We start from the raw sequence: 144,179 nt of genomic DNA, 5'->3' as shown, positions 1-144,179 counted from the left end.
ATAACAGTGTTATGATGTCTATATAACAGTGTTATAATGTCTATATAACAGTGTTATGATGTCTATATAACAGTGTTATAATTGCTATATAACAGTGTTATAATGGCTCTATAACAGTGTTATGTCAATATAACAGTGCTATAATGTCTATATAACAGTTAGTGTTATAATGTCTATATAGCAGTGTTATAATGTCTATATAACAGTGTTATAATGTCTATATAACAGTTAGTGTTATAATGTCTATATAACAGTGTTATGATGTCTATATAACAGTGTTATAATTGCTATATAACAGTGTTATAATGGCTCTATAACAGTGTTATGTCAATATAACAGTGCTATAATGTCTATATAACAGTTAGTGTTATAATGTCTATATAACAGTGTTATAATGTCTATATAACAGTGTTATAATGTCTATATAACAGTTAGTGCTGTTTGCACAAGCACTCAGACTTGATCCAACTAATCAAGTCATCATCAAACCTTTGATTTGAATCAGGTTTGTGAGTGCTCCCCTTTGGGTCTCCAGAACCAGGATTGGGAGACACTGGTCTTAACACCCAGAGGTCTATTCATTCAGAACAAAACCGTAGCAAACAGTTTGTAACGGAAACCATTAACTTTGAACAAAAACATGCTTTTCAATAAAAATTCAAGTTTCTTTTGGACAAATTCAGGTTGGTCCCCTCCCCTTTTCCTTCTGTTTGCTTCTGCTGGTTTCCGTGTGGGTTTGAGTGGTAGTGAAAACACCCCAGGTTTCCACTGACCCACCATGCTCATCATACTCAGATCATAGAAGGTGACACAGACATGGGCTGGCTGCATGTTGTCTACACACAGTGTTCAGGTTCATTATATTGCCTAACTTTCTATTCTGGTTCAGAGGGGAAAGTGAAATCCAGAAAGTGAAATGCTGTGCTTTCTTCCTCCTTTGGTCGATTTGGAGTTTTTTGGTTCTGCAAAGCCATAAAACCCTGTATTATAATGATGGTACTGATATAATAGGCCTCCTATCTACTAGACTCACTGTCAGTCTGGGACTATTAAACTATGGTAATATAGTAATACTAACACAGCTAATATTACATTATTACTTTGTTATAAACTTGTATTAGCCTTCATCTAATCCTATTTTATCTGACCATAATAGCCTTTATTATAAGACATATGTTATTCAACCCATGTTACAATGTAAAATTAGTGTCACGACTTCTGCCGAAGTCGTTGCCTCTCCTTGTTCGGGCGGTGTTCGGCGGTCGACGTCACCGGCCTTCTAGCCATCATCGATCCATTTTTCATTTTCCATTGGTTTTGTCTTGTCTTCCCACACACCTGTTTTCAATCCCATTCATTACCTATTGTGTATTTAACCCTCTGTTTCCCCTCATGTGTTTGTCAGAGATTGTTTTATGTCAAGTATTGTTTTCTTGTTGTATAGGTGCGTGACGGGTCCTCGTACCCATGTTTATTTGATATATGTATATTTTCGTGCTTGGAGCATATCGAGTGGACATTTAGTAAAAGTCTACATTTACACTCCGTCTAACTCTCCTGCGTCTGACTTCCATGCCACCTATACACACTACTATGACAATTAGATGTGGTCTTCACCGAGCACTGCCAATAGAGAGCTCTTTCCATCAGTCTGCTAATAGAAAAAACATTGTCTGGCTTCCTAATGCTTGTTGGAAATTTCAGTTCCTTATTCTGGGTTCTTTGTGTCCGATCAAGTGAAATGAATCTAAATTAAACACAAGTGATATGAAGCTATCAGCCTTGATAAATGTGTGGCAGAGTGATTCTGATAGGGAAAAGAACACAAGTGATATGAAGCTATCAGCCTTGATAAATGTGTGGCAGAATGATTCTGACAGGGAAAAGATATGACAGGGTAATAATAGTACTGTATTAATTCCCTAGGAGATGTTGTTGCATATGCAGTGTATAAAGTCAGGTCCACAATTATTGACACCCTTGATAAAGATGAGAAGAAACATAGGAGCTTTATTTTCATGTCATCTGAACATAGTACAGGTTCCGATCGCGCCCGTTTCCATTTAACAACCTGCAGGTGTTTACATTTGTTGGACGACATTAAAAAAGAGCCTCATACCAACTGTAAAATATGGTGGTGGATCTTTGATGTTATGGGACTATTTTGCTTGTTCTTTTTGTTGTTGTCCACAAAGTCATAAACTCTGCCTATTTCTACCATTTATCTTCTGAAAAATTTGATTTTTAAACCTAACCTTAAATGAAGACCAAAAAGCTCATTTTTGTTTTGTCCTGGGGTCCTTGTTACGGTCAACGGCAACATCAAATTTTCCAAGTACCAGGCCATTTTAGCCGAAAACCTGGTTGCCTTCTCCAGGAGTCTGAAACTTGGCCACGAGTGGATCTTCCAGTAAGACAAGCGATATCAAGGATCTGGAAAGTCTCTGTTATAGAGGAATGGTCTAAGATCCCTCCCGATGTGTTCTTCATTCTCATAACCTAACGTAGCAGGTCTAAGATCCCTCCCGGTTTGTTCTTCATTCTCATAACCTAACGTAGCAGGTCTAAGATCCCTCCCGATGTGTTCTTCATTCTCATAACCTAACGTAGCAGGTCTAAGATCCCTCCCGATGTGTTCTTCATTCTCATAACCTAACGTAGCAGGTCTAAGATCCCTCCCGATGTGTTCTTCATTCTCATAACCTAACGTAGCAGGTCTAAGATCCCTCCCGATGTGTTCTTCATTCTCATAACCTAACGTAGCAGGTCTAAGATCCCTCCCGATGTGTTCTTCATTCTCATAACCTAACGTAGCAGGTCTAAGATCCCTCCCGATGTGTTCTTCATTCTCATAACCTAACGTAGCAGGTCTAAGATCCCTCCCGGTTTGTTCTTCATTCTCATAACCTAACGTAGCAGGTCTAAGATCCCTCCCGATGTGTTCTTCATTCTCATAACCTAACGTAGCAGGTCTAAGATCCCTCCTGATGTGTTCTTCATTCTCATAACCTAACGTAGCAGGTCTAAGATCCCTCCCGATGTGTTCTTCATTCTCATAACCTAACGTAGCAGGTCTAAGATCCCTCCCGATGTGTTCTTCATTCTCATAACCTAACGTAGCAGGTCTAAGATCCCTCCCGATGTGTTCTTCATTCTCATAACCTAACGTAGCAGGTCTAAGATCCCTCCCGATGTGTTCTTCATTCTCATAACCTAACGTAGCAGGTCTAAGATCCCTCCCGATGTGTTCTTCATTCTCATAACCTAACGTAGCAGGTCTAAGATCCCTCCCGATGTGTTCTTCATTCTCATAACCTAACGTAGCAGGTCTAAGATCCCTCCCGATATGTTCTTCATTCTCATAACCTAACGTAGCAGGTCTAAGATCCCTCCCGATGTGTTCTTCATTCTCATAACCTAACGTAGCAGGTCTAAGATCCCTCTCGATGTGTTCTTCACTCTCATAACCTAATGTAACAGGCATAAAAGAAGATCCTATAAAACATTGTAGAAAAAGGCTCAGTGGCCATTATTTTTTTGCATACAATATATATTTGCATACAATATAGCTCAGTGTTTGTATTATTGATTTCATACATTTTATTGTTAAGAAATTCTGTTTTTAAACGCTATCCAATCTTAACCACTGAATTTCTACTTGTTCTACTCAGCATTTACCATGTTTTGACTAGATTGCTGAAGTATTATTTGATTATATTATCATTAAAATCCTCTTTACAATTGTAACAAGACAGATTCTCAATATGGCATGTTTAATTTCAATAGAATGAATCACAAGGCTATAAATTAAGGATAAAGTTAAAATAGTGAATATATATAGACATTTTTATAAACTCCAAAAGTCTGATCATCATTTTGCGTGAAGACGAGGGATTCCCCCACACTTCCTTTTTTGCAGCAATATAAACCCAGAGACAACATCATTCAGTTTCAGTAGACACCAGCCGACCACAGCCAACACAGACTCAAGATGCCTTTCAAGCCACACTACCTGTTGGTCTCCCTGACTTTCTGCTGGTTCGTGGCTCTTCAAGGTGAGATATTGAATCTTTATCTACATATATATGAATCTGTTCAACTTGACTCTTGAACAATCAACAAACCAAACCTATTATCATTTTTTTAAACAATTAATTCCAATTATCACAATCAATCCATAGCAGTTTTAAGTGTCTCAGAGTAGGGTCGGTATTCAATCCGTATGGCAGAAGTTCTGCGTTGCAGCGTGAGTGAAATTTAAAGGTAATGTTCCTTAGCGGAAACTGCATTCACGGTAAACGCTGCATGTCGGCTCAATCAGATATTACCGTTACATTGCTATCACGCAATCACTGTCTTTTTACTGGTGTTTTTAGTTCTTTACTTACCTATTGTTCACCTAATACCTTTTTTGCACTATTGGTTAGAGCCTGTAATCATTTCACTGTAAGGTCTACTACACCTGTTGTATTCGGCGCACGAGACAAATAAACTTTGATTTGATTTGATCTGTAACACTTCAGCGATGATACAGACTGAATAGAGCCCTAAGAGTGCTGATCTGGAATCAGTTTTGTTTTTGTAACGTTCACATGTTTCAAAGTGCAACTTTTAGTGATGATAAAAAGGTGTTAACTCTATCCCGTAAACCTTAACCTTTAACCCCAAATGTGAACAATACTATATTGTTATTGTATGTAATTTTCACGGTCTCCATCCCAGCAGCATTCCCCATGAACGGCTGTGCTGCATGTCAGAAGTGTCTCTGCATCCGGACGTCCTCTGCTTTCATCTCTCCTAGGCTGTTCCACAGGATAGAGATCCTACCTCCAGGTGCCCACTGTCGTCAAACAGAGATCATGTGAGTCAACTAACACCACCTAACAACCAGTCAAGAACACTTTCACAGTCAACAAGCAAACCAACATCTAGTTCTGAAATATATATATTTTTAAACATGACTAATACATTATCACAGTCTGCATAATACATTATCGCAGTATGCCTAATACACTATCACAATTTAGAGTCGGATGACCGTTCAAATCGATTTTTCCTATTCGGATCTCGTTTTTTTCTGTTTCCAGTTGTCTTGAACACACTGAAGTCGGAAGTCTGAGATTTCAGAGTTCCCAGTAGTTTTGAACACCGCATTAGTCTCAGCGGAGGGAGGGAGAGAACAGCAGAGGGTCCACCTCACACCGTCCTGCTCTCTCCTTCCTTTCCTCCGGTGAGACTGACCAGAGAGAGGGGACAACGTCTTCCACCTGATGGCTAAAGTCGAGTCACACCGCATCTGCCTCATGCACAAATTCATGTTGTTCCTATGACCAGAGAAAGTTAAATATCCCTCCCTATTAAAATAGACAGGACGAGCTGCTAATAATAATAAACACAGCGCTATCGATACACTTGGCTACTCATTCATTACAGTGTGAGTGGAAGTAGAGAGAAACATGTTTTATATTATGTAATAGTGTTGAATTAAAAAACAGTGACAGAGCAGAATGAAAACTTAAACATGAACTCACTTATAAAAACAGCAGCTGTATTCTTTGATAATTTCTCTCTGGTCATGGTTTTAAAAGTTATGAAATCGTACATAGGCTGGTGTCAAACTTTGCTGTGGCAAGAGTCGTGGAAGTCGTAGGCACAGTGATTTGAGCTATCCGATTGGCCAGCGCAGTAGGATCACTCGATTTATCCACAGATCTTCCTGTCCGCCGGTCAGGCGGAGTTTGTCTTTTCAGACAAATTAAATTGTTTATAATGGGAACACTTTGCCTACCCGGTGCGCAAGGCTTCTGAATAAAGTGCACCTACCGGTAACAGCGCAACACGATTTTAAAAAAAGAGGCGCAAAACATTTATCGTCGGCTTTTCTACATAAATGTTTGGTGATCGACTAGGAATGCCTTGAAGTCGATCGCAATCGATTGGTTGGTAACCACAGGCCCAGTGGAATCTCCATGCTTTTTTGTTGTTGTTGTCCAGGCTTCATCTGTGTCTTGGAAACCGTCCTAAAACCCATGGTGGCTGTCATTGTCTCCACACATAGATCATGTGAGTCAGTCTGCGAGGTCTTGAACGAAGCGCTAAACTGTGGTTTTCTAATGCATAGGGGGAAGACGCGTGGGGGATAAGTCGTGGTGGAGGGGAAATTAATTAGTCTGTATAGTCGCATTACTGCATGCCATGCAAACCAATCATTAGTCACTGATGATGAGTTCAATGTTCCTATTCGTAACCAAGGCTAAGACATTGTAATAATTGTGGGCATTTGCAGTGGTAGCCTATAGCAATTCCCCCCGAAACTCAGTATGTGGCAGGGTCTCCAGACAATCACAGATTACACATATGTTTCTAGTCAAGGCTATCCTATTCAACTATTGCTGTACATATACTATTATATCCTACCTATTCTACAGATATACTATATATTCTATCCACGTACTCTCCACAATGACTATACATTCAATCACACATGTACACATATATATATATATACAGTGTATTCAGAAAGTATTCAGACCCCTTGACTTTTTCCACATGTTATGTTTACAGCCTTTTTCTAAAATGGATTAAATAAGAAATTGTCCTCATCAATTTACACACACTACTCCATAATAACAAAGCAAAAACAGGTTTAGACATTTTAGCAAATGTATTAAAAATAAAAAACAGAAACACCTTATTTAATTAAGTATTCCGACGCTTCGCTATGAGACTCTAAATTGAGTTTAGATGCATCCTGTTTCCATTGATCATCCTTGAGATGTTTCTACAACTTGATTGGAGTCCCCCTGTGGTAAATTCAATTGATTAGACATGATTTGGAACATCTCACACCTGTCTATATAAAGGTCCTACAGTTGTCAGTGCCTGTCAGAGCAAAAACCAGCCATGAGGTGGAAGGAATGCCAAGAGTGTGTAAAGCTATCATCAAGGCAAAGGGTGGCTACTTTGAACAATCTCAAATATAAATATATATTTTGATTTGTTTAACGCTTTTTTGGATTACAACATGATTCCATATGTGTTATTTCATAGTTTTGATGTGTTCACTATTATTCTACAATGTAGAAAATAGTAAAAATAAATAAAAACCCTGAAATGAGTAGGTGTCCAAACTTTTGACTGGTACTGTATCTATAAATACATTTACATATACAGTACTCAGACTTTGCTCGTCCTAATATTTATACATTTCTTCATTCCATTCTTTGACTCAGATGTGTGTGTATTGTTAGATATTACTGCACTGTTGGAGCTGGGAACACAACCATTTCACTACAGCCGTAATAATATCTGCTAAATATGTGTACGTTCATATTGACATTTTCTGATAGGTTTTATTCTGCAGTGTATGATATGTAACCATGGTGACGATGTAATATATATCCCTCCCTTCATTCATCAGCGTTACCAAGAAGGACAAAGCCACCGTCTGTGTGACTCCAGATGCACGATGGATCAACAAAGTAATTGCCAAGTTACAAAGGTAAATACAACACACACACACACACACACACACACACACACACACACACACACACACACACACACACACACACACACACACACACACACACACACACACTTCTGTTGACTTTAACACAGACCATCTCTTTCTACAGAACCAACAAGAAGAAGAGAAGTGCAGAACTTCCCATCTCAACCACCATTGAGTGAATTGGAACAGGAATGGATCAAGTTGGAGCTAAATGGAAATCTGATACCAATGGAATACCAATGTGATACCAATGTGATGCCAATGTGATGCCAATGTGATACCAATGTGATGCCAATGTGATACCAATGTGATGCCAATGTGATACCAATGTGATGCCAATGTGATGCCAATGTGATGCCAATGTGATGCCAATGGATTCTGTTCAAATATGATTCCAATATCAAGTTAATTAGTTTATCTTAAATGATCTCAGTATGTATTGTTAGGTTGTTATGTTTCAGAGTAAATAACCGACGGACACTAGAGAAGCTTTAACCAAGTTTAATTCTTCTCAGAGGTTCTGTACAGCTGTAATTCAGACAACCCAACATTTGTCCCATCCAGATATTTATATCCCAATTAAGACACTCCTCCTCTTCAATCCTTTAATTTTAATGGTCTGACTGCCATTAGGTACCGAGATGAGATCCTCAGACCCCTTGTGAGGCCATATGCTGACACATGCACATTTGTGGCCTGCTGGAGGTCATTTTGCAGGGCTCTGGCAGTGCACCTCCTTGCACAAAGGCGGAGGTAGCGGTCCTGCTGCTGGGTTGTTGCCCTCCTACGGCCTCCTCCACGTCTCCTGATGTACTGGCCTGTCTCCTGGTAGCGCCTCCATGCTCTGGACACTCCGCTGACAGACACAGCAAACCTTTTTGCCACAGCTCGCATTGATGTGCCATCCTGGATGAACTGCACTACCTGAGCCACTTGTGTGGGTTGTAGACTCCGTCTCATGCTACCACTAGAGTGAAAGCACCGCCAGCATTCAAAAGTGACCAAAACATCAGCCAGGAAGCATAGGAACTGAGAAGTGGTCTGTGGTCACCACCTGCAGAACCATTCCTTTATTGGGGGTGTCTTGCTAATTGACTATAATTTCCACCTTTTGTCTATTCCACTTGCACAACAGCATGTGAAATTTATTGTCAATCAGTGTTGCTTCCTAAATGAACAGTTTGATTTCAGAGAAGTGTGATTGACTTGGAGTTACATTGTGTTGTTTAAGTAATCCCTTTATTTTTTTGAGCAGTGTACATCATTCCCTCTGGAACAATGACCACCCTCATGTTCCACGAAACCTGAAAACATATTGACTTGAAAAGAAAAGAGAAACAAAGTACATGTTTAATAACTTAGCACCACTCATTGATGAGATCTACCATAAAAACTATGAATACAGGGTCAAATAGAAAAACTTTCATGGTTGTCCCAAGCCATCATCCAGTGATTCCCCCAAACAAACTACCTCCCCTCACGATGACACTGAGAGAAAAGTGTCTGGAGACTCTCTGGGCCCCACCCCTCATCGTGCTTCATCAATTCTCTCTCGCTGTATCCCAATCACAACTAAAACATTTGATAAATTTTCCAACCCGAATGTAGAATGACTGAACTCAATGCTAACTCTGAGACTAAGGCTCAAATTCCAGCTTATCAACTTCACACATCATCCCTGTTAGAACATACATTTATCAACAACTTTTCATTGCCGGTATTCCTGTCATGAGTGGCCTGGTAAAGAGAGATCAGTATCTCAATGCATTTTCAGTTTAAATAGTTACCAGGGCGTATACCACCCCCCCCCCCCCCTTTCCTTCACCCAGTTTAAATAGTTACCAGGGCGTATACCACCCCAACCCCCCCCCCCCTTTCCTTCACCCAGTTTAAATAGTTACCAGGGCGTATACCACCCCCCCCCCCCTTTCCTTCACCCAGTTTAAATAGTTACCAGGGCGTATACCACCACCCCCCCTTTCCTTCACCCAGTTTAAATAGTTACCAGGGCGTATACCACCACCCCCCCCCTTTCCTTCACCCAGTTTAAATAGTTACCAGGGCGTATACCCCCCCCCCCCCCCCCTTTCCTTCACCCAGTTTAAATAGTTACCAGGGCGTATACCACCCCCCCCTTTCCTTCACCCAGTTTAAATAGTTACCAGGGCGTATACCACTACCCCCCCCTTTCCTTCACCCAGTTTAAATAGTTACCAGGGCGTATACCACCACCCCCCCTTTCCTTCACCCAGTTTTAATAGTTACCAGGGCGTATACCACCCCGCCCCCCCCCCCCCCCCTTTCCTTCACCCAGTTTAAATAGTTACCAGGGTGTATACCACCACCCCCCCCTTTCCTTCACCCAGTTTAAATAGTTACCAGGGCGTATACCACCACCCCCCCCCCTTTCCTTCACCCAATTTAAATAGTTACCAGGGCGTATACCACCACCCCCCCCCCTTTCCTTCACCCAGTTTAAATAGTTACCAGGGCGTATACCACCACCCCCCCTTTCCTTCACCCAGTTTTAAATAGTTACCAGGGCGTATACCACCCCCCCCCCTTTCCTTCACCCAGTTTAAATAGTTACCAGGGTGTATACCACCACCCCCCTTTCCTTCACCCAGTTTAAATAGTTACCAGGGCGTATACCACCCCCCCCCCCCTTTCCTTCACCCAGTTTAAATAGTTACCAGGGCGTATACCACCCCCCCCTTTCCTTCACCCAGTTTAAATAGTTACCAGGGCGTATACCACCACCCCCCCTTTCCTTCACCCAGTTTAAATAGTTACCAGGGCGTATACCACCACCCCCCCCTTTCCTTCACCCAGTTTAAATAGTTACCAGGGCGTATACCACCACCCCCCCTTTCCTTCACCCAGTTTAAATAGTTACCAGGGCGTATACCACCCCCCCCCCCCTTTCCTTCACCCAGGTTAAATAGTTACCAGGGCGTATACCACCACCCCCCTTTCCTTCACCCAGTTTAAATAGTTACCAGGGTGTATACCACCACCCCCCTGTCCTTCACCCAGTTTAAATAGTTACCAGGGCGTATACCACCAACCCCCCCCCTTTCCTTCACCCAGTTTAAATAGTTACCAGGGCGTATACCACCCCCCCCCCCTTTCCTACATCCAGCACTTATCATTCCAGCGTGTCTTCTTCAGATATTGTTTACAATTCATTTTCCCAACGGCTCATGTAACTTTTGCCTGTCACATTTCATGGCCCTTGATAATGTCCCGATTTTAATATCCAAGGAGATACTTCCGTTTCTCCCAGGTACACAAGTCTCTCACCTGAACTTGTTCTCTCTCTCCACACTCACTCCACACGGGCTCTCAGCACTCCGGACCTGGTTTATGGCTTGGACTCAGATAGGAGTGGTAAAAGTCACTGACTCTCATTGCGCGCCTTTGTCGCTCTTTCTTCAGCCGGTTAGGGAGGGTTTTGAGGTTTACACACACTGTCTATGGTCAAATTATTCCTAACATGCATTAAGACACGATCTGACGTCACCTTCCATGATAACCTCAACAAAGCACAGATCACAACAACAGTTAAGTTCATTACATTTCTGTTCCAGGAAACTAGACAAACATTGACTATATGACAAATTATGACATTAACCTTTTCTTAAAACTTCTTATGACTGGGGGCAGTATTGAGTAGTTTGAATGAATAAGGTGCCCAGAGGTGCCAGGAGTAAACTGCCTGCTCCTCTGTCCCAGCTGCTAATATGCATATTATTAGTACATTTGGATAGAAAACACTCTGAAGTTTCTAAAACTGTTTGAATGACGTCTTAGATTTAGATACTTGTCATTAGATTTAAATAATGTTTCCATATCTCAGTATCTTTAGAGTCTGCTGTGAGGCAGATCAAGTTGCACTATGGTCAGGAGGAGAGCAGCTTCTTGAAGGTTTTGGGGGAAACATTCCCCCAGATGAATCCAAATGTAGAGGCCTTTAAGACAGACAGGAGGAGGAGGCTCGTTCTCCTACAGCTGGACAGCATGTGTCCAGCAGCAATCAAATCAGCTGGACTATGGAGGTCTGCCCTGTACTTAAGATTGAAGGTGTTTGATAGTTTATGTGTTAGGAAGGGGGAGGAAGATTGAGATGTATTATGTCACGTGATAAATGCCAGAGGTAATGAATTAATTTGAAAAGAAACTGGAATGAATTAATTCTAAAATGAACTGGATTTCCCTCTGTATACAAACGTTATAAAGTAATTGATCAACTGGTGATTTCTTGTATTTTAATGTTAAAGGATACTGTAAGGGAGGACAGAACCTCGGAGACAGAGACTCCACCCCTGGAGACAGAGACTCCACCTCTGGAGACAGAGACTCCACCCCTGGAGACAGAGACTCCGCCTCTGGAGACAGAGACTCCGCCCCTGGAGACAGAGACTCCGCCCCTGGAGACAGAGACTCCGCCCCTGGAGACAGAGACTCCGCCCCTGGAGACAGAGACTCCGCCCCTGGAGACAGAGACTCCGCCTCTGGAGACAGAGACTCCACCTCTGGAGACAGAGACTCCACCTCTGGAGACAGAGACTCCACCTACGGAGACAGAGACTACGCCCCTGGAGACAGAGACTACGCCCCTGGAGACAGAGACTCCGCCCCTGGAGACAGAGACTCCGCCCCTGGAGACAGAGACTCCGCCTCTGGAGACAGAGACTCCGCCTCTGGAGACAGAGACTCCGCCTCTGGAGACAGAGACTCCACCCATGGAGACAGAGACTCCACCTATGGAGACAGGCCTCCCCGTTGACTCACCACAAACTTCAATGACACTAGAGGTTTGGAACGTTAAATGACCTTTTCCACTTTTAGCATCAAATGATAAAGTATATTATTAGTTCTAGGATTCTCATTGTAACTTAACAATCAGAATGGCTTTATTTATTACTGTACCTGTATTGATTTCAGTCTCTAGTGGAAACGCAGGAGATACGACGTCTCCAAGACGAGGCTACCATCTCTCTCTGGCTGCAGACCAGGAGAAAGTATGTATATAATATAGCTGAGTAAATCTGTTCAGATCACATCAACGGCATTCCAACAGGATACACTTACTTTTTCATACACAAAACAGATGAATTCAATACTTATTATTTGCCACAGGAGATGAAACGTCGTTGTTTTGAGGAGTGGGAGAGCAGGTGGAGGAAGGTAAGGGATTTCACCAAGTTGATATCATCTGTATATTATGTAAGAGATAAACGCAGACGTTCTGTACATTACCTTGGAGATAATGGACGACGCAGCGGGACAAGGTGGAGCCGAGTCCCTTTGTGGAGTTCGTTTTAACAAGGTAATGTACAGAAAGGAGGCGTTTATCCTGCTTATACTACAGTTACCAAAGACAATAATACTAAAGCACACATTTATCTGCAGGAATCCTGCTGCTGCTGCTGCTACTGCTACTATGCACTGGCTTCTTGCTCCCAGAACCACCCCAGACTCCACCTGTTAGGTTCTGTGTTCCTGCTCCCAGCACCACCCCAGACTCCACCTGTTAGGTTCTGGGTTCCTGCTCCCAGCACCACCCCAGACTCCACCTGTTAGGTTCTGTGTTCCTGCTCCCAGCACCACCCCAGACTCCACCTGTTAGGTTCTGTGTTCCTGCCGGGGGCTTTGGTATAGCTTACCACACTCACTGCTGTAGGCTATTTTATATTGATGCTTTTGTTCATCAATTTCTTCAACAGATGACCAGGTCTATATAATTATCAAACATACATTAGTAATGGAAAGGAAACACAGACTCTTTGTTTAAGTATTACAATTCTCCTTTAGTAATACAATTGTAGGCAGAAGTTGGTACAGAGGACAGTATATGATAGCTCTCCCCAGGTTCTGCAAAATGTCTAAGACATCCTGTAACTCATATAGCCTCCCCAGTCCCCCTTGCGTGACTTTCCCTGGCAACAACATTTTAATAAATCTAACCTCCCCTTGACAGCAGCAACCATCTTATCAGCAGTTAAAAGCTCAGAAGTGTGTTTGACTGAAACTTGACCTTTCATCACAAGTATCGGGTCATAACAAGGTGAACGAGTCCAAGCATCTTCTGACAGATGTCTGTTTTCACCAGGCCTGCTGCAGCCTTGTGTTCTCAGACAACCAGTCGTATTGTCATAACAAGGTGGACGAGTCCAAGCATCTTCTGACAGGTGTCTGTTTTCATCAGGCCTGCTGCATCCCTGTGTTCTCAGACAACCAGTCGTATTGTCAGAACCTCAGATAGACAGGTGGGGTCCAGACAGGAGGAGTATGAACGTAGGCTGGTTTCTACCTTCTGATAGTGTCTGAAGGGCACAACACTCAGAACAGGTGTTAATACACACACAGAGGTCTCCTAGAAGAGGAGACCTTACAGTTTATCATAACACCATTTATTAACCCTTTAAAAGGTATGAGACCTTGGTTTAACCCCTTCACTTTGCTTTGGCAGTGAGCCTCCCTGAATGAGCAGAGCCTATATTACCAAGGCATTATTCATTACTAATAAATGGTTAACCGTATTTCTACGTGCTGTTTTCTTTCTGAACTGGTTTTAATTCCCATTCTAGAATTCAACAATGCTGTGGTATAAATATATTTATAACTTAACACTGACAGTAATGCATATTGTAGTCAATAGAGGAGAGAAGACAGAGGGGGGTCTCTCATCCAGAGCAGCCTGATGGAGGGCCCTTTAAGATCTAATATCAGGACGGAGCGGATTAGGAGATTCCTGCTCTCTGAATCCATTCAGGTAAGTCATTAATTTACTTGTTGATAAACTCACTACTATTAATGTACATTTCAGGCTGAATTACAATTGTTAATGTTGGTCTTTTGTTATATAGATGTTGTTTGAGTTAGTGGGGGAGGATGATGCCTGGAGTGAGGTTTTTACCCTCCAGGCAGCAGCGGGCTTCACAACCCTGAAGAGCACCATTAATGGGTCATTGGAGGACCATGACATTAGGGAGTCCACAACACTGTATGTATTGTGGTTGTCTGTGGAGGATGTACAGGTCACTAGCATGACAATACTTAATAATAATATATTTGATGTTTGTATCAGACTACATTTGAACTACTTGATAGTTATAACCTTTGTGTGTGGTTGTTTCTGTCCATTTACAGGCAATCCTATCGCCTCATCTCTCACCTGCCCCCTCTCCTCACCTCTCACCTCGCCTGTCCCCTCTCCTCACCTCTCGCCTGTCCCCTCTCCTCACCTGTCGCCTGTCCCCTCTCCTCACCATAGGCGGAAATCCCAGGGGGGACGGGGGGGACACGACCCCCCCATCTTGGGAAAAATATGATTTGTCCCCCCCAATATATCACTGTAAACATAACTATGTAATTTCAATAATATTAATAATACGCAATGAAAGCACTTGTGCTGATTATAGACACTTAATAGCGCATTTAAATTTCAAAAGATTGCGACTTCCCCCGCCCTTTGCCTCACAATGGTTTGATCCACTGCCAGTTCTTTAACTGGCAAGGTAATAGAGAGTTCGTATCTACTGTCCGAAAGGCACATGTACGTGACTGACGCGAGGTTAATCCAGTCAATCCATAGCAGGTCCATAGCAATGTTATTTATTTATTTTTATGTTGGCAGGGTTCACACACTAGGGGAATTTGCAGAGCTAGCGCGCAAACTAAAGCAAACATTAACTATCAAGCTAGCTAGTACCTATTTCATTTATGTGGCGTCGTCAAAGATGGAATCTTTGCTATCGTCAGTTTATTCCAAGATCAGCATGCAGCTGTAGTGCTTCGACGTCCCTGTGATAAGGTTAGCAATAAACTGAAGTCCAAACTGAACAGAACAGAACTACACTCTCTTCTACCATTGTCTTAAATATATATAATGGTCTCGTTGCAAAAGATAAATTGTCGCTAGTGAACATTTTTTATTTTATTTTATTTCACCTTTATTTAACCAGGTAGCAAAGATTATAGCAAACACACAGAAACGGAATTGGTGCTCGCTAGCTTTACAAATTCAGCTATTGTTGGAAGCCAGCCAATATGAAACAAACTATTTAAATTACAAAAGGTTGCAGCATGTGTTGTGTAAATGTGTGTGTGTGCAGCTAGGCCAGCCAGCCAGCCAGGTAGAAATATGGCAGAAAAAAGTAAGAAGACGGACATCAGAGTATTTGTCAGTACACCAAAGCGCATAGTAAGAACTCTAGTATCCTAATATCTCAAAGACTAGTTGATAAAATGTTCATAAGAAAGAAGTTAAATGCTAATGGAAATGTTTCACAATGATGTCATTAGGCAGAGCAGGCAACAGATGGCACACAGACAGCAGAGTTGGGGACAGATATGCAGGGACAGATTGGCAGACAGGGAGTCTCAGGTAAGTTTGTTGAGTCTTTGTTTGGCAACATTATGAAAGGTTCTCAATTTTTTTGACTTGTAAAATAGGGACATAATTGGAAAATGCCATGGATACCCCCACTCTCAACTTAAACTGGTGACTAAACTAAGATTTGTTTACGGCAATGGTATTGCTGTTGTGATTAATTGTGTAGTTTTGGGTACCGGTAGTTAGGAGTACGGCAAACACCTTATTTATTTTCTAGGAGACAGACTGAGTCAGTTAGGGTGGTGAAAGGGAAAGAGCCAGGGAGAGAGACTTCAGAGGACAGTGTCACAGCCACGGCAGGACCAAGTGTCACCCTTGTTGCCAGCAGCACCAGTATAGGGGACAGTGGCACAGCATTGTCCAGTTACCACAGTGATGGCACAAAACCATATCAGCCACACCCACAATTTATAGAACCGCGAACTCTTGCCAACAGAGTGTTGACGTTTCAAGAGAGATGGTTTCGCGATTTCCCCTGGCTACATTATAATCCATCAATAAAAGGAGTGTTGTGTTTTCACTGTAGCCAAGGGTTTTCAAGCCAGCCATCTTTTGGCCAAAGAGCTGATGCTGCCTTCATTAGTGCAGGATTTAGGAACTGGAGAAAAGGCATTGAAAAATTCACAGCACATCAAAATTGCCAAACCCACCGCCACTTTGTAATTGTAACAGCAAACCAGCTAAATCCAATCAGTGTCCAGTTATGTCCAGCGCGTGGGGTAAACAGCAGGATGACGCAAGGCATTGCTTGATGAAAATTGTTAGTTCAGTGCGGCATGTAGTAAGACAGGGACAAGCCTTTAGAGGCCACACGGATGACAGTGGGAATTTATACCAGATTTTGAAACTTAGGGCAGAAGAGGATGATCCCATTTTACTGAAGTGGTTAACAGAGCGTACCACAATGTACACAGGCCCAAAAGCACAGAATGAAATTCTGAACATCATGGCCAATAGTCATTCGAGGCATTGCAGCTGAGATTAGGTCTCTTCCGATTGTACAATTTTCATTAATTGTTGATGGTACTCAAGATGTCTCTGGTGCTGAACAGGAGAATGTCTGTCTGCGTTATGTTGACCATGACCATGTCCCTCACAAGGAGTTTATTGGGCTATACAGGGTGTCGGAGACAACAGGCGAGGGCATTGCGAAAGTGCCAACTGATGTGTTGTTGAGGAAACCCGCAAACATATGCTTGGTTCTTTTGTTCAGTAGTGTGTATAGCAGTGGTTCTCAACCTTTTTGGGGTACTGGAACCCCTGCATATTTTGAGGCAAGGCAGGCAAGGTTTTGAGCGGTCCTCAGGGACCTCCACCCCCTCTATATTATATGTAAACTTACTGGAAACCTTGTGGTACTGACTACATTCATTACACTTTTTTATTTCACGGACCCATTGCAATTAGTCCATGGACCCCTGTTTGAGAACCCATGGTGTAATTGATAGTTATTCTTTTGTTTAGTAGTTTTCAGTACACTTACAAATGATTTATTTCATGTTATTTTATTTAAAATGGCATACTTTGTGCGACATACTTGTCCATAGCTGCTGTTTGAAGAGTTGAGACACTGACTGAAGGATATTTTGTTTGATTTATTTGGGTTTTTCATTGAAGTAGTTATTTTGCTTTTAGAACTGTACTTATTTGAAGCTTTTTGTTCTTGCAAAGATATTGTAGACTCAGGCCAGGTGCACATATTTAATGACTATATAAATGTATCAGAAAAAGTCAAATTAAAAGGTCAATTCAATACGGAGACCAACTTTGTGATGGTTCTCAATGGAGATTCTTTTAGATGTGATCACACCATGTTCATTGTATTTATGAAAACTACACCCATACAGTGTACAGTACCATTGTCACCTACTGACCTTTCTTGATATTGCTGGTTGTAAGTACGAATACCTGCATACATACTGGACTGGTAAGGAGCACTGCTATAACTATTATTAGTAGTAGAATTATAATGATTTAAACATTTGAACAAGTTGGGAAAACCCTTCAGTTAACTACTGTACCTATCAATTATCCAGTTGTAGGAATTATGGTTCCTCAATATACATTTAACAACGTATGCTATGTGTTACAGCACTACTTTTGGTGTCCCCCTCAGGAATTGCTCTTGAGAAAATTTAATGTAATTGTCCCCTCCAAGGTTGATCTCAGATTTTCGCCCCTGCTCCTCACCTCTCGCCTGTCCCCTCTCCTCACCTCTCGCCTGTCCCCTCTCCTCACCTCTCACCAGCCCCCTCTCGCCAGCCTCCTCTCCTCTCCACTCACCTCCTTCATCAGCAACCTTTCCTTCTCATCACCTCTCACCCTGAACGTCCTCACTCTTTTCTTCTTTCCACCCCTCACCTTCTAAATCATTTTCTCCTTCTCCCTCACCTCCCTCATCTCCATCACTTATGTTTTAGTGGTGTGTGTGTTTGGAGTATTCAGGAGTTGTGTTTTAGCTGTGTTTGGAGTATTCAGGAGTTGTGTGTGTGTGCAGGGTAGGGTAGGGCAGGGCAGGGCAGGGTAGGGGGCATGGTGTAGTAGAGAGCATAGCAGTGCAGACCCCTGGAGGTTGAGTGTTTGAAGGGGTACGGGGCGATACAAAGTTTGGGAACCACTGGGCTAGATGATTTAAAAGACACATTATGATGTGATTGTGATTTTCCTCTACACCTCCGGATGTAGTCAGACATGCATTGTGTCTGGATATCTTACAAGTGTAGACAGATGTGGAAAGGTAAACTATTTAAATCATCATTATCCTGCCATTTAAAATCATTGTCAGGTGGCACCATTGACTTATGACGTCAATATGTGTCTTAAATAAATACAGTTTCTGATGTAAAAACAGCCCTCTCAAAGGACAAAGCTCCACTAAATAACCAGAACATTTAAAAGGGGACATCTTACATACATCGTAAATGAAAAGTTACATTATTCACACTATATTGTGAGTATCAAGGTATTTTTGGGGACAGAAAATGTAATCCAAAGTGTGCTTACTACTATACAACATAACCACTGATATGGTATTGTAATGACCTGACTAGATCATCAAAGAACAACTGTCCAGACAGAGGATTGAGTTTACGAATGGACATCCACTCCCACCCTCTCCATGGGAGCCCCCACTGGGAACTGTTGGAGCTGAGCATGAGAGCGGCCTGGGGGGCCCTTTCTCGCTGTGCAGTTGTCACAGCGGCGACAAAAGTCCTCCACATCCCTCTTGTGCTGCCCCCAGTAGAAGCCCTGACGGAGACGGCGCAGTGTTTTTGTGACCCCAAAGTGTCCAGTCCCCACCCCGCCATGAGTACTCTGGAGCACAGCCTCCCGCAATGCTTTTGTGGCCACCACCTGCCACCTCTCCTCTCCCGTAGCTGACTCCTTCCATGCCCGCTGTAGCACGCCATCAGCCAGCCGCAGTCTCTCAAACTTTGACCACAACCCTTTGGTCGCGAGTGAGAGCGCTGTCACCTCTTCCCATGGTGGCCTCACCTGCGCCTCTACCCACTGTAGCACTGGCTGTAGGTCTGTGTCCCGTCCCTGCTGCTGCCGCCATTCAGCCATGTCGACAGTCTGCAGCTCACAGCAGACAGGCCCGCTCGCCCGACACACTGTGGCACAGACCCCCTCTGCACACAGCTCTCTCTCCCGTCCCTCTCTCCGTTCACAGTGGCGGCAGCCGTCTGCAGTACAGGGCCGACGGGACATGGCGTCGGCGTTGGAGTGGCGTGCCCCTGCCCTGTGCACCACCGTGAAGTCATACGGCTGAAGCTCCTCCAACCAGCGTGCCACCTGGCCCTCTGGCTCTCTGAAAGACATGAGCCACTGGAGAGCAGAGTGGTCAGTCCTTACAGTAAAGGGCAGACCACCCAGGTAGTACTTGAAGTGTTTGACGGAAGCCACAACAGCCAAGAGCTCCCGCCGGGTGACACAGTAGCGGCGCTCATGTTTGTCAAATGTTTTGCTGAAGTACGCCACCACTCTCTCCCCCGCTGGCCCCACCTGGGCCAGCACCCCACCCATGCCCACATTGCTCGCGTCTGTGTCCAGGATAAAGGGCAAGGTGAGGTCAGGGGGGGCGAGCACGGGGGCCTCGATCAGTGCACGTTTGAGGGTGTTGAACGCCTCCTCACACTCCACTGTCCAAGTGAAAGCTTTGTCCTTCGGCAGCAGGCGGTTCAGTGGAGCAGCAACGCTTGAGAAGCCCCGTACAAACCTCCTGTAGTACGAGGCCAGGCCCAGGAAGCTCTTCAGCTGACGCTGGTCGGTGGGGGTGGGCCAGTCTCTGACAGCCCCTACCTTGTCCTCCATGGTGCTGATCCCCTCCTTCCCCACTCGGTGGCCCAAGAAGGACACCTCTCTCCTCATGAAGTGGCACTTCTCGGGGTGGAGCTTCAGACCTGCGGCAGCCACCCTCTCCAGCACACGCCGTAGCGCCCCCAGGGCTGACTGGAAGGAGCTGCCATGGGCCAGGATGTCATCGAGGTATACCAGACACTGCTGTCTGGGGATGCCATCCAGCTGCTTTAACTGTTGGAGTAAAGGGTTTGTTGGGTTGAGTGAATGTGACATTAGGGGGGGCCATGGTGACTTCCGGCCCTCCCTGGAAGCTCAGTGTGCCCCTATTTAGGTCTAACTGGCAGCCTGTGCTCCTAAGAAAGTCCAACCCCAGGATACAAGGGTCCTGCACAGCCGCCACCCACACAGGATGACGCACAGTCCTGCCCCCTACTGTCAGAGTCATTATTCCCTTCCCTTTCATGGGTGCCAGCTCACCTGTGACTGTGCGGAGCTGCACAGTTGTAGGCTCACACTGAGTCCAACCTGGCACAATATCTGGCCTCACCAGGGTTACTGTGGACCCAGTGTCCACCAGGGCGGAGCAGGGCACACCCTCCACAGTGACATGACAAAAGTCCCCAACACAGGTCCGGCCCACCACAACAACAGGCTCCATCCGCTTGCTCTCGTCTGCTTCTGGGGGAAGTGGAGCCTTGCTTCCCCGTCTGTGCCGGTGGGCTCCTCCTGAAGATGATGGTGGTTGGGATAGAAAGCCAGGGGTCCGCACTACCCGGCCTATGCGGACCCCGAGCCGTTTCCCTGAGCTCTGGGGGACATGGGGCAATTTCGGCGCAGATGGCCTGGCTGGCCACAACCCCAGCAGACCCTGGGACCAGGGTGTGTGTTTTGTGCCGCCTGTAGCGACACAGCACGAATGAGTTCTGTCATTTCAGCCACCCATGCAGGCTTTTCCGGCTCCGGGCTGCTCTGCCCCCCAGCTCGCACAGAGGGTGTGTCTCCCTGCACCCCCACCAAAGCCCCAGCTGAAGTCCCAGACCACACCAGCTCCCTCTCCAAAGACATCTCCAAGGCTATCTGCAATGACTCAGGATGAGCCAGCTGGGTCTGTATGCGCAGCTCCGTAGGAGAGAGCGCCTGTATGAACTGGTCCCGTGCTAGCTCGCTCTGCACGGAGGGGGGCATGTGAGCATATGCCCACCGAGAGAGGCTCTCAATGTCATTAGCTAACACCCGTAGAGGCTCTCCTGGCTGCCTGCTTCTATTACTCAGTTCGGAGCGCAGTAGCCCGGGCTGTACACACTGTCCATAGCGCCTCCTCAGTGCTCCCACTAAAGCGCCATAATCATGTCTGTCCTCGGGGCTAATCAATATCAAACAGGACAGAGCTTCATCCGTGAGGCATAAAGCCAACTGCAGTGCCCTTTCTTCATCCGACCACCCCCTAAAATGAGCTAACAGTTCAAACTGAGCATGAAAAGCTTCCCAATCCGCCTTACCGGAATACTTCGGGGTCTTAACAGATACGGACGCAGCCGGGAACTGGGCACCGCCATGTTTGTTTACATCCTGAGCCCCAGATTCCTCGTCCCGCCGCGTCGACGTCACCACTTCGGCCCGCCCACCAGAATCCGCGCGAAACACAGTCGACGAGGCGCTCATGCCCGCTTCAGCCACCATCACTCTAGCGTCCTCCCTCAAGCGGCCTCTGCGCTCCGACGCCCTGGCGATCTCCTCAGCCAGAACCTCCGACGTCCATTCACACGTATCTCCTTGGCCATAATCGTCCCCTACCTCCACCTTCACTTTCGGATTCCCTCGAAGCATTTTCAACCCCCGTTCTCACCTACGGTAGCTAGCCACAGAAGTCAGCTAGCTAGCTGGCTAACTTTTATCAACGTTTTTACTTCTGACACCAATGTAATGACCTGACTAGATCATCAAAGAACAACTGTCCAGACAGAGGATTGAGTTTACGAATGGACGGTTTATTAAACCAACTTTACACAGGCTACTGTTTGGCCGTAGCCCACGCCAAATAAATGAAAGATAGCCCACAAGCCAATCGTGACCTTCTCTTGTGAAGCCCAGACGTAAGAGGGAGAACAAAGGCAAAACCTGGTCTTAACTTCCAATGCTACATCCCCCTGCCCAACCCCCCTCCACGCCACTCCGCCAACCACCAGGATGCCCGGCATCAGAACATTCCAGGCATTCCCGTGATTGGCAGATAGCAGGTTGACTGACATGTCGGACCCCGCGAACACAACCACCTACTAGCCTAACACATAACACACAGCTGTCTGTGCGGGTCGCTACACAGCCCCCCCACCACAAAGTCCCTCGTCCCCGAGGGAACAAACAAAGTCTCTGAAGCGACCCGGAGGTCTCCTTTGCCTGCGTGGCCGTGATGGTCGCAGAGTGCCCCTCTGGGAACCAGGGGATGAAGGCAGGGATATGGGGGACAAGGAAGCGGGAACGGGTAATACAGTCCGTGGCTCTGGGGAACCACGCGGTGACACAGGGGGGGAGACAGGGGGAGTGGGCTGTCTGGAGCCTTGTCTGCGGCACCTGGGGGTGGGTGCCTGGAGAATGGCATTGCCAGAGAGGGGAATTGTGGGGGTTCCTGGGGTTTGGGGAGAAGAGGCCCCTCTGTATGGGGCTAACCTGTCCCGGTGCAGTGCCACCTTTCTCCCCCTGGGAGGAAGCTGCAGCCGGTAAACAACCTCCCCTACCCTCTCCAGGACACTGCAGGGTCCCACCCAGTGACTGTCCAACTTGGGGCATCTGCCTTTTTTCCTTAGCGGGCTGTAGACCCAGACCAGCTCCCCAGCCACAAAGTGCCTTCCCCGGGTGTGCACGTCATAGTTCCTCTTCTGCCTCACACCTGCATTCACCAGCTGCTCTCTGGCGAAGGTGTGGGCTGTCTCCAGGCGGTCCTGGAGTCTCCGGGCATACTCCGGCCCCGGGGGAACATGAGGGCTATCCAGGGGCCGACCAAACGCCATCTCCGCAGGGGTGCGGATCTCTCTCCCCAGCATGAGGAGGGCAGGCGTGCAGGAGGTGGAGTCTTGGACAGCGGAGCGGCATGCCATGAGGACCATAGGCAGGTGCTTGTCCCAGTCACGCTGGTGTTTGGAAGAGACGATGGCCAGCTGCTGTCCAAGCGTTTTATTGAAGCGCTCTACAAGGCCATCACTTTGAGGATGGAGAGGAGTAGTGCGGGTCTTGTGCATACCCAGCCTCTCACACATGGTGGCGAACACACGGGACTCAAAGTTTCTGCCCTGGTCGCTGTGGATGGACTCTGCAGCTCCAAACCTGCTGAACATCCCCGCTGTCAGGGCGTCGACGATGGTCTCTGCCTCCTGGTCAGGCAGAGCATAGGCCTCGGGCCATTTTGTGAAATAGTCCATGGCCGTGAGCACCCAGCGGTTTCCACTGTCTGTGGTGGGGAACGGCCCAACTACATCCACTCCCACCCTCTCCATGGGAGCCCCCACTGGGAACTGTTGGAGCTGAGCATGAGAGCGGCCTGGGGGGCCCTTTCTCGCTGTGCAGTTGTCACAGCGGCGACAAAAGTCCTCCACATCCCTCTTGTGCTGCCCCCAGTAGAAGCCCTGACGGAGACGGCGCAGTGTTTTTGTGACCCCAAAGTGTCCAGTCCCCACCCCGCCATGAGTACTCTGGAGCACAGCCTCCCGCAATGCTTTTGTGGCCACCACCTGCCACCTCTCCTCTCCCGTAGCTGACTCCTTCCATGCCCGCTGTAGCACGCCATCAGCCAGCCGCAGTCTCTCAAACTTTGACCACAACCCTTTGGTCGCGAGTGAGAGCGCTGTCACCTCTTCCCATGGTGGCCTCACCTGCGCCTCTACCCACTGTAGCACTGGCTGTAGGTCTGTGTCCCGTCCCTGCTGCTGCCGCCATTCAGCCATGTCGACAGTCTGCAGCTCACAGCAGACAGGCCCGCTCGCCCGACACACTGTGGCACAGACCCCCTCTGCACACAGCTCTCTCTCCCGTCCCTCTCTCCGTTCACAGTGGCGGCAGCCGTCTGCAGTACAGGGCCGACGGGACATGGCGTCGGCGTTGGAGTGGCGTGCCCCTGCCCTGTGCACCACCGTGAAGTCATACGGCTGAAGCTCCTCCAACCAGCGTGCCACCTGGCCCTCTGGCTCTCTGAAAGACATGAGCCACTGGAGAGCAGAGTGGTCAGTCCTTACAGTAAAGGGCAGACCACCCAGGTAGTACTTGAAGTGTTTGACGGAAGCCACAACAGCCAAGAGCTCCCGCCGGGTGACACAGTAGCGGCGCTCATGTTTGTCAAATGTTTTGCTGAAGTACGTCACCACTCTCTCCCCCGCTGGCCCCACCTGGGCCAGCACCCCACCCATGCCCACATTGCTCGCGTCTGTGTCCAGGATAAAGGGCAAGGTGAGGTCAGGGGGGGCGAGCACGGGGGCCTCGATCAGTGCACGTTTGAGGGTGTTGAACGCCTCCTCACACTCCACTGTCCAAGTGAAAGCTTTGTCCTTCGGCAGCAGGCGGTTCAGTGGAGCAGCAACGCTTGAGAAGCCCCGTACAAACCTCCTGTAGTACGAGGCCAGGCCCAGGAAGCTCTTCAGCTGACGCTGGTCGGTGGGGGTGGGCCAGTCTCTGACAGCCCCTACCTTGTCCTCCATGGTGCTGATCCCCTCCTTCCCCACTCGGTGGCCCAAGAAGGACACCTCTCTCCTCATGAAGTGGCACTTCTCGGGGTGGAGCTTCAGACCTGCGGCAGCCACCCTCTCCAGCACACGCCGTAGCGCCCCCAGGGCTGACTGGAAGGAGCTGCCATGGGCCAGGATGTCATCGAGGTATACCAGACACTGCTGTCTGGGGATGCCATCCAGCTGCTTTAACTGTTGGAGTAAAGGGTTTGTTGGGTTGAGTGAATGTGACATTAGGGGGGGCCATGGTGACTTCCGGCCCTCCCTGGAAGCTCAGTGTGCCCCTATTTAGGTCTAACTGGCAGCCTGTGCTCCTAAGAAAGTCCAACCCCAGGATACAAGGGTCCTGCACAGCCGCCACCCACACAGGATGACGCACAGTCCTGCCCCCTACTGTCAGAGTCATTATTCCCTTCCCTTTCATGGGTGCCAGCTCACCTGTGACTGTGCGGAGCTGCACAGTTGTAGGCTCACACTGAGTCCAACCTGGCACAATATCTGGCCTCACCAGGGTTACTGTGGACCCAGTGTCCACCAGGGCGGAGCAGGGCACACCCTCCACAGTGACATGACAAAAGTCCCCAACACAGGTCCGGCCCACCACAACAACAGGCTCCATCCGCTTGCTCTCGTCTGCTTCTGGGGGAAGTGGAGCCTTGCTTCCCCGTCTGTGCCGGTGGGCTCCTCCTGAAGATGATGGTGGTTGGGATAGAAAGCCAGGGGTCCGCACTACCCGGCCTATGCGGACCCCGAGTCGTTTCCCTGAGCTCTGGGGGACATGGGGCAATTTCGGCGCAGATGGCCTGGCTGGCCACAACCCCAGCAGACCCTGGGACCAGGGTGTGTGTTTTGTGCCGCCTGTAGCGACACAGCACGAATGAGTTCTGTCATTTCAGCCACCCATGCAGGCTTTTCCGGCTCCGGGCTGCTCTGCCCCCCAGCTCGCACAGAGGGTGTGTCTCCCTGCACCCCCACCAAAGCCCCAGCTGAAGTCCCAGACCACACCAGCTCCCTCTCCAAAGCCATCTCCAAGGCTATCTGCAATGACTCAGGATGAGCCAGCTGGGTCTGTATGCGCAGCTCCGTAGGAGAGAGCGCCTGTATGAACTGGTCCCGTGCTAGCTCGCTCTGCACGGAGGGGGGCATGTGAGCATATGCCCGCCGAGAGAGGCTCTCAATGTCATTAGCTAACACCCGTAGAGGCTCTCCTGGCTGCCTGCTTCTATTACTCAGTTCGGAGCGCAGTAGCCCGGGCTGTACACACTGTCCATAGCGCCTCCTCAGTGCTCCCACTAAAGCGCCATAATCATGTCTGTCCTCGGGGCTAATCAATATCAAACAGGACAGAGCTTCATCCGTGAGGCATAAAGCCAACTGCAGTGCCCTTTCTTCATCCGACCACCCCCTAAAATTAGCTAACAGTTCAAACTGAGCATGAAAAGCTTCCCAATCCGCCTTACCGGAATACTTCGGGGTCTTAACAGATACGGACGCAGCCGGGAACTGGGCACCGCCATGTTTGTTTACATCCTGAGCCCCAGATTCCTCGTCCCGCCGCGTCGACGTCACCACTTCGGCCCGCCCACCAGAATCCGCGCGAAACACAGTCGACGAGGCGCTCATGCCCGCTTCAGCCGCCATCACTCTAGCGTCCTCCCTCAAGCGGCCTCTGCGCTCCGACGCCCTGGCGATCTCCTCAGCCAGAACCTCCGACGTCCATTCACACGTATCTCCTTGGCCATAATCGTCCCCTACCTCCACCTTCACTTTCGGATTCCCTCGAAGCATTTTCAACCCCCGTTCTCACCTACGGTAGCTAGCCACAGAAGTCAGCTAGCTAGCTGGCTAACTTTTATCAACGTTTTTACTTCTGACACCAATGTAATGACCTGACTAGATCATCAAAGAACAACTGTCCAGACAGAGGATTGAGTTTACGAATGGACGGTTTATTAAACCAACTTTACACAGGCTACTGTTTGGCCGTAGCCCACGCCAAATAAATGAAAGATAGCCCACAAGCCAATCGTGACCTTCTCTTGTGAAGCCCAGACGTAAGAGGGAGAACAAAGGCAAAACCTGGTCTTAACTTCCAATGCTACATCCCCCTGCCCAACCCCCCTCCACGCCACTCCGCCAACCACCAGGATGCCCGGCATCAGAACATTCCAGGCATTCCCGTGATTGGCAGATAGCAGGTTGACTGACATGTCGGACCCCGCGAACACAACCACCTACTAGCCTAACACATAACACACAGCTGTCTGTGCGGGTCGCTACAGTATTTAGGGATACTGATTTAATACTATATTGTTGAAGTAACATATACCATGTGTGATACAAAGCAACAAAACAGTTTATATATAGTAAAACAAGCAACATAATACTGATATTTCTCTGTGTGTCTGTTTGGATATCAAATCAGAAGAGTTGGAATCAAGTATTGGAGTCAGGATCTGAATGGACAACTGCTACTCCTATAGTCCTCGTGGTTCCTCCTGATCCTCTGGTGGTGTAACAGAGACATCTGGTGGTCAGAGAAGGTTACTGCATGTCTATTTAATTACTCACCTATCAGTCATATGGACATCTGCATTCAGACTGATGATCCATCACTTCCTCTGGTCTTCTCAAACTGCTGTCCTTGACTGTTAGTATTACTAGTCGTACTAGTAGTAGTAGTGTTAGTAGTGTTAGTAGTAGTAGTTCCAATAGTAGTAGCAGTAGTATTAGTAGTTCCAATAGTAGTAGTAGTAGTAGTAGTAGTAGTTGTACCGGTAGTAGTAGTACCGGTAGTAGTAGTAGTAGTAGCAGTAGTACCAGTAGTACTAGTACCGTAGTAGTAGTAGCAGTAGTAGTAGCAGCAGTTGTACCAGTAGTAGTAGTACCGGTGGTAGTAGTAGCAGTAGCACCAGTAGTACCGGTAGTAGCAGCAGTAGTAGTAGTACTAGTAGTACCAGTAGTAGTACTACTAGTAGTAGCAGTAGTACCAGTAGTAGTAGTAGTAGTACCGGTAGTCGCAGCAGTATCAGTAGTAGTAGCAGTGGTAGCAGTCGTAGCAGTCGTAGCAGTCGTAGCAGTAGTAGTAGTAGTAGTAGTAGTAGTAGTAGAAGCACCAGTAGTAGTAGTAGTAGTAGTAGTAGCAGTAGTTGTAGAAGCACCAGTAGTTGTAGTAGTAGTAGTAGTAGCATTAACAGTAGTAGTAGTAGTAGTAACAGTAGGAGTAGTAGCACCAGTAGTAGTAGTAGCAGCAGCAGTAGTTGTAGAAGCACCAGTAGTAGTAGTAGTAGTAGTAGTAGTAGTAGCATTAACAGTAGTAGTAACAGTAGGAGTAGTAGCACCAGTAGTAGTAGTAGTAGTAGTAGCACCAGTAGTAGTAGTAGCACCAGTAGTAGTAGCAGTAGTAGTAGTAGTAGCAGTAGAGGTAGTAGTAGTAGTAGCAGTAGTAGTAGTAGTTGTAGTAGCACCAGTAGTAGTAGTAGTAGTAGTAGTAGTAGTAGTAGCAGTAGTAGTAGTAGTAGCAGTAGCAGTAGTAGTAGTAGCAGTAGTAGTAGTAGTAGTAGTAGCAGTAGCAGTAGCAGTAGCAGTAGTAGTAGTAGTAGCAGTAGTTGTAGTAGTAGTAGTAGCGGTACCAGTAGTAGTAGTAGTAGTAGTATGCTCATGTGGTATCAGAGTACCATTGGAATAGATTCCCAGCATCAATATGAAACATCACCGTGGTAACTGGAAGCTACATCCACATCACTGATTACTACCCCCTGGGTATCGGGCTCAACTAACAGACCATAATAAACACATGTATCACTCATCAATACATCACTGTGACCTCTGAACCCTGAACCAAATGTTATGTGAGCAGAGCGTTGCCTGTCTGTCTACTAGCGAGAACTGTAGAGATGTGTTTAAGGTTTCAACTTGAAACATAACATCACAACAACAGCAGTATCCTGATGAACTTTGATTGATGAAGGTCAGCAAATAGAAAACAACAGTGTGACTGTGGTAAAATAATAACACTCCTATGTTTCTCTCACAGTGGAGGAAAATACAGTGGGATTCTCTCTAACTAGTCTCCCCTCTAACCCCTACACAAAACAGTTGTCTCTCTAACTGGTCTCCTCTCTAACCCCTACACAAAACAGTTGTCTCACTAACTAGTCTCCTCTCTAACCCCAAAACAAAACAGTTGTCTCTATCTGGTCTCCTCTCTAACCCCTACACAAAACAGTTGTCTCTATCTGGTCTCCTCTCTAACCCCTCCACAAAACAGCTGTCTCATCCAACTCATCCTTCTTCTTTCTCTTCCTCCTCCTCTATTTCCTCTTGTCTCTCGCTGTACATGTTGCCTGCTCATCCCACTGGTTACCTCCTCTGAGTTCTGTTTCAGTCTCTTTATCTCTCTATCCTTCTCCTCCATCTGTCTATTCTTCTCCTTCATCTGTCTATTCTTCTCCTCCATCTGTCTGCTGAACTCCCTTTGCATCTTTGTCTTTGAGATCATGATGTTCCTCTGTAACTCAGGTAGGACTATCTTCATCAGGTTTTTCTCTGCTTCAACTCTGGCCTCTCCTTCATAGTTCTCCCTCATCTCCTCTATCTCCTGTCTGTGTCTCTCCTCCATCTCCCTCCTCTCATTCTCTGTCTTCTCTCTAAATCTCTCCATCTTTCTCTCCATCTCCTCCCTCCTATCAGACTCCCTCTTCAGCTCCTTCTCTAGCTCTTTTTTCTTCTCCTCATCCCTCTCTTCTTTCACCTGTCTCTCCAGTTCACTGGTTCTTTCACTGAGTGTTCTGATATCTCCCTCATGTTCCTGGATCACTCCCTCTATCTTTATCAGAGAGTCCTGCAACTCCTTCTGAAGCCTCTCTCTCAAGTCTCCCTCCTCCCTCTGTTTCCTCTCTCCTCTCTCTCTCTGGATCTTTCCCTCCATCTCTCTAACCTGGTCCTCTGCCTCCTGGTAGGTCTGACTGCTGTAGAATCTCTCTCTGTTTCCTGCCACCATCTCCTCTACCTGATCCAGCAGCTCTGATACCTGAGTGCTATGGGCCCTGTCCTTAATGTTGAGGACGTGGTACCTGCTCCCACTTTTCTCTACAAGCTGCTGGAGGTCCTGACTTCCTGCTTGGAGAAACTCCTCAATGCTCTGCTCTTTCAGGCCATCATCATGGGTGAAAAGAATCACAGTGTGTTCCCAACAACCCTCCCCAAACATCTCCTCTATTCTCTCCAGCACCCCTCTCTCATCCCCCTTAGAGGGCTCCACTGGTATGACCAGGAGGAAGGCGTGGGGTCCCGGGGCAGACATACGGACACAGAGCCCCACATCCTTTCTCATCTCCTCCAGAGAGAGTCCAGGACAGAACCAGTCGGGAGTGTCCACCAGCACCAGCCGTCTCCCACACACGTCCCCCTCTCTCCTCTTACTCCTCTGCGCCACTGCAGAGGGGCTGGCCTGGGCCCCAAACTCCTCTCTGCCCAGGATGGTGTTTCCTGCTGCACTCCTCCCAGCCCCAGTCCTCCCCAGCAGCACCAGTCTCAGCTCAGACACACTGGGAGACACTGGGGAGTCTGGACTGCTGCTCTCTCCTCCCACTGCAACACAACACACAGCACTTATCAACACACTCACTATCTGGAGGATGTACAACAGTGTCAAATATAATATAATCTACATCCATAACTCACAATCTGGAGGACGTACAACAGAGTCCAATATAATATAATCTACATCCATAACTCACTATATGGAGGATTAAACTCCATGCTGTTTCTCCTCCTCAGTGGAAGTGTGGGGTCTGTATCTGAGGTCTCTCCTCCCACTGTAACACAACATAGAGAACTGGTCAACATACTGACTCATCAGAGACACATTTAAAACATAGTATAAACAAACTACAAATACATTACACATCATAGTGAAATATAGATTATTGGAGAAAATAGAGAATATCAAGATTGATGCCAGTTTGAGACAACATGTATAACTCACTAAGTGAAGGATGGTCCACTACAGACTAGAAACAGTAGGAGACAACAGGACAATAGTGATAACTCACTAAGTGAAGGATGGTCCACTATAGACTAGAAACAGTAGGAGACAACAGGACAATAGTGATAACTCACTAAGTGAAGGATGGTCCACTATAGACTAGAAACAGTAGGAGACAACAGGACAATAGTGATAACTCACTAAGTGAAGGATGGTCCACTATAGACTAGAAACAGTAGGCGACAACAGGACAATAGTGATAACTCACTAAGTGAAGGATGGTCCACTATAGACTAGAAACAGTAGGAGATAACAGGACAATATTGATAACTCACTAAGTGAAGGATGGTCCACTATAGACTAGAAACAGTAGGAGACAACAGGACAATAGTGATAACTCACTAAGTGAAGGATGGTCCACTATAGACTAGAAACAGTAGGAGACAACAGGACAATAGTGATAACTCACTAAGTGAAGGATGGTCCACTATAGACTGGAAACAGTAGGAGACAACAGGACAATAGTGATAACTCACTAAGTGAAGGATGGTCCACTATAGACTAGAAACAGTAGGAGACAACAGGACAATAGTGATAACTCACTAAGTGAAGGATGGTCCACTATAGACTAGAAACAGTAGGAGACAACAGGACAATAGTGATAACTCACTAAGTGAAGGATGGTCCACTATAGACTAGAAACAGTAGGAGACAACAGGACAATAGTGATAACTCACTAAGTGAAGGATGGTCCACTATAGACTAGAAACAGTAGGAGACAACAGGACAATAGTGATAACTCACTAAGTGAAGGATGGTCCACTATAGACTAGAAACAGTGATAACTCACTAAGTGAAGGATGATCCACTATAGACTAGAAACAGTAGGAGACAACAGGACAATATTGATAACTGACTAAGTGAAGGATGGTCCACTATAGACTAGAAACAGTAGGAGACAACAGGACAATATTGATAACTCACTAAGTGAAGGATGGTCCACTATCGACTAGAAACAGTGATAACTCACTAAGTGAAGGATGATCCACTATAGACTAGAAACAGTAGGAGACAACAGGACAATACTGATAACTCACTAAGTGAAGGATGGTCCACTATAGACTAGAAACAGTAGGAGACAACAGGACAATATTGATAACTCACTAAGTGAAGGATGGTCCACTATAGACTAGAAACAGTAGGAGACAACAGGACAATATTGATAACTCACTAAGTGAAGGATGGTCCACTATAGACTAGAAACAGTAGGAGACAACAGGACAATATTGATAACTCACTAAGTGAAGGATGGTCCACTATAGACTAGAAACAGTAGGAGACAACAGGACAATACTGATAACTCACTAAGTGAAGGATGGTCCACTATAGACTAGAAACAGTAGGAGACAACAGGACAATACTGATAACTCACTAAGTGAAGGATGGTCCACTATAGACTAGAAACAGTAGGAGACAACAGGACAATATTGATAACTCACTAAGTGAAGGATGGTCCACTATAGACTAGAAACAGTAGGAGACAACAGGACAATATTGATAACTCACTAAGTGAAGGATGGTCCACTATAGACTAGAAACAGTAGGAGACAACAGGACAATACTGATAACTCACTAAGTGAAGGATGGTCCACTATAGACTAGAAACAGTAGGAGACAACAGGACAATAGTGATAACTCACTGTCTGGAGGATCCTCCTTGCTGTCTCTCCTCCTGACTGGGAGTATGGAACCTGTATCTGACGTCTCTCCAGGTTCTAAAATAATAGAACAACCATTTAGAATGGGAACATTTACCTCAGTGACACATGAAGGCACATAGACCTACTGAAGGGGAGTTCTGGGTTTCTATTGAAATGTTAAGTATCACATATCTCACTCACCAGTCATCTGGGCTGAGATCTCTCTTCTCAGTCTCTCTACCTCAGTCTTCACATCACATATCTGCTGAGCTGAAATAACAAAGGAGGACTAGGATCTGAATTCTGTGTTAAAGACTTTAGACAGAAATATGATGCAGAGGGAAAGTATGAAGTGATGGAAAACAATATTCACAACTCAGTGGAGAGTCGACAATAACCTGAGAATTGAGGAAAGTACAGAAGACTAAATGTATTAATGGTGTGAATAATCTTACCCAGTTCAGCATTTTCATTGTTGACATCCTCCACCTGTTTGTCTCTTTCCTTTAACTGCTTCTCTCTCTCCTCTAGTAGGTTGTCTTTCTCTTCTACTTCCTGCCTCCTCTCTTTTAGTTCATTTTCTTTTCCCTCCAGTTGTTTGTCTCTCTCTTCCAGCTGTTTGTCTCTCTCCTCTAGTTGGTTCATCATCTCCTGTCTTAATGTCTCTTTTAATTCATTTTCCATCTTCAACTCTGAGAGAGAGCAATTCACATATTTAATTGGTTGTTTGAATAAGTAATGTATTAATTCATTCAATAGTTTACCTATAAAGACATTATCATTTGATGGAGGTGGTACAATTATTAGTAATTATTTCCTCCAGTCAACAGTTATCTGAGCTGAACCAATCATCAACGGGTCTATTGACTATTTGATACATTACAAATGAATTAGTCTGAAAAACTGAATGACATCACTCATGTTCCCTGATTCAATCCTCTCTCCTCCAGACTCTCTCATACTTACCAAGCTCACCAGCTGATGCCTCCCTCTTCAGCTTACCCTCCTGGGTCTCATGTTGTAAATACCGTGATCCTGATCCTATGGTGTAAAACAGAGAGGTGAGTTCTGTGTGGTAGACTACATCACTATATACAGAACAAACAGGACCAATCAGATTTCTCCTGTCACTCAAGCCTCCCTCATGTAGGGACTGTGGGCACCAATGATATCTGGTTAACTTCATAAATAATGTTGTTTAGTTATTGTCCTATCTCTGATCAAATGATTACGTTCATTGTTAGTGATAACCAGCATTGGGCTCTATGGCAGATACAGGATATTGTGTCAGGAGGCAGGGTTCTATGGAATATACATTCAGTAGAATCTGAAGAACATCTGACATCATAATCCAACCTACCTTGACAACATTTGGGGAGAGTATTGATAAATGTAAAGAAACTGATTTAATTTGTAGCCTTGAAGAAGACACACTGCTGTTCACAAGGCCTGTAGTTTTTATAGTATCAGATTAACACTCTGGTCTGTTCTTTGTCTTGTGTTTTTGGTTGTCAATAAACAAAACAGACAAATAAGTAACTACTCACCTGATCCTGATCATCCATTATCCAAGATGGAGAGTCATGATTAATGATCATGTAAAACAGAATGCATTAGTTATCATTGTTCATTGAATTTCTGTCTCATTACATAATTGAATGAAATACCATACATCATATTGGAATGACTGTTCATCACATTTATTACTAATGTACATCTAGGGAAAGGGATGTAAGCAGCACTACTATGTGAACAGTCTGAGAATGACTGAATGCTTCATAATAAGACATCAAGATAAATTCAAGCTGATTCTATTTTAATTTTGGTGTGTGAAATGTTGACCTCTATGGCAGATATATTGTGGGAGAATTATGGCTTTGCTCCTGATCATCCATTATCCAAGATGGAGAGGAATGAACATTGATAATGTATAACAAAATGTATGAGTCATTACTGTTACATTCAATCCAATTTGAGTCACATTACATTATTCAATGAAATACCATACATCATATTGATATGACTGTTCATCACATTCATTACTAATGTACATCTAGGGAAAGGGATGTAAGCAGTGCTACTACTGGAACAGTCTAAACATCACAGAATGATTCATACTAGGACATCAAACTGAATTCATGTCACGTTCGTTGAAAGATGGATTGGACCAAGGTGCAGCGTGTTAGGCGTACATCATCAATTTATTAAATCAACACCAAAAACAAGAAAGAATAAACGACACGTAAAGTTTTGTAGCGCTAACACAGCAACTAACCAAAAACAAGAACCATACCCGGCCAACAAAGAAATAGAAAAACTAGAATGCCCACCCAAATCATACCCTGACCGAACCAGATAGAGAAATAAAAAGGCTCTCTAAGGTCAGGGCGTGACAATTCAAGCTGATTCCATGTTCATTTTGGAGTGTGATATGTTGAGCTCTATGGAAGAAATATTGTGGGAAGGCTATGTGAAATGGTGACCTCTATAGCAGATATATTGTGGGAGGACTTTGATATGAAAATTCTGGATAATTTGAAGAACATCTATACATCATAATCCAACCTACCTTGAGAACATTTGGGGAGAGTTTTGATAAATGCAAAGAAACTGATTACATTTGTAGCCTTGAAGAAGACACACTGCTGTTCACAAGGCCTGTAGTTTTTATAGTATCAGATTAACACTCTGGTCTGTTCTTTGTCTTGTGTTATTGGTTGTCAATAAACAAAACAGACAAATAAGTAATTACTCACCCAGGAAATGTTCTGATCATCCATGATCCAAGATGGAGAGTCATGAATAATGATCATGTAAAACAGAATACATTAGTTAATATTGTTCATTGAATTTCTGTCTCATGTCATAATTTAATGAAATACCATACATCATATTGGAATGACTGTTCATCACATTCATTACTAATGTACATCTAGGGAAAGGGATGTAAGCAGCACTACTATGTGAGCAGTCTGAGAATGACTGAATGCTTCATAATAAGACATTAAGCTAAATTCAAGATGATTCCATGTTAATTTTGGAGTTTGAAATATTGAGCTCTATAGCAGATATATTGTGGGAGGACTATGTGAAATGTTGAGCTCTATAGCAGATATATTGTGGGAGAACTATGTGAAATATTGAGCTCTATAGCAGATATATTGCGGGAGAACTATGTGAAATATTGACCTCTATGGCAGATATATTGTAGGAGGACTATGTGAAATATTGACCTCTATGCCAGATATATTGTAGGAGGACTATGTGAAAGGGAAAGGAAATGGAAGGGGGATACCTAGTCAGTTGTCCAACTGAATGTATTCAACTGAAATGTGTCTTCAGCGTTTAACTCAACCCCTCTGAAATGTTGACCTCTATAGCAGATATATTGTCGGAGGACTATGTGAAATGTTGAGCTATATGGCAGATGTATTGTGGGAGATCTATGATATGAATATTCAGGATAATTTGAAGAACATCTATACATCTTAATCCAACCTACCTTGAGAACATTTGGGGAGAGTTTTGATAAATGTAAAGAAACTGATTTAATTTGTAGCCTTGAAGAAGACACACTGCTGTTCACAAGGCCTGTAGTTTTTATAGTATCAGATTAACACTCTGGTCTGTTCCTTGTCTTGTGTTATTGGTTGTTAATAAACAAAACAGACAAATAAGTAATTACTCACCTGATGCTGATCATCCATGATCCAAGATGGAGAGTCATGAATAATGATCATGTAAAACAGAATTCATTAGTTATTATTGTTCATTGAATTTCTGTCTCATGATGTAATTGAATGAAATACCATACATCATATTGGAATGACTGTTCATCACATTCATTACTAATGTACATCTGGGGAAAGGGATGTAAGCAGCACTACTATGTGAGCAGTCTGAGAATGACTGAATGCTTCATAATAAGACATTAAGCTAAATTCAAGATGGTTCCATGTTAATTTTGGAGTGTGAAATATTGAGCTCTATAGCAGATATATTGCGGGAGGACTATGTGAAATGTTGAGCTCTATAGCAGATATATTGTGGGAGAACTATGTAAAGGGGAAAGGAAAGGGGGATACCTAGTCAGTTGTGCAACTGAATGTATTCACCTGAAATGTGTCTTCCTCATTTAACTCAACTCCTCTGAAATGTTGAGCTCAATTTTTATTTTTATTTTTTATTTTACCTTTATTTAACTAGGCAAGTCAGTTAAGAACAAATTCTTATTTTATAGCAGATATGTGGGAGTGCTATGTGAATTGTTGACCTCCATGGCATATATATTTTGGGAGATCTATGATATGAATATTCAGGATAATTTGAAGAACATCTATACATCTTAATCCAACCTAACTTGAGAACATTTGGGGAGAGTTTTGATAAATGTAAAGAAACTGATTTAATTTGTAGCCTTGAAGAAGACACACTGCTGTTCACAAGGCCTGTAGTTTTTATAGTATCAGATTAACACTCTGGTCTGTTCTTTGTCTTGTGTTATTGGTTGTTAATAAACAAAACAGACAAATAAGTAATTACTCACCTGATCCTGATCATCCATTATCCAAGATGGAGAGTCATGAATAATGATCATGTAAAACAGAGTGCATTAGTTATTATTGTTCATTGAATTTCAGTCTCATTACATAATTTAATGAAATACCATACATCATATAGGAATGACTGTTCATCACATTCATTACTAATGTACATCTAGGGAAAGGGATGTAAGCAGCACTACTATTGGAACAGTCTAAACATCACAGATTGATTCATACTAGGACATCAAACTGAATTCAAGCTGATTCCATATTAATTTTGGAGTGTGAAATGTTGACCTTCATGGCAGATATTTTGTGGGAGGACTATGTGAAATGGTGACCTCTATGGCAGATATATTGTTGGAGATCTATGATGTGAAAATTCTGGATAATTTGAAGAACATCTATACATCTTAATCCAACCTACCTTGAGAACATTTGGGGAGAGTTTTGATAAATGTAAAGAAACTGATTTAATTTGTAGCCTTGAAGAAGACACACTGCTGTTCACAAGGCCTGTAGTTTTTATAGTTTTAGATTAACACTCTGGTCTGTTCTTTGTCTTGTGTTTTTGGTTGTAAATTAACAAAACAGACAAATAAGTAATCTCTCACCCCATCCTGATCATCCATTATCCAAGATGGAGAGTCATGAATAATTATCATGTAAAACAGAATGCATTAGTTATTATTGTTCATTGAATTTCTCCCTCATTACATAATTTAATGAAATACCATACATCATATTGGAATGACTGTTCATCACATTCATTACTAATGTACATCTGGGGAAAGGGATGTAAGCAGCACTACTATGTGAGCAGTCTGAGAATGACTGAATGCTTCATAATAAGACATCAAGATAAATTCAAGCTGATTCTATTTTAATGTTGGTGTGTGAAATGTTGAGCTATATGGCAGATATATTGTGGGAGGTTTATGGTATTGCTCCTGATCATCCATTATTCAAGATGGACAGGAATGAATATTGATAATGTATAACAAAATGTATGAGTTATTACAGATACATTCAATCCAATTTCAGTCACATTACATAATTTAATGAAATACCATACATCATATTGGAATGACTGTTCATCACATTCATTACTAATGTACATCTAGGGAAAGGGATGTAAGCAGTGCTACTATTGGAACAGTCTAAAAATCACAGAATGCTTCACACTAGGACATCAAACTGAATTCAAGCTGATTCCATGTTAATTTTGGAGTGTGAAATGTTGAGCTCTATAGCAGATATATTGTGGGTGTCACGATCGTCGTATTGTGAAAGAGAGGAGGACCAAGGCGCAGCATGATAACAATACATCTTCTTATTTATTAGAAGAAGACGAAACGAACACTATACAAACTAGACAAACAATAAACCGACGAACGTGAAACTATATAAACAAAAGTACAGACACAGGCAACTTAGACATAGACAATCACTCACAAACTACCTAATGACTATGGCTGCCTAAATATGGTTCCCAATCAGAGACAACGATAGACAGCTGTCTCTAATTGAGAACCAATCTAGGCAACCATAGACATACATACACCTAGACTGAACACTGCCCCATAAACATACAAACCCCCCTAGACAATACAAAACACATACATCCCCCATGTCACACCCTGACCTAACTAAAATAATAAAGAAAACAAAGATAACTAAGGCCAGGGCGTGACAGTGGGAGATCTATGATATGAAAATTCTGGATAATTTGAAGAACATCTATACATCTTAATCCAACCTACCTTGAGAACATTTGGGGAGAGTATTGATAAATGTAAAGAAACTGATTTAATTTGTAGCCTTGAAGAAGACACACTGCTGTTCACAAGGCCTGTAGTTTTTATAGTATCAGATTAACACTCTGGTCTGTTCTTTGTCTTGTGTGTAACGTCCTGACCAGAGTTCTCATGTGTTTTGCTTGTTTAGTGTTGGTCAGGACGTGAGCTGGGTGGGAATTATATGTTGTGTGTCTAGTTTGTCTGTTTCTGTGTCCAGCCTAATATGGTTCTCAATCAGAGGCAGCTGTCAATCGTTGTCACCGATTGAGAATCATATATAGGACGCTTGTTTTGTGTTGGGATTTTGTGGGTGATTGTTTCCTGTCTCTGTGTTTGTGATCTGCACCAGATAGGACTGTTTTCGGTTTTCACATTTATTGTTTTTGTTGTTTGTAGTGTTCACACATTCTTTATTAAATATGTTGAACACTAGCCGCGCTGCATTTTGGTCCTCTCCTTCACCAATGCAAGAAAACCGTCACATTGTGTTTTTGATTGTCAATAAACAAAACAGACAAATAAGTAATTACTCACCCCGTCCTGATCATCCATTATCCAAGATGGAGAGTCATGGATAATGATCATGTAAAACAGAATGCATTAGTTATTATTGTTCATTGAATTTCTGTCTCATTACATAATTTAATGAAATACCATACATCATATTGGAATGACTGTTCATCACATTCATTACTAATGTACATCTAGGGAAAGGGATGTAAGCAGTGCTACTATTGGAACAGTTTAAACATCACAGATTGATTAGGACTCAAACTGAATTAGGACATCAAAGGACATCAAACTGAATTCAAGCTGATTGCATGTTCATTTTTGGAGTGTGAAATGTTGACCTCCATGGCAGATATACAGTGGGAGGATTATGAAATATTGACCTCTATGGCAGATATATTGTGGGAGGACTATGTGAAATGTTGAGCTCTACAGCAGATATACAGTGGGAGGATTATGAAATGTTGACCTCTATGGCAGATATATTGTGGGAGGACTATGTGAAATGTTGAGCTCTACAGCAGATATACAGTGGGAGGATTATGAAATATTGACCTCTATGGCAGATATATTGTGGGAGGACTATGTGAAATATTGAGCTCTATGGCAGGTATATTGTGGGAGGACTATGTGAAATATTGACCTCCATGGCAGATCTATTGTGGGAGGACTATAAGAAATATTGACCTCTATAGCAGATATATTGTGGGAGGACTATGTGAAATGTTGAGCTCTACAGCAGATATACAGTGGGAGGATTATGAAATATTGACCTCTATGGCAGATATATTGTGGGAGGACTATGTGAAATATTGAGCTCTATGGCAGGTATATTGTGGGAGGACTATGTGAAATATTGACCTCCATGGCAGATCTATTGTGGGAGGACTATAAGAAATATTGACCTCTATAGCAGATATATTGTGGGAGATCTATGATATGAAAATTCTGTATAATTTGAAGAACATCTATACATCTTAATCCAACCTACCTTGAGAACATTTGGGGAGAGTATTGATAAATGTAAAGAAACTGATTTAATTTGTAGCCTTGAAGAAGACACACTGCTGTTCACAAGGCCTGTAGTTTTTATAGTATCAGATTAACACTCTGGTCTGTTCTTTGTCTTGTGTTATTGGTTGTCAATAAACAAAACAGACAAAACAGTAATTACTCACGTGGTGCTGATCATCCATTATCCAAGATGGAGAGTCATGAATAATGATAATGTAAAACAGAATGTAATAGTTATTATCATTACCTTCAAATCACCATCTGTCACATTATCCTCTCAAATCCCATAGTGATGTGATATACATCAGAGGGGTATGAGTGTTCATCACATTCATTACTAATGACAATCAAGGGACGTGACAGTAATGTTGGAATGGTTCTAATGCTTTAGGACCAGCTCAAAGCTCACAGTGATGGTAATATGCATTGTAACTAGTTGATATTCAGAATGAATCTAGTCTATTCATCTGTAACTCCTACTATGAACTCCTACCTACATGAGAAAGTACAAGTGTTCTGTACAGGGAAAGAGACTGGTTGTTATTGTTGTTGTTTAGGTGTTTAGAAACATTACTGGAGTTCTAGAACACTTACCTTCCCTGTCCCATAAACCCACTGCAGCCTCCTCCTTCTGTTCTCCATGGATGACCTGACATATGTAGACTCCTCTATCTGACCTCCTGAAGTCTCTCAGCCTCAGAGACACGTTGCCTCTATCCAGCTCCTGGGTGATCAGACTCACTCTGCCCTCATAGCCACTCCTCTCTGTCACCTGGCCATTCTGATACAGGTAAATACACTCTGTCTCTTTAAACCACCCGATCGTCGTGTCAACAGCACTGGTGTCGGGTGAGAGGTGACAGAGGAGGGTGACCTCTTCACCAACATCAGCCTCCACATAGTTTTTAGAGATGAGTTTAAACTGATCTGTTCAGAAAGAGAGAACATTTCATGTTTAATGACATCATCTGTGTCAGGAACACAAATCCTCTCAGTACATTTATAAACACAGCTGAATTAAAAACTACAATAGACAAACAACAACCAGGACCATGTCAATTCCAAGACCATACAATCAAGTACAGATGCAGGCATATCCTGGCCCTAAATGAGCTGTGTGTTACTCAAGACCCCAGTTCCTTTGCCAATACACCTCATCCCTGTTACTTTCCTATCTCAGTCCTGTTACCCACTTTCCTTAGGCCTGTATTCCCCAAGTCACCAACAGTAACCTATATCCAGCTATTCACTGCACACCCCAACCCTGTTATCAGCATGTTTTAGTCCTGTGACCTCTGACCTGTATACACTAATCATTTCATAGATAAACTAATATTACACTGGTATAACACATGTGACCCAGCCCCAATCTCTTGTTTCTACCACAAACGTTGTTGCCAGAAAGGATTTGATTGGGCAATAGACGTCCATCCAGCCCCATTACCTGTATGAACCTTGTGTATCCCTACACTCCATTATAAACCATTATAAGCCACTTTTATGTTTACATACCCTACATTACTCATCTCATACGTATATACTGTACTCGATACCATCTACTGCATCTTGCCTATGCCGTTCTGTACCATCACTTATTCATATATCTTTATGTACATATTCTTTATCCCTTTACACTTGTGTGTATAAGGTAGTAGTTGTGGAAGTGTTAGGTTAGATTACTCGTTGGTTATTACTGCATTGTCAGAACTAGAAGCACAAGCATTTCGCTACACTCGCATTAACATCTGCTAACCATGTGTATGTGACAAATAAAATTTGATTTGATTTTAAATCCATGGGCATACTCGTATAAAACAGGTCTACCCCAGTGTCCAAGCATCAACATTCATACTAACCAGGTCTATCCCAGTGTCCAAGCCTCAACATTCATACTAACCAGGTCTACCCCAGTGTCCAAGCCTCAACATTCATACTAACCAGGTCTACCATTGTGCAAGAGACACTAAATAAACCTAAAAACATTAAATATAACTTCAATTATTATACAAATTCAGTTTATGGGTCTATACATGGCCAATTCCCCCTGAAATAACAAAATATGATGTTTTACAGTAAAATCTCTGATTTAAACATCAGTAAAGGTAATCGATAATGGTAAAATCATCTGTAACATCATTTAGAACAAGTAAATCCTGAACCGAACTCAACTTAAATCTACTGAAGAAAGAAAAGGATCTGCTATGACTAAATATATAGAATAAATTTGAGGCACTGTATTTTCCCATTAGTCAGACATGTTTGGCAGGTAGCCTAACACTTAAGAGCATTGGGCAAGTAAACGAAACGTCGCTGGTTTGAATCCCTGAAGAAACTAGGAAAACATTTGTTGATATGCCCTTGAGCAAGGCACTTAATCCTAATTGCTCTGGATACATATTTTATATATTTAACGAGGCAAGTCAGTTCAGAACAAATTCTTATTTAGAATGACAGCCAACCCCGGACGATGCTGGACCAATTGTGCTCCACCCTTTGGGACTCCCAATCATGGGCGGTTGTGATACAGCCTGGAATTGAACCAGAGTCTGTAGAGACGCCTCTCACTCTGAGATGCAGTACCTTAGACCGCTGCTCCACTCAGGACCCCAACTTATTTTTTGATATCTACAACTTTAACTTCTCTAGAGCCAGTAAAGTACAAAAGGTTTACTTTCTTCCGTATTGTGTCCGACTGGATTAAATGGGTTCTATAATAAAGAGATGTTTGGAGGGAGAGGTCACTGTGGAGCAGCAGAGCTGTTTCTCACAGACACAAACTCAGCTACAACTCCTCATGTTACAAACAAATTTCATCCAGACACACATTTACACATAACGAGAAATAAAACCACAAACACACTTCATTTTCAATAGTTGGTTTAGTTCTGTTCTCCCAAATACATGAAGGAAAAGTTCATCATTAATTATAGCATGGTGACTTACTATCAACGTTGGACTCTGCCATTTTAACTGCAATAAAAAGAGAAAACATTCATATTTACATCATTACCATTCATAAAATTCTCTCTTTTGCTCAATCACACAGATACAAACATCACTTCCTCTTTCTCCAGTCCTCATTGTTTTAAAACAGGACTGTTGTGTCTAGTTTGGAAAGTGAAATATACTGACATCTCCTCTTACCTTTACTGGTCTTCACGTCCTCCACTTCACATTCAAAATAGTTGATTTAAATCCATAACCACTCTAATAGTCACTATATGTGCATATCTACACGTCTTCACAGAACAATCTACACCTCAGGCCTATACTGAGACAGCACTTTCACTTTCACCTGTGCACAGGTACTTGGAGTAAACTCCTCCCCCCAGCCTCTCTGGTTATTAGAAAACCCAGTCACAAAGTCTAAATTGTCTATAGGCCTATCGTAACATGTCATGAAAACAAAAATGTAAATTTCTGATCTTAATTTAGGTTTAAGGTTAGGCATAAGGTTAGCAGTGTGTAGAATAGGGTTCAAATCAGAAGACCGATCCAGCCAGCAGATGGTAGTGATGTTCTTTAATTATAGTCATATTATCCTGAGCTGTAAAGATTTAACAGTGCCTATCAATATTAGCTTCTCTTATCTCTTTGGACACATTGACATGAGTAAATGAGTGAAATTGCTTCCATGACAAATAGTCTCAATGCTTTTCCATCCCCTCCTAACAAAATAAATGTAGCTGACTGGTGGTCATTTACTGTCTGAGAAGAGAGCATCATTGCTACCTGCTGGTCAATGTTGAGAACTGCGGTGAATTAAGGCTCAAAACTAAGGTCCACTTATAACAAAGGAATAAATCTCAATCAGGTCAATATAAATCATCAAGGTACCTGATATTTCATCATATACATTCATATTTCATATATTTACACACACGTACATGGAGCTCTGTATGTTCTGTCTTTCATGCAAATATGTCCACATCGGCTCTAACAACGATGTTTTGTGATGTTCCTTTTTTTTTTATCGTTTTGAATTTCTTTAAAAAAAAAAAAAAATGGGATTAACGATCTCCCTCAAACCCGCGACATTCAAAAAATAGCATTTAGACATATTTGGGGGAGTTTCATTTGTTGTGTATATTTTTGGTATAGAGATGTAGTCTAGTGTTAACTGACAAATGTTAAGGTTGTTTTGAAATGCACTATGAAAGATTGTATTTTATACCCAATGTCTATGATTTGGCTTTGCTATTTCTGGGTTACTGTCAAATTCCTCCCTAGTCCTCTGGATAGCAGTATTGCTTAGCTTCTGTAATAGTCACAGTGCCCTTTCCAGAGGGAAGACAACCCATCTGTTTATCAAATCCACAGTATCTTATTTAAAACCATTACAATCTGGGCACTTACAGACAGTATCCATGTCAGCACATTAAGTTAATCAAGACTTTACTTTCAAAAAAGGCACTGGAAACCATATACTTTTTTAGTTCAATTATCTTTAAATATGTTCTGTCTTTTACACAAATATGTCCACATCGGCTCTAACATACCGGCCCCTAATTGTTAATGTGGGAGTGAATGAGACACATAAGCAACACATAGATGTATAGGATAGCTGAACACTAAAAATAGACCACATGAAGAAAGGGCGACACATAGGCGCCCAGGACAACTGGACACACTAATGATAGAAGAGACACATAGTCTGCGGATCCTAATAAGGGCAAACATACCAAGGCATACACTGAGCTAAATACAGGGCCAAGACATAGGCCTATAGGATAGAGAGTCATATATTATTTTTAGGACAAGCAAGGGCTCTGCCACCATTATAATCTAACTGAAAGCAGATATGGGCGTTAGTAGGCGTGAACAAGCAGGAAGCCTGAACTAAAAAGATAATGGTGGCAGAGGAATTAGGGGAATAATGGTTATTTGCATGTGGGACGGACTCATATGCTATATATGTATAAATACAGGAGCCGGGGCTCGGGGTGTGTTCCGCGGACCATTCCGGCTTGCTATACTCTGTATTAAAAGCCTATTTGATTTCACAAGTTCTTGTAAGCATTATATTTGAACCGATTTTCCATGGCATTAACTGCACTGAATACATAACAGTTACTTAATATTCCAAAAATAGAGCCAATTCACAAAACATTCTATACCAGAGCACTATTACGGTTCATGGCTACACTACCGTTCAAAAGTTTGGGGTCACATAGAAATGTCCTTGTTTTTGAAAGAAAAGCAAATTGTTTTGTTCATTCAAATAACACCAAATGTATCAGAAATACAGTTTAGACATTGTTAATGTTGTAAATGACTGTTGTAGCTGGAAACGGCAGATTTTTTTATGGAATATCTACATAGGCGTACAGAGGCCCATTATCAGCAACCATCATTCCTGTGTTCCAATCGCACATTATGTTAGCTAATCCAAGTTTATCATTTTAAAAGACTAATTGATCATTAGAAAACCTTTTTGCAATTATGTACAACACTGTGTACTACTCCCTTCACAGAACAGTGCAAACAGGCTCTAACCAGAATGGAAAGAGGAGTGGGAGGCCCCGGTGCACAAATGAGCAAGAGGTCAAGTACATTAGTGTCTAGTTTGAGAAACAGACTCCTCACAAGTCCTCAACTGGCAGCTTCATTAAATAGTGCGCGCAAAACACTAGTCTCAACGTCAACAGTGAAGAGTTGCAAAGACAAAGCCATATATCTGTCCAGTGTCTGTGTTCTTTTGCCCGTCTTAATATTTTATTTTTATTGGCCAGTCTTGAGATATGGCTTTTTCTTGTTCAACTGTAAACTTTTTTTGTTCAATTAGCTTAAAATGTAGTCTTAGTGTAACAGTTTAACTTTACGTCGTCCCCTCGCCCCGACACGGTCGCCCACGAAGCATCGTTACCCATCGCTCCACAAAGGCCGCGGCCCTTGCAGAGCAAGGGGAACTACTACTTCAAGGTCCCAAAGCGAGTGACGTAACCGATTGAAACGCTATTAGTGCGCACCACCGCTAACTAGCTAGCCATTTCACATCCGTTACACTAGTATGACTATTTTCAGCAAGTTTCTACTGTGACATTCTGCACAATGCTGTGTCATGTGGTAGCCACCTGGCAACAGTGTTTAACCCTGTTCATCCTCAAACCCAAACAAGTATTTTCTGACCCCGCTGTAGATGTGCAGTAAAGCAGCAATTCACTAGAATAGGTGTCATTTTCTGCAACGGAATTCAATGTAAATAGAAATTATTTTGTCATGTTTTTTATTTTGAGTACAAAACATACAAGTGATGCTAGATCTTATGTTTTACAAGTTGATATTTAAAGTTGCATTTTGATTTCAACTGTTTGTTTTTAAGTTAATTGCCTGAATTACCACTAGCCATGTTTGTTAACAGCTGATCTGTCGTTCTCTATCTAGACAATATTACCATGTCGTCTGAGAAGGTTACTGGTGATTTGTCATTAACTATTTCTCATTGAGCCTCATTCAGTGAAACAGTTCATTCAGCCTCATTTACTGCCTTTAAAAAAACATAGCTGATATGGCTGACTTGCTTAAACAAATGTGGTTTCTACTGACAATGGAGATGTACAAACTATGGCATAAGGGGACGACAAGCGGATAAAAGGCAATCCATAATTTCGATTAAGACGTTAATGAGCGAGCAAGGACGGACGAAGTCAATATATAAAATGGCACCGATATAGAGGGCAGCCGTGCTTCTAGCCCCGAGGAAACTTTGCAGTGTTATTTCTTACATTGTTAGTGTAACAGTAGAGCTTCTGTCCCTCTCCTCACCCCTACCTGGGCTCGAACCAAGGACCCTCTGCACACACAGACAACTGCCTCCCACAAAGCATCGTTACCCATCGCTCCACTAAAGCCGTGGCACTTGCAGAGCAAGGGGAACAACTACTTTGAGGTCTCAGAGCGAGTGATGTCACCGATTGAAACGCTATTAGCGCGCACCTCGCTAACTAGATAGCCATTTCACATCGGTTACACTAGCAAAGACATTTTTGTGTGTTATTACATACAGCCGGGAAGAAGGGCGGGGGTGTGTTTCATGATAACATCAAGGAACTCAAGTCCTTTTGTTCACCCGACTTAGAATACCTCACGATCAAATGCCGACCGTATTACCTCCCAAGAGAATTATCTTCGGTTATAGTCACAGCCGTGTATGTTCCCCCTGTTACACCTGTCCAGTGTGCATTCACAGGTGATTAGAATGCTTGTTATGGTCATTTTTACATGCCTTCATTACACCTGTTCAGCCTATTGGGTAAGGAATGGACTTTTTTTGGGGGGGGGGGGGGATAATTGCCGAAAACAACTTATTTGGTAGCTAACGTCACATTTTGTGATTTTTAAAAGCATTTATGTATTGAAAAAAAGCACATCAAGGCTTCATAATTCCTAAAGTTATTTTCTTATTTGAATTAGCTATCCATATTTTTTTCTTGTCTGAAGTATCAAGCTCTAAGTCCATGTGAAAACAAAATTTTCCATCTACCAGATGATATTGTTTTGAGAAAAGTACCTTCTCCAAAACCCCATTTGTTTGATAAATAAATTAAAGCAATAATTGTCACTATACTTTTCAAACCACAAAGGCGGAATTAAAATGTTCTCTAAAAAGGAATTTATAAACTGTTAAGGAAGCAGCGGGGGAAGGACCAGGGTGCAACATTTGAGAGAAATACGCTTTTTGTGCACATTGAAAATGTCTGGGATCTCTTATTTCAGCTCATGAAACATTAGACCAAACACTTTACATGAAAACTGAGACGTCACCGCTCAAATTGGTAATGCAATGTTTTGAGAATAGCTGGCAAGCCGTCTGTCCGGTACATAACATGCAAATACCTAATGTTATCTTAAAGCTACCTCTGCACCGTTTCTTTTGTCATTGATAGGCTGTACATCTGTAACAGTATAACTTTAGTACGTCCCCTCGCCCCGACCTCGGGCACGAACCAGGGACCCTCTGCACACATCAACAACTGACACCCATGAAGCGTCGTTACCCGTCGCTCCACAAAACCCTTGCCGAGCAAGGGGCAACACTACTTCTAGGTTTCAGAGCAAGTGACGTAACTGATTGAAACGCTACTAGCGCGTACCCGCTAACTAGCTAGCAATTTCACATCCGTTACACATCTACCTACTTATTCCCTGACATTGTCCAAGTTCTGATTTCTCATTAATTCTCCCTTCCTCCTCCAATGTATTCCATATTGCCCACTTCCTCACTAGACAGTAGCAACAAACTATTAGAAACAAAATAAACTAAAAATAATTCTGTATTTATTTCAGATGTAACAATGGTTCATGAAGCAAACATTGTATGACTTGGTGAAGGTGTGGTAGACAGAAGTTGTCCGTTTTCCTCCCCTTCCTTCATCCATGGTGCTCATTCAACATGGCATTTGTAGATTCCTGTGAACATCAACATCAACAGTCACTCTGCAAGGGCCGCGGCTTTTGTGGAGCGATGTGATCCAAGATGGCGTAGCAGTGTAGACGTGTTTCTTTAGTCCTCTCGTGTACGTTTGTATTTTTTCGTATTTCTTGTATATATTTTAACATTTTTTTTCTATCTCTTTTCGATTTTTAATTCGATTATACCTTCCGGTAACCTACCTCACCCAATGTGATACGGAATCGCTATTATTTTTTAACTTTGGAACACTTTCAAGAACCCCCAGTAGCTAACCAGCGAATCAGCTACAAGCTAATTTAGCCATTTTTTTGCCGCTGCTAGCAGCTTTTACCTTCTGCACAGACACCAGCCCTGTTATTAGCCTGGATATTACTCACCAATTTACCAGCATCGGACTGTCTCTCGACAACAACGCCGGATTCCTGCCGTAATCCCTGAGCCACTACTTCTGATCCTCACAGCTAGCTTGCAGCTAGCGCAGCTAGCGCCACTGCCACGAAGCTAGCACCAGTTAGCAAACACAATTCTACAATTCACAACCTCTCTTTCGCCATCGCCATCCGGCTTGGATTCTCTGTCGACACGACCACGTCTGGTCTGCAGACGAATACCCCATCCGCTGTGCCCTCAACCAGCCTCCGTCTGAGCAGACCCCCTCCGTCTGAGCAGACCACCCCCCGGGCTACTAACTTTAAACTCCGCGGGCTAGCTTAGTGGAGGCCTCCCTGCTCCATCTACGGCTGCCCCCTGGACACTATGATCACTTGGCTACATAGCTGATGCCTGCTTGACTGTCCATTAATTCACGGTACTCCATTCCGTTTATTTGTGTTTTATCTGTCGGCTCTGTGCTTTAACTCAGGATCTGTGTGTAGTTAATCCGACCCTCTCTGCCTAGTCGTCGCCATTTTTACCTGCTGTTGCTGTGTTAGCTGACTAGCTGCTGTTATCTCACCTGTTGTTTTAGCTAGCTCTCCCAATCAAGACCTGCAATCACTTTATGCCTTATTGTATGTCTCTCTCAAATATCAATATGCCTTGCATACTGTTGTTCAGGCTAGTTATCATTGTTTTGGTTTGCAATGGACCCCGTAGTTCCACTCTCCGTACCTCTGATACCTCCTTTGTCCCACCCCCCACACATGCGGTGACCTCACCCATTGAGACCAGCATGTCCAGAGATACAACCTCTCTTATCATCACCCAGTGCCTGGGCTTGCCTCCGCTGTACCCGTGCCCCACCATACCCTGGTCTGCACATTATGCCCAGAATCTATTCTACCACGCCCATAAATCTGCTCCTTTTATTCCTTGTCCCCAACGCTCTAGGCGACCAGTTTTGATAGCCTTTAGCCGCACCCTCATCCTACTACTCTTCTGTTCCTCGGGTGATGTGGAGGTAAACCCAGGCCCTGCATGTCCCCAGTCACCCTCATTTGTTGACTTCTGTGATCGAAAAAGCCTTGGCCTCATGCATGTCAACATCAGAAGCCTCCTCCCTAAGTTTGCCTTACTCACCGCTTTAGCACACTCTGCCAACCCTGATGTCCTTGCTGTGTCCGAATCCTGGCTTAGGAAGGCCACCAAAAATTCTGAGATTTCCATACCCAACTATAGCACTTTCCGTCAAGATAGAACTGCCAAAGGGGGAGGAGTTGCAATCTACTGCAGAGATAGCCTGCAAAGTTCTGTCATACTTTCCAGGTCTATGCCCAAACAGTTCGAACTTCTAATTTAAAAAATTAATCTCTCCAGAAATAAGTCTCTCACTGTTGCCGCCTGCTACCGACCCCCCTCAGCTCCCAGCTGTGCCCTGGACACCATCTGTGAATTGATCGCTCCCCATCTAGCTTCAGAGTTTGTTCTGTTAGGTGACCTAAACTGGGATATGCTTAACACCCCGGCAGTCCTACAATCTAAGCTTGATGCCCTCAATCTCACACAAATCATCAAGGAACCCACCAGGTACAACCCTAAATCCGTAAACATGGGCACCCTAATAGACATTATCCTGACCAACTTGCCCTCCAAATACACCTCTGCTGTCTTCAATCAAGATCTCAGCGATCACTGCCTCATTGCCTGTATCCGCCACGGGTCCGCGGTCAAACGACCAGCCCTCATCACTGTCAAACGCTCCCTAAAACACTTCTGCGAGCAGGCCTTTCTAATCGACCTGGCCCGGGTACCCTGGAAGGATATTGACCTCATCCCGTCAGTTGAGGATGCCTGGTCATTCTTTAAAAGTTACTTCCTCACCATATTAGACAAGCATGCTCCGTTCAAAAAATGCAGAACCAAGAACAGATACAGCCCTTGGTTCACTCCAGACCTGACTGCCCTCGACCAGCACAAAAACATCCTGTGGCGAACTGCAATAGCATCGAAGAGCCCCCGCGATATGCAACTGTTCAGGGAAGTCAGGAACCAATACACGCAGTCAGTCAGGAAAGCAAAGGCCAGCTTTTTCAAGCAGAAATTTGCATCCTGTAGCTCTAACTCCAAAAAGTTCTGGGATACTGTAAAGTCCATGGAAAACAAGAGCACCTCCTCCCAGCTGCACACTGCACTGAGGCTAGGTAACACGGTCACCACTGATAAGTCCGTGATAATCGAAAACTTCAACAAACATTTCTCAATGGCTGGCCATGCCTTCCTCCTGGCGACTCCAACCTTGGCCAACAGCCCCGCCCCCCCCGCTGCTACTCGCCCAAGCCTCCCCAGCTTCTCCTTTACCCATATCCAGATAGCAGATGTTCTGAAAGAGCTGGAAAACCTGTACCCATACAAATCAGCTGGGCTTGACAATCTGGACCCCCTATTTCTGAAACTGTCCGCCGCCATTGTCGCACCCCCTATTACCAGCCTGTTCAACCTCTCCTTCGTATCATCTGAGATCCCCAAGGATTGGAAAGCTGCCGCGGTCATCCCCCTCTTCAAAGGGGGAGACACCCTGGACCCAAACTGTTACAGACCTATATCCATCCTGCCCTGCCTAAGGTCTTCGAAAGCCAAGTCAACAAACAGATCACTGACAATCTCGAATCCCACCGTACCTTCTCCGCTGTGCAATCCGGTTTCCGAGCCGGTCACGGGTGCACCTCAGCCACGCTCAAGGTACTAAACGATATCATAACCGCCATCGATAAAAGACATTACTGTGCAGCCGTCTTCATCGACCTGGCCAAGGCTTTCGACTCTGTCAATCACCATATTCTTATCGGCAGACTCAGTAGCCTCGGTTTTTCTAATGACTGCCTTGCCTGGTTCACCAACTACTTTGCAGACAGAGCTCAGTGTGTCAAATCGGAGGGTCTGTTGTCCGGTCCTCTGGCAGTCTCTATGGGGGTACCACAGGGTTCAATTCTCGGGCCGACTCTTTTCTCTGTATACATCAATGATGTTGCTCTTGCTGCGGGCGATTCCCTGATCCACCTCTACGCAGACGACACCATTCTGTATACTTCCGGCCCTTCCTTGGACACTGTGCTATCTAACCTCCAAACGAGCTTCAATGCCATACAACACTCCTTCCGTGGCCTCCAACTGCTCTTAAACGCTAGTAAAACCAAATGCATGCTTTTCAATCGTTCGCTGCCTGTACCCGCACGCCCGACTAGCATCACCACCCTGGACGGTTCCAACATAGAATATGTGGACATCTATAAGTACCTAGGTGTCTGGCTAGACTGCAAACTCTCCTTCCAGACTCATATCAAACATCTCCAATCCAAAATCAAATCTAGAGTCGGCTTTCTATTCCACAACAAAGCCTCCTTCACTCACGCCGCCAAACTTACCCTAGTAAAACTGACTATCCTACCGATCCTCGACTTCGGCGATGTCATCTACAAAATAGCTTCCAATACTCTACTCAGCAAACTGGATGCAGTTTATCACAGTGCCATCCGTTTTGTTACTAAAGCACCTTATACGACCCACCACTGCGACCTGTATGCCCTAGTCGGCTGGCCCTCGCTACATGTTCGTCGTCAGACCCACTGGCTCCAGGTCATCTACAAGGCTATGCTAGGTAAAGTGCCGCCTTATCTCAGTTCACTGGTCACGATGGCTATACCCACCCGTAGCACGCGCTCCAGCAGGTGTATCTCACTGATCATCCCTAAAGCCAAAACCTCATTTGGACACCTTTCCTTCCAGTTCTCTGCTGCCTGCGACTGGAACGAATTGCAAAAATCTCTGAAGTTGGAGACTTTTATCTCCCTCAACAACTTTAAAAATCTGCTATCCGAGCAGCTAACCGATCGCTGCAGCTGTACATAGTCCATCTGTAAACTACCCACCCAATTTACCTACCTCACCCCCCATACTGCTTTTATTTATTTACTTTTCTGCTCTTTTGCACACCAGTATCTCTTCTTGCACATGATCATCTGATGATTTATCACTCCAGTGTTAATCTGCTAAATTGTAATTACTCAATTTATTGCTTACCTCATGCCTTTTGCACACATTGTATATAGATTCTCTTTTTTTCTACCATGTTATTGACTTGTTTATTGTTTACTCCATGTGTAACTCTGTGTTGTTGTCTTTCACACTGCTATGCTTTATCTTGGCCAGGTCGCAGTTGCAAATGAGAACTTGTTCTCAACTAGCCTACCTGGTTAAATAAAGGTTAAATAAAATAAAATAAACATGTCATTCTGAACAGCAACATCTTCCAAACAAGAATTTCGACCAGTTGACAATTCAACAGAATTCAGTCTTGTTGATGATTGGTACAACATGAGACAGATACCAAGCCATGGTATATCAGACCGTATACCACGGGTTCTACATGGAACCCAAAATGGTTCTACTTGGAACCAAAATGGTTCTACTTGGAACCAAAATGGTTCTTCAAAAAGTTACCAGGGGATATAGGCTACCATCATCTATCCAAGAAAACCATGGCACAGTTGAATTACAATCATCAACCCAGATTTTAGTCAGTAGCCTTTGCCTATTGAAACGACAAGTCAATCTCGCAAATAGACCATTTCTAATGTTTGTAGTCTTGACCTCTGGCGCATAATAAGGGCAGAATTGCCAGAAAATAGTCTAACGTTACTTTTTTGAAGTTCCTTCAAGTGTTTCTTGCTCAGAGATTTCGAGATCCTCTGTCCAACTTTCATCACTCAAACTCTCCTGACGGATTTATCAATAGTTACGTAGACACATACGTAAAAGGGATTTATTTACAATTATAAACCGGGTTCGAGCCCTGAATGCTGATTGGCTGAAAACCACGGTATATTATTCTGTATACCAGGGGTATGATTTTTTATTTATTTGTATATATTGTTCTAATTACGTTGGTAACCAGTTCATAATAGCAATACGGCAACCAATAAGGCCCCCAGGGGGTGTGTGGTATCTGGCCAATAAACCACGACTCACAGCTGTATCCAGACCGCGTTGCATCAAGCTTAAGAACAGCCCTTAGCCGTGGTATATTGTCCATATACCATATCCCCTCGTGGCTTATTGCTTAATCACAGCAGTCGAACGAGTTAAATTTACATCCATTGATAGAAAATGATCTGGCGAATTTAATAAGGGCAAATTATCTTTTCTCTTGCAACATATTGAAATGTATTTATAACTTCATGTCATAGTTTGCAATAATTACGTGGCAGCATGCACCTTTAACGTTGGTTTGCGGACCATAGAAGAAGATCCTGATCCTGACTAGTCTTCCAGTCCCTGCTGCTGAAAAACATCCCCACCTCATGATGCTGCCACCACCATTCTTCACCGTAGGGATGGTGCCAGGTTTCCTCCAGACGTGACGCTTGGCATTCAGGCCAAAGAGTTCAATCTTGGTTTCATCAGACCAGAGAATCTTGTTTCTCATGGTCTGAGAGTCCTTTAGGTGCCTATTGGCGAACTCCAAGCAGGCTGTCATGTGCTTTTTACTGAGGAGTGGCTTCCATCTGGCCACTCTACCATAAAGGCCTGATTGGTTGAGTGCTGCAGAGATGGTTGTCCTTCTGGAAGGTTCTCCCATCTCCACAGAGGACTCTAGAGCTCTGTCAGAGTGACCATCGGGTTCTTGGTCACCTCCCAGACCAAGGCCTTTCTCCCCTGATTGCTCAGCTTGGCCGGGCGGCCAGCTCTTGGACGAGTCTTGGTGGTCCCAAACTTCTTCCATTTAAGAATTATGGAGGCCACTGTGTTCTTCAGGACTTTCAATGCTGCAGAAATGTTTTGGTACACTTCCACCTTCTCCAGACCTGTCTCGGAGCTCTAAGGACAATTCCTTCGACCTCATGGTTTTTGCTCTGACATGCACTGTCAACTGTGGGACCTTATATTAGACAGGTGTGTGCCTTTCCAAATCATGTCCAATCAATTGAATTTCCCACAGGTGGACTCCAATCAAGTTGTAGAAAAATGATGCACCTGAGCTCAATTTATAAGTATTTATAAGTATTTATTTTAACAAATGTTGTCCTGCTCAGAAAGCTAAAATCATTTGGCCCGCGGACCGCCAGTTGGGGAACCCTGACCTATGTGGTTTGAATCCTGAATTACTAATTGTATTCAATAAAACTTTCAAAGCCAAATTCCAATACCAAATGTAAATCATTTGATATTATGTAATTGATTGACAATGGTAGTTCCCAATTACTATAAAACAAATCTGTTTTGGTGAATGCATGGTGTTGTTTAGTCCTCAGTCTTCCTGTGAATGCTGTGTGTACGGATCCATTCTAAACGACCTTCAAGTCCATCTTGACCTCTTCCATCACTGCAACGGATCGTCCGGTCTACTGAGACAGTTACTGGCTGCCACCTGCCCTCCATCGAAGTCCTGCACGAATTCAGGGCAAGGAAACGTAACAGGAAAGATAATCACCGACTCATCCACCCCCCTCTTCCAAAGACCCTCCTCTGGCAAACGGTTCAGGTCAATCACGACCAAACCCAAGGAATACAGTTGGTCACGAATGTTTGATCTTGAACAGAACTTACAACATCAATCAACATATCTCAATCAAAATTATACAGCCAGAAGTACAAAAAAGAGTGGGAGTTTACCTGAACAAATGTCAAATCATATTTTTTGCATGGCCAGTCAATTTGAGTGACGTTATTATGTATTCTACGTATTGACGCAGTTTTACGTAATCACGCAATGACATCAAAACGTAATTTAGCAACAAATCAACCTGTCTCTAGCAACTTGTCCTGAAAATTAGTTGGTAACACTGGGTAGAGCGCCACAAGTTTAAGACCATGCTTAACCATTGTTCTCTCTCTTTACCGCTGGTCTTAACAAGAGATGGGTCAACGTTGAAACTGTTTTCCTTGGTTTATTTGGCGTGGGATACGTCTAAACTGTGTTGAGTTTTGTTAATAAACCGGGAATTCGTAAACGCAATCCTCGTCTGGACATTTGTTAATTTATGATCTAGCCAGGTCATTACAGTAATAAGCTAGCTAACTTTAACTAGTAGAGTCCAGTCAACTCACGGTGTAGTATACATATTATAATGTAGTTTCCAATACATTTTTTTATTAAGCTGCTAGGCTTAAATGCCTAGCTAGCTAGACGGCTCTGCACAGTGAGTCGCAAAGCCAATCACAACACTGGTCGATGGCAGTAATTTGTCAGTTCGTCCTTCACTCCAGTGAAGAGACCAATCTAAGGTTTCTAGACACACACCTGCCTTTAAGCCCGCCCCCCATCAACCGGATATCCAAACCCAAAGATGCCAAGACTTGAGAGAAAGCAATTTGAGAAATTGATAGCGAAAACTTGACAATAACAAGTGACTATTGCTGGTGGACAATTTAATACGTTAAAAATATTTTGTTTATACGTTTCAATCACGTTTTTTTTCTTACAGTTCTATATGTACTGTTTAAATAAAGGTTAAATTAAAAAAATACAAAATGTACTGTTTAAGACATTTTTCTTTTTGATCTGTGACAAACGGAGGTTCTGCTCGCTCAAACTCACACTTGTAAGCGTTCAAGTACAATTTGTGCTCTTGACTGGCCTGTGCACTTCGCGGGACCCAGCCTCTGCTCACTCGACCATTTTCTTCTTCTCTCAACTCAGCGTTTGCTCGAGCAATGACGTTTCATCTTTCTAGTGCTCGTTCGACTTTTGAATCAGATTTGACACCATTACTGATCCGGGCTGGTCAATGTTAAGAGATTTACACTTGACAACAGTACTCTCTGGTGCTTGATTAAAGCGTTGCAAATTACAGATTACCATTTCCCTTGACAGCCAGCAGAGGGCGCTAACATACTGCCACTAAATCGAACGTTATTTGTTACATGCGCCGAATACAACAAGTGTAGTAGACTTACAGTGAAATGCTTACGTACAAGCTATTTACTAAAATAAACTGAAGTAAAATAAATACAAATACAATTTAAAAAAATAGATGCTAAAAAAACTATGCTGAACAACAATATAAATGCAACATGTAAAGTGTTGGTCCCGTGTTTCATGAGCTGAAATAAAAGATCCCAGAAATGTTTCATATGCACAAATAGCTTATTTCTCTCAAATGTTGTGCACTAATGTGTTTACATCCTTGTTAGTAAGCATTTCTCCTTTAACAAGATAATCCATCCACCAGACAGGTGTGGCATATCAAGAAGCTGATTAAACAGCATGATCATTACATAGGTGAACCTTCTGCTGGGGACAATAAAAGGCCACTCTAAAATGTGCAGTTTTGTCACACAACACAATGCCACAGATGTCTCAAGTTTTGAGGGAGTGTGCAATTAGCATGCTGACTGCAGGAATGTCCACCAGAGCTGTTGCCAGATAATTGAATGTTCATTTCTGTACCATAAGTCGCCTCCAACGTCATTTTAGAGAATTTTGCAGTACGTCCAACTGGCCACACAACCGCAGACCACATGTAACCACGCCAGCCCAGGACCTCCACATCCGGCTTCTTCACCTGTGGGGGGTCGTCTGAGACCAGCCAGCTGGACAGCTGATGAAACTGTGGGTTTGCACAACAAAATAATTTCTGCACAAACTGTCAGAAACCGTCTCAGGGAAGCTCATCTGCATGCTCCTTGTCCTCACCAGGGTCTTGGGCTGACTGCAGTTCGGCGTCGTAACCGACTTCAGTGGGCAAATACACACCTTTGACGGCCACTGGCCTCGCTGGAGATGTGTGCTCTTCACGGATTCATCCCGGTATCAACTGTACCGGGCAGATGGCAGACAGCATGTATGGAGTTGTGTGGGCGAGCGGTGTGCTGATGTCAACGTTGTGAACAGAGTGACCCATGGTGGTGGTGGGGTTATGGTATGGGCAGGCATAAGTTACGGACAACAAATACAATTGCATTTTATCAATGGCAATTTGAATGCACAGAGATACCGTGATGAGATCCTGAGGCCCATTGTCGTGCCATTCATCCACCGCCATCACCTCATGTTGCAGCATGATAATGCACAGCCCCATGTCGCAAGGATCTGTACTCAATTCCTGGAAGCTGAAAATGTCCACACAAGTCACCCATTGAGCATGTTTGGGATGCTCTGGATTGATGTGTATGTAACGGATGTGAAATGGCTAGCTAGTTAGCGGGTACGCGCTAGTAGCGTTTCAATCAGTTACGTAATTTGCTCTGAAACCTATTAGTAGTGTTGCCCCTTGCTCTGCAAGGGCCGCGGCCTTTGTGGCGCGATGGGTAACGATGCTTCGTGGGCGACCGTTGTTGATGTGTGCAGAAGGTCCCTGGTTCGCGCCCGTGTCGGGGCGAGGGGACGGTTTAAAGTTATACTGTTTCATTGATGCTGTTGACCCGGATCACTGGTTGCTGCGGAAAAGGAGGAGGTTGAAAGGGGGGTGAGTGTAACGGATGTAAAATGGCTAGCTAGTTAGCGGGTACGCGCTAGTAGCGTTTCAATCAGTTACGTCACTTGCTCTGAAACCTATTAGTAGTGTTGCCCCTTGCTCTGCAAGGGCCGCGGCTTTTGTGGAGCAATTGGGAACGATGCTTCGTGGGTGTCAGTTGTTGATGTGTGCAGAGGGTCCCTGGTTTGCGCCCGTGTCGGGGCGAGGGGACGACGTAAAGTTATACTGTTATATGTACAACAGAGTTTTCCAGTTCCTGCCAAAATCCAGCAACTTCGAAATAGCCATTGAAGAGGAGTGGGACAACATTACACAGGCCACAATCAACTGCCCGATCAACTCTAAGCATGGGAGATGTGTCGCGCTGCATGAGGCAAATGGTGGGCACACTAGATACTGATTGGTTTTCTGATCCACGCCCCTACCTTTTTTTTAAGGTATCTACATTTACATTTAAGTCATTTAGCAGACGCTCTTATCCAGAGCAACTTACAAGTACATACATTCATACTTTGTTTTTGCACTGGCCCCCCGTGGGAATCGAACCCACAACCCTGGCGTTGCAAGCGTCATGCTCTACCAACTGAGCCACACGTATCTGTGACCAACAAATGCATATCTGTATTCCCAGTCATGTGAAATCCATAGATTAGAGCCTAATGAATTTATTTCAATTGACTGATTTCCATATATGAACTGTATCTCAGCAAAATCTTTTAAATTGTTGCATGTTGTGTTTATATTTTTGTTCAGTGTAATAGCTTGCTCAACTAACACAAATATATGTCCATGTGTGGGCGTAATTACCATAATACAGGAAGCAGTTTGACCTGAGTGACAATGATATCTCGGTTGACAACAGGTAAACCTATCTTATACAGAATAATACACCTGTCAAAATTAGGGAGGGAGGGAGATGGAGGCAGGCGGGGAGGGAGGCAGGGAGGCATGGAGACGGAGGCAGGAGGGAGACGGAGGCAGGTAGGGAGGGAGGGAGACGGAGGCAGGGAGGGAGGCAGGGGGGGAGACGGAGGCAGACAGGGAGGGAGGCTGGCAGGGAGACGGAGGCAGGCAGGGAGGGTGGGAGGCAGGCAGGGAGGGAGGGGGACGGAGGCGGGCAGGGAGGGAGACGGAGGCAGGCAGTGAGGGAAGGAGGGAGACAGAGGCAGGGAGGGAAGGCGGAGGGAGGATGGAACGGAGGGAGACGGAGGCAGGCAGGGAGGGAGGGAGGTGGAAGCAGGCGGGGAGACGCAGGCAAGGAGGGCGGGAGGGAGGAAGGAACCGAGGGAGACGGAGGCAGGCAGGGAGGGAGGGAGGGAGGGAGACGGAGGCAGGAAGGGAGGCAGGTCAGATAGACAGACAGAGGGAGGGAGGAGCATGAAGGCAGGAGGCAGGTCAGGGCAGTTTCTGTGGCTGTTATTGTTTTATATAGAGTGATGTGAGTGGGTGGCTCCGTGGCAAATAGTTTAGATTTAGAGTGATTCAAACATCCCACTTGGGTTGTGGCATGTGACAACAAGTGGAGAGGAATGATAACTCCCAGAGAGGAGGGGGAAATGAGAAAGTACCTGTCAAACCATGGAGTCAAAACCAGATACCTTGCCTTCAGATCATTAAAGCTCATAAGGGCTTATTGTGGATATGATGTTGAGATACCAGTGTTTTCTACAATTGTCCCCTGGTCCAAGACCAGATCTAGGGTCAACGGTTTTACATATGATAACGTTCTTCCATTATGCTACACATGGAAATCAAGCCAACAAGAAATACATTTATGTACAATTCAACTGCCCCCAAAAAATGTTGTGAAATAACAATTTAATTATACCTTTAATTTACTTAGTCTAAACTAATAACGGATCCCAAAAGCTAACCTATGACCTTTAAGGCAAGGCTGCTGAAAACAAATCCAGTTTTATATTGTTGTGTCTGCCTTTTGTATTCAGTTTGTTCCACATCAGAGCATCTGAATCAGCGATCCGTTCCTCTGTTGAAACCTGCACAGGGAGGAAGTCTTATAGTATCTGTTGAAAGATTTTAATTTATCAGGTCTTACCAGAGATGTTTGTTGTGGAAATTCTTACACAGGGACACTCAAAGTCAATCTTAATATTAATCATTGTTTATTGTCAGCGAGCTGGAGAAGTTCCAACCAACTCAATGCACCATAGTACACATGTCAATCAGGATCTCTCCTGGGGCAGTCCCAGCAGTTGTCTTATGGCTATACACAGACAAATTATATTTGCATAATTTAGCATAATTCATTAATCATTACCGTTTTGTTTCATTCAAGTGAATGACAAATACTGGTTCATAACATGTGACAGACCAAAGCCTCACAAGGCTTCTTCTCTCTAAGCTGAGACCTTGAAACTGAGATATCTTTCGTTCTCAAAACAAGGTCTGGGCGTACTGCCAAATTGCAGATACTGATAGTGAGGATTGGTTCAGTCAGTCACTTCCATGAACACAGAAATGAGTTATAAGAAAAGCACAAACATTTCAATTCCCGTTACATGTTCTCGAATGTTGTTACAGGCTTGTCATAGCAGAGATGTTCTAGAATGTTGTTACAGGCTTGTCATAGAAGAGATGTTCTAGATTGATGTTACAGGCTTGTCATAGCAGAGATGTTCTAGAATGTTGTTTCAGGCTTGTCATAGCAGAGATGTTCTAGAATGTTGTTACAGGCTTGTCATAGCAGAGATGTTCTAGAATGTTGTTACAGGCTTGTCATAGCAGAGATGTTCTAGAATGTTGTTACAGGCTTGTCATAGCAGAGATGTTCTAGAATGTTGTTACAGGCTTGTCATAGCAGAGATGTTCTAGAATGTTGTTACAGGCTTGTCATAGCAGAGATGTTCTAGAATGTTGTTACAGGCTTGTCATAGCAGAGATGTTCTAGAATGTTGTTACAGGCTTGTCATAGCAGAGATGTTCTAGAATGTTGTTACAGGCTTGTCATAGCAGAGATGTTCTAGAATGTTGTTACAGGCTTGTCATAGCAGAGATGTTCTAGAATGTTGTTACAGGCTTGTCATAGCAGAGATGTTCTAGAATGTTGTTGCAGGCTTGTCATAGCAGAGATGATTGTTGTTACAAGCTTTGGGCATTACCCTGTAGCTCTGAAATACACTTTCTAATTGCATTGTCAGTAGAACAATTAAAATGGCTGAAACTGCAAAGAAAGACAACATAGTTACATGTACTTTTTGGTCAGTACAGTCAGTTATATCATCATTACATAGTTTTGTGTTATCATGTTTGGCTCAGTTCTTCAGGTTCCACTTAATCTGTATTATCTTGCCCATTTTAGAGTCTGGATTCAGGCAGATACTTTTTGATGGTATTTTCAACTTCACCCTGTTAAGGAAAAGTGGAAGCACTACTTTAATGACAGAAATGGCCAGGTGTTTACTTAGGCCTACGTCACGGTAAAATGGTACTTACACAATAATAACATATGAACTATTCAAAAGTACCACATCATAAGTTAATATGCCAAGGAAATGTAGAAACAATGTACTCAGTGTAGTGGCATATACTGTATGTCGCATAATTACATAATGACATATATTGGCATACATATTATAGTGGCATATCACAAGCAATTTAAGTGGGATATACACTACCGTTTAAAAGTTTGGGGTCACTTAGAAATGTCCTTGTTTTTTAAATAAAAGCACATTTTTGTCCATTAAAATAACATAAAATTTATCAGAAATACAGTGTAGACATTGTTAATGTTGTAAATTACTATTGTAGCTGGAAATGGCAGATTTGGTATTGAAAATCTACATAGGGATACAGAGGCCCATTATCAGCAACCATCGCTCCTGTGGTCCATCGGCACGTTGTGTTAGCTAATCCAGGTTTATAATTTTAAAAGGCTAATTGATCATTAGAAAACCCTTTTGGAATTATGTTAGCACAGCCGAAAACTGTTGTTCTGATTAAAGAAGCAATAAAACTAGCCTTCTTTAGATTAGTTGAGTATCTGGAGCATCAGTATTTGTGCGTTCGATTACAGGCTCAAAATGGCCAGAAACAAAGAACTTTCTTCTGAAACTCGTCAGTCTATTCTTGTTCGGAGAAATTAATGCTATTCCATGCGAGAAATTGCCAAGAAACTGAAGATCTCGTACAACGCCGTGTACTACTCCCTTCACAAATTAGCGCAAACTGGCTCTAACCAGAATAGAAAGAGTAGTGGGAGGCCCCGGTGCACAACTGAGCAAGAGGACAAGTACATTATAGTGTCTAGTTTGAGAAACAGATGCCTCACAAGTCCTCAACTGGCAGCTTCATTAAATAGTACCCGTAAAACACCAGTCTCAATGTCAACATTGGAGAGGCGACCCCCCGGGATACTGGCCTTCTAGGCAGAGTTGCAAAGAAAAAGCCATATCTCTGTCCAGTGTCTGTGTTCTTTTGCCCATTTTAATCTTTTCTTTTTATTGGCCAGTCTGAGATAGGGATTTTTCTTTGCAACTCTGCCTAGAAGGCCAGCATCCCGGGGGTCGCCTCTTCAATGTTGACATTGAGACTGGTGTTTTGCGGGTACTATTTAATGAAGCTGCCAGTTGAGGACTTGTGAGGCATCTGTTTCTCAAACTAGACACTCTAATGTACTTGTCCTTTTGCTCAGTTATGCACCGGGTCCTCCCACTCCTCTTTCTATTCTGGTTTAGAGCCAGTTTGCGCTGTTCTGTGAAGGGAGTAAAACATGGCATTGTACGAGATCTTCAATTTCTTGGCAAGTTCTCGCATGGAATAGCATTAATTTCTCAGAACAAGAATAGACTGACAAGTTTCAGAAGAAAGTTCTTTGTTTCTGGCCATTTTGAGCCTGTAATCGAACCCACAAATGCTTATGCTCCAGATACTCAACTAGTCTAAAGAAGGCCAGTTTTATTGCTTCTTTAATCAGGACAACAGTTTTCAACTGTGCTAACATAATTGCAAAATAGTTTTCTAATGATCAATTAGCCTTTTAAAATTATAAACTTGGATTAGCTAACACAACGTGCCGATGGACCATAGGAGTGATGGTTGCTGATAATGGGCCTCTGTATCCCTATGTAGATTTTCAATACCAAATCTGCCATTTCCAGCTACAATAGTAATTTACAACATTAACAATGTCTACACTGTATTTCTGATAAATTTTATGTTATTTTAATGGACAAAAAAAAAGTGCTTTTCTTTCAAAAACAAGGACATTTCTAAGTGGCCCTAAAGTTTTGAACGTTAGTGTACGTGCATAAGATATGTAGAGTGTAAATGAAAAAACTCACACTATCTCCACGTGGCCACACATTGCACTCCTCTGATGAACGTTGTAATGGACAATGTTACTGAAATTCACACGGTCCCGTGTTTTCAGACAGAGGCAACGCTGTCTACTGTGCATCATGAACGCTGTGAGGAACAGGAGACAAAACGAGTAGCACTTTATGACACATTTCATAAACAGTACTTTCAGCATTTTGTGAACGTTATTGAGCAAACAGAAAACAGAAACACTGAAAATGGTCACTATTCACATCGAGAAAGCTAAACGTATATATATATATATATTTCATTTATTTTATGAATAGATACTGTATACAACTGCTATATTGTATTATTAAAACAATTACATTATGATATGAAATATTGTTGGCTATTAAAACACATCACAACATAGTATAACAGCACTTCATATTAAACCATATAACACATGGCACTGGTCTTACCATCAGTTGAAATCATCAGTGTGACCAAAAGCACGACTAAAATCAATCCTTTCATTTTGACAAGTTGATAAATAGAATCCTGTTGTCTGGAATACTACTGGTCGAGTTGCTTTTTTTTTTATTACCAAGGACAAATGAAGCGCACACAGTGTGTGAAGGCATTTTATAGCAGCTAGGAAAATAAACCCCCCACCCACCACTGGGGTACCCTGGGTAACCCTCACTATTACAGTACATTGTGTGTTGCATCTGGGCATAGAGAGAGTGACGAGATAATGAACGTAGAACAATCCCTTTCATGATTATCAAATATAGTGGGCGCTTATCTGTTTCCTGTTTCCAACATGTACAAGTATGTGGCATTTGTGAAATATCCCAACATCCCCTGAGACACCCTCGGAGGGTGGGGTCACCACCAGCGTCAGCCATTATCCAATTGACCTTGAGCAATTTATTTCATTTTGAAATGTGTTGTTGGGAATGGGATATACTTTTGGGGTCCCACTTGAAACTAATCACACATTTTTAAGGCTTAATGAAGCCTTCATAAACCATTTATAAGGCCTACATGGATGCTTCAGGAAATCATTCATAAGCAAATAGCATGCATGGATTATCCCTTGTGGCAAAGCACCAGATGTAACGACCTTATATCCTCCAGAGACCCAGCAATTCATTTTTAGTGCGTATCTCTAAGGCCATACATGTCACTGTGCTAGGTCCTGTTGTACCTTTGAGAGGACATTCTAAACTGTTTAATGATATAACACGTGTAGGGCTGTCACCATGATCCATTTTCTCTTTCTGCTTCTTCCATCGTAATTACCATCACGATTCCATTTTTATCTAACACAAACTTTATTAAATTAACTGAGAATTTATAAAAATCTTTACAAAATTCTTAATTTTCTTTCTCTTCAGGGTTTATGCCACATAGCAAAGGGTGTGTAATTGTGTAATTATAATTTTTGTGAGTGTGATATTCAAATTGTTTCTAATAGGTAAATATTTTTAATGATCCGTTTAAATGATTATAAGCGTAGTGTTCAGTAAATTCGGAAAGTATTCAGACCCTTTGACTTTTCCACATTTTGTTAGGTTACAGCTTTATTCTGAAATGTATTAATTTGTTTTTTTCCCCCTCATCAATCTACACACAATACCCCATAATAACTGAACAAAAACAGTTTTTTTACCGGAAATATCACATTTACATTATTATTCAGACCCTTTACTCAGTACTTTGTTGAAGTACTTTTGGCATCAATTACAGCCATGAGTCTTCTTGGGTATGATGCTACAAGCTTGGGACACCAGTATTTGGGGAGTTTCTCCCATTCTTCTCTGTTGATCCTTTCAAGCTCTGTCAGGTTGGATGGGGAGAGTCACTGCACAGCTATTTTCAGGTCTCTCCAGAGATATTTGATTGTGTTCAAGTCCAGGCTCTTGCTGGGCCACTAAAGGACATTCAGATACTTGTCCCGAAGCCACTCCTTTGTTGTATTGGCTGTGTGCTTAGGGTCGTTTTCCTGTTGCAAGGTGAACCTTCGCCCCAGTCTGAGGTCCGGAGTGCTCTGGAGCAGGTTTTCATCAAAGATCTCTCTGTACTTCGCTCCGTTCATCTTTGCCTCGATCCTGACTAGTCTCCCAGTCCCTGTCGCTGAAAAACATCCCCTCAGCGTGATGCTGCCACCACCATGCTTCCCCGTAGGGATGGTGCCAGGCTTCCTCCAGACGTGACGCTTGGCATTCAGGCCAAAGAGTTAAATCTTTAATCAGACCAGAGAATCTTCTTTCTCATGGTCTGAGAGTCTTTAGGTGCCGTTTGGAAAACTCCAATCAGGCTGTCGTGTGCCTTTTACTGAGGAGTGGCTTCGGTCTGACCACTCTACCATAATGGCCTGATTGGTAGAATGCTGCAGAGATGGTTGTCCTTCTGGAAGGTTCTCCCATCTCCACAGAAGAACTGGGGAGCTCTGTCAGAGTGACCATCGGTTTCTTGGTCACCTCCCTGACCAAGTACCTTCTCCCTCGATTACTCAGTTTTCCGGGTGGCCAGCTCTAGGAAGAGTCTTGGTGGTTCCAAACTTTTTCCATTTAAGAATGATGAAGGCCACTGTGTTCTTAGGGACCTTCAATGCTGCAGACATTTTTTTGTACCCTTCACCAGATCTGTGCCTCGACACAATCCTGTCTTGGAGCTCTACGGACAATTCCTTCATCCTCATGGCTTGGTTTTTGCTCTGACATGCACTGTCATCTGTGGGACCTTATATACAGTTGAAGTCGGAAGTTTACATACACCTTAGCCAAATACATTTCAACTCAGTTTTTCCTGACATTTAATCCTACTAAAAAATCCCTGTCTTTGGTCAGTTAAGATCACTACTTTATTTTAAGAATGTGAAATGTCAGAATAATAGTAGGGAGAATTATTTATGTCAGCTTTTATTTCTTTCATCACATTCCCAGTGGGTCAGAAGTTTACATACACTCAATTAGTATTTTGTAGCATTGCCTTTAAATGGTTTAACTTGGGTCAAACGTTTCGGGTAGCCTTCCACAAGCTTCCCACAATAAGTTGGGTGAATTTTGGCCCAATCCTCCTGACAGAGCTGGTGTAACTGAGTTAGGTTAGTAGGCCTCCTTGCTCGCACACGCTTTTTCAGTTCTGCCCAAAAAATTTCTATCGGATTGAGGTAAGGGCTTTGTGATGGCCACTCCAATACCTTGACTTTGTTCTCCTTAAGACATTTTTCCACAAATTTGGAAGTATGCTTGGGGTCATTGCCCATTTAGAAGACCCATTTGCGACCAAGCTTTAACTTCCTGACTGATGTCTTGAGATGTTGCTTCAATATATCCACATCATTTTCTTTCCTCATGATGCCATCTATTTTGTGAAGTGGACCAGTCCCTCCTGCAGCAAAGCACTGCTACAACATGATGCTGCCACCCCCGTGCTTCACGGTTGGGATGGTGTTCTTCGGCTTTCAAGCCTCCCCCTTTTTCCTCCAAACATAACAAAGGTTATTATGGCCAAACAGTTCAATTTTTGTTTCATCAGACCAGAGGAAATTTCTCCAAAAAGTACAATCTTCGTCCCCATGTGCAGTTGCAAACCGTATTCTGGCTTTTTTTTATGGCTGTTTTGGAGCAGTGGCTTCTTCCTTGCTGAGCGGCCTTTTAGGTTATGTCGATATAGGAATCGTTTTACTGTGGATATAGATACTATTGTACCTGTTTCCTCCAGCATCTTCACAAGGTCCTCTGCTGTTGTTCTAGGATTGATTTGCACTTTTCGCACCAAAGTACGTTCATCTCTAGGTGACAGAACGCGTCTCCTTCCTAAGCGGTATGACGGCTGCGTGGTCCCATTGTGTTTATACTTGTGTACTATTGTTTGTACAGATGAACGTGGTACTTTCAGGCATTTGGAAATTGCTCCCAAGGATGAACCAGACTTGTGGAGGTCTACACATTTTTTTCTGAAGTCTTGGCTGATTTCTTTTAAATTTCCCATAATGTCAAGCAAAGAGGCACTGAGTTTGAAGGTAGACCTTGAAATACATCCACATGTACACATCCAATTGACTCAAATTATATCCATTAGCCTATCAGAAGCTTCTAAAGCCATGACATCCTTTTCTGTAATTTTCCAAGCTGTTTAAAAGCACAGTCAACTTAGTGTATGTAAACTTCTGACCCACTGGAATTGTGATACAGTGAATTATAAGTGAAATAATCTGTCTGTAAACAATTGTTGGACAAATTACTTGTGTCATGCACAAAGTAGATGTCCTAACTGACTTGCCCAAACTATAGTTTGTTAACAAGAAATGTGTGGAGTGGTTGAAAAACGAGTTTTAATGACTCCAACATAAGTGTAATTAAACTTCCGACTTCAACTGTACTTAGGTGTGTGTCTTTCGTAATTATTGTCCAATCAATTTAATTTACCACAGGTGGACTCCAAGTTGTGGAAACATCTCAAGGATGATCAATGGAAACAGGATGCACCTGAGCTCAATTTCAAGTCTAATAGCAAAGGGTCTGAATACTTATGTAAATAAGGTATGTCACTTTTTAATGTTTTTATAAATATGCAAACATATCTAAAAAAAAAAAAACGGTTTTCGCTTTGTCATTATGTGGTATTGTGATGTCATTATGGGGTATTGTGATGTCATTATGTGGTATTGTGTGTAGATTGCTGAGGATTAAAAAAAAGAATTATACATTTTAGAATAAGGCTGTAACGTAGCAAAATGTGCAAAAAGTCAAGGGGTCTGAATACTTTCCAAAGGGACTGTAATTTGTTCCCATTAATGGGAAACACCAGGATGAATTTCTTGGCACAGCGGAGTTCATCGGATGAGTCAGTTCCCCTGGAATGTTTAGAACAATCATTTCCCCCTTCAGTGCAGGACGTCATATTGTACAATAGGCCTACAGTGTGCTTCTCTCATTTCCAAATCTAATAATTAAATGGTTGTATTCAAGACAAAGTCATTTCTATTGATTTCAGTTTGTCAGTGTCAGCGGTGTAGGCGTCCTTTTTGTAGTAGGCTAATTAAGATTCTGATCATGTCTCCATACATGTAAAATGACGTATAATTTCATGAAAAGTGTTTATAAAAAAATCCCGTATCCTCCTAAAGACTGTTCCTCTGGGGCTGAGTTTCCCAAACATGAACCTCATGCACTGCCTATAATGTATAATAACTCACTTGACAATAGGCCACTGACGGTCCAGGGGAAATGTGTGATTATTCTTGGTCACATTTATGTTATGTGTTAAATTTTCACTGAATTATGTCGGGATATGTTTTGTTAGAAAATGTTGGCCCAGTCACTTCTACACAGACCCAGCCATACGGCAATTTCTGCATACGCCACTGATGGACATCAGAATGCGATATGTTTTTTTACCTACTGTCCCCATCTACTGTTATGCTACATGTTTCATATTTATTATCAACCGAGTACTAACGGCCATTGCACAAACAATACAAAAAAAAACCGCATATTTCTTTAAATAAATACAGTACCAGTCAAAAGTTTGGACACACCTACTCATTCAAGTGTTTTTCTATTTTTTTTTAAACTATTTTCTACATTCTAGAATAATAGTGAAGACATCAGAACTATGAAAGAACACATATGGTATCATGTGGTAAGCAAAAAAGTGTTCAACAAATCAAAATATATTTTATATTTGAGATTCTTTAAAGTAGCCACCCTTTGCCTTGATGACAGCTTTTCACACTCTTGGCATTCTCTCAACCAGCTTCACCTGGAATGCTTTCCCAACAGTCTCAAAGGAGTTCCCACATATGCTGAGCACTTGTTGGCTGCTTTTCCTTCAATCTGCGGTCCAACTCATCCCAAACCATCTAAATTGGGTTGAGGTCAGGTGATTGTGGAGGACACGTCATCTTCATGTAGCAATCCAACACTCTCCTTCTTGGTCAAATAGCCCTTACACAGCCTGGAAGTGGGTTGGGTCATTGCCCTGTTGAAAAACAAATGATAGTCCCACTAAGCGCAAACCAGATGGGATGGCGTTTTGCTGCAGAATGCTGTGGTAGCCATGCTGGTTAAGTGTGCCTTGAATACTAAATAAATCTCTGACAGTGTCACCAGCAAAGCATCCCCACACCATCACACCTCCTCCTCCATGCTTCACGGTGGAAACCACATATGCAGAGATCATCCGTTTACCTACTCTACGCCTCACAAAGACACGGCGGTTGGAACCAAAAATCTCAAATTTGGACTCATCAGACCAAAGGAAAGATTTCCCCTTGTCTAATGTCCATTTCTCATGTTTCTTGGCCCAAGCAAGTCTCTTCTTCTTATTGGTGTCCGTTAGGAGTGTAGTGTTTTCTTTGCAGCAATTCGACCATGGCCTGATTCAAGCAGTCTCCTCTGAACAGTTGATGTTGAGATGTGTCTGTTACTTGAACTCTGTGAAGCATTTATTTGGGCTGCAATCTGATGTGCAGTTTACTCTAATGAACTTATCCTCTGCAGCAGAGGTAACTCTGGGTCTTCCTTTCCTGTGGCGGTCCTCATGAGAGCCAGTTTCATCACAGCGCTTGATGGTTTTTGCGACTGCACTTGAAGAAACTTTAAAAGTTCTTGAAATTTTCTGGATTGACTGACCTTGAAGTCTTAAATTAATAATGGACTGTCATTTCTCTTTGCTTATTTGAGCTGTTCTTGCCATAATATGGACTTGGTCTTTTACCAAACAGGCCTATCTTCTGTATACCACCTCTACCTTGTCACATCACAACTAATTGGCTCAAACGCATTAAGTTAAGAAATTCCACAAATTAACTTTTAACAAAGCACACCTGTTAATTGAAATGCATTCCAGGTGACTACCTCATGAAGCTGGTTGAGAGAATGTCACGAGTTTGGAAAGCTGATATCAAGGCAAAGGGTGGCTACTTTGAAGAATCTAGAAAATTAGTAAAATGTAGAAAATAGTAAAAATAAAGAAAAACCCTTGAATGAGTAGGTGTGTCCAAACTTTTGAATGGTAATGTATATTTGTAGTATGTTTTTTTCTTTCACTACAAACACTTATGTGGTGTAAAAAAAAATAATAATAAACAATTTAAAAAATGCTGGATCTCGGGCTGTCATGCTTTATGTAATATATTGTTGTAATTTTTTGTGAAGCATCTGTTTATAAAGCTTTTATGCATGTTACATAAAGTTACATTTGCTACCAAGACTGATCATGATTTCCTAATGTGTTTAATGTATTCCTCCTTTGGGTTATTCTCAAGAAGTCATCCCACTCTACATTTTGCGTCAATATTGATTATACTGTGGTGACATTTGGTTGCTAGTTGAACAGAGAAAAAATAGAACACATTCACAGTTAACACAATTTCTTTATTAACTTGATAAAAATCGTAAACAATACAGAAGAAAATATACAGTATTTACACAAATGTCAGTTTACATTTCCCATGGACAATTTTGACAACCTAAGAATATATCTCAAAATGACAAGTGTCGTAAGCGTTCAACAGGGATTCTGGCCTATGTTGACTCCAATGCTTCCCAACAGTTGTGTCGAGTCGGCTGAATGTCCTTTGGGTGGTGGACCATAATTGATACGGGAAACTGTTGAGCGTGAAAAAGACAGCATCAATGCAGTTCTTGACACAAACCGGTGCGCCTGGCACCTACTACCATACCCCATTCAAAGGCCCTTAAATCTTGTGTCTATCCATTCACCCTTTGACACCCTTTGACACCCTGTTCACAATCCATGTCTCAATTGTCTAGAGGCTTAAAAATCCTCTTTTACCTTTAACCTGTCTCCTTCCCTTCATCTACGTTGATTGAAGTGGATTTAAAAAGTGGCATGAATAAGGGATCATAACCTACACCTGCATTCACCGAGTCAGTCTGTGTCATGGAAAGAGCAGGTGTCCTTAATGTTTTGTACCCTCTGTACAGTTAGTTCAGAAAGTATTCAGACACCCTAAACTTTTTCCACATTGATTCAATTACTTTCTTTCCTCATCAATCTACACACAATACCACATAATGACAAATCAAAGTCAGGTTTCAGTATTTTGTTAGTAAATGTATTCATGATATCACATTTACATCAGTATTCAAACCCAATAGAACATCTCTGGAGAGACCTGAAAATAGCCTGACAGAGCTTGAGAGGATCTGCAGATAAGAATGGGTGAAACTCTCCAAATACAGGTGTGCCAAGCTTGTAGCATCATACCAAAGAAGACTTAAGGCTGTAATCACTGCCAAAGTTGCTTCAACTAAGTACTGAGTAAAGAGTCTGAATACTTACATTACCGTTCAAAAGTTTGGGGTCACTTAGAAATGTCCTTGTTTTTGAAAAAAAATATATATTTTTTTAAAGTCCATTAAAATAACATCAAATTGATCAGAAATACAGTGTAGACATTGTTAATGTTGTAAATGACTATTGTAGCTGGAAACGGCAGATTTTTTAAATGGAATATCTACATAGGCGTACAGAGGCCCATTTTCAGCAACCATCACTCCTGTGTTCCAATGGCACGTTGTGTTACTTAATCCAAGTTTATCATTTTAAAAGGATAATTGATCATTAGAAAACTCTTTTGCAATTAAGTTAGTACAGCTGAAAACTGTTGTCCTGATTAAAGAAGCAATAAAACTGGCCTTCTTTAGACTAGTTGAGTATCTGGAGCATCAGCATTTGTGGGTTCGATTACAGGCTCAAAATGGCCAGAAACAATGAACTTTTCTGAAACTCGTCAGTCTATTCTTGTTCTGAAAAATAAAGGTTATTCCAAGCGAGAAATTGCCAAGAAACTGAAGATCTCATACTACTCCCTTCAAGAACAGTGCAAACTGTCTCTAACCAGAATAGAATGAGGAGTGGGAGGCCCCGGTGCACAACTGAGCAAGAGGACAAGTACATTAGAGTGTCTAGTGGAATATCTACAACATCGTCGTCCGGTGTAGGCCGTCATTGTAAATAAGAATTTGTTCTTAACTGACTTGCCTAGTTAAATAAAAGGTTAAAAATGTATAAATAAACATGTAAAACTAACAATAACTCAATAAGCTATGCCTTCTTGGAATGCTATAAAGTCCAAAAGTTATCGGCAGAGTTTAAAAGTTGGCAATGTATTACAATGTAAATGTACATTAGACATGACAAATGAGGGTGCAGTGAGATACTCGACGGGTTGGATCAGGGGTGTAAAACTCAATTAGCGCAAGGGCCATATTGAGAAAAAAAAAACGAATTCGCAGGCCAGACAGCCCATTATGTTATTATGTTTTACGTGGATACAACTGCGATCCAAACTGGCCATTGTTCTATTAGAAGAAAATATGTCCCTTTATAATATGCACTTACTGCTGTATATAGCATTTTTTACATATTAAAATAAGATATCAATAATATTTGTCCAGCCTTTGCCGCTATGCGTTCAGATGTCAAATAATATGCTGCGACCCTAATCAAAAAGTATTTAATGACTCCAAATAACAAAAACGTTGCTAGGTTATTGTAACATTTAAACTTAAAATATGGTTATTTTTTTCTGCACTGTGTGGATCACTGGTGCGGTTGAACGCAGCATTGTTGTATTGTGCACTGAAAATGTATTGTAGTTGAGTTGCCAGCCTAGGCTACTGCTCAAAATGTTGCTGTAGCCCGTTTCTCCTTTGCATTGTGTTTTGATGCAGGTTCTGTATTTTGGTTATTCATTGTCAAGCTTTAAAAACCGAAGCCAGACTGCAACATGTTAATAGTCTAGCTAGGACTGTGGTATGTGTCTGTACACTTTCCCCTCTACTGCGCCAGGTAAACAAAACACACGAAAGCAGCTCAATTGATGTTGAATTCACCGACGCGAGCGCATCAGGCTGTAATTTCATAAAGTAGTTGACTCAACTGTTTACTAATTTATACTCGCTTGTATGTCCCATTGTCCTTTAGTAGTAAAGTATACATACCTGCGTGTGAACCCTTTATCTTATAACTTTTTGATAAGCAAGATTACGTTTTATGTAGGCTACAGCAACTATCCGTTGGAATCGTAACTTGGCACGGACATTTAGCTTACAACAAGTTAAAACTTTCGGTCCGGTAGAAGATTCGGTCAGTGCCATTAGTGATGATATAGTACAGCGCAGTGGCTGGCTCGTGTGTGTGGCAATGCACTACCGTTTGGTGTGCAGCACGTTGGCAGTGCTCGCTGACTTGTAGCGCAGCGGAACAGCCTCAGCCCCGCCAACCACCGGCTGTATGGAAGCATGCCAAAATGAATTGACGACCCAAATCATAGCGCGGGCCGGATAGAAATGTGTCACGGGCCGATACATGTGGGTTGGACAATACTTTTCTGGTCAATCATCTTGAAAAAACATATACCTAAAAAAAGAAGAAAATCAAATCAACCAATCCTCAATTTTTAACACAATGAAAAGGTCAAATGCTTTATCTAAATGTTGAAAGTGCGTGGGCGACAGAGAGAAACCAAACGGTGCCGTTTGAGGCCATGTGGCTAGGAGTGATGCGGGCGCTGGAGATGGGGGTATGGGCAGGGGTGACGTAAATGTTTCTGTGCATCTGTATGCTGTCGTTTGTAATGTGTATGTTTTGTATTGTTAAAAAAAAAATCTAAGGATACTTGTCAAATCTACAGTATTCAGGTTACAGCTCCACGGAAGCTGCATCACATGCTAATCACAAATACTAACCATAAGCAAGTCTAATGTATTGTGTTTTTGTCATAATTCTGCATCCTGGATAAAAGTACAATGACCTTTAGATCAATATTGTATATGTATCAACTTAATTGATTAACCTAATCAATAAGAGAAGTGCGTTAGTAGTCTACTGGAGAATAGCTGAGTGAGTTAAAGCTGATGAGGTGAAAAGGGTCCCATTTCCAGAGAAGCGATTGTGTCTTCCTGAACAAATTCAACTGAAAATCAAAGGGAAATAAAGTCCCCTCCTTTTTGAAGGAATTGAGTGTTCTGTACTTTCCCTTTCACCCCTTCACACCTGGTTGGCTTAAACGGGTATGTCTTTCATTTGGCGGGGAAACGGTTTTGATTTCCAGGAAGGCAGTGGTGCAAGTGTGTGTCTCAAACACCAAGAGCTGCGTAGCAGAGGGAAAACGGTACAGACTCAGAAAGGACAGTAGTTCCACTTCTCATTGGTCTACCTCCGACTTCTACCTTCTCACCGATGTCTCCAACCTGGTGTCAACGAATCATCAACTACACAAAAAATATTTCACATGATCCCTGTCAAACAACAAATGATTTAAGTATAGGAGAGTAGTGGACTTGCTCACGTTTATTAGTAACACACAAGAATCTGCTACAGTTCAACTAGGTCCATTTACCCAAAGCAAAGAACCAACCAGACATCGAAGTTGATTTAGGAAACGTTGTTTTAATACAGGGTTCAACAAGGAGGATGGCAGTAGGCCTAAAGTGGTAAAAACACTCTAAATTGTTTTTAAAAGCTTTAAATGACATGAAGTGGTTATAGTTATGAGTATGAGGACGTTAAAGATTATAAAGCTGTGGTTTTAAACAGGAAGTGGAAACACTGTCTAACTAAGTCCAGAAAATTACAGAACTATGTGTGTATGTGTACAAGTTAAACAGCTAAAGTTTGGTTAGATACACATAGCCCTACTCCAATAAAAAAAATTGGAGTAGGTTTTTAAATTCATTTCTAAATCTGTTTGTGAGTGAGGAGTTAGTTTGGCATCAAAAGGTAGAAAGCGACATGATTTCCCCCTCATCTACTCTCTTTGTCCTGATTAAAATAATCAGTTGACCATCAGTTATTGTTAGCCCTGTAAGTGAGTAGAGGTGCCTAGTGAAGGCCCTATAAGTAGAGAACTGTTACGACCGGACACCCACCCACATCTACAGAGAGACACTCCTCCAAAACAAATCACACAGGAACACTGATAATGAATGACTACACACTGGTAATTCACACATCTCGTGCTGTTCCACAGAACAAGAAACAAAAAAGAGCTGCAGAGACTATTTGCATTTGGCACGTAAGTTCTTAAGAGGTTTAACCAACTCTCTTTCTCGAACCCTCATGGTAGACTCTCACTGAATCAAAAAAAACTGAAGTGCTGCCATCTTGGATTTCATCCTCACACCAAATCACAATCCAGACATTTTTAACACTGATACTGCCTTAAAGAAGTGAGGACAGGATATATTTAATAGCCAGGGACAGAAGGCTGATTGGTCCGTAATACTGATATAGTGGGAAAGTTATTTTTTCTTAACACTGCTTGTGTTATTGTTGGACACAGTGTTTTGACATCATCTTTTTTGGCAGAAAATAAAATGACAGAAACACACATTACACGTGTGAACAGTACAGTACACACGCACACCTTTGCGTACAGGTCACGTGCACATACACACACACACACACACAAAATGGCACATATCACACATCATATCAACAGGGGTAAAAGTGGTTTGAGGTATTGACATAAATGACCCATCTGGTTTACCTCTTGTTTTAGAACAGTCCAAGAGGATGAATCCTCTCAGCCCTTCTAATCCAAGATGTTAGGAAACGTAATGATTCTATCACCCCTTCTGAAATAAAACCTGAGGCATGGATGACAGCATCCCGTCCCTTAGCTTGTAACAGAGATACCAAAGAATTGGTGATGCTAAGAGAAATGGAGGGAGTACGTTAGAGACACCAACAGAGTTCTACATCCCTTATAGGAGGGCTGTCCAACCCTCTTCCTGGAGATCTACCGTCCCTGTGGATTTTCAGTCCAGCCCTAATTTAACACACCTGATTATATTAATTAGCTGCTCAACAAGATGTTAACTAGCTGAATCAGAACCGCTAAATTAGGGTTGGACTGAAAACCTACAGGACAGTAGATCTCCAGGAAGAGGGTTGGACTAAAAACCTACAGGACAGTAGATCTCCAGGAAGAGGGTTGGACTGATAACCTACAGGACAGTAGATCTCCAGGAAGAGGGTTGAACTGAAAACCTACAGGACAGTAGATCTCCAGGAAGAGGGTTGGACTGATAACCTACAGGACGGTAGATCTCCAGGAAGAGGGTTGGACTGAAAACCTACAGGACAGTAGATCTCCAGGAAGAGGGTTGGGCTGAAAACCTACAGGACAGTAGATCTCCAGGAAGAGGGTTGGACTGAAAACCTACAGGACAGTAGTTCTCCAGGAAGAGGGTTGAACTGAAAACCTACAGGACAGTAGTTCTCCAGGAAGAGGGTTGGACTGAAAACCTACAGGACAGTAGATCTCCAGAAAGAGGGTTGAACTGAAAACCTACAGGACAGTAGATCTCCAGGAAGAAGGTTGAGCAGCTCTGTCTTACACCTACAAACGAATCCAGAGAGACCTTATTGAAGCACACTGGATTCTGACCATTGGCAGAACTATTAGTCTGTGCTAAGACTTGTTTCGTTATGAACAGAGCTTCTCCAGTCCAGTTGAATATCTGTTTCAGCACCAGCGGTGATTCAAAAGGCTGACCACAACACGCAGTGACCGAGTAGTTTGGCACCGTCACGTCATTACATAATAAATACTGCCTTTTAAATCCAGTCCAATTCCTGCCTCCCTGCCCACATGCACTGTGGGTAGCAGCAGCAGACTTCCTGTCTCACTGCCCCAGTGTGTTCTGGGAGTTGGAGGCCTGGGCTGGAGCTCCGGGGTGAAGTTTCCCCTAGGTACAGATCTAGGATCAGCGGTGATCCCCCTCCCCCAATTCTAACCTTAACCATTAATACAAAACTTACCCCAGATCAGTGCCTAGGGACAACTTCACCCTACTCCTGGGCTGGCCCCTCAGTAGCAACAGCAGTGTTGCTCTGGTCCCGGAGCAGTAGCTGTGCAGGGGGACGTAGAAACACCACCATGACAGTGATGTTATCACTAGAACCCGCTGCCTTGGCGTGAGCTACTAGCTCCTGGGCCACGCGCTCCCCCAGAACACCCTCTGAGACCTCTTCACACCCAGCCCCCTCCACGGCCCCCTGGGATTCCCCCTGCTCCCGTAGCGCCCCGAGGACCAGATCCGGGACCTCTGCGGACCGGACGACGTCGAAGAAACCGTCGCAGGCCAGGAGAATGTAGTCCTCGTCTCCATGTAGCCGTGTGGAGGAACAGTCAGCGTCGCCAGAGACATAGGGCTTCTGGTCAAAGTCGCCTGGGAAGAAGGTGTTGTGTCAGTATGTAGAGGCAGCGGTTCACAGGTAAAGTAAAGGAGGCTGGTTATTAGATTGTGTTGAGTATTACTGGATGTGCACCGTCCTGGCTTGCATATCAGTCGGTGCTCATCAGTTCAGTATAAATATGAACATACAGTTACAGGCATCAAAATAAAGACATTGAGGATTGCAAAGATGCCATTTCAGGACAGAGGTGAAAGGAAGCCATTTCAGGACAGAGGTTACCAAGGTAACAGTGGAGGCATGCTGAAGAAGAGCAGAGTTGTTGTTTCAACCACCACAAGGTTGGATTCCACTCACCTATGGCCCTAGAGACAGCGTAGGTTCCATTGACACGCCAACAGCCCATGAAGACGATGCATCCACCCAGGGCTTCTACACGCTGCTTCTCATCCTATAGGAAGACAGCAGTGGAGAGATGTTTAGCACTGTGTGTGTGTTTGTCCCATAGGGCGGTGTACAACTGGCCCAGCGTCGTCCGGGATAGGGGAGGGTTTGGCCGGGGGGGGAGGGTTTGGCCGGGTTGTAGGCCGGCATTGTAAATAAGAATTTGTTCTTAACTGACTTGCCTAGTTAAATAAAGGTTAAATAATAAATGAAGTGTGTGTGACCTCTCTGTCAGGCTTGTGTGGGTCCATCAGAGTGATGTCTTGTCCCCGTCTGACCAGCATGCTCTGGGAGTCTCCCAGCCACGCCACATGAAGCCACTCCCCCTGCAGCAGCACCGCCACGCCTGTACTGCCGCTGCGAAGACGCTGCAGACGCAACACACACAGACACACCCCCGTCAGACACACACCCCCATCACACAGACACACACACCCCCGTCAGACACAACACACACAGACACACCCCCGTCAGACAGACACACCCCCGTCAGACACAACACACACAGACACACCCCCGTCAGACAGACAGACACAGATATACCCCCATCACACAGAAAGACACACCCCCGTCACACAGACACACACAGACACACCCCCGTCACACAGAAAGACACACCCCCGTCACACACACAGACACACCCCTGTCACACAGACAGACACACCCCCGTCACACAGACAGACACACCCCCGCCATAAAAGATAGACAATTTTCCCAGCATCCAACACATTCACATCATAGAGGATGAAAGGACTGGCCTGTCCCACCCCAGACTAACCTTCACATCATAGAGGATGAAAGGACTGTCCAGTCCCACCCAGCCTAACCTTCACATTTCCTCCAGATCTAAAAGGATGTGTGTAAGTAATACTGTAATAGTATAGAGGTATATTGCTACAGCTATCTTATCCTCTCAGATCTATGAGAATCGTTTCTAACGATTGTTCGGTTAGAGTCGGGTTTATTAGGATCAATGTCTGAGCATATAAAAGCCCCAATCTCCACCACGTCTATTGCCTACCTCTCTCTTGGCTTACCAGATAAAAGTCACAATCTCCACCTTGTCTATTGCCTACCTCTCTCTTGGCTTTCCCTCTCAACATGTCATCAGTGCGGGTGAAGGCTGTCTTGAAGGCAGTGGCCGGGTCGCTCTGCAGCCCCTCCTGCTGGCTGAGAGTGACGTGCAAGTGGGTGGCAGCATAGATAGCAGCGTCCACACCGCCATGCCCGTCAAACACAGCATAGTAACCACGCTCCACACCGTCCTACAGGAAGAGGTACAGGAAGCAGTCAGAGGTTCAGCCAATCAACTTGCAGTAAGAAAGAAGTGCAACCAAATTGCCCCAATAAATGAAACTGTGAAACGAATAGCCATTAGTCGGTCCCAAATGGAACCCTGCCTCTTCTCCTTCGATGTAAGTAGATCTGTAAGCTGGAAGATTCTCCCCTGAACTGCTTATACCCAGGGATGTAGAGGGTAAACTACCATCTCCAGGGATGTAGAGGGTAAACTACCATCTCCAGGGATGTAGAGGGTAAACTACCATCTCCAGGGATGTAGAGGGTAAACTATCAACTCCAGGGACGTAGAGGGTAAACTACCATCTCCAGGGATGTAGAGGGTAAACTATCATCTCCAGGGATGTAGAGGGTAAACTACCATCTCCAGGGATGTAGAGGGTAAACTATCAACTCCAGGGACGTAGAGGGTAAACTACCATCTCCAGGGATGTAGAGGGTAAACTACCATCTCCAGGGATGTAGAGGGTAAACTATCATCTCCAGGGATGTAGAGGGTAAACTATCATCTCCAGGGATGTAGAGGGTAAATTACCATCTCCAGGGACGTAGAGGGTAAACTACCATCTCCAGGGATATAGAGGGTAAACTACCATCTCCAGGGATGTAGAGGGTAAACTACCAACTCCAGGGATGTAGAGGGTAAACTATCATCTCCAGGGATGTAGAGGGTAAACTACCAACTCCAGGGATGTAGAGGGTAAACTATCATCTCCAGGGATGTAGAGGGTAAACTATCAACTCCAGGGATGTAGAGGGTAAACTACCAACTCCAGGGATGTAGAGGGTAAACTACCAACTCCAGGGATGTAGAGGGTAAACTACCAACTCCAGGGATGTAGAGGGTAAACTACCAACTCCAGGGATGTAGAGGCTAAACTACCAACTCCAGGGGGTGATCATGATACAACAACCAACCACCGATATAAACCAAAACCTAGGACATTTATAGAACTGGATTGTTGGCATTTGATTGCATTTTAAATGTCGGCCTACAGGGAAGGTAGGCTCTACAGGGAAGGTAGGCTCTACAGGGAAGGTAGGCTCTACAGGGAAGGTAGGCTCTACAGGGAAGGTAGGCTCTACAGGGAAGGTAGGCTCTACAGGGAAGGTAGGCCTACATGGAAGGTAGGCTCTACAGGGAAGGTAGGCTCTACAGGGAAGGTAGGCTCTACAGGGAAGGTAGGCTCTACAGGGAAGGTAGGCTCTACAGGGAAGGTAGGCCTACATGGAAGGTAGGGCCTACAGGGAAGATAGGCTCTACAGGGAAGGTAGGCTCTACAGGGAAGGTAGGCTCTACAGGGAAGGTAGGCTCTACAGGGAAGGTAGGCTCTACAGGGAAGGTAGGCTCTACAGGGAAGGTAGGCTCTACAGGGAAGGTAGGGCCTACAGGGAAGGTAGGGCCTACATGGAAGGTAGGGCCTACAGGGAAGGTAGGCTCTACAGGGAAGGTAGGCTCTACAGGGAAGGTAGGCTCTACAGGGAAGGTAGGCTCTACAGGGAAGTGTTACGTTCCCCAGTTTCTGTGTTCTGTTTTGTATTTGAGTGTGTGTTTCAGGAGATGGCGTCCTGAAGTACTCCCCAACCAGCTGATTGGTCAACCCCAGGCTAATTGGTGATTGGAGCTGACCCCGCCCCCTCGTCAAGAAGCAGCTGACTCTAATCACCATTGCCACCTGAAGATAAAAGCCAGTGTTCTGCCAAGAGAGAGAAGATTGAGATTGAGAGGAGAGAGAGGAGATGAGATAAGGAGTAGAGATTTGGAGATTGAGAGAAATTAGATTGTGATATAGTGTTGGTTGTGTATCAGAAAGTGTGGTATGTACTGTTGTTGTTGGTAGCAGTTTTGCTATGTCCTGTGTTCGTGAGTGTTTGTGAAATCATTAATAATTACTCTGTTTCGTTTGTTCCCAGGGGGGGGAAGGAGAAGGCACTTTGGGAGTGCTTAGGCAAGAGGCCCGAGGGCATACATATACCCGTAGTATATTTACTGTCTAGGCACACTAGGTAAGACCTGGGCGGACCACCCCCTGTATTTTGGTTAGGGCACCAGACGGTGCTAAGTTAGGTAAGTTAAGTGGGTAGGCAGGTTAGATAGGAGAGGGGGAACTTTGATATTTACTTTCTTTGCTTTGGTTCCGTCCAGCCCCTTTTCCCCATATTACCGTGTAAGAAAATAAATCCAAGTAAACGGTAAAATCTGCTTTTGTGTCATCCTTGCTCGCACCTACAGTCCATACCTCTTGCACTTCAGAGAGTTGAGTTATAGCAGGGAGTTGCGTTCCCTCTTCTCAGAGGCGTGCGTAACATAATGGGGGCTCATCCGGGATTCCATTAAACCCACCGGACCCTGCTGCACTGAGCTCTCTGTGGTTAGTGATTGAGGTGTGATGGTAGGTTGTGAGTTTGGATGACTTGTTTAGCTTGTGTTTTCAGTAGATTGTTGTGTACAAGATGGCTGCCTCAGCCATCTCCAAGTTCATTGAAGCGCCCTCTATTGATTGTTTGGTGAGGTTTCGAAAAGTAGACCTTATAGCTATAGCTGACCATTATGGATTTGTTATCCCTGAGAAAGCCCTAAAGGCTGAGCTTTTGGTGCTAGTCAGGGAGGGTTTAGTGAGAGAAAGAATTCTCTCATTGAAAGGAGAGGAGACGGGTAGACTTTCCGATGCCAAGTCGGAGGACAGGGCAGAGGAAGGGGTTGCTCGTACCCCCTTTACATTGCCTCGATTCGATCCTTTATCTTCTGCTTCAGGTCGTTCAGACGGGACCGCTAGGCTGAAGGTGAGGCTGGCCCGGTTAGAAATGGAGCAAAAAGATAAAGAGAGACAAATGCATTTTGATCTTGAAATTAGGAAAATAGAAGCCGACAAGGAGGTGAGGATCCGACAACTGGAGATAGAAGCTGGCTCCAGTACGACTCCAAAAGCTGCTCAGCATCAAGCCCACTTTGATGTAAGTAAAAATATAGCTTTAGTCCCACCATTCAGAGAGTCGGAAGTTGATTCCTATTTCTCTGCGTTTGAGCGTGTGGCCGCTGCGCTACATTGGCCACTTGAGGTTTGGCCGCTCCTGTTACAATGTAAATTGTCTGGGAAAGCCCAGGAAGTAGTAGCTGCTCTCTCCCTGGAAGACAGTTTACATTACGAAACAGTTAAAACTACCGTGTTGCGGGCTTATGAGTTGGTGCCTGAAGCTTATAGACAGCGCTTCAGGAACCACAAGAAACCCTCTCACCGTACTTTTGTTGAGTTTGCTAGGGACAAAGAGTCTCTGTTTAATCGATGGTGTTCAGCCAGCAAAGCTAACACCTTTGCTGATATTCGGGAGTTGATGCTGTTGGAGGATTTTAAAAGCAACCTCCCTGATAGAATTGTAGTTCATTTAAATGAACAGAAAGTGGTGACATTGGCCCAGGCAGCAGTGTTGGCAGATGAGTACGCTTTGACACACAAGACTGTCTTTGGTGCACCTCGTTTTGAAGGTAGACTGATTACGTCATCAGTGCCTCATTCAGGTCGTTTTTCCTCTGACAAGTCTTTTCATGAGATCCGTGAATGTTTTTACTGTCACCAAAAGGGTCACGTGATTGCGGACTGCCCAGTTTTGAAAAATAAACAGAAACAGTCCCAGTCACTGTCCCCAAAAAGGAAAAGTTTGGGTTTAGTCAAGTCTTTGGCTCGTCCGTTGGTCCGAGGTATTGATTCAGCATTTGAGAAACCGGATCCTGTTTATGCTCCGTTTATTTCTGCCGGTTGTGTTTCCTTAACTGGAGAACAAGCTGATCAAAAGCCAATTAAAATCTTACGAGACACCGGGGCGGCGCAGTCAGTAATTATTACTGATGCTTTACCCTGGTCTCCTGAAACGTATTGTGGCTCACATGTTATATTACAGGGGATAGAGACAAAAACAGTACCTGTACCATTACACTGGGTCCACTTAGTGTCAGACTTGGTATCAGGACGTTTCCGTGTTGGTGTAGTGTCTACACTGCCAGTAAAAGGAGTCACATTGCTATTAGGGAATGATATTGCTGGTGGTAACGTTACTCCTGTGTTAGAGGTAGTAGACAACCCAGAAATCAAAATTGCAGATGAGAAATTGGTTCAAGCATTTCCACATGTTTTTCCTGCTTGTGTCTTAACGAGGGCACAATCTCGCAAGCTTGGAGATGTGGTGGATTTGGCTAGTTCCATTTTTGAGAATGTTGAAGTAGAAGACAATGCACCGAGTATTCCTTCTGCAAGTCCGACAGTTTTTACTCCTGTAAAAACTAAGGAAGGGGACTGCGAAATCGCACCCCAATTACATGACATTCTTTTGTCTGTCACCCCTGAGAAGGTGATTGAATGTCAAAAAGGAGACACCAGTCTTCGTAAGTGTTTTGCTTCGGTAATTTCCATTGAGGAAGCTAAAACTAGAGAGACTGCCTACTTTATGGAAGCAGGAGTTTTGATGCGTAAATGGGCAGCTCATGACACCGTTAATGACTGGAGTGAAGTGTGTCAAGTGGTTGTTCCTACACCGTTCCGACAGCAGGTGCTGTCACTCGCCCATGACCAGGCGTGGTCTGGACATTTGGGGATCACAAAGACTTATAACCGGGTCCTTCGTCATTTTTTCTGGCCAGGTTTGAAGTCTGACGTGGTCCAATTTTGTAAAACATGTCACGTATGTCAACTCACTGGGAGAGCGAATCAAACAGTTCCTACAGCACCGCTCTACCCGATTCCTGTGGTGGGGGAACCGTTTGAAAGAGTGATAGTTGATTGTGTAGGTCCGTTGCCAAAAACGAGGTCAGATAACCAGTTCCTATTAACAATAATGTGCAGTGCTACTCGATACCCAGAGGCTATTCCTCTCCGTACTATTACGGCTAAGACTGTGGTGAAGGCACTGGTGAAGTTCTTCTCTACGTTTGGACTCCCTAAAGTAATCCAAACTGATCAGGGATCCAACTTCATGTCCAAAATGTTTTCAAATGTGTTAAAGACATTGTGTATTTCCCATCAGGTCTCAAGTCCGTATCATCCAGAGAGTCAAGGGGCTCTCGAACGCTGGCATCAGACGCTGAAGGCAATGCTACGCAAGTATTGTATGGATACCAGTACCGATTGGGATGAGGGGGTGCCCTTTGTCCTATTTGCTATTAGGGAAACGATACAAGAGTCCTTAGGGTTCAGCCCTGCTGACCTTGTGTTTGGACACACCCCACGGGGTCCGCTGAAAGTTTTGAAGGAGCATATCTTATCTCCTACACCCAGTAGCGCCCCTAAAAATGTGTTGGATTATGTCAGTAAGATGCGGGAGAGACTGCAAGCCGCATGTGCGTTGGCCCAAAAGTCTCTTTCCTCTTCGCAAAAACGCATGAAGGTGCATTATGACAAAAAGGCTGTTGGCCGTTCTTTTGCACCAGGGGATCAAGTTTTAGTTTTGTTGCCAATTCCTGGCTCATCACTGTCAGCACGTTTTTCTGGACCATATCTGGTGGAAAAAAAACTCAGTGACACCAATTATGTGATAAAGACTCCAGATCGAAGGCGTTCTTCCCGTGTGTGTCATGTTAACATGCTAAAAGAATATTATGTACGTGACTCTCCAGACAGCTCCTTAAGTAAGCCGGTCCAGCCCGCCGTCTCCAGTGTGGCTGCGGTGGTGCTGAAGCCTGGCTGGGACCTAGAGGAGGATAAGGAGGATGGGTTGGAGTTACGCCATACGTTACAGCAGTGTGAACGCCTATGTAATTCAGAGATGCTGAAGAAGTTACCCTCTCAAATGGAACATTTGGATAGCGATCAAACTAAGGACCTTATCCTATTGATAAACAGTTTTCTCAGTGTGTTTCAGGACGTTCCAAGTCGCACGTCCATCTTGGAACATGACGTGGATGTGGGCAACGCTGCTCCTATACGTCAGCATCCGTACCGGGTTAATGCAAAGAAAAGGGAGGTAATGAAAAGTGAGGTAGCTTATTTATTACATAATGACATGGCAAAACCCAGTAACAGCTCCTGGAGTTCCCCATGTATTCTTGTTCCTAAGCCTGACGGTACGTCCCGCTTATGCACGGACTATCGTCGAGTAAATGCAGTTACAAAGTCTGATTCTTTTCCTCTACCTCGATTAGATGACTGCATTGATAGAATTGGCTCTGCTGCTTACGTTAGTAAGTTAGATTTGTTAAAAGGTTATTGGCAGGTGCCTCTGACCTCTAGAGCTTCTGACATATCGGCTTTTGTTACGCCTGATAACTTTGTACAATACACTGTGATGCCCTTTGGCATGTGTAATGCACCTGCTACTTTTCAGCGTCTAGTTAACATTGTGTTTGCAGATGTGCCAAATTGTACTGCATACCTTGATGATGTGGTGATACATTCGTCTACTTGGTCTGATCATCTCTCCACTTTGAAAAGTGTGTTTCAGCGGTTGGAGAATGCTTCTTTAACCCTCAATTTGGCCAAGTGTGAGTTTGGGAAGGCTACGGTGACTTACTTAGGGAAACAAGTGGGACGAGGTCAAGTGCGCCCAGTATCTGGCAAGGTGGAGGCAATTGTTGCTTTTCCTGCTCCCACGACTCGACGCCAGTTGCGCAGATTCCTAGGGATGGTAGGGTACTATCGTACATTCTGTAAGAATTTCTCGACGGTAGTAGCTCCCCTTTCATCTCTGCTTAGTCCCAAGGTACCATTTAGGTGGTCCAAGGACTGTAACCATGCTTTTGAGTCCGCTAAAGCGCTACTTTGTAGTGCCCCAGTGCTTGCCGCCCCCAACTTTGACAAACCTTTTAAGTTGGAGGTTGACGCTAGTATAGTGGGGGTGGGTGCGGTTCTCTTACAGGAAGATGAAGACGGAGTGGATCGGCCCGTCAGTTTCTTTTCCCGTAAGTTCAACTCGTGTCAGTCAAGGTACTCCACAATTGAACAAGAGACGCTAGCTTTATTGCTAGCCTTACAGTTCTTTGAAGTATATGTGGGATCCAGTGCCTTGCCTGTAATGGTCTTCACGGACCATAATCCTTTAGTGTTCTTAAAGCAAATGTACAATCAGAACCGCCGCCTTATGCGGTGGGCTCTGATTGTACAAGGATATAATGTACAGATAGCCTATATGAAGGGCTCAGCGAATGTGGTTGCTGACGCTCTATCACGGGTTTACTAACTGGGGAAGCGTTGGTTTTTGTTATTACAAACTGTATGTTTGCAATTTTTGTGGTGGGCGTGTTACGTTCCCCAGTTTCTGTGTTCTGTTTTGTATTTGAGTGTGTGTTTCAGGAGATGGCGTCCTGAAGTACTCCCCAACCAGCTGATTGGTCAACCCCAGGCTAATTGGTGATTGGAGCTGACCCCGCCCCCTCGTCAAGAAGCAGCTGACTCTAATCACCATTGCCACCTGAAGATAAAAGCCAGTGTTCTGCCAAGAGAGAGAAGATTGAGATTGAGAGGAGAGAGAGGAGATGAGATAAGGAGTAGAGATTTGGAGATTGAGAGAAATTAGATTGTGATATAGTGTTGGTTGTGTATCAGAAAGTGTGGTATGTACTGTTGTTGTTGGTAGCAGTTTTGCTATGTCCTGTGTTCGTGAGTGTTTGTGAAATCATTAATAATTACTCTGTTTCGTTTGTTCCCAGGGGGGGGAAGGAGAAGGCACTTTGGGAGTGCTTAGGCAAGAGGCCCGAGGGCATACATATACCCGTAGTATATTTACTGTCTAGGCACACTAGGTAAGACCTGGGCGGACCACCCCCTGTATTTTGGTTAGGGCACCAGACGGTGCTAAGTTAGGTAAGTTAAGTGGGTAGGCAGGTTAGATAGGAGAGGGGGAACTTTGATATTTACTTTCTTTGCTTTGGTTCCGTCCAGCCCCTTTTCCCCATATTACCGTGTAAGAAAATAAATCCAAGTAAACGGTAAAATCTGCTTTTGTGTCATCCTTGCTCGCACCTACAGTCCATACCTCTTGCACTTCAGAGAGTTGAGTTATAGCAGGGAGTTGCGTTCCCTCTTCTCAGAGGCGTGCGTAACAGGAAGGTAGGCTCTACAGGGAAGGTAGGCTCTACAGGGAAGGTAGGCTCTACAGGGAAGGTAGGCTCTACAGGGAAGGTAGGCTCTACATGGAAGGTAGGCTCTACATGGAAGGTAGGCTCTACATGGAAGGTAGGCTCTACATGGAAGGTAGGCTCTACAGGGAAGGTAGGCTCTACAGGGAAGGTAGGCTCTACAGGGAAGGTAGGCTCTACAGGGAAGGTAGGCTCTACAGGGAAGGTAGGCTCTACAGGGAAGGTAGGGCCTACAGGGAAGGTAGGCCTATCAACTGTACATTATTCTCCTTGCTCGCAAAAAGGCAGGTGCGATTAGAACTCTGATCAAGAATATAAGCACTCTGAGCTTTGATCAATGTTGGCAAAGCAATAAGAGGGTAAACGCTATTTCACAAATAAAAAGTTGTGTACATGACAGTGGTGTGTATTCATGGATGCCGAGAGATGCCAGGCGTCACAAATTGAGAAATTGAGCTCAGGTGCATCCTGTTTCCATTGATCATCATTGAGATGTTTCTACAACTTGATTGGAGTCCGCCTGTGGTGAATTCAATTGATTGGACATGATTTGGAAAAGGCACACAACTGTCTATATAAAGGTCCCACAGTTGACAGTGCATTTCAGAGCAAAAACCAAGCCATGAGGTTGAAGGAATTGTTTGTAGAGCTCAGAGACAGGATTGTGTCGAGGCACAGATCTGGGGAAATGTTCCAAAAAATGTCTGCAGCATTGAAAGGTCTTTAAGAACACAGTGACCTCCATTAATTTTTGCTATTATTATTATAATGTATTTTTTTTACCCCGTTTTCTCCCCAATTTCTTGGTGTCCAATTGGTAGTTACAGTCTTGTCTCATCGCTGCAACTCCCGCACGGACTCGGGAGAGGCGAAGGTCGAGAGCCATGTGTCTTCCGAAACACGACCCTGCCAAGCCGCACTGCGTCGTGACACACTGCTCGCTTAACCAGGAAGCCAGCCTCACCAATGTGCTACACAGCCTGGGATTAAAATGCGAGTCTGTAGTGACGCCTCTAGCACTACGATGCAGTGCCTTAGACTGCTGCGCCACTCGGGAGGCCCCGGCCTCGATCATTCATAAATGGAAAAAGTTTGGAACCACCAACACTCTTCCTAGAGCTGGCCGCCTGGCCAAACTGAGCAATCGGGGGAGAAGGGCCTTGGTCTGGGAGGTGATCCAGAACCCGATGGTTAATCTGAAAGAGCTCCAGAGTTCCTCTGTTGAGATAGGAGAAACTTCCAGAAGACAACCATCTCTGCAGCATTCCACCAATCAGGCCATTCACAGGTTAATTTGCATAATTTACTGGAATTAAATTGGCGTGTGTGTATTATGTATCACACAAGCACAGCCAGTGGTATAAATTACTTAAGTAAAAATACTTTCAAGTACTACTTAGCATAACAGTATAGCTTCCGTCCCTCTCCTCGCCCCGAACCAGGGACCCTCTGCACACATCAACAAATGCCTCCCACGAAGCATCGTTACTCATCGCTCCCCAAAAGCCGCAGAGCAAGGGGAACAACTACTTCAAGGTCTCAGAGCGAGTGACGTCACTGATTGAAAGCTAGTTAGCGCACACCGCTAACTAGCTAGCCATTTCACACCGGTTTCATTAGCAAGACAGGAAAATGGTCCAATTCAACAGTCCAACACACTTATCAAGAGAACATCCCTGGTCATCCCTACTGCCTCTGATCTGACGGACTCACTAAACACAAATGCTTAGTTTGTAAATTGTCTGAGTGTTGGAGTGTTCCCCTGGCTATCCGTAAATAAAGAAAACAAGACAATGGTGCCGTCTGGTTTGTTTAATATCTTTGTTTAATATAAGGAATTTGAAATGATTTATACTTTTTACACTTAAGTATGTTTTTAGCAATTACATTTACTTTTGATACTTAAGTATATTTAAAATCAAATACTTTTAGACTTTTACTCGAGTAGTATTTTACTGTGTAACTTTCACTTTTACTTGAGTCATTTTCTATTAAGGTATCTTTACTTTTACTCAGGTATGAAAATTGGGTACTTTTTCCACCAATGCATACACAAAAATAAGTAGAAAATCATGCTGTCTGGTTTGCCTAACAAGGGATTTGAAATTATTCATACTTTTACTTTTGATACTTAATGTTTTGTACACTCAGTGTATATTTATCAACACCAGGTGAATCCAGGTGAAAGCTATGGTCCCTTATTCATGTAATTTATTAAATCCACTTCAATCAGTGTAGATGACAGCAAGGAGACAGGTTAAAGAAGGATTTTTAAGTCTTGAGACAACTGAGACATCGATTGTCTATGTATGCCATTCAGAGGTTGAATGGGCAAGACAAAAGATGTAAGTGCCTTTGAATGGGATATGGTAGTAGGTGCCAGGCGCGTCAGTTTATGTCAAGAACTGCAACACTGCTGGGTTTTTCACACTCAACAGTTTCCTGTGTGTATCAAGGACATCCAGAAAACTTGACACAACTGTTGGAATCATTGGGAGAATGCTTCCGACACCTTGTAGAGTCCATGCACCGACAAATTGGGTCTGTTCTGAGGGAAAATGGGTGGGGGGTGGGGGGGGGTGCAACCAATGTTCCCTAAAATGTTTCTGTCACTGAGCAAATTTCAGGTCTGCTGAGTGCAAACTTGATCGTTTGAATTCGTTTAAAAACTTGAATTCTGAGCAACTTCCAGCGCACGTTTACGGTGAACACTGAGTCTGTACCCGCTTTACGTTATAGTTATAACAGCGGCCAAGTAGGCTTCTGTGGCTACTTGATCATAATGTAGGCCTACCAAAGTGGCCTACCATCAAAACCTATGGAGAAAATGCCTCCCATAACATTTTAACATTGAAATAGCTGTATACGATAGCCTATAATAGCAGCCAATGTGTGGTGTTCGATGTAGGCGGACATTCCGTGGAGACTTTTGAAAAAAATGTTGCAGGGCTTGACATGAACCTGTTGATCTACTTGTTCTTCAGACAAGGAGGTGACTGAAAATGTTGTTGTGTTGTTTGATGCAAGAAAACCACTTTTACAAAATAAAAAATGCAGTATTATTCTCATATCATTATTTCAGAGAATCAGACAAATTATCCTGCCCTCTACCTATTGGCTACTTAGCTTATTCAAGCCTGTCTCAAAATACAACACTGCCCCTTTAAGAAAAAAATAAAAGCTCCTTACCTGATTCGCTTTTCAAATATATCTAGAAAAATATACACGTTTTTGTGCTCTTGATGGAAGCAATCATTCCCCTATTGCTGACTACAAATGATCTATAACTAACAAAGCCCTCGCCTTCCATTTTGCATAACTCTATCCTCCTGATTCCTGCTTACAAGCAGAAATTAAAGCAGGAAGCACCAGTGACTCGGTCTATAAAAAAGTGGTCAGATGAAGCAGATGCTGAACTACAGGACTGTTTTGCTATCACAGACTGGAATATGTTCCGGGATTCTTCCGATGGCATTGAGGAGTACACCACATCAGTCACTGGCTTTATCAATAAGTACATCGAGGACTTTGTTGAATGTAATCCTACGCAACATTAACAAATTCAAAACAGTACTGTAGCAATGAGGTTTGTGCAGAAAGCTACAGGCCCAATACATTATCATTGCATATTGGCTTTGCTTGAATTCACGCAATTTAAAAAAATTATATTTAAACATTATAGGTTGGCTATATGATCACACCATACTGGCACGCTTCTCAAACAGCCCGACGTGCCGGGTCTCAAACAGCCCGACGCGCCGGGTCTCAAACAGCCAGACGCGCCGGGTCTCAAACAGCCAGACGCGCCGGGTCTCAAACAGCCCGACGCGCCGGGTCTCAAACAGCCCGACGCGCCGGGTCTCAAACAGCCCGACGCGCCGGGTCTCAAACAGCCCGACGCGCCGGGTCTCAAACATAGGTTGCAATGTTGTTGTTGCACAAACCCTAAATCAACTCTTCCAATATAATATTAGGCCCAGGCTGAAAATCAACTCTTCCAATATAATATTAGGCCCAGGCTGAAAATCAACTCTTCCAATATAATATTAGGCCCAGGCTGAAAATCAACTCTTCCAATATAATATTAGGCCCAGGCTGAAAATCAACTCTTCCAATATAATATTAGGCCCAGGCTGAAAATCAACTCTTCCAATATAATATTAGGCCCAGGCTGAAAATCAACTCTTCCAATATAATATTAGGCCCAGGCTGAAAATCAACTCTTCCAATATTAGGCCCAGGCTGAAAATCAACTTTTCCACATTACGTTTATTTGTGTGTGTGGGGGGGGGGAGAGGAAACTCAAATGAACTTTAAATCACTCTTATTTTTGAATTTCTACATTGCAAAAAAAAGTGACAATTTTTCATGCCACGAGAGGTACCGGATCCGGTCAAATAGGTTCCAGAACGAAACAGTCCAAAACAGCAAGGTGACTGTTCCTGTTAAGCACTGGTTAGGGCGAAGGGGAAGGGGTATGAAGCGAATTGGGTCCTGCTGAGAAAAACTGTTTATAACAGAGTTATTACCTTGAGGCCAGTGAGTGTGTTGAAGTCAGGGAGGGTCACATGGCGATCCTCCATCTTCCTTCGAGTGTTCCTGATGGCGTGGGCGGAGCACATGAGGAAACGGGAGGGTCCTACTGGGAGGGGGGAGGGGAGATTCTGATGCCAAGCCACACCCACCTCCCGAAGCTTATTGAGAAACAGCCGCTGGACGGGCTCTGATTGGAGCACTTAGGACGAGAGGGGAGGGGCCAAAGGAAATGTAATTTCAGTTAGGTCTCTGATCATCCAGATGAGAATGTTCTCCATATTGTAGGACACATATCAAAGCCTTCAGACTTACACACGTGTCTAGGGGTTAATTGGTATTGGGAGATGAAACCCCAGGGTTTAAAGGGTGGTCAATGGACACACACACATGGAACCGGCCAGCCGGGCTAATAGACTGCAATTTCAGTATTTTACTGGGTGACTTACACTTTTACCTGGAGTCATTTTCTATCTTTACTTTTACTCAAGTATGACAATTGGCTACATTTTCCCACCACTGCGCGCACACACACACACACACACACACACACACACACACACACACACACACACACACACACACACACACACACACATACACACGCGCGCGCGCGCGCGCTCTGCTGGACACAGGTGGTCTGAATCATAGATGACATCATTAGTCCGAACTCACAAACAACTTCCTGTTCCTCTCCTTGCTGCTGTTCGGCTTCCTGGGGGAGGTGGAAAGGTGAAAGGTCAGCCTTCAGCAGCTCAGCCAAGGCTGCATGGCACATGGCTGCATTCAGTGTTGAAGGAGCGTCTCTGGATGAGAGGAGAGAGAGTCCTTATGAGTGAACACCATAGAGAATGTTAGATGTCTTTAGTGGCCAAAAAAGGCATGGGCAGCGACATTGAGGGCTTCTACCATTTTAATGTAGTGGTACTTCCAATTTCTTTTGGTTGATCCTCCCTGGTGACCCTGTTGGGAGTCTATGTCCAACCAGGTCATCAGGAGGAATGAAGAAGAAAAAAACGGACTACTTCAAAATGGAGATTGCCTTAATGGCGCTGCCTATGCTGTCACGGACGCTATAATAGTACAGATACAAAGAGGAGTCCTCTATCTCTCTCTAAGGTAAACACTCTCACACACACACACACACACACACACACACACACACACACACACACACACGCCAAAATTAAACAAAGCTAAACAGCACACACACACATCTGTAATTTCTCTGTTCGAGATTAGAGTCCTGCCAGGGCGGAACAGGGGACTGAGACATGCTCAGGGGGAAAACAGGAAGTGGGTAGAACAATAGTGATTCTACAGACAGGAAATTAGGTCATACAAACAGGAAGTGCCTCAGAGTCAGAAGACAGAAGGAAAAGAGGACACACTATCAGAGACCTAACTCTTGTGGCCTGGCCTGGCCTGGCTTGGCACGTTGTCAAGTTATGTCAGCTGTTATGACATATGACATGGTTATGACCGTGTCACAACGTGTTATGACGCTGGGTGTCCAGTAAAGCGTTACCCAGCTGGTTAATTATCCCTGAAGTGTGTTCAGAGGCAGTTGACAGCTCTCCCTGTGGCTGTGTTGCTTTCTCTTCGTAACCATCTATCTGACTACTCTTCGTAACTATCTATCTGACTACTCTTCGTAACCATCTATCTGACTACTCTTCGTAACTATCTATCTGAGTACTCTTCGTAACTATCTATCTGACTACTCTTCGTAACCATCTGACTACTCTTCGTAACCATCTATCTGACTTCTCTTCGTAACCATCTATCTGACTACTCTTCGTAACTATCTATCTGACTACTCTTCGTAACCATCCATCTGACTACTCTTCGTAACTATCTGACTACTCTTCGTAACTATCTATCTGACTACTCTTCGTAACTATCTATCTGACTACTCTTCGTAACCATCTATCTGACTACTCTTCGTAACCATCTATCTGACTACTCTTCGTAACCATCTATCTGACTACTCTTCGTAACCATCTATCTGACTACTCTTCGTAACCATCTATCTGACTACTCTTCGTAACTATCTATCTGACTACTCTTCGTAACTATCCATCTGACTACTCTTCGTAACCATCTATCTGCATAATCTCTCATTTCCTTTCTCCCTCTCCTTGTTCTCCCTTTTCTCTTTCTCCATCCCCCTCTCTCTCTGTGATAGGCAGCCCTGTAACTCAGCCCTCTACTCACGCAGGGTATAATGAACAGGACAGGACACAGATATATGAGGATCAGCTTGCTGCTGCACAACAGGAATGTAAACAATGCGGTCTGCAAGCTGCAGCATCAACACCACCGGGGTCATGTTCATTAAAGAAAACCGGAACAAAACACTTTTCAACGGAAAATGAAAACAAGTGATTCTTATTGGACCAGGTAGTCATATACCTAGACAGATACACACACACAAACAAAACACAGTGTTGAGCAAGCATTGGCCCAGGTCCATGTTGTCTCCCGTCAGCTTGTCCACACACACACACACACACACACACACACACACACACACACACACACACACACACACACACACACACACACACACACACACACACACACACACACACACACACACACACACACACACACACACACACACACCTGGTGTTGAGTAGGCGTAAGCCCAGATCCAGGCTCTCTCCTCTTAGTTCGTCCAGGCTGACCTTCCTGCTGAGGGGGTTGAGAGGCAGGGGGTCTTCAGAACCCAGCGGAGCAGGGAACTCCTCTAGGAACCTCCTCAGGAACCCCCGCACCACCTCCTCCTCCATGACACCACCCATACCTGAACTTGGAACACACACACACACAGCATACCATTCAGGGGTTGGAACCGGTTCAGGGAACGGAACCGGAAGGGAAAAAAATGAAATTTTTTGAGGATTTGAAACAGAACCGGTAACGAAAGTGATCTCTACTGTTCTTGAAACGGCAGCATTTCTGCCTTCTTGAACAGGGCGATTAGCTCAGATACACATGAAGGCATGAAATGACCGCGCAAATTAATAGACCATCTCTCAAAGATGCACAATAAACAATATATAATTCAAAATGGGTGAATCTTTCTTTTATCTCAAGGTAATTTGAAAAATTAGCTCACTACATCCAAACTACTTTGTGAGACATTACCATATCTAAATCTGAAATGTCAGACTACAAATTGTAAGAACAGATCCCTCTGGAGTCAGATGTTAAGAGAGTGTGTAATTTAGCCTTTTAAACAAATAAACATATTTTAAATTAAGAATTAGGCAGGTCTGATAGTGAAAAAGAAAATGATTGCCTACTTCACACATATTTTCCTTTCCTTTTAGCAAACAAGTAGTGTGTAGTTCCAGTAGTTAGCTACACGATAAAACAGTAGTTAGCTACATCGCTACATGGTAAAACAGTAGTGTGTAGTTCCAGTAGTTAGCTACACCGCTACACAGTAAAACAGTAGTGTGTAGTTCCAGTAGTTAGCTACACCGCTACATGGTAAAACAGTAGTGTGTAGTACTAGTAGTTAGCTACACCGCTACATGGTAAAACAGTAGTGTGTAGTTCCAGTAGTTAGCTACACCGCTACATGGTAAAACAGTAGTGTGTAGTTCCAGTAGTTAGCTACACCGCAACACGGTAAAACAGTAGTGTGTAGTTAGCTAAGTTACACCTCTACATGGCAAAATGAGGTAAATAACTACTGGAAACACAAGATTTGAATTTAGCTCAACTACCTCCAAGCTACTGCAAAATGTAGTTCAATTACTAGTTGAACAATATGTGGGGGTCGAACCGGACACATTTGTGGCCTGCTGGAGGTCATTTTGCAGGGCTCTGGCAGTGCTACTCCTTGCACAAAGGCGGAGGTAGCGGTCCTGCTGCTGGGTTGTTGCCCTCCTACGGCCTCCTCCACGTCTCCTGATGTACTGGCCTGTCTCCTGGTAGCGCCTCCATGCTCTGGACACTACGCTGACAGACACAGCAAACCTTCTTGCCACAGCTCGTATTGATGTGCCATCCTGGATGAGCTGCACTACCTGAGCCACTTGTGTGGGTTGTAGACTCCGCCTCATGCTACCACTAGAGTGAAAGCACCGCCAGCATTCAAAAGTGACCAAAACATCAGCCAGGAGGCATAGGAACTGAGAAGTGGTCTGTGGTCACCACCTGCAGAATCCCTCCTTTATTGGGGGTGTCTTGCTAATTGCCTATAATTTCCACCTTTTGTCTATTCCATTTGCACAACAGCATGTGAAATTTATTGTCAATCAGTGTTGCTTCCTAAGTGGACAGTTTGATTTCACAGAAGTATGATTGACTTGGAGTTACATTGTGTTGTTTAAGTGTTCCCTTTATTTTTTTGAGCAGTGTATATAACACATTGAATATCCCTTTGAACATTGTGGATATTAATGACACTTGGATGGTGTAACAATAAACCCAGTCACTACAAAGATACAGTCGTCCTTCCTAACTTAGTTGCCGGAAAGGAAGGAAACCGCTCAGGGATTTTACTTAAGGACTATGTTGACTTTGTTGTTAGAATTTTTCTTCTACTTTGACAGAGTATTTTGTGTAAGTTTGTGTAAATTTGCAAAATTTCATTTTAATCCCACTTTGTAACACAGTGTGGAAAAAGTAATGGGGTGTGAATACTTCTGAAGGCACTGTAACCTTTTGCATTTTGAAAATTATTTCTTATTGATTTGAAATCAAAATGTGTAAATTTGGCTTTTTCAGCAACACCCGTTGCTGACAGGTGTATAAAAATGAGCACACCGCCATGCAATCTCCATAGACAAACATTGGCAGTGGAATGACCTTACTGAAGAGCTCAGTGACTTTCATCGTGGCACCGTCATAGGATGCCACCTTTCCAACAAGTCAGTTCGTCAAATTTCTGCCCTGGTAGAGCTGGCCCGGGCCAACTGTAAGTGCTGTTATTGTGAAGTGGAAACGTCTAGGAACAAGAAAGGCTCAGCCGCAAAGTGGTAGGCCACACAAGCTCACAGAACGGTACCGCCGGGTGCTGAAGCACATAAAAATTGTCTTTCCCCGGTTGCAACACTCACTACCTAGTTCCAAATTGCAGATGGAAGCAGCGTCAGCACAATAACTGTTCGTCAGGAGCTTCATGAAATGGGTTTCCCTGGCCGAGCTGCCGCACACAAGCCTAAGTTCATCATGCCCAATGCCAAGCGTCGGCTGGAGTGTTGTAAAACTTGCCTCCATTGGACTCTGGAGCAGTGGAAACGCGTTTCACCATCTGGCAGTCCGAAGCCCGAATCTGGTTTTGGCGAAATGCATAGTGCCCAAAAGCATAGTGCCAACTGTAAAGTTTGGTGGAGGAGGAATAATTGTCTCGTGGCTGTTTTTCATGGTTCGGGCCCCTTACTTCCAGTGAAGGGAAATCTTAACGCTACAGCATACTATGTCATTCTAGACGATTCTGTGCTTCCAACTTTTTAGGGAAGGCCCTTTCCTGTTTCAACATGACAATGCCCCTGTGCACAAAGCGAGGTCCATACAGAAATGGTTTGTCAAGATCGGTATGGAAGAACTTGACTGGCCGACACAGAGCCCTGACCTCAACCCCATCGAACACCTTTGGGATGAATTGGAACGCTGACTGCAAGCCAGGCCTAATCACCCAACATCAGTGTCCGACAACAATAATGCTCATGGCTGAATGAAAGCAAGTCCCCGCAGCAATGTTCCAACATCTAGCAGAAAGCCTTCCAAGAAGAGTGGAGGCTGTTATAGCAGCAAAGGGGAGACCAACTCCATATTAATGCCTATGCTTTTAGAATGAGATGTTCGACAAGCAGGTGTCCACATACTTTTGGTCATGTCATGAGTCTACTCTCTGTTTATCATATATGCACAGTCGCTTTAACTATACATTCATGTACATACTACCTCAATTGGCCCGACCAACCAGTGCCTCCGCACATTGGCTATCTGCATTGTGTCCCACCCACCACCCCCTCTTTTACGCTACTGCTACTCCATGTTCATCATATATGCAGTCACTTTAACCATATCTACATGTACATACTACCTCAATCAGCCCGACTAACCGGTGGCTGTATGTAGCCCCGCTACTATTATTTTTCACTGTCTTTTTACTGTTGTTTTTATTTCTTTACTTACCTATTGTTCACCTAATACCATTTTTTGCACTGTTGGTTAGAGCCTGTAAGTAAGCATTTCACTGTAAGCTCTACTACACCTGTTGTATTCGGTGCATGTGACAAATAAACTTTGATTTTATGTAGTGTAGCTTTAGCAAGGGGCTAGTGGTCACCTGTGTGTGTGTGTGTGTGTGTGTGTGTGTGTGTGTGTGTGTGTGTGTGTGTGTGTGTATCTTAGGATCAGAAATAGAGGAAATGTTGTGCACATGTGAATGAATGTTTAATAATACAATAATTTAACACAACATGACGAATAAAATCACTGTTGAGACGTGCGTGTATTTGACACAATGTTTCTGTTGCTGTTAGGCCATTCAATGTCTACATTACTAGTTGCAAAACATATTTGCTATATATTATACCGTCAGAGATGCAGTATTGAGTCTCCATAAACAACACGATTGATTTTATTTCCTGTTTTGAAAAAAAAAAGCGCAAACTACTTTCAAGCTACTGTACGACACGATAACATTTCTTACCTTGGCCTATCTTCTTCAGGGCACTCCCTTTACTAGCTCGCTACGGGACTGAGCTAGACAACTACACGCCCTTTCAAGACTGACACAAAAATAGTTTTAAGCCATGGAAGTCCAGAAGAAGCGTGGCGACGTGAAAACGAACCACTTTGTTCGAAGACAGCTATTACACTTAATTTGCGCATATCACTGAGTTGTAGATCATGGGCTTGCTCGTAGTGGGCGCAAGCACATTTTGAGACTATGTTCATAGATCTGTGTTTGGCTGCGTAGACACTACGGGAATTTGACGTTCCTGAACACCAGACTCCGACTTGCCGAGCGCACGACAGACCATGGGAGAATCTCAAGTGTATACTCCATGCGTCCTCGCTCTTCGCCTGCTCAAAAACCATTGGAGGAGAAGGTCAGAGGGGCGGGACCTCTGGCCTCCTTAATCCAATGGGTTTTCAGCAGGAGAGAGAGGACACGAGGACGACACATTTGAGATTGTCCCATGGTCTGTCATGCGCTCGGCAAGTCGAGTCCAGTGTTCAGGAACATCAAATTCCCGTAGTATCTACGCAGCCAAACACAGATCTACGAACATATTAGAGAGTCTCAAAATAGGCAAAACTGAACCGTTTATAGCGTATATAAAATACGAGCCTTGGAAGCACAAGCTGAACGAAACAGATGTTTTAGAAGGCTGGCCAGACGAGACTAATGAAAGCCTATTCAGTCAGAGGTATTCAGAAAGATTTGCACTTCAGCAAATGTGACACTCCCTCACAGGACACTAACATTAGCTACGTTCCCATTAACTTGTCCTGTGATTTTTTTGTCGACATTTAGAATGTTCGGCATATACAATAGATGGGACAATATGTATCCTGCTGCGTTTCCATTGAACTGTCGTGTCGATAAAAACACCTGTACGGTAATGACCTCACACAAAAAAAAATTTTTTTCCGCTGAAACACAGTGTTGAATAAAATGAAGTTGATGTGTTTCCATGATCCATGTAGGCATACTGCGCACGAATACATTTGCGACAGCCTGTATGTATACCAGGGTTCCCCAACTGGCGGCCCCCGGGCCGAACTTGGCCTACACATGGTTTTATTTGGCCCCCAAGTTTTAATGAGCATTTAAAAAAAAAAAAAAATAATTTTCATTGTTTGACATAAAATACTGTATAATTTGGATTTAAATCAAAAAGTCCTATATCAAGCTGTTTGTTACAGGGAGAATAATAAATTCCACAGCTGGCAATTTCAAAATTAATGTAAGTGATAGAACAATGATTGAAAGTGAAATATCTGGGTTTGAGGATAGATTCTGAATACATTTTTGGAAAGCTAATTATTGATTATATTAAATAAACAATTAACTATAAGCTTGGGTTACTATACAGATCTAAGAGTGTTGGGCCAGTAACTGAAATGTCCTGTCCCATTACGCACGCTGCCGTGTCCCATTACGCACGCTGCCGTGTCCCATTACGCACGCCGCCGCGTCCCATTACGCACGCCGCCCTGTACCATGCCGCCGTGTCCCATTACGCATGCTGCCGTGTCCCATTACGCATGCTGCCGTGTCCCATTACACACGTCACAGTGATTTTTTGGGCGACATTGCTTTTGTCTAATTAACTGGGTCAATGGAAATCTGCCTACTGATGTAGATGTAGATGACATAGATCAGTGTTTCTCTCCCCAGGTGCACTCTGCTAAGACAGCTACAATAACAAAGACTCAGAAAACAAAACGACCACTCTCTGTTTACACAAAAAAAAAGGCATTTACTTCCACATGATGGCATCATTTATTATAGATGCCATAACATCACATATTAACCCAGCTTCACATAAGGACCCTGATCTACTGCTACACAAAGTACGCTGCCAAGGCAGCCATCTTGTCTTTAGGTTTCTTTTCCCTGCGCCCTCTGCCCCTGCCCCGCCCCCCTCGCCGTGCACCCCCGCCGCGGGTCATGGAGGGGTGTCTCATGGTGGCGTGTTTGAGTTCAACCAGGTCCTGGAAGACTGGGTCGCAGAACACACAGCCGCTGTGCTGCGTCTCTCCGTCTGGGAGAGGGGAGCGCGTCTTGTTGAAGTCCACCGCTACCAGGGACGCTTCACATGCCTCACAGCTCTCCTGGGCTACCTAGGAGACGAGAGGTGGGGATGGGAAGGGGGGGGGGGGGAAGAGGGGGAGGAAGGGAGTGAACACAGCCAGAGGGAAGAAAGAGTGAGAGAGAGAAAAGAGAGATAACTGTTATAAGGGGCGGCAGGTAGCCTATTGGTTAGAGCGTTGGGCCAGTAACAGAAAGGTTGCTGGATCGAATCCCCGAGCTGACAAGGTAAAAATCTGTCGTCCTGCCACTAAAAAAGGCAGTTAACCCACTGTTCCTAGGCCGTCATTGTAAATAAGAATGTTCTTAACTGACTTGCCTAGTTAAATAAAAGTATAAATAAATAATGGAATATAAATAAAATAAACACTGTGAAAAATGCAAATTAGGTTTATGAGAATTATCAATGAAAAAACTAAAAGTCCTCTTCCTGCCTACCTGCACCCTGTGTGCGTGTTCAAAGAAGTGCACCATCACGTTGCACCTGTTGCAGGCCATCTTCCACTTGGGGCCAGAGGTAGGGTCCAAAACCAGCACCCCACCCTCACACTCCACACACTGACCAATACCCAGGGAGTTGAGACTGTGCTGGCAGGACGGGTGGGTGCACTCATTACATCCCATACCTGGGAGGGAGGGAGGTGGTGAGGGAGGGGGAGAGAAAAACAATGAGGAAAAGTTGGAACATCAGTTTACTTCCTGAATTGAAATTGACCCCAAACCCTATAACGACCACACAATCCCCTCACCTTTCTTCATGTCCCTGAAGGGGGGGTTGCTGAAGCAGTAGGGACAAAGGGGGTAGCTCTTTCCCCTGGATCCAGAGGTCCACAGCACCAGCTCAAACTCATCCAGCGGGCAGCGCAGCTCCTTGTACAGCTTGATGGCACCGTTCTGAGGCAGGCTGTACGTCTCATCACACCCAGCACAGTGCAGCCGGCTGGGCTTGGCCTGGGAGAAACAATCAATCGTTAGCGTGCAGGATGGGCAGAGTTTGCACTTCTGGGACAATTGGTTCCACTGTACCGTGCAAGTTATATCAAACGCTCCTAAAGTAGACATACCAGGAAACTGACAACACACACGAATGCTTCAACATTGATGCTCCATTCAGAGGGTGAACGGGCAAGACAACATATTTAAGTGTCTTAGAACAGGGTATGGTAGTAGGTGCCAGGCACACTGGTTTGTGTCAAGAACTGCAACGCTTCTGAGTTTTTCACGATCCAACAGTTCCCCATGCGTATCAAGAACTGTCCTCCAGCCCAAAGCACATCCAGCCAACTTGACACATCTGTGGGAAGCACTGGAGTCAACACAGGCCTGTGGAACGCTTTCGACAACTTTTAGAGTCCCAGACGAGCCTGTTCTGAGGGGAAAGGGGAGGGGCTTTCGACATCTTTTAGAGTTCATGCCCAGACGAGCCTGTTCTGAGGGGAAAGGGGAGGGGCTTTCGACATCTTTTAGAGTCCATGCCCAGACGAGCCTGTTCTGAGGGGAAAGGGGAGGGGCTTTCAACATCTTTTAGAGTCCATGCCCAGACGAGCCTGTTCTGAGGGGAAAGGGGAGGGGCTTTCGACATCTTTTAGAGTCCATGCCCAGACGAGCCTGTTCTGAGGGGAAAGGGGAGGGGCTTTCGACAACTTTTAGAGTCCATGCCCAGACGAGCCTGTTCTGAGGGGAAAGGGGAGGGGCTTTCGACAACTTTTAGAGTCCATGCCCAGACAAGCCTGTTCTGAGGGGGAAAGGGGAGGGGCTTTCGACATCTTTTAGAGTCCATGCCCAGACGAGCCTGTTCTGAGGGGAAAGGGGAGGGGCTTTCGACATCTTTTAGAGTCCATGCCCAGACGAGCCTGTTCTGAGGGGAAAGGGCAGGGGGTCAATACTCAATATTAGGAAGGCCTTCTTAAATGTTTTGTTCACTCAGTGTGTATATAATGTCTTCTCTCCTGGATGACATCATTTGGAAGACTTGTGGAACTCAATGAAATGCAAAACAAAAAGCATCTAACACAAGGACACACACACACAGCGACAAAATGGCCACAAGGACTATTTGCATTGACACCCCCCCCCCTTCCTTTTGTACACTGCTGCTACTCGCTGTTAATTATCTATGCATAGTCACTTCACCCCCAACTACATGTACAAATTACCTCAACTAACCTTTACCCCCACACACTGACTCGGTACCGGTACCCCCTGTATATAGCCTCCACACTGACTCGGTACCGGTGCCCCCTGTATATAGCCGTGTTATTGTTATTCTTATTGTGTTACTTTTTATTATTACTTTTTATTTTAGTCTACTTGGTAAATAACTCTTCTTGAACTGCACTGTTGGTTAACGACTTGTAAGCAAGCATTTCACAGTAAAGTCTACACTTGTATTCGGCGCATGTGAAAAATAAAGTTTGATTTAATTTGACTAAAGTGCGAGTGTGTAAAGCTGTCACCAAGGCAAAAGGGTGGCTACTTTCAAGAATCTTGAATATAAAATATATTTTGATTAACACTTTTTTGGGGGTTACTACATGATTCCATATGTGTTATTTCATAGTTTTGATGTCTTTATTATTCTACAATGTAGAATATTTGAAAAAGTAAAAAAAAAAAAAAAAAAACTGAAATGAGTAGGCGTGTCCAAACTTGTAGTGTATACGTCACAAGTAAAAGTCTTGGGTAAAGAGTTGATAGAAGGTTAAAATCAAGACATGGAAAGTTCTACATCTTCCTTTTCTATAACTTTTATTTGATAAAAGTTTGTTATGACCGAGTACACTATTTAAAAGAACATCTTCGGTGGGGTAATTGGTATTAGCAGAATTACTTTGTTGTTGTTTTGGCCACCATGGTTTATTCTCCCTGTAAGATTTATGGGAAGATTATTCAATTGAATTAGATCTGCTTTCATATTGGTGAGTAATGGGATGAAGTTCTCTCTATATATTTGTCGTCACCTATTTTTTCTAAGTATTATAAATATAAACTGATGTTGGAACAAAAATGGAGGGAAAGTTGAAGCATAACTAACGAAATAACAGTTAACGAAAACGTATGCTTAATCCACTATAAACTAATGTATATAAATAAATAATTATACAAGAGACAAAATTCACAAATTCTAGAGCACCTCGGCAGACAGAGTCCTGTCTTAAGTGTAAAACAATGAATGACTGAATAATCCATGCATTCTGGGAATGTTATGAAGTCCGGAATTTGTGGGCGGAACTAGAAAGTTGGCTGTCATAAAGTATTACATTGTAAACTTACTTTTAAAATCAGTCTGTCTGCATATTTCAAGACATGGCATTTGGGGGTTCAGTGAGATACTCAATGGGCTGGATGATTCTCTTCTCATCACTCATCTTTAAAAAAACTGACTAAAATCGTGGAAATCAATCAATCCGAAAAATCTAATTATTTATTATTGAAATATTGATATAGCATGGGCGACAGAGGAAAAACTAATTGATACAATTTAAGGCCAAGTGCCAAACAACAATACAGGTACTAGGGATGGAGGAGTGAATGCAGGTCTGGGCAAATGAGATGTCATTGTTTACATTTTTTTATTTAACCTTTATTTAACTAGGCAATCAGTTAAAAAAAAATCTTATTTACAATGACGGGATACCGGGGAGCAGTGGGTTATAACTGCCTTGTTTGGCGGCAGAACGACAGACTTTTACCTTGTCAGCTTGGGGATTAGATCCAGCAACCTTTCGGTTACTGTCCCAACCACTCTAACCACTAGGCTACCTGCTGGTTACTGTCCCAACCACTCTAACCACTAGGCTACCTGCTGGTTACTGTCCCAACCACTCTAACCACTAGGCTACCTGCTGGTTACTGTCCCAACCACTCTAACCACTAGGCTACCTGCTGGTTACTGTCCCAACCACTCTAACCACTAGGCTACCTGCTGGTTACTGTCCCAACACTCTAACTACTAGGCTACCTGCTGGTTACTGTCCCAACCACTCTAACCACTAGGCTACCTGCTGGTTACTGTCCCAACGCTCTAACCACTAGGCTACCTGCTGGTTACTGGCCCAACGCTCTAACCACTAGGCTACCTGCTGGTTACTGGCCCAACGCTCTAACCACTAGGCTACCTGCTGGTTACTGGCCCAACACTCTAACCACTAGGCTACCTGCTGGTTACTGGCCCAACGCTCTAACCACTAGGCTACCTGCTGGTTACTGTCCCAACGCTCTAACCACTAGGCTACCTGCTGGTTACTGGCCCAACACTCTAACCACTAGGCTACCTGCTGGTTACTGGTCCAACACTCTAACCACTAGGCTACCTGCTGGTTACTGGTCCAACACTCTAACCACTAGGCTACCTGCTGGTTACTGGCCCAACACTCTAACCACTAGGCTACCTGCTGGTTACTGGCCCAACACTCTAACCACTAGGCTACCTGCTGGTTACTGTCCCAACCACTCTAACCACTAGGCTACCTTCTGCCCCTGAAGTTATATGCTATATATTAAATCCGTTGTCAGCTCCGGTAGGCTAGTTCCAGATCTTCCATTTAAAATTCCACCAGCGCAGCACTGGAGACCAAAATCTAAATTGAAATAATTTTAAAGTTCAGGCTGTGACAAAACAAGATGTGGAAAAAGTCAAGTGGTGTGAATATTTTCTGAAGGCACTGTATATGTGTATATGGTGTTTAAAATCGTCCATACACCGGACAGGTGGAGTGAAATGTGTTGTATTATAGGGTCAGCCAAAGTAGTACGGCAGCCCCTGGAGCAAATTAAAGTTAAGTGCCTTGCTCAAGGGCACATCGACAGATTTTTCACCTTGTCGGTTCAGCACCCGAGTGGCGCAGCGGTCTAAAGACACTGTCTCTCAGTGCTAGAGGTGTCACTACAGACCCCGGTTCGATCCTGGGCTGCATCACTACCGGCCGTGATCGGGAGTCCCATAAGTTGGTGCACAATTGGCCCAGCGTCGTCCGGGTTAGGGGAGGGTTTGGCCGGGTTAGGTCGTCATTGTAAAATAAGAATTTGTTCTTAAGTGACTTGCCTAGTTAAATAAAAGGTCACATTTGTTTTATAATAATCTAACCAGCGACCTTTTGATTGGATACTGGATGTATTACCATCCTCCTTAAGAGGTAATTTCATGGTTCCCTCGTGGCTTCCTTCATCAGTCAAATCAGCCACGTGTCTTTCTGTCTCTCCCTCTGTCCTTCTCTGCTTCTAACCCTCTGTCTGTCTCCCCCGCTCTCCCCAACGTCACTAGACCGGTACACGGCACTCTGGAGTCACGTCGTCCCATAGCAACATGCAGACGTAATCAGACTAGAACATGAGAGGGACTACCTGGTCCAATGAGAAACGCTCCTTCTTAGTTTTCCATTGCAACACGTTTTGTAACAATGTCCCCTAATGAACAGAAAGGACCCTGATGAATAATACATTCCTCTATGACTTCCTCAGTTGAAGTGGCTTCATTCATTTAAAAGCTCCCTTTTCTGGTCCCTTTCCGCCGACCGAAGGCCGCAGCTCGGCCACCAAACCGGTAGAACGGGGGGGGGGGGGGGGGATTAATGCTTGCTGGCCACGTGTCAGAGCGTCTAGTCCCTTCCCGTAGAAGAGAGTGGGATAAGTTGAGCCATCCGTGTTTCTAAGAAACCATATACAAAATGTATAATTTGACCAAATATTTAAGAAGAGGTAATCTTTTCATGGAGTCTGTGAAGGAAGAAACCACATGGAAAAAGTGGTAAGCAAGTTAAGTCCAAAAGAAACTGATTTTCACCAAGTCAAATGAATATATTGTGTTCAAGGTTTCATGATTCTTTGTATCAAAACCAAAGTAGATCGTTGTTTTGTTGTTATACACACATCAGTAGGGGGCTCTATAAGCTTCAATAGCATGAAAGTGAATCATTGTGGCTGTGTGGGTTGAGCCAATCATTGCAAAGGCCGTATCGCTAGGATATAAAGTAACAACAGGGCCTTGCCTACGTTAAGGGTTAAGTGCTTTAAAAAAAAGGAGCAAAGTGTTTGTTAGGTGTCAAAAGATGCTTAAAATTATTAAAAGACAAAAAAAAGTGATTGTGTTGAATTGTGTTTGAGAGATAAAGATTAGACATGGTTTTAAAAAGGTAGTGGTAATATTTCATTCAGTCAAGAAATGTGTAGGCTGCTTAACTTACCCTGTCCCGCAGCTTAACTTACCCCATATCCGGGGTAAGTTGTGACAAGAGGCCACTTTTTGGGGGGAAAAGTAATTTTCAAAATTGTAACGTTTACATGAATTCCGATTATTTCCAGGGATACACAACATCCTGTAATATCTAGAAATAATACTATATGGCCTGTTGACGGAGTGATGCTGAATGTAATTAACGGTACAACTTACGCCACTCTCCCCGACCATCAACGTGTGTGTGTGTGTGTGTGTGTGTGTGTGTGTGTGTGTGTGTGTGTGTGTGTGGCAGTCATCGAATTGTGGCACTTGACTTTTTGTTGTTGAAGGCAGTCAAGAGATTTTGAACTTGACTCCTAAATGAGGCAAGTTTTCACAAAAAATAAAAATAGAATATTCCCTGTTTTGATGGACCATCCTGTCCCCTTACTGGGTAAACCTGTACCTGTTAAGAAATAAGAGTGACACTGTATCAATGGCTAGTTGGCTACTTTCTCAAACGTTCAAATCCCAACGTAGCAGAAGAGTATAACTACAAAGTAATCACTATATAATCCACATTTTGCCAAAGTAAAATAATAGTAAGCATAGCACATTATTATGTAACCAAATTAGTAGTGTCCTAGCATGGATAATAATAATAATTTACAGTAACATACCAGTATACTACTTAGCTGAAGCTTTTAGCCAAAAAGCTAGCGATGCTAACATCCCACTCGTCCAACAAGTTTTTACCACAGACAGACACGTCACAGGGGCTATAAAGCTGAAGCATCCTGTCGTGGAAATTCTACACATGGCACAGTCGAAGTCAACCTTAAATTAATCATTGTATATTAACAGCAAGCTGGAGACGTCACAGTCAAACAGATGCATAAAGTACCGGTCTGAAGGGAGCTCCAACGGGGCAGTCCCGTTAGTTCCCTTATATACTGGTTACAGACACATTACATAGGCATGGTTCATAGGGTTGATTCCGGCTTGTGTCTGGCACCGTCTCCTATCTTAACTTATAGAACATATTCTGGCGTTCTGCCAGGTGGTCCCAAGGAGGGGGTCATGTCACCCTCCCCATATCTTTACCAAGCACAGGCAGGAACCAAGGATTATTTATGACACGAAAGACAAGATGAACATTTTCAAGGCGGTCTCTTCACACGATAGAATGTTTTCTCACCACCAAATATGGTCGTGAGAGGAAGTTCAGTCGCGTGTATTGGGAGAGGATGGAACTAGGTAAAACTGGGCCAAGATCCACATTCTCATTGATTAAACATCTGATCTCAATAAATGTTTCTGTTCCCAAAACTAAAATCTGTAAGGAACACAGTGTGCTAATTTTTATAGAACAAAAATGTGTTGTTTAGAAGGAATGCAAGGTCAAATTGAGTTCACTTCACAGAGGAGGCATTCCCTAATGGATATATGTAAATACATGCTACAATGCGCCAATAGCATCTCGCTATCTCGTACTTGGCATTGCCTACCTCCTTTCCGCGTTCTGCCCACTATGCTTCATTTGCTTCCACTGTAAAACGACAGAGATGAACTATCTTGGGTTAGTTAAAAAAGATCTTTGCTTTTACCATCCCTGACCTAGCCTAGGGCTTTGGGTTAATGAGACACTGGTAACCACTAGACTGGCTTACTGCTGCTCTTTAATTACTTGTTACTTTTATTTCTTATTCGTATTTTTTTAAACTGCATTGTTGGTTAGGGGCTTGTAAGTAAGTAAGTAAGGTCTACACCTGCTGACTGGCAGGATCTCTGACTGACTGGATGGCTGGCAGGATCTCTGACTGACTGGAAGGCTGGCAGGATCTCTGACTGACTGGATGGCTGGCAGGATCTCTGACCGGCTGGCCCTTTGGCCGGCTAGCTCTTTTGCTTGTTCTATCCGGCTGGCAAGTTTGTGATGTTTTTCAATGAGGGGACAAACTCAATAGGGGGAAAACTTTTCCACATTAGTGGAGGGGGGGAGTTGATAGAGAGTGGTAGAGATGAGAGGTAGAGAGAGGGAAAAGAGGGAGAAAGAGAAGAGAGGTAGAGAGATAGAGAGCGGGAAAAGAGGGGGAGAGATGGAGAGAGAGCTAGAGAGAGAGATAGAGAGGTGGAGAGAGAGAAGAGAGGTAGAGAGATGGAGAGATAGAGAAATGGAGAGAGAGACCTACTTTGGTGGCAGGATGTTTATGTTAAAGGGAAGTGTCTCCATGGTTGCACCGTTACAATGCAGAAAACCGCTCGTCTGTAGCAGCCCAAACCGTTCAAAATGAAATACCTATTTTACCAGAGCTAAATGTTTTCTTTCTAACATGGATTTGCAGGTCGCTCTTAAAGGGGTACACACAAAGTAATCATCATGAGTAAGGAACTATGAAAACAGTTCAAATAAACCATTTAAATCTATTAAAAAGGTTTGTCACGAAAATCTTCTTTACAGCGTCCTTTAAATCCTATGTATTATTATGATGTATAATTATTAAAATAGATGATTAGCAGTACAGATCAGATGGTGATTACCAGTATTGATCAGATGGTGATTAGCAGTACAGATCAGATGGTGATTAGCAGTATTGATCAGATGGTGATTAGCAGTATTGATCAGATGGTGATTAGCAGTATTGATCAGATGGTGATTAGCAGTATTGATCAGATGGTGATTAGCAGTATTGATCAGATGGTGAATAGCAGTATAGATCAGATGGTGATTAGCAGTATTGATCAGATGGTGATTAGCAGTATTGATCAGATGGTGATTAGCAGTATTGATCAGATGGTGAATAGCAGTATTGATCAGATGGTGATTACCAGTATAGATCAGATGGTGATTAGCAGTACAGATCAGATGGTGATTACCAGGATAGATCAGATGGTGATTACCAGTATAGATCAGATGGTGATTAGCAGTATTGATCAGATGGTGATTAGCAGTATTGATCAGATGGTGATTAGCAGTATTGATCAGATGGTGATTAGCAGTATTGATCAGATGGTGATTAGCAGTATTGATCAAATGGTGATTAGTAGTATAGATCAGATGAGATGGAGGTTGACTCAGTGACCTTTTGATGTTGTTTTGTAACACTGACCTGAATGTACTTCATGAAGCGATGGCACTTGCCACAGCGAGACAGGGGCTTGCCGGTGGCAGCGATGGGAGAGAACGTCACCTCCATGAGCTCGTCCATACCTACAGGACAGAGACATGGGTAGTTTATGATGTCCATTAGCTACCTTACTATCTATTTACTAAATTACAGTAGAGGACTGACTAAATTACAGTAAAGTATTGACTAAATTACAGTAGAGCATTGACTAAATTACATTAGAGTATTGACTAAATTACAGATTTTGTGATTGAAAAGTGAAGAAAAACAATCACTATTCCCATCCGAGAGCACCTGTGGCTTTCTTGGGATACCTGAAGCGCTCCTGCTAGTTCTGTTTCAAGTGGAACTTCCTGTTGAAGTTTGTGTGAGTGTGTTGTACTCACTAGCGATGGTGTCAAAGAAGTAGTGGAACTTCCTCTTGAAGATGTCCAGCGTGTGTTGCAGAACCTGTTGGTAGTTGGCCTTGCCCTGAGCAATCAGGTTCAGCTGTTTCTCTACTGCACCACGGATGGTAGGCAGCACCAGCTCAGCATCTACACAAACATTGCGGTGTAAATACACACAAATGCATGCAAGGACAAATGGATACACATGGCCAAGAACATAGATGAAAACATGTCCATTCTAACTTGTGCTAATGACAAATGTAGGGTCCACCTGCACGTGTGATGAGTGTTAATGTTAGTACTGACCTGTCTTGTATAATATGTGCACCAGGACGATGCTCTCTCACACACACACACACACACACCTGTCTTGTAATATCCGTGCACCAGAACAATGCCCAGGTTGGTGGGTTTGAGCTTGCGTCCGTTCTCCACCGTCACATAATTCCTCTGAGAGATGTTGTTGATATGAACCGGGATGCTGGCATCAGTACCTGGAGGGAGGGTTGGACACACACAGTATTCCACCATGAACCTATTCCTAGACAGACACCTGCGGTGACATAATATGAATCAAAAACCCACACCCAAACCCACACAGCCTCAACCCCTGCGCACACACACACACACACACACACACACACACACACACACACACACACACACACACACCTATGCCGTGTTTCTCCATCAGTGTGATGAGGTCGGCCTCAGTAAGGTAGTCTGGAGGGCTGGTCTGTCTCTCCACTAGTTTAATCTCCTCCACTGTGAAGACATCTCCCCTCTCACACACTGGCATGGCCTCCTCTAGAGGGATAGCCAGCCACGGCATCACCTCCGTAAAGCCTGAGAACCAGTCACAACAAACATTTTAGACATCTATTAGCATTATAAATAAATAGTACAATTTATAAAGCATTTAAACTATAGCTTAACATTTAGTATCATTTATAAAGAATTTAGACTACAGCTTATTAACATTTAGTATCACTTATAAAGCATTTAGAAGTCTTATTCATGAAAACGACAACACTAATTGGTTGGTTTTATTAGTCATGTGTATCAGAAAATATTTCTCAGCATAACAATATTAGGAAACAAGACCAGAGGACAAGAGGACAACAAGAACAGTAAACAACAACAGGACCTCACCAGGTGATATGAGTGTCTTCCCACTGCAGGAGAAACCCTCGGAGGCGATGGTGAACGAGATGGTCGTCTGCAGGTACTTACAGTCCTGACTCACCGTGGCGATGAAGTGGCGCACGATGTACTCATACAGACGCCACCCGTCACTTCCTGTTGGAGAGACAGGCAGCGGGTGTGTTCATTAGGTACCAAACAGAAGAAAACAGACTGAAACAGGAAGGCACTACATGGACTTTAGAAAAACATACTTTTTTTTCAATATGAAAACGCTCATTTTAATTTTCCTTTACAGTTACAGGAAAACCCACCTCAACCTTCTGAAAAAACCTGCGATGTTTTTTATTTTTAAGCGGGACAATTGTTTTATTCTAGACACCCCAGAATGGCTCTCCAAGAGGTTTTGGGTGTTCCTGAATGGTCCAGTCTCAGTCCTGACTTAAATTTGCTTGAAAATCAGAGATAAGGTTTGAATATTCCTGTCCATCAATAATCCCCAATCAAATTGACTGAGTTGGAGCAATTTTGACACAAACTTTGGAGACATTTTACCCTAAAAGTTTGTCGAATCTTAAAAATGTTTCCACCACGTACTAACTCTGGGGTGATAACATACACAATCAAAATAACTTAATTTATCTTTAAAAAAAAAAAAAAACATTTTTGGGGGGGGGGTAAAATAAATAAATATGTAATCTTTAACTTTGGAAATGTGCGGTAGTTTGTGTACATGGACTGGTAAGGGGAAAAATCTAATGTAATATTTTTTTTTTTACATTCAATTTTAAGGCATCAAAATGTGACGACTGTGCAAGGTCTGTGAGAATGCAGGTAGCACAATGAGATGCCTGGGTCATGTTCATTAGGCTCCAAATGGAAGGAAACAGACAAACAGGGAGGGACTACCTCAACCAATTGTCCAATGTGAAATGCTCATTTCCGTTTCATGTCGCAAAACATTTTTTCCAAGGACGTGCCCTAATGAACATGACCATGGTGGAGACTGGAAATTGATGGAGGGAAGCTAACATAAGGAATCGAAGGACAGGAGGAAGTGAAAAGGAAGATATGTAGATATAGCAGGTGAAACATGACATGTTACAAGGTAGCCTGGTTCCATGATCTGTTTGTGCTGGAGTCGGCAATAGTAAGGAAACGCAAGCAGATGTTACCAGGCTAGTTTCGAGGTGCCACTACCCACCTAGTTCTCCTTCGGAGGCAGCCCTCATGGGGGTGATGGGAGGGTGATCTCCAGCATCAGATCCTTTCCTGGGACGGTTCAGTCCCTCTGACAGAAGAGCCTTCACCTAGAGGGGGATAGACCACGTCAAGGCTGGTTTTCATAGCGTCTTAACGTAGGCTTGCTGCTCTGGGATCAGTTTCACTGTATTGGCTGATTTTCATAGCGTCTTAACGTAGGCTTGCTGCTCTGGGATCAGTTTCACTGTATTGGCTGGTTTTCAGTCTCAATGTAGGCTTGCTGCTCTGGGATCAGTTTCCCTGTATTGGCTGGTTTTCAGTCTCAATGTAGGCTTGCTGCTCTGGGATCAGTTTCCCTGTATTGGCTGGTTTTCAGTCTCAATGTAGGCTTGCTGCTCTGGGATCAGTTTCACTGTATTTTGTCTTGGCACAATTTCGTTTTTTTCTGTTTAATTTCAAGGTAACTTCAAATAATGTCAACCAGGAGGATGTATCTAATTCACACATAATCACAACGAATCACGTGTTGGAGCAAGTGTTTGCGTGTATGTACTATTAATGTACTGATCATCAGGGAGAGTATGCATGAATAATCTGAATGTATCACATTTTGGAGAATCAATCAGTCCGTGTGTGTGTGTGTGTGTGTGTGTGTGTGTGTCCGTTTTGTCAGATGCTTTTCGCTACATTTTGAATTTATTGCGAGGTAACTTCCAAATGAGGTAATTCCGGGCAGTACGCAATAACAATAACCTGAATTCATCACATGTTGAGCATTAATCACTGAGAGCCCTTGTCTATTTGATAGGTTTGTCTTCTTGTTAGAGTATACATGTTTAATCTGTGTGTGTGTGTGTGTGTGTGTGTGTGTGTGTGTGTGTGTGTGTGTGTGTGTGTGTGTGTGTGTGTGTGTGTGTGTGTGTGTGTGTGTGTGTGTGTGTGTGTGTGTGTGTGTGTGTGTGTGTGTGTGTGTGTGTGTGTGTGTGTGTGTGTGTGTGTGTGTGTGTGTGTGTGTGTGTGTGTGTGTGTGTGTGTGTGTGTGTGTGTGTGTGTGTGTGTGTGTGTGTACATGTCTTTGTATCGGTGTGTGACCTCCTCAGTCCCAGACTGCTTCCTGATTCTCCGCCAGTCTCCTAAAGTTCACACACTTTCTCCAGCCAATGCTCACATCAATCTTATGCTTTTAGAATCTACGACGCTGAGTTTGCAAGTGCACACTTCTGGAATAAGAGTTGGAGAATAAGGGACGCACGCAGCCTCGGTCTCTCTCTGCACTCACCTCCTGAGCCCAGAAGGGGTTGTTAGCCTGCTGTCTGAGTGTCCCCTTCAGGTCAAAGTTGTCGTGGTAGTGGTTGGTCTCAGTACGGGGGTAGCTGATATAACCCTGGGTGTACAGACGCTCTGCTATCTGCATGGTGTGCTGTGGACCCATACCTAAAATGGAAGAGAACACAGCACTGAATGACTGGACTACTGGCTGAAGGGCTGGACTACTGGCTGAAGGGCTGGACTACTGGCTGAAGGGCTGGACTACTGGCTGAAGGGCTGGACTACTGGCTGAAGGGCTGGGCTACTGGCTGAAGGGCTGGGCTACTGGCTGAAGGGCTGGACTACTGGCTGAAGGGCTGGACTACTGGGTGAAGGGCTGGACTACTGGGTGAAGGGCTGGACTACTGGGTGAAGGGCTGGACTACTGGCTGAAGGGCTGGACTACTGGCTGAAGGGCTGGACTACTGGCTGAAGGGCTTGACTACTGGCTGAAGGGCTTGACTACTGGCTGAAGGGCTGGACTACTGGCTGAAGGGCTGGACTACTGGCTGAAGGGCTTGACTACTGGCTGAAGGGCTTGACTACTGGCTGAAGGGCTTGACTACTGGCTGAAGGGCTTGACTACTGGCTGAAGGGCTTGACTACTGGCTGAAGGGCTGGACTACTGGCTGAAGGGCTTGACTACTGGCTGAAGGGCTTGACTACTGGCTGAAGGGCTGGACTACTGGCTGAAGGGCTGGACTACTGGCTGAAGGGCTGGACTACTGGCTGAAGGGCTGGACTACTGGCCGAAGGGCTGGACTACTGGCCGAAGGGCTGGACTACTGGATGACTGACTAGTCAAGCCGAAGGGCTTGACTACTGGCTGAAGGGCTGGACTACTGGCTGAAGGGCTTGACTACTGGCTGACTGGATGAATGGATGCTAATGTCTGTGCTGTGATTGGTGGTCTCACCTAGAGAGGAGCTGGCCACTCGGAGCATCTCCACAGTGTTCAAGGCCAGAGGTCTCTGCTTGGCCTTCTCCTTCTTACTCACCGACTCCACCTTCAGGACGGGAAGACAACTACACCTTTCATAAAAGGCACTCTTTTGACTGCGTTTACACAGGCAGCCCAATTCTGATCTTTTGACCAGTCATATCAGATATTTTGCCCAAAATTGGACCAAAGATCATAATTTGGCTGCCTGTGTAAACGCATGCCATTGAGCGTGGATGAAGTGGTTTCTTAAGTTGTGGCCTCTGGCCAAGTCTCCGTTACAAAAGAGGAGTTTAACCTCAAGGGTCTTTACTAAGTACTTGTGTTACATCAGAGAGAGGAAGGAGAGAGTAGGGCTATGGCGGTCACGAAATGTTGTCAGTCGGTGATTGTCAAGCAAATAACTGCCGGTCTCATGGTAACTGACCGTTAATTAACATAAACCGTTTTAGGATCTCCTGGATTCCACACATAGCCTACAAGCCACTGATATAGACCTTTGGAACATATACATTTCAAAAAGTCTAATAAATCCATTTAATATAACCTACATGGTCACAATAAATCCATTATTTATTTTAGACAAGTCTAAAGAGACATGATATGAAGAAAATGTCTATTTCAGAAGAACGTAATATCATACTCTGAGTTGTCCTTATGTTATGCCCTGATCTGGCTATGTCATATGGCTGTGGGCTACACTAGTTCATTAGCAGGCAAGATTTTCTTAGAATTCCATGGCATTTTTCGTCATTATTTTATAGTATGAAGAATACAATTTAACATATCTGAATAAAATAGAAAATAATATTTTCTCCAAACGATTTGAGGGAGTGTGCACATGCGGTTATTCTGTGTTGAGCGTTTATTAACAAAGAAACAGGTCCTCCTATATGCTTCATTTAGAATTAGTAATTCAACTTTAGTTGTGATACAAACGTTGGGCTATATATATTTGATTTTTAATACATTCTAAGGCTGTATGATGGGACTCTAATGATGATTTTTTTTAAGTCGCAAGCTGCACACACTTCATCAGTCTCTCATTCACAATTTGACAAGCACTTGATAATATTATCACCAGGCCTCGAATTTCCCGGCTGCAATGCCACCAAAAAAAAAAAAAAAAAGAGCTTTTTGCGGCCAAAGTTGCCGTTGTGCCCCTGGGCTAAATATAAGAATGATAATATAATAATGTTCCCTTCTCCCGGCTGCCCTGCTCCGAAGCACCTCTCACTCACATGACTCGCTCAGACGTAGCCAATGCCTGTCACGTTATCAGGTTCATCTCACAGGCATTTCAGCTAAGAAGTAGGCTACAAGTGAATGAAGACAGACACATCGTGGACGCAACTGCGCACGTGTCTCTTATCGAAATCTGAAGATGTTAGAACTGTCCAAATTTACTTTTCATCAGCCAATAAGATGAGTATGTCTAACAAACAGGAAATGCACCAGCCTATGACAATCCACTATCCCCCATAATACAAAAGTTGACCTATGCTATTGGTCAACTTGGCCAAAAGTGTCCTTTTGGTCAACTTGTCCATCTATGTCCGTCTGTACAATAAATAAATATTCCAAACCTACTCTGGGACAGTTGTGGGATGCGGTAGATCCCAAATTAATACAACCATTCGCATCAACAAAAATAAACATTTTAAAGCAATGAGGCTGATGCAATAGATCAGAACATTTAGCTTAAAATGTTATAAGACTGGCAATGCACACACGACAGTAAGCTATCAGCACGAATGTTCCAAAATGCAATCAATTAGCTGGTAAACACTGTTCTCGAAGGTGCTAATGCAAATTGGATTATGCATGTAGTAATGCTTTATTAAAAAGGTGAAATTTTATGTTGAACATTTTCTTCCCCAAACTTGAAGCGCATGCGCAGCCTATGTATGCCAGTTAGGCTCCACACCAGTTATAAAACGGATTAGTTATTTGACCACTTTAGTTGTGTCAGAAACCTTATCAAAACTTATAGGCCTATGGGTTAGACTACATGAGGTGTGCGAGTAGGATTTGAAAAATTTGCAAAAACAAGGCATGTGCTGTTCCTTGCCTTACTGCACATGCTGGGCATCATTCACAAGTTATAATACATCATCCAAAAGTGATAGGCTAATATTGTCACCCCTCAGACTATTCTTAATTTAATCTTGTCTTTAATTATACTAAATAATATATGTGTGAAATTAGTTGATTTAAAAAGGACCATTATCATGCACCTGTCTCGAAACATGGGCATAGTAAAAAATAGATGTGTCATCTATGCACTTAAATAGCGAATGGAGGATGCTTTTCCCATGGTTCATTTTCATGCCAGCTAGGTAGGCTATACTCCTGTTGTAAAGACAAACAATGAGCTTAATATTAGGAATGCCGATAAATAGTAGGCCTAGCCTATAGAAAGTTGATGGGACTCTCCTATTTTTAGTAGAGGCCATCACTCTGTTTTCTCACGCAATTGCATATCCTATAGAAATGTTGCACAACATGAGCTCATGGGCTCTCATGAAGTGTTTGATTAGATTTCCGATTACATTTGCATTGATGTCAGCGTGATTAGAATGACAATAGAGTACCAGGGAGTAAGCAAGTTTGGTAGGCTACTAACGACCATCAGAGAAACAGAGACAGAAAGAGAGAGAGAAAGAGAGACAGAAAGAGAGAGAAACAGACAGAGAGAAAAAAGACAGGCAGCTAGATAGGCAGAGAGACAGGCAGAGAGACAGGCAGCGAGAGACGCAGAGAGACAGGCAGAGAGACAGGCAGCGAGAGACGCAGAGAGACAGGCAGAGAGACAGGCAGCGAGACAGGCAGCGAGACAGGCAGAGAGACAGGCAGAGAGACAGGTCTTACCTTGGCCTCCCTGGATGTCTTAGTCATGTTGACAAACATCTGTCCCACCTCTCTGTCGAAGACTCTCACCCTGTCCCAGTCCAGAGTCAGAGGAGACTCTTTCCCTTTGAAAACCTACAGAAAAACACATTTATTATGTTAGACTTAATGGCTCTTTGAGCACCTGTTTGGTTCTGAGAATATCTGAGGTCATCTTTGGGTGTTGTTGAGGGAGAAGGCTCAGGATATAAAATGTTTACTCAAAGAAGCACCCGATTCCCACATGAAACCCTCAGACATTTTTTTTTTGGGGAGCTCTCCTTTGCCTGTATGACAGTGGAGGCTGGTGGGAGGAGCTCAAGGAGGATGGGTTCATTGTAATGGCTGAAATGGAATAAACGGAACAGAGTCAAACATGTTTTCCGTATGTTTGATGGGTTTAAACCCTTTCAATCTATTCCATTCCAGCCATTACAATGAGCACATCCTCCTATATCTCTATCCACCAGCCTACACTGCTGTAACACACAGTAGATCTCTGGTTTGAAGGATCTAGTGTCAAGGTTAGGGACGAGGTTAGGGACGAGGTTAGGGGTCGAGGTTAGGGGTCGAGGTTAGGGTCGAGGTTAGGGTCGAGGTTAGGGACGAGGTTAGGGTCGAGGTTAGGGACGAGGTTAGGGGTCGAGGTTAGGGGTCGAGGTTAGGGGTCGAGGTTAGGGGTCGAGGTTAGGGGTCGAGGTTAGGGACGAGGTTAGGGACGAGGTTAGGGGACGAGGTTAGGGGTCGAGGTTAGGGGTCGAGGTTAGGGGTCGAGGTTAGGGGTCGAGGTTAGGGGTCGAGGTTAGGGGTCGAGGTTAGGGACGAGGTTAGGGACGAGGTTAGGGACGAGGTTAGGGTCGAGGTTAGGGTCGAGGTTTGGGACGAGGTTAGGGTCGAGGCTAGGGACGAGGCTAGGGACGAGGCTAGGGACGAGGTTAGGGTCGAGGTTAGGGACGAGGTTAGGGACGAGGTTAGGGACGAGGTTAGGGACGAGGTTAGGGACGAGGTTAGGGTCGAGGTTAGGGACGAGGTTAGGGACGAGGTTAGGGTCGAGGTTAGGGACGAGGTTAGGGTCGAGGTTAGGGGTCGAGGTTAGGGACGAGGTTAGGGACTCGAGGTTAGGGTCGAGGTTAGGGACGAGGTTAGGGACGAGGTTAGGGACGAGGTTAGGGACGAGGTTAGGGACGAGGTTAGGGTCGAGGTTAGGGTCGAGGTTAGGGTCGAGGTTAGGGTCGAGGTTAGGGTCGAGGTTAGGGTCGAGGTTAGGGTCGAGGTTAGGGTCGAGGTTAGGGTCGAGGTTAGGGTCGAGGTTTGGGACGAGGTTTGGGACGAGGTTAGGGACGAGGTTAGGGTCGAGGTTAGGGTCGAGGTTAGGGTCGAGGTTAGGGTCGAGGTTAGGGGTCGAGGTTAGGGGTCGAGGTTAGGGGTCGAGGTTAGGGGTCGAGGTTAGGGACGAGGTTAGGGTCGAGGTTAAGGACGAGGTTAGGGTCGAGGTTAGGGACGAGGTTAGGGACGAGGTTAGGGGTCGAGGTTAGGGACGAGGTTAGGGTCGAGGTTAGGGTCGAGGTTAGCCTTAAAGGAAAACTTAGGGATTTTGTTTTTACATAAAAATGGTATCCACGAGTTCATCTGACTCTGTGGAAGTAGATAAAATCCCGATGTATCTTTTTAAGGCTCGGTTTAGGCTTGGGGGCTCACCTTAACCTGTATTACACAGTAGGTCTCTGGTTTGAAGGACTGGATCTAGGGTCGAGGTTAGGGTCGAGGTTAGCCTTAAAGGAATACTTCAGGATTATTTTACATAGAATAATCCCGATGTATCTTTTTAAGGCTCGGTTTAGGCTTGGGGGCTCACCTTAGCCTGTATGACCCAGTAGGTCTCTGGTTTGAAGGACTGGATCTTGTCGTGGCGCTCCACACAGAAGCCCAGTGTAGGGGTCTGACATGGCCCAAAGGAGATCAGGGATGAGTCCAGGTTACCATATTTACCCTGGAAGTACTTGGTCTGGAACCTGAAACACATTCCAAATAAACAGGATTAGCACCACTGGCATCAGCACAGTTGACACAATAACCTCAACATTGGCTGAATTAAAAATCACTCCAACTCTGTGGCTCTTTCTCAAAACAAATCCTCTCTCCTCTCCTTCATTGCACTGATCTGAAACAACAGACCAGGTGAAAGCCAGCCTGATGAGGGTAGGGTAGTTTAGGGTAGTATAGTTTAGTCTAGGATAGTGTAGTCGAGTATAGTCTAGGGTAGAGGAGTCTAGGGTAGTGTAGTCGAGTATATTCTAGGGTAGGAGAGTCTAGGGTAGTGTAGTCGAGTATAGTCTAGGGTAGGAGAGTCTAGGGTAGGGTAATGGCGTCTGGGGTAGGGCAGGGCAGTCTGGGGTAGGGCAGGGCAGTCTGGGGTAGGGCAGGGCAGTCTGGGGTAGGGTAGAGCAGTCTGGGGTAGGGTAAAGCAGTCTGGGGTAGGGTAGGGCAGTCTGGGGTAGGGTAGGGCAGTCTGGGGTAGGGTAGGGCAGTCTGGGGTAGAGTAGGGCAGTCTGGGGTAGAGTAGGGCAGTCTGGGGTAGAGTAAAGCAGTCTGGGGAAGAGTAAAGCAGTCTGGGGAAGAGTAAAGCAGTCTGGGGTAGAGTAGAGCAGTCTGGGGTAGAGTAGAGCAGTCTGGGGTAGAGTAGAGCAGTCTGGGGTAGTGTAAGTCAGTCTGGGGTAGGGTAGGTCAGTCTGGGGTAGGGTAGGTCAGTCTGGGGTAGGGTAGGTCAGTCTGGGGTAGGGTAGGTCAGTCTGGGGTAGGGTAGGTCAGTCTGGGGTAGGGTAGGTCAGTCTGGGGTAGGGTAGGTCAGTCTGGGGTAGGGTAGGTCAGTCTGGGGTAGGGTAGGTCAGTCTGGGGTAGGGTAGGTCAGTCTGGGGTAGGGTAGGTCAGTCTGGGGTAGGGTAGGTCAGTCTGGGGTAGGGTAGGTCAGTCTGGGGTAGGGTAGGTCAGTCTGGGGTAGGGTAGGTCAGTCTGGGGTAGGGTAGGTCAGTCTGGGGTAGGGTAGGTCAGTCTGGGGTAGGGTAGGTCAGTCTGGGGTAGGGTAGGTCAGTCTGGGGTAGGGTAGGTCAGTCTGGGGTAGGGTAGGTCAGTCTGGGGTAGGGTAGGTCAGTCTGGGGTAGGGTAGGTCAGTCTGGGGTAGGGTAGGTCAGTCTGGGGTAGGGTAGGTCAGTCTGGGGTAGAGTAGTGTAGGGTTGTGTAGGATTGAGTAGTGTAATGTAGTGTAAGAGTGTGTATTTTTGTGTAGGGTAGGTTTGTGTAGTGTAGGGTTGTGTAGTGTAGGGTTGTGTAGTGTAGGGTTGTGTAGTGTAGGGTTGTGTAGTGTAGGGTTGTGTAGTGTAGGGTTGTGTAGTGTAGGGTAGTGTAGGGTTGTGTAGTGTAGGGTTGTGTAGTGTAGGGTTGTGTAGTGTAGGGTTGTGTAGTGTAGGGTAGGGTTGTGTAGGGTTGTGTAGGGTTAGTGTAGTGTAGGGTTGTGTAGGGTAGGGTAGTGTAGTGTTAGTGTAGTGTAGGGTTGTGTAGTGTAGGGTAGTGTAGGGTTGTGTAGTGTAGGGTTGTGTAGTGTAGGGTTGTGTAGGGTTGTGTAGTGTAGGGTTGTGTAGTGTAGGGTTGTGTAGTGTAGGGTTGTGTAGGGTTGTGTAGTGTAGTGTTGTGTAGGGTTGTGTAGTATAGTGTTGTGTAGGGTAGGGTCATGTTGTGTAGTATAGGGTAGGGTAGTGTGGGGTAGGGTTGTGTTGTGTTGTGTAGTGTACCAGGTGAAGGCCATCTCTCACTGTATATATGTCATGTTGGAATGGGGTGTGTTGTAGGGTCGTGTAGTGTACCGGGTGAATGCACAGCCAATGCGCAGGTCCAGCTCCTGCCGGGCGTCTACGGACAGAGCCTCGTTACGGTTGGGCTCTCCCAGCTTGTTCATGGCCGCCCAGATGTCCGTGTCGGTGATGGAGCTGAACTTGGCTCGGTAGACGGTACGTTCACTGCCGTACGGACGGTTCATCACCGGCTCAATGGCGTCCAGGACCTGGGAAAGTAACAACTTTGTAATAACTTTTATGAATAAACATTAATAAACACTGTCCAACCTAGAGAGAGGATTAAGACCAGCAGTTGAGAGGGTGGGGTAAGACCTGCAGCAAGGAGAGGGTGGGGTAAGACCAGTAGAGGAGAGGGTGGGGTAAGACCAGTAGAGGAGAGGGCGGGTTAAGACCAGCAGTGGAGAGGGCGGGGTAAGACCAGTAGAGGAGAGGGCGGGGTAAGACCAGCAGTGGAGAGGGCGGGGTAAGACCAGTAAAGGAGAGGGTGGGGTAAGACCAGTAGAGGAGAGGGCGGGGTAAGACCAGTAGAGGAGAGGGCGGGTTAAGACCAGCAAGGAGAGGGTGGGTTAAGACCAGTAGAGGAGAGGGCGGGTTAAGACCAGCAGTGGAGAGGGCGGGGTAAGACCAGTAGAGGAGAGGGCGGGTTAAGACCAGCAGTGGAGAGGGCGGGGTAAGACCAGTAGAGGAGAGGGTGGGGTAAGACCAGTAGAGGAGAGGGTGGGGTAAGACCAGCAGTGGAGAGGGCAGGTTAAGACCAGTAGAGGAGAGGGCGGGTTAAGACCAGCAGTGGAGAGGGCGGGGTAAGACCAGTAGAGGAGAGGGCGGGTTAAGACCAGCAAGGAGAGGGTGGGGTAAGACCAGCAAGGAGAGGGTGGGGTAAGACCAGTAGAGGAGAGGGCGGGTTAAGACCAGCAAGGAGAGGGTGGGTTAAGACCAGTAGAGGAGAGGGTGGGTTAAGACCAGCAAGGAGAGGGTGGGTTAAGACCAGTAGAGGAGAGGGTGGGTTAAGACCAGCAGTGGAGAGGGCGGGTTAAGACCAGTTGTGGAGAGGGTGGGTTAAGACCAGCAGTGGAGAGGGTGCGTTAAGACCAGTAGAGGCTGTAGTGAGAATATGTTTTATACATTTTTTACTGCCTTTTCTCCCCAATTTCGTGATATCTAATTGGTAGTTACAGTCTTGTCCCATCGCTGCAACTCCCCTGCGGACTCGGGAGAGGCGAAGGTCGAGAGCCATGCCAAGCCGCACTGCTCGCTTCACACGGAAGGCAGCCGCACCAATGTGTCAGAGGAAACAATGTACAACTGGCGACCGTGTCAGCGTGCATGCGCCCGGCCCGCCACAAGGAGTCGCTAGAGCGCGACGGGACAAGGACATCCCAACCGGCAAAACCCTCCCCTAACCCGAACGACGCTGGGCCATAATTGTGCGTCGACTCATGAGTCTACCGGTCGCGGCCGGCTATGACACAGCCCGGGATCGAACCCGGATCTGTAGTGACGCGTCTAGCACTGCAGTGCCTTAGACCGCCGAGCCACTCGGAAGGCCCTGCTGTAGTGAGAACGTAATGTTGAATTGGGATTTACCTCAAAGCAGATGTTCTCTCCCTCTTTGTCGCAGTCCAACCACAGAACCACGTAGTCACATCCTTTGCCTTCAACCTTGAGAAAGATAGTGACATAATTATTTATTTTACAAAGGAGACCAATCAACTGATATAGAGGGAGGGGTTGGAACAGCTACATTAACGATAGACCAATCAACTGATAGAGGGAGGGGTTGGAAGAACTACATGAACGATGGACCAATCAACTGATATAGAGGGAGGGGTTGGAACAGCTACATGAACGATGGACCAATCAACTGATATAGAGGGAGGGGTTGGAACAGCTACATGAACGATTGACAGGAAAATGACCCTGTTCCAAATGTCCAAACCCTTCAGATGTGATTAGAGACACAGACGAACCTGTAGGAACTTGACCATGTTGAGTTTGGGGTTGGCTTCCTTCTTCTCGGTAGGGGCTTTAGTGAAGAGTTCAGCTGGATCCACCTTGTCCCAGTTATTATACTTCCCTGGAAAGAGGAGAGGGGGACAGAACAGGCACCGAGTTATCAACTTATCACACCAAGATTTTAGACACAGATTGAATTTAGCCTAAAGGATTTAGCCTAAAGGATTTAGCCTAAAATCAACAACAACAAAAAACCTACCTATGAAATCCAGACTCATCACGTGCCCACACACCGACGTCATCTTAAAGCGCACGCTCTGGCCTGAGAAGGTGCCCATGTACTCGTGGACCGAACATGCTCCGTTGAGACCTTTACGACTGGAGCAGCTGCCTGGGTTAAAAGAAGAGAAACAAGAGGAGTTAAACCTGGATCCATGGCGTCTCCTAAATGGCACACTATTCCCTATTGGTTGGCACTATATAGTATTAGGGTTCCATTTGGGACACACACACACACACACACACACACACACACACACACACACACACACACACACACACACACACACACACACACGAGTCAACATTGTAGACTATATACTCTGAACCATTTGACGAAAAGAACCAACAGCGGAACATACAAAATCCATCCTTCGATTCATTAGAATGAGGAAATAGTGGGACTTGGAAGGTGGTAATTCTACCAAACTATCCGAGACTACCCTTGTTAAAAGACCTTTTGAAGAACCATCTGGCCTACATGTGACAAGATGTGAAATGGAAAAGCTACCTAGCTGACTTGCCATGATCAAACTAATCAAATATTTTTGTAGAAATGTCACGACTTATTGAAAATACAGATTCAAACTATTTCGGGAGGTTATTTTACACAACAATAAAAAACAGAACGTAATAGCATGATTGAACTCTTATAAAAAAAGTATATCAAGGCTAAACCATAGCGGAAACTCCAATGCCCTTCCCCTGACCCTGTCATGGGGCTCAAACTACCTGAGCTAAACGCTACGTTGTGACGAAGTAAAGTTAATGATATGCCTCTCTCAAGGCTGAATGCTAATGTCGGTACATGCACGGTAAAGACCATGGTAATGAGAGACACAAGAAGCCAGTGACTGAGTGACCCCCCCTTTCTACCCATCACTAGCTGTGACGCTGACCCCCACCACCCTTACAATCCCAGGTGCATAAATACATCCCTGGATCGAGACGATGGACATCAGCTCTGAACGAACCAAAGGGTACCAAGAGCAGCAGCAGCCGAGACAGAAACAGACTCCAGAATCGGAAGCCAGAACTCACTCCAGAACTCAACATGCAACAGCTCCAGGTGAGATAGAAAGAGATCCATAACAACAGAAGCGGTAACTAGCCAGTGGTACTCTCCAGGTGATGTATGATCAGGGACTAGGGACTAGAGCTACCCTTCACTATGACTGCTCTTGAATCTCATTGGCTATTATAATGCTGTGAGGCATAATGTAAAGACTCACTATGTGCTTTGATTTAGTATTTTCCTCCTTGACTGTTGCTATTAGACTCATTATTATAGCAAGAGTATGAGCTACAGTGCTACTGAGTGATCGGCTGAGGATTTTTTTAATGGAAGGTCAAACCGTCAAATGAATTGTTCGTTTGAGTTTTCTTCAAGAATGGTTTTATGGTACAGGAGTTGAATGTAGCTAGGAATTTTCTGACATTTGGACAAATGTCTTTTAACAGTTTAAAGCTGGTAAAAAAAAAGTTATGTAATTTAAGCTAAGGCTAGTTGTTGTCTTTAGTAGCACAGATGTAATGTTACATGGTGTTTTATATACACTTCAGCTGCCAGTAGCCTAATGACAGGACATTATATCATTAAACCAGAGACAGTATATCCCTGGGTTTAACAATGATATTCAACCCCCTTGTGTTGTGTTTTCTGTGTTCAGCTCCAACTCAACATCGATACTTAAAACTCTGTGTTTTCTCCCTGTGTGTGTTTCCCTATGCAGCACCTGCGTCTGCTACTCCTGTGCTTGCTGGCCATGCGTCAGTGCCTGTGTGTGCCCCTGGGTGGCCAGTGTGTGGACGAGAGCTTCTGCACTAGCAGCTTGCAGGAGTACCACGCACAGCTAGTCAGCCTGCCCAACCGTCTTAACGAACGCAGTGTAGCCGCCTGGAACTACGTGTGAGTACCTTTACTGGACGGATGGATTGGAAGAATGTATTAGACTATTCAAATGCATGTACAGCCACACACTTATGAGTGCTAATCACCATTGCAGCCTTGGATACTAGGCTTCTGAGACTGTGTGCAATGCATGTTTCCTTTCTAGGGTATTTTTTTTCTTCCTTCAATTGTGGCTTGGTTCCGAGTCTGACAATCTTGTATTTCTCTTCCTCCTTCCAGGGAAAAAATTGACTTGAACCGGGTGCCTCCGGTCCTTTATGAAGCCAACTGCCTTGAAAGCCACTCCTGTAAGGGTATGGACAGCACCCTCAGTCTAGAGTCCATCCCCATCACCCTCAGGATGCCCGTGCTGAGGAAAAACCCCCGCTGTTCCTCCTTCTCCCTGGAGTTCGAGCCCATCAATATAGCCTGTATATGCGCCACTTCCAGACAAAGCGGATTTCTAACTGATCGATTCTAAAATAAAGTATTTATTTATTTTGGCTATAAATGTTGAGGCTAGAAATTAGATTGAATGTGTGTTTTGAGTGTTTTTTGTTTTCTTGACAGAAGGGTAAAGATTATTATTATTATTGTTGTTATTGTTGACATCACTCAGTACAAGTTCCAACTCATGTTAACGTTAGTTGTTTGCCACAATGACATCAAAAATGTATTGGTCAAGAAGAAGTAAATTGCTCCCTTACCACCTGCTAAAAGCTTAAAACAGTAAATAAACTCATTTTACAGCACCAAAAACACGTGTTTCTCTGTTGCTTTACATGGAGTTAATCATATTAGATAAGGAGTTACTCACAAGATGAACGATAACTAACTAACGTTACTGCTACTGGCTTTCCCTGGTACATGGTTGTTGATTCCTAGCTTGCTAGGTGTTTACAATAAGGAAGATAGCTAGTTGCTTTAACATAGTAAACATTAGAGATCACTTACCTTTAGATAGGATTTTGGCAATTGACTGAGCCAACGACGGCTTCTCCGCTACCATCAAAACTGTCTTCATGACTGGAAACAGCACAGCGACACTAAGTTAGCTAGCCAGCTGAGAACAAATAGCTGCTATTTACACAATGTAAATAACAAAATTATATTTAGATGTGATTATAAGTTCTAAGAAGCATAAGTGCCACGGAAAAGCTAATTATCAAGTTAGTGGCTAACACACAAGAAACACAATGCCGCCATGACAGTTTCTAGATGCTTTTCCGGTTGAAAGTGTAACTTAACCGGAAGTAGACACGACATACTGGTAAATTGATTATCGGCTTGGTATGGGTCTACAGAGCTGCAAGTTCTCACGCATTGGCCGTGAGACACACGCATTTGACCCTATTCTCGCGCTCACACGGCACACCTCTTATATCTCACGCATTGAAAAGTACTGCTTTTATTTTTCTAATGAGTCCGTTGTATAGTCAGTGCGTTAACTTTTCAACTGTGCTCCAAAACGTTTTGAAGTAGGCGCATCTGCGACTGCAATTTAACATCATGAGCGTAACCTCTTATCATTGTCTTTTATTTGTAAATTGTTTTATTGTTATTTTTAACAACAAATCAATACAAAGGTACATGGGGGAACACAAGTATATTTAAAGAATATACAAAGGACAATTGGGCTAGAGAGTATAATATCACATGACACAAGGAAGGGACATACACGCATTTATACTTCTATAACAGCTTTTTTGTTGGTAAAGTATTTAATTGTCTTAAAATGTAGTTACATTTATTTTGTAAGGTAAGAAAATGTGGTGTTTTGTTTGTAAATGTACATTTGTGAATATGTAACTTGGCCCCCAAAAATTATGAAATTAATTACATACAATTTTCAACTAATATCTAAGTAAAATATCCAATCAGCATATCTCTTGTTTTAATTTTTTTACTTCTTCATATAGTGGTTGGCAGGATAATATTTATGAATCATTTTTAAATAAACTTACTTCATTTTGTTAATAAGTAGTGTGTGGCAACATCTTAACTTTTTTCCCAACAGATATTATCAATAAAACCATTCCATAAAGGCAGTGGTTACCAAAATGTTTATAGTCCCGTACCCCTTCAAACATTCCACCTCCAGCTGTACCCCCTCTAGCATCAGGGTCAGAGCACTCTCTAATGTTTGTAGTCCCGTACCCCTTCAAAACATTCCACCTCCAGCTGTACCCCCTCTAGCACCAGGGTCAGCGCCCTCTCTAATGTTTATAGTCCCGTACCCCTTCAAACATTCTACCTCCAGCTGTACCCCCTCTAGCACCAGGGTCAGCGCACTCTCTAATGTTTATAGTCCCGTACCCCTTCAAACATTCCACCTCCAGCTGTACCCGCTCTAGCACCAGGGTCAGCGCACTCTCTAATGTTTATAGTCCCGTACCCCTTCAAAACATTCCACCTCCAGCTGTACCCCCTCTAGCACCAGGGTCAGCGCACTCTCTAATGTTTATAGTCCCGTACCCCTTCAAACATTCCACCTCCAGCTGTACCCCCTCTAGCACCAGGGTCAGCGCACTCTCTGTTTATAGTCCTGTACCCCTTCAAACATTCCACCTCCAGCTGTACCCCTCTAGCACCAGGGTCAACGCACTCCCACCGTTAGCTCTGACAAATTGAAAACCCTAGTCATTGGCGACTCCATTACCCGCAGTATTAGACTTAAAACGAATCACCCAGCGATCATACACTGTTTACCAGGGGGCAGGGCTACCGACGTTAAGGCTAATCTTAAGATGGTGCTGGCTAAAGCTAAATCTGGCGAGTGTAGAGAGTATAGAGATATTTTTATCCACGTCGGCACCAACGATGTTAGGATGAAACAGTCAGAGGTCACCAAGTGCAACATAGCTTCAGCGTGTAAATCAGCTAGAAAGATGTGTCGGCATCGAGTAATTGTCTCTGGCCCCCTCCCAGTTAGGGGGAGTGACGAGCTCTACAGCAGAGTCTCAGTACTCAATCGCTGGTTGAAAACTGTTTTCTGCCCCTCCCAAAAGATAGAATTTGTAGATAATTGGCCCTCTTTCTGGGACTCACCCACAAACAGGACCAAGCCTGACCTGCTAAGGAGTGACGGACTCCATCCTACCTGGAGGGGTGCTCTCATCTTATCTACCAACATAGATAGGGCTCTAACTCCTTTAGCCCCACAATGAAATAGGGTGCAGGCCAGGCAGCAGGCTGTTAGCCAACCTGCCAGCTTAGTGGAGTCTGCCAATAGCACAGTCAGTGTAGTCAGCTCAGCCATACCCATTGAGACTGTGTCTGTGCCTCGACCTAGGTTGGGCAAAACTAAACATGGCGGTGTTCGCCTTAGCAATCTTATTAGGATAAAGACCTCCTCCATTCCTGCCATTATTGAAAGAGATCGTGATACCTCACATCTCAAAATAGGGTTACTTAATGTTAGATCCCTCACTTCAAAGGCAGTCATAGTCAATGAACTAACCACTGATCATAATCTTGATGTGATTGGCCTGACTGAAACATGGCTTAAGCCTGATGAATTTACTGTGTTAAATGAGGCCTCACCTCCTGGTTACACTAGTGACCATATCCCCCGTGCATCCCGCAAAGGCGGAGGTGTTGCTAACATCTACAATAGCAAATTTCAATTTACAAAAAAAAAAATGGCGTTTTCGTCTTTTGAGCTTCTAGTCATGAAATCTATGCAGCCTACTCAATCACTTTTTATAGCTACTGTTTACAGGCCTCCTGGGCCATATACAGCGTTCCTCTCTGAGTTTCCTGAATTCCTATCAGACCTTGTAGTCATAGCAGATCATATTCTAATTTTTGGTGATTTTAATATTCACATGGAGAAGTCCACAGACCCACTCCAAAAGTCTTTCGGAGCCATCATCGACTCAGTGGGTTTTGTCCAACATGTCTCTGGACCTACTCACTGCCACAGTCATACTCTGGACCTAGTTTTGTCCCATGGAATAAATGTTGTAGATCTTAATGTTTTTCCACATAATCCTGGACTATCGGACCACCATTTTATTACGTTTGCAATCGCAACAAATAATCTGCTCAGACCCCAACCAAGGAGCATCAAAAGTCGTGCTATAAATTCTCAGACAACACAAAAATTCCTTGATGCCCTTCCAGACTCCTTCTGCCTACCCAAGGACGTCAGAGGACAAAAATCAGTTAACCACTTAACTGAGGAACTCAATTTAACCTTGCGCAATACCCTAGATGCAGTTGCACCCCTAAAAACGAAAAACATTTGTCATAAGAAACTAGCTCCCTGGTATACAGAAAATACCCGAGCTTTGAAGCAAGCTTCCAGGAAATTGGAACGGAAATGGCGCCACACAAAACTGGAAGTCTTCCGACTAGCTTGGAAAGACAGTACCGTGCAGTACCGAAGAGCCCTCACTGCTGCTCGATCATCCTACTTTTCCAACTTAATCGAGGAAAATAAGAACAATCCAAAATTTATTTTTGATACTGTTGCAAAGCTAACTAAAAAGCAGCATTCCCCAAGAGAGGATGGCTTTCACTTCAGCAGTAATAAATTCATGAACTTCTTTGAGGAAAAGATCATGACCATTAGAAAGCAAATTACGGACTCCTCTTTGAATCTGCGTATTCCTCCAGGGCTTAGCTGTCCTGGATCTGCACAGCTCTGCGAGGGCCTGGGATCGGGAGAGACACTTAAGTGTTTTAGTACTATATCTCTTGACACAATGATGAAAATAATCATGGCCTCTAAACCTTCAAGCTGCATACTGGATCCTATTCCTACTAAACTGCTGAAGGAGCTGCTTCCTGTGCTTGGCCCTCCTATGTTGAACATAATAAACAGCTCTCTATCCACCGGATGTGTACCAAACTCACTAAAAGTGGCAGTGATAAAGCCTCTCTTGAAAAAGCCAAACCTTGACCCGGAAAATATAAAAAACTATCGGCCTATATCGAATCTTCCATTCCTCTCAAAAATTTTAGAAAAAGCTGTTGCGCAGCAACTCACTGCCTTTCTGAAGACAAACAATGTATACGAAATGCTTCAGTCTGGTTTTAGACCCCATCATAGCACTGAGACTGCACTTGTGAAGGTGGTAAATGACCTTTTAATGGCGTCAGACCGAGGCTCTGCATCTGTCCTCGTGCTACTAGACCTTAGTGCTGCCTTTGACACCATCGATCACCACATTCTTTTGGAGAGACTGGAAACCCAAATTGGTCTACACGGACAAGTTCTGGCCTGGTTTAGATCTTACCTGTCGGAAAGATATCAGTTTGTCTCTGTGAATGGTCTGTCCTCTGACAAATCAACTGTACATTTCGGTGTTCCTCAAGGTTCCGTTTTAGGACCACTATTGTTTTCACTATATATTTTACCTCTTGGGGATGTTATTCGAAAACATAATGTTAACTTTCACTGCTATGCGGATGACACACAGCTGTACATTTCAATGAAACATGGTGAAGCCCCAAAATTGCCCTCGCTAGAAGCCTGTGTTTCAGACATAAGGAAGTGGATGGCTGAAAACTTTCTACTTTTAAACTCGGACAAAACAGAGATGCTTGTTCTAGGTCCCAAGAAACAAAGAGATCTTCTGTTAAATCTGACAATTCATCTTGATGGTTGTAAAGTCGTCTCAAATAAAACTGTGAAGGACCTCGGCGTTACTCTTGACCCTGATCTCTCTTTTGACGAACATATCAAGACTGTTTCAAGGACAGCTTTTTTCCATCTACGTAACATTGCAAAAATCAGAAATTTTCTGTCCAAAAATGATGCAGAAAAATTAATCCATGCATTTGTTACTTCTAGGTTAGACTACTGCAATGCTCTACTTTCCGGCTACCCGGATAAAGCACTAAATAAACTTCAGTTAGTGCTAAATACGGCTGCTAGAATCCTGACTAGAACCAAGAAATTTGATCATATTACTCCAGTGCTAGCTTCCCTACACTGGCTTCCCGTTAAGGCAAGGGCTGATTTCAAGGTTTTACTGTTAACCTTTAAAGCGTTACATGGGCTTGCTCCTACCTATCTTTCCGAGTTGGTCCTGCCGTACATACCTACACGTACGCTACGGTCACAAGACGCAGGCCTCCTAATTGTCCCTAAAATTTCTAAGCAAACAGCTGGAGGCAGGGCTTTCTCCTATAGATCTCCATTTTTATGGAACAGTCTGCCTACCCATGTGAGAGACGCAGACTCAGTCTCAACCTTTAAGTCTTTACTGAAGACTTATCTCTTCAGTAGGTCATATGATTGAGTGTAGTCTGGCCCAGGAGTGTGAAGGTGAACGGAAAGGCTCTGGAGCAACGAACCGCCCTTGCTGTCTCTCCAGGGCCAGTTCCCCTCTCTCCACTGGGATTCTCTGCCTCTAACCCTGTTACTGGGGCTGAGTCACTGGCTTGCTGGTGCTCTTTCATGCCGTCCCTAGGAGGGGTGCGTCACTTGAGTGGGTTGAGTTACTGACGTGAACTTCCTGTCTGGGTTGGCGCCCCCCCCTGGTTGTGCTGTGGTGGAGACCTTTGTGGGCTATACTCGGCCTTGTCTCAGGATTGTAAGTTGGTGGTTGAGGATATCCCCTAGTGGTGTGGGGGCTGTGCTTTGGCAGAGTGGGTGGGGTTATATCCTTCCTGTTTGGCCCTGTCCGGGGGTTTCTTCGGATGGGGCCACAGTGTCTCCTGACCGCTCCTGTCTCAGCCTCCAGTATTTATGCTGCAGTAGTTTATGTGTCGGGGGGCTAGGGTCAGTTGGTTATACCTGGAATACTTCTCCTGTCTTATCCAGTGTCCTGTGTGAATTTAAGTATGCTCTCTCTAATTTTCTCCTTCTCTCTTTCTTTCTCTCGGAGGACCTGGGCCCTGGACCATGCGTCGGGACTGCCGCCCGTGGTGACTCCTTGCTGTCCCCAGTCCGCCTGGCCTTGCTGCTATTCCAGTTTCAGCTGTTCTGCCTGCGGTTATGGAACCGCCACCTGTCCCAGACCTGTTGTTTTTCAACTCTTAATGATCAGCTATGAAAAGCCAACTGAAAATTATTCATGATTATTATTTGACCATGCTTGTCACTTATGAACATTTTTGAACATCTTGGCATAGTTCTGTTATAATCTCCACCCGGCACAGCCAGAAGAGGACTGGCCACCCCTCATAGCCTGGTTCCTCTCTAGGTTTCTTCCTAGGTTTTGGCCTTTCTAGGGAGTTTTTCCTAGCCACCGTGCTTCTACACCTGCATTCTAGCTGTTTGGGGTTTTAGGCTGGGTTTCTGTACAGCACTTCGAGATATTATCTGATGTACGAAGGGCTATATAAAATAAAATTGATTGATTGATTGATTGATTGACTCTCTAATGTTGTTTTTGGCCATCATTGTATGCTTGCCACACACACACATTATATGATACATTTATTAAACATAAGAATGAGTTTTTGTCACAATCCGGCTCGTGGGAAGTGACAAAGAGCTCTTATAGGACCAGGGCACAAATAATAATACAATAATAATCAATAATTTTGCTCTTTATTTAACCATCTTACATATAAAGCCTTATATGTTTATAGAAAATTGTGAATAACTCACCACAGGTTAATGAGAAGGGTGTGCTTGAAAGGATGCACATAACTCTGAAATGTTGGGTTGTATTGGAGGGAGTCTCAGTCTTAAATCATTTTCCACACAGTCTGTGCCTGTATTTACTTTTCATGCTAGTGAGGGCTGAGAATCCACTCTCACACAGGTACGTGGTTGCAAAGGGCATCAGTGTCTAACATGCTTACCACACCCTACATTACTCATGTATATACTGTACTCTAGACCATCTTCTGCCTCTTGCCTATGCCGTTCGGCCATCATTCATTCATATATATTTATGTACATATTCTTATTTATTCATTCTTTTACACGTGTGTGTATAAGGTAGTTGTTGTGGAATTGTTAGGGTAGATTACTTGTTAGATATTACTGCATGGTCAGAACTAGAAGGACAAGCATTTCGCTACACTCGCATTAACATCTGCTAACAATGTGTATGTGACAAATACATTTGATTTGAAAGGGATAAGGAATCCAGTTGTTTGTGTCATCCGTTTAGGGAAAGTACCTGCGTAATTGCGCACCCAACTCACTCAGGGTCTTCGCTATATAACATTTGACATTGTCCATAAGCTTGAGCACATTTGCACACAAAAAAAATCATACAATGATAGAAAGACCTGTGTGTTGTCCTTGGTAATGCAGCCAGAGAAGAGCTCCAACTTCTTAATCATAGCCTCAATTTAGTTGCGGAGAGTCCCTGTAATCCTAGATTCAGATCATTCAGGCATCACACAGATAGGCCAGTCGTGTGAGAAACTCGTCATCATGCAAGCGGTCAGACAAGTGAAAATTATGGTCAGTAAAGAAAACTTTAAGCTCGCCTCTCAATTAAAAAACGTGTCAATACTTTGCCCTTTGATAACCAGTGCACTTCTGTATGTTGTAAAAGCGTTAAATGGTCGCTGCCCATATCATTGCATAGTGCAGAAAATACACGAGAGTTCAGGGGCCTTGCTTTAACTAAGTTAACCATTTTCACTGTAGTGTCCAAAACGTCTTTCAAGATGTCAGGCATTCTCTTGGCAGCAAGAGCCTCTCGGCGGATGCTGCAGTGTACCCAAGTGGCGTCGGGGGCAACTGCTTGCACGCGCGTTACTCCACTCCACTTCACTAGTGTGAAGGTGAACGGAAAGGCTCTGGAGCAACGAACCGCCCTTGCTGTCTCTGCCAGGCCGATTCCCCTCTCTCCACTGGGATTCTCTGCCTCTAACCCTGTTACAGGGGCTGAGTCACTGGCTTGCTGGTGCTCTTTCATGCCGTCCCTAGGAGGGGTGTGTCACTTGAGTGGGCTGAGTTACTGATGTGATCTTCCTGTCTGGGTTGGCGCCCCCCCTTGGTTTGTGCTGTGGTGGAGACCTTTGTGGGCTATACTCGGCCTTGTCTCAGGATTGTAAGTTGGTGGTTGAGGATATCCCTCTAGTGGTGCGGGGGCTGTGCTTTGGCAAAGTGGGTGGGGTTATACCCTTCCTGTTTGGCCCTGTCCGGGGGTTTCTTCGGATGGGGCCACAGTGTCTCCTGACCGCTCCTGTCTCAGCCTCCAGTATTTATGCTGCAGTAGTTTATGTGTCGGGGGGCTAGGGTCAGTTGGTTACTCCTGGAGTACTTCTCCTGTCTTATCCAGTGTCCTGTGTGAATTTAAGTATGCTCTCTCTAATTCTCTCGTTCTCTCTTTCTCTCTGAGAACCTGAGCCCTAGGACCATACTTCAGGACTACCGGGCATGCTGACACCTTGCTGTCCCCAGTCCGCCTGGCCTTGCTGCTATTCCAGTTTCAACTGTTCTGCCTGCGGTTACGAAACCCCTACCTGTTCCAGACCTGCTGTTTTCAACTCTTAATGATCGGCTATGAAAAGCCAACTGAGATTTATTCCTGATTATTATTTGACCATGCTTGTCATTTATGAACATTTTGAAAATCTTGGCTCTCTCTAATTTTCTCCTCTCTTTCTTTCTCTCGGAGGACCTGAGCCCTAGGACCATACGTCGGGACTACCGGCCGTGGTGACTCCTTGCTGTCCCCAGTCCGCCTGGCCTTGCTGCTATTCCAGTTTCAACTGTTCTGCCTGCGGTTATGGAACCCCTACCTGTCCCAGACCTGCTGTTTTCAACTCTTAATGATCGGCTATGAAAAGCCAACTGAGATTTATTCCTGATTATTATTTGACCATGCTTGTCATTTATGAACATTTTGAAAATCTTGGCTCTCTCTAATTTTCTCCTTCTCTCTTTCTTTCTCTCGGAGGACCTGGGCCCTAGGACCATGCGTCGGGACTGCCGCCCGTGGTGACTCCTTGCTGTCCCCAGTCCGCCTGGCCTTGCTGCTATTCCAGTTTCAGCTGTTCTGCCTGCGGTTATGGAACCGCCACCTGTCCCAGGCCTGTTGTTTTTCAACTCTTAATGATCAGCTATGAAAAGCCAACTGAAAATTATTCATGATTATTATTTGACCATGCTTGTCACTTATGAACATTTTTGAACATCTTGGCATAGTTCTGTTATAATCTCCACCCGGCACAGCCAGAAGAGGACTGGCCACCCCTTATAGCCTGGTTCCTCTCTTGGTTTCTTCCTAGGTTTTGGCCTTTCTAGGGAGTTTTTCCTAGCCACCGTGCTTCTACACCTGCATTACTAGCTGTTTGGGGTTTTAGGCTGGGTTTCTGTACAGCACTTTGAGATATTAGCTGATGTACGAAGGGCTATATAAAATAAAATTGATTGACTATGTCTCCCTGTCATAGCTTTTGCGCCATCAGTACAGATACCAACACATCTTGACCACCAAAGTCCATTTAATTTCACAAAGCTGTCCAGTACTTTAAAGATATCCTCTCTTGTTGTCCTGGTTTCCAGTGGTTTGCATAAGAGGATGTCTTTCTTAATTGATCCCCCATAAACGTAACGGACATATACCAGGAGCTGTGCCAGGCCCGCCACGTCTGTTGACTCATCCAGCTGTAACGCATAGAAATCACTGGCTTGTATACGAAGCAGTAATTGTTTCAAAACATCTCCTGCCGGATGTGCTACCTGTCCCAGACCTGCTGTTTTCAACTCTCTAGAGACAGCATGAGCGGTAGAGATACTCTAAATGAGCGGCTATGAAAAGCCAACTGACATTTACTCCTGAGGTGCTGACTTGTTGCACCCTCGACAACTACTGTGATTATTATTATTTGACCATGCTGGTCATCTATGAACATTTGAACATCTTGGCCATGTTCTGTTATAATCTCCACCCGGCACAGCCAGACGAGGACTGGCCACCCCTCATAGCCTGGTTCCTCTCTAGGTTTCTTCCTTCTAGAGCCAACTCCTGTGGCTTATTTTTCAAATGGGCACGTTTTGTTTCTAAATGTTTGTGCAAGAGTGAAGGTTTCATTGAGTTGTGAGACAGTACTTTTGCACATATAACACACAGTGGGTGAGGAAAGGCACTACTCCCAATATAAGTGAACCTAAAAATCAATGTAGTTCTCATCAAATTTGCGCCTCTTCGATGTTCAAACGTCCCTGTCTGTTGTTCGGTGCTTCCCGGGTAAAGGGGCAGTAGCTCTTCGGCTCCATCAGATTGACAACTGTCAGTGTTCATGCTAGCTGGCCTAACAACAAATGTAGAATTGCTGATGTTAGCATTGGATGTATTCGTGTAAGTAGAATAACTTGTGTCGTTGACAGGTGCAGGTGTAGTACTGCTGGTAGTAGCAGTCCTACCAGTAGAGCTGGTATGTGTCTCTATGGACACGGGACTTACTTTTTTAAACCATTTATCAATTTTCGAGCAAACGGAATGAGCAGCAGCTGCGTTTGTCTACATACGGACCGTTAGTGGAATTCCCGCGAGAGAGTAACGGTTAACGTGATTGTATGTTCATTATTTGACTAGGCTACCTGTATTTGACATTGTGTTGTTATTTCGCTGAACATTAAATGGTTTAATTTTATTTTTGGCAGTAAAATGACGCTCCTCAGGCGAGAAAAAAACCTCACCCAAATGTATAGCCCTGTTGGAAAATATAAATGGACTGTTTAAAAATTTGAAATTATCCCCCAAGGTTTATATTTATTTTTATGTGAATCACATTTTTATTTGGCGTAGCCCAGTTTGGGAATACCTGCAATATGATATGACATAATGTATAGATACAACATCCTGTTGTAACAAGGCTCGTATTGTTGTTGAATGCACTAAAAGAAAAACAAATCTTTCCTACTGATGAGTCAACGGGGTTATTTGTAGGTATGTTTTGAGACGTTCCTGGCTTGCTACAGCACTGTGAACCACGTCACATTGAAGCATACGATTGGTCTAGTTATGTATGGGATCAAGGGGATTGGATGAATTTTACTAAAGAAAAAAACCCTCAAGATAAGAGAGGCGCTGAATAGAGAGCGAGAACATTCTCTGCTGAGTTTAACAAAAAACATATATATATATTTTTTTTTAATGCAACCTATATTTAACTAGGCAAGTCAGTTGAGAACAAATTCATATTTACAATGACAGCCTATCCCGGACGACGCTGGACCAATTGTAAGTGGCCCCATGGGCCTCCCAATCACGACCGGATGTGATGCAGCCTGGATTCGAACCAGGTACTGCATGTGGAAACATGAAACATCGTCTCTCACGCACACATGGACTGGAAGAGGGTATTCAGGATATTATAGCCGCCACACACACACACACACATACACACACACAAAAACAAATAACATAGACTACCCACAGGGTACACACTGGTTGAAATTACATTGAACGAGTAATAGACGTTGAATTGACGTTTGTGCCCAGTGGGTAATGATTAAAAGACCAAAATTACAAAAGGAAAACATTATAATCATCCAGAGGTAGCTTCTAGCAGACAAACAGTGTAATACGTCACAGCAGTTTAGCGGCAGACGGACCCGAGAGACCAGGGGCTAGAGGATAAGTGGCATCTATTGTGATGGACATTTAGCGATGCATTATCAACGAGACCACAGCGATAGTCAGGTTGGAATATATCAATTGAAGAATCAGGAATGATATGCTGAATGGATGGGTTGGTGGGTTTAGCGGGTGAATGAATGATTGAAATTAATGAAAAATGTAAATGATTTAGAACGTAGGGCCGACCAGAAAATGGTTGGAAACATATTATATTCTGTGTCACCAATGTGGAGAGCCATAAAGTGAAGAGTAGAAAAGTTTATATCACATTTAGGACCACTTAATTAACCTCTTAAAGGCTGTTTTATCAGTCACTACTGGCAACGCCCCCCTACTTTCTTGAACATCTGTTGAAGAAAATAAGGGAGATACAGCGCCTTTTGAAAGTATTCATACCCCTTGACTTTTCCCACATTTTGTTAGATTACGGCCTTATTATAAAATTGATTAAGTCGTTTTTCCCCCATCATCAATCTACACACAATACCCCATAATGACAAAGCAAAAACAATTTTTTAGAATATTTGCTAATTTATAAATAAATAAAATATAAAACTGAAATTTCACATTTACATAAGTATTCAGACCCTTTACTTAGTGCTTTGTTGAAGCACATTTGGCATCGATTACAGCCTTGAGTCTTCTTGGGTATGATGCTACAAGCTTGGCACACCTGTATTTGGGGAATTTCTCCCATTCTTCTCTGCAGATCCTCTCATGTTCTGTCAGGTTGGATGGGGAGCGTTGCTGCACTATTTTCAGGTCTCTCCAGAGATGTTTGATTGGGTTCAAGTCCGGGCTCTGGCTGTGTCAGTCAAGGACATTCAGAGACTTGTCCCGAAGCCACTCCAGCGCTGTCTTGGCTGTGTGCTTAGGGTTGTTGTCCTGTTGGAAGGTGAACCTTCGCACCAGTCTGAGGTCCTGAGCGCTCTGGAGCAGGTTTTCATCAAGGATCTCTCTGTACTTTGCTCCGTTCATCTTTACCTTGATCCTGACTAGTCTCCCAGTCCCTGCTTCTGAAAAACATCCTCACAGCATGATGCTGCCATCAACATGCTTCACCGTAGGGATGGTGCGTGGCTTCCTCCAGACGTGACGCTTGGCATTTAGGCCAAAGAGTTCAGTCTTGGTTTCATCAGACCAGAGAATCTTATTTCTCATGGTCTGAGAGTCTTTAGGTGCCTTTTGGCGAACTCCAAGCAGGCTGTCATGTGCCTTTTACTGAGGAGTGGCTTCCATCTGGTCACTCTACCATAAATGCCTGATTGGTGGAGTGCTGCAGAGATGGTTGTCCTTCTGCAAGGTTCTCCCATCTCCACAGAGGAAGTCTGGTGCTCTGTCTGAGTCACCATTGGGTTCTTGGTGACCTACCTGTCCAAGGCCCTTCTCCACAGATTGCTCAGTTTAGCTGGGCGGCCAGCTCAAGGAAGAGTCTTAGTGGTTCCAAACTTCTTCCATTTAAGAATGAAGGAGGCCACTGTGTTCTTGGGGACCTTCAATGCTGCAGAAATGTTCTGGTACCCTTCCCCAGATCTGTTACTCGACACAATCCTGTCAGCTCTATGGACAATTCCTCTGACCTCACGGCTTGGTTTTTGCTATCACATACACTTTCAACTGTGGGACCAAAATGTGATTTGCAAATATTTGCTTTGTCATTCTGGGGTATTGTGTGTAGATTGATGAGGGGAAACAAACAATTGAATCAATTTTAGAATAAGGCTGTAACGTAACAAAACGTGTAAAAAGTCAAGGGGTCCCGAATACTTTCGAAATGCACTGTAATTCAGGGTGCTATTTTCTCTTTTGGCCAGTAGATGGCACAAGAGGCTATCACAAATGTTTTGATGCTCTTCATTCTGATTCTACTCACCATGGAACAGGCAGGTGGTGATAGTGGTGTCCCCATAGAGATCCTATTAAATTACTAACTCCTAATCCTATGAGTACCTCAGTTTCAAGAGGTCTCGCAAGGTCTAATCAACAACAACAAAAAAGCCTAAGTAAACATCTTCATTTTACTGTTCATGTATTTTAATACGCTGTTTATTTTAGAGAAATAAAACGGTATTACTGGCAGTTAGCCATATTGATGTCAACTGTTTCTCGTCTTCCTGCCTGGTGACACTTCAGTCCTGAGAGTTGGGGGTGGAGGGGTCACGGGGGAGAAGATGGAGAGTTGGGGGTGGAGGGGTCACAGGGAGAAGGTGGAGAGTTGGGGGTGGAGGGGTCACAGGGGATAAGGTGGAGAGTTGGGGGTGGAGGGGTCACAGGAGAGGTGGAGAGTTTGGGGGGGGTATTTGGGACGAGAAGTGGGTGATATGGGGGTTGAAGGGGTGGGAGGGGGTGACTGGAGGGGGGGGGGGGGTGACTGGATCTTTCGTGGGGTGACTGGAGTGGGGGTTGACTGGATCTTTTTGTAGGGTGACGGGGTGGAGGGGGGGGGGTAGCTGGATCTTTTGTAGGGTGATGGGGTGGAGGGGGGGGTAGATTGATCTTTTTGTAGGGTGATGGGGTGGAGGGGGGGTAGCTGGATCTTTTGTAGGGTGGAGGGGGGGTAGATGGATCTTTTTGTAGGGTGATGGGGTGGAGGGGGGGGGGGTAGCTGGATCTTTCTGTAGGGTGACGGGGTGGAGAGGGGGTAGCTGGATCTTTTGTGGAGTGATGGGGTGGAGGGGGGGTAGCTGGATCTTTCTGTAGGGTGATAGAGGGTGGGGGGGGGTAGCTGGATCTTTCTGTAGGGTGATAGAGGGTGGGGGGGGTAGCTGGATCTTTCTGTAGGGTGATGGGGTGGAGGGGGGGTAGCTGGATCTTTCTGTAGGGTGATAGAGGGTGGGGGGGGGTAGCTGGATCTTTCTGTAGGGTGATGGGGTGGAGGGGGGGTAGCTGGATCTTTCTGCAGGGTGATAGAGGGTGTGCCTTCTATCTGGGACGCATCCCCTGCTTCCCTGACTGTTGACTAAGTGTCTCCACGCCTTCTAACAGGTGCATATGTATGCAAGTGCAGTAGCGGTCAGTTTTGCACAGCTCAAAATGTGTTGCTATTATAGATGGATGATGTAGCCTAGAAATACACAACTAAAGGGACTCTGGCTTCCCCAGGGGCTGTAGTAACCCACTGTAGTATCTTACATTGAGAATCAGGCTGAAGGTAACATCTGAAGGTAACATCTGAAGGTAACATATGAAGGTAACATATGAAAGTAACATCTAAAATTAACATCTGAAATTAACATCTGAAGGTAACATCTGAAGGTAACATCTGAAGGTAACATATGAAGGTAACATATGAAGGTAACATATGAAGGTAACATATGAAGGTAACATATGAAGGTAACATATGAATGTAATATCTGAAGGTAACATCTGAAATTAACATCTGAATGTAATATCTGAAGGTAACATCTAAAGATAACTCTCATATGTGTAGAACATTTCATAATGATGCATATTTATAAACACACAGCCTCACGTTGATATGTACAGGAAGTGGGGGAAAGGTATTTATATGTCTATGTAAATTAGTGTGTGCATGTGCGTGTGTGTGTGTGTGTGTGTTGGTGTCAGTGTAGTGGATGGGGTGTGTACCACAGCTGGTCAGAGAATGTATGAGTCACCATTTAAACGGCCCTCAGTGTGGAACCACCCGGCAATGATTCCCAATGAACCCTGAATGATCCTGATTGATCTCAGTAGGATCACACACATACACACTTCATTTTCGTATTGTTTTATTTGCAGTGTTACTGAGCAAACTATCCTGGTTAAATAAATATAAGGAATCCCTGCACATTGACTCAGTACCGGTACCTCCTGTACAGCCTCGTTATTGTTATTGTTATTTTTTACTTTAGTTTATTTAGTAAATATTTTTCTTAACTCGTATTGTTCTTAAAACTGCATTGTTGGTTAAGGGTTTGTAAGTAAGAATTTCACTGTCAGGTCTACTACACCTGTTGTATTCAGCGTTTCACTGTAAGGTCTACTACACCTGTTGTATTCAGCATTTCACTGTAAAGTCTACTACACCTGTTGTATTCAGCATTTCACTGTAAGGTCTACTACACCTGTTGTATTCAGCATTTCACTGTAAGGTCTACTACACCTGTTGTATTCAGCATTTCACTGTAAAGTCTACTACACCTGTTGTATTCAGCATTTCACTGTAAAGTCTACTACACCTGTTGTATTCAGCATTTCACTGTAAAGTCTACTACACCTGTTGTATTCAGCATTTCACTGTAAGGTCTACTACACCTGTTGTATTCAGCATTTCACTGTAAGGTCTACTACACCTGTTGTATTCAGCATTTCACTGTAAGGTCTACTACACCTGTTGTATTCAGCGTTTCACTGTAAGGTCTACTACACCTGTTGTATTCAGCATTTCACTGTAAAGTCTACTACACCTGTTGTATTCAGCATTTCACTGTAAGGTCTACTACACCTGTTGTATTCAGCATTTCACTGTAAGGTCTACTACACCTGTTGTATTCAGCATTTCACTGTAAAGTCTACTACACCTGTTGTATTCAGCATTTCACTGTAAAGTCTACTACACCTGTTGTATTCAGCATTTCACTGTAAAGTCTACTACACCTGTTGTATTCAGCATTTCACTGTAAGGTCTACTACACCTGTTGTATTCAGCATTTCACTGTAAGGTCTACTACACCTGTTGTATTCAGCATTTCACTGTAAGGTCTACTACACCTGTTGTATTCAGCGTTTCACTGTAAGGTCTACTACACCTGTTGTATTCAGCATTTCACTGTAAAGTCTACTACACCTGTTGTATTCAGCATTTCACTGTAAAGTCTACTACACCTGTTGTATTCAGCATTTCACTGTAAGGTCTACTACACCTGTTGTATTCAGCATTTCACAGTAAGGTCTACTACACCTGTTGTATTCAGCATTTCACTGTAAGGTCTACTACACCTGTTGTATTCAGCATTTCACTGTAAGGTCTACTACACCTGTTGTATTCAGCATTTCACTGTAAGGTCTACTACACCTTTTGTATTCAGCATTTCACTGTAAGGTCTACTACACCTGTTGTATTCAGCATTTCACTGTAAGGTCTACTACACCTGTTGTATTCAGCATTTCACTGTAAAGTCTACTACACCTGTTGTATTCAGCATTTCACTGTAAGGTCTACTACACCTGTTGTATTCAGCATTTCACTGTAAGGTCTACTACACCTGTTGTAT

General features: G+C 44.0%; 4 protein-coding genes and 3 long non-coding RNA genes across 8 annotated transcripts; 2 read left to right on the top strand and 5 right to left on the bottom strand.

The window, feature by feature from the left end:
- The first annotated feature begins 3,922 nt into the window (after positions 1-3,922).
- Positions 3,923-9,150, top strand: LOC129852976 (C-X-C motif chemokine 13-like). Its single transcript, XM_055918583.1, has 4 exons — positions 3,923-4,055; positions 4,726-4,861; positions 7,421-7,501; positions 7,638-9,150. The coding sequence occupies exons 1-4, from the start codon at positions 3,992-3,994 to the stop codon at positions 7,690-7,692; spliced, it is 336 nt and encodes a 111-aa protein (XP_055774558.1). The 5' UTR covers positions 3,923-3,991; the 3' UTR covers positions 7,693-9,150.
- Positions 9,151-12,247: 3,097 nt separating this feature from the next.
- LOC129852756 (uncharacterized) lies at positions 12,248-12,693 on the top strand. Its single transcript, XR_008759044.1, has 3 exons — positions 12,248-12,330; positions 12,461-12,537; positions 12,656-12,693. It is a non-coding gene; the product is annotated as an uncharacterized LOC129852756 (long non-coding RNA).
- Positions 12,694-26,856: 14,163 nt separating this feature from the next.
- LOC129852975 (trichohyalin-like) lies at positions 26,857-33,812 on the bottom strand. The gene is made up of 6 exons (XM_055918582.1): positions 33,584-33,812; positions 33,073-33,309; positions 32,819-32,887; positions 32,618-32,692; positions 30,670-30,747; positions 26,857-30,520 (listed from the first exon to the last, which is right to left on the bottom strand). The coding sequence occupies exons 1-6, from the start codon at positions 33,801-33,803 to the stop codon at positions 29,163-29,165; spliced, it is 2,037 nt and encodes a 678-aa protein (XP_055774557.1). The 5' UTR covers positions 33,804-33,812; the 3' UTR covers positions 26,857-29,162.
- Positions 33,813-60,854: 27,042 nt separating this feature from the next.
- Positions 60,855-64,603, bottom strand: LOC129852755 (uncharacterized). Its single transcript, XR_008759043.1, has 3 exons — positions 64,490-64,603; positions 64,049-64,172; positions 60,855-62,114 (listed from the first exon to the last, which is right to left on the bottom strand). It is a non-coding gene; the product is annotated as an uncharacterized LOC129852755 (long non-coding RNA).
- A 10,823-nt stretch (positions 64,604-75,426) lies between these two features.
- ppm1f (protein phosphatase, Mg2+/Mn2+ dependent, 1F) lies at positions 75,427-99,473 on the bottom strand. 2 transcript variants are annotated; one of them, XM_055918580.1, is made up of 8 exons: positions 99,215-99,473; positions 95,164-95,344; positions 93,211-93,341; positions 92,532-92,737; positions 79,718-79,906; positions 78,866-79,009; positions 78,555-78,648; positions 75,427-78,232 (listed from the first exon to the last, which is right to left on the bottom strand). In XM_055918580.1, the coding sequence occupies exons 2-8, from the start codon at positions 95,340-95,342 to the stop codon at positions 77,853-77,855; spliced, it is 1,323 nt and encodes a 440-aa protein (XP_055774555.1). In that variant the 5' UTR covers positions 95,343-95,344; positions 99,215-99,473; the 3' UTR covers positions 75,427-77,852. The 2 variants fall into 2 exon arrangements, with proteins under 2 accessions (XP_055774555.1, XP_055774554.1); XM_055918579.1 differs by having other exon boundaries at positions 95,164-95,349; positions 99,215-99,472.
- A 1,500-nt stretch (positions 99,474-100,973) lies between these two features.
- Positions 100,974-127,716, bottom strand: top3b (DNA topoisomerase III beta). The gene is made up of 18 exons (XM_055918578.1): positions 127,406-127,716; positions 124,541-124,672; positions 124,296-124,402; positions 123,913-123,987; positions 122,338-122,534; positions 120,336-120,492; positions 118,463-118,576; positions 115,568-115,658; positions 114,623-114,777; positions 113,345-113,450; positions 112,150-112,296; positions 111,670-111,843; positions 111,363-111,491; positions 110,995-111,144; positions 110,591-110,691; positions 102,076-102,277; positions 101,765-101,952; positions 100,974-101,358 (listed from the first exon to the last, which is right to left on the bottom strand). Exons 1-18 carry the CDS (start codon positions 127,473-127,475, stop codon positions 101,080-101,082), a joined length of 2,574 nt encoding a protein of 857 aa, XP_055774553.1. The 5' UTR covers positions 127,476-127,716; the 3' UTR covers positions 100,974-101,079.
- Positions 103,645-110,578, bottom strand: LOC129852973 (uncharacterized). Its single transcript, XR_008759059.1, has 2 exons — positions 105,738-110,578; positions 103,645-105,348 (listed from the first exon to the last, which is right to left on the bottom strand). It is a non-coding gene; the product is annotated as an uncharacterized LOC129852973 (long non-coding RNA).
- Positions 127,717-144,179: the final 16,463 nt, after the last annotated feature.

The sequence above is a fragment of the Salvelinus fontinalis genome, chromosome 4, assembly GCF_029448725.1.
Source record: "Salvelinus fontinalis isolate EN_2023a chromosome 4, ASM2944872v1, whole genome shotgun sequence".
Taxonomy (NCBI): domain Eukaryota; kingdom Metazoa; phylum Chordata; class Actinopteri; order Salmoniformes; family Salmonidae; genus Salvelinus; species Salvelinus fontinalis.
Note: the sequence above shows the minus strand (reverse complement) of the source record. Positions and strands in the feature narration are given on the sequence as shown.

Coding starts and splice junctions, on each gene's coding strand:
- LOC129852976 (XM_055918583.1), top strand. CDS start 3,992: ATGCCTTTCAAGCCACACTACCTGTTGGTCTCCCTGACTTTCTGCTGG. Junction 4,862..7,420: donor TGTCGTCAAACAGAGATCAT/GTGAGTCAACTA, acceptor TTCATTCATCAG/CGTTACCAAGAAGGACAAAG. Junction 7,502..7,637: donor GTAATTGCCAAGTTACAAAG/GTAAATACAACA, acceptor CTCTTTCTACAG/AACCAACAAGAAGAAGAGAA.
- LOC129852975 (XM_055918582.1), bottom strand. CDS start 33,803: ATGAAGTTAACCAGATATCATTGGTGCCCACAGTCCCTACATGAGGGA. Junction 33,310..33,583: donor GGCATCAGCTGGTGAGCTTG/GTAAGTATGAGA, acceptor GCTCTCTCTCAG/AGTTGAAGATGGAAAATGAA. Junction 30,521..30,669: donor GGAGTTTAATCCTCCATATA/GTGAGTTATGGA, acceptor GTTGTGTTGCAG/TGGGAGGAGAGAGCAGCAGT.
- ppm1f (XM_055918580.1), bottom strand. CDS start 95,342: ATGGGTGGTGTCATGGAGGAGGAGGTGGTGCGGGGGTTCCTGAGGAGG. Junction 93,342..95,163: donor TTACGCCTACTCAACACCAG/GTGTGTGTGTGT, acceptor CCTCTCATCCAG/AGACGCTCCTTCAACACTGA. Junction 79,907..92,531: donor ACACACTCACTGGCCTCAAG/GTAATAACTCTG, acceptor CTCTTCCTGTAG/GACGGTGTGGAGCGTGGTTA.
- top3b (XM_055918578.1), bottom strand. CDS start 127,475: ATGAAGACAGTTTTGATGGTAGCGGAGAAGCCGTCGTTGGCTCAGTCA. Junction 124,403..124,540: donor GATGAGTCTGGATTTCATAG/GTAGGTTTTTTG, acceptor TCCTCTTTCCAG/GGAAGTATAATAACTGGGAC. Junction 112,297..113,344: donor TGCCTCCGAAGGAGAACTAG/GTGGGTAGTGGC, acceptor TCTCTCCAACAG/GAAGTGACGGGTGGCGTCTG.